We start from the raw sequence: 144,179 nt of genomic DNA, 5'->3' as shown, positions 1-144,179 counted from the left end.
GTTTGGGAGGCTATAAATCAGGCAAAATGGGAATAAAGCTCAGCGAAATCTCAAAATCAAGCTGTTTAAGTAATTGTGGGCATGTTATTGAACCCGCGTGTTCCTGAGTTCATGTGTAGTGCAACTCCAGAGTAGATCCCGGTTTGTACAGGCTCAACCTTGACTCAAACCAAGCGTAAGGTGTGGTGACTGCTGATTAGAGATGATTCTCTACCTTCTACAGGATTGTCTTTGTTTTTGGATTTAATCAGCTGTATATTCACTCCAGAATGTTCTAAAAAAATCTCTGCATAATCATTTGGTGAGGAAGTCGTTTGAAATCCATTAAGAGCAAACAAAAATCAGGATTGTGCCGCAATGAACCCTTCTGTTCCAGGCCCAACACCCTCAGCCACTGACAGCAATCCAGATTCTTCAGACTGAATTTTCACCACAGCGGCGGGAAACAGGAACCGGGTTTGTTTTCAGGTCCCGACCCAGCCCCCGTTGAGAAACTGTTTAAAGTCACGATTTTCATGGGGGTGAGCTCTTAACTGATATGGAGACGGGTTTCCTGTCCAATTAGATCCAGTCGTGGAGGGGAATGGAGGCAGGTCCGATCAAGTGGGGGACTCATTTAATGACTCCCCACGGCAGCCATCACTGAGGCTGCTGGCTGTTCTGAAGAAGAGAACTATGATTTATACAGAAGCTTTCCACTGCTCCAAAGGGAGGTGAAATGAGTGAAGAGAGCCAGGGGCCTGGCACCCGGGGCAGGGCTGTCCCTTGGTTCTGGATGTCATGTTGGAGGCCCTGAGGGAGACGGGTGATGTCCTTTTCCCGGAGGGTTGCAGGAGGAGGCCACCAGCAGACACCAAGCAGGCCTGGATCCAGATTTCTACCACCGTGAGCGGCAGAAGTGAGACAAGTAGAGCTTAGATCCAGTGCTGAAAAAGGTTCAAGTTAGTCAAGGAAAAATTGTTCCCATTGACAGACGACACAAGGACTAGGGGACACAGATTGAAGGTTTTGGGCAAGAGATGCAGGGGAATGTGAGGAAGAACTTTTTTACACAGTGAGTGGTAATGACCTGGAACTCACTGCCTACGAGGGTGGTGGAAGCAGAAACAATGAATGACTTCAGAAGGAAATTGGATGGGCACTTGAAGTAAATAAACTTGCAGGGCTATGGGGATCGAGTGGGGGAGTGGGGCTGACTAGATTGCTCCATGGAGAAGCGGCATGGATTCGATGGGCCGAATGGCCTCCTTCTATACTGTATATGGCTCCATGTGAAATGTGTGTTTCTGTAAATAAAAGCTTGGGAAGCGGATAAAACTCACCGTCCGCTATCTGAGATATAACACTTTGTCTCTTAGCGCTGTGTCACATAATTTCAACAGAATTGGCAACTGCCATCTGAGGGAAGAGAGAGCGCAAATTAACCAGGAAGACTGGAGCAGCTACTGAGCGAAGTGACTCATCAGTCCTGTTGGTATAACTATCCGTAAAATAGTCCCTGAGGACCTGCCGGGATTATTCTCCGAGTGGTAGTCTTCCTGCAGGGCTGGGCTTCCCTCCAAAACCCCAGTAACCCCTGACCCAGTTTCTTGGGTTGGAGTCCTGTATGTATGACATATAAGTGCAAGCCATTCTCTTCTTTCAGTTAAGAGGAGATAGGATGAAAGAAAAAAACAAGCCTGCTTTCCTGGTGGTGGAAAATAGGCCATGTTATTTTTTTAATAAATAGCAGCAGCCTAGCCTTTCCAATTTAGGCCTGCTCGTTCTGTCTTGCAGCTCTGGTTACCTAGCAACAAGCCCACTGCTCAGTGCTTTGCAGTACTAAGAACCTAACCAATGAGATTAGGATCAGCAAGTAGAGAAAATTATCCCCTTTGCTGTTTCCATGACGAAGATTTAGGAACTAAATTGCATTGCGGTTAGCTTTCGGCTGTTAAATAAAATCGCAAGCAGGCAAAACAAAACCCAACAGCTTTTACTCCTTTTCTTTGCTCCTGTCCTGAAGGCACTGATTCACTCCGAATATAGTTCCACAGGCCCAGGCAGACTACGAATACTTTGCCAAAAGGGTCATTCTTCCTATTGCAAGCTCACCTAGTGCTGAACCTGTTGCCAGCAAGCTTTTCAACTTTATATTGAGCCCAGAATCACGAGAGGCTCTTTCTCTGCAGCTATCTTTCTCAGGGTGCTGGGATGCTACAATACTCAACACACAATAAGAAATGATATGGCCTCTCTTGCTGATTTATTTACCAGCCCGTGCAGTGTATAGCTGCAGCTAAAACTTTCGAGTAAGTTTCTCCATGAGATCCGTTCCTGATGGTGATCAGTCAAACACAAATCCTGTCTTCCTTACATTAGGATATCCAATATTCCTGACTTCTGGATACCAAGTATTCCTCACTCCCGGATACCCCATGTTCCTCACTCCTAGAATACTGTGTTTTTCACTCTTGATACCCAGTTTTCCTCACTCCCGGATATCCAGTATTTCTCACTGCCAGATACCCTGTGTTCCTCACTCGTGGAATACTGTGTTCCTCACTCTTGCATACCCTGTGTTCATCACTCCTGGAATACTGAGTGTTCCTCACTCCCAGATACCCAGTGTTCCTCTCTCCTGGATACTGAGTGTTCCTCATTCCTAGATACCGAATGTTCCTCACTCCTGGATATTCAGTATTCCTCACTCCCAGATACCCCATGTTCCTCCATCGTGAAATACTGTGTTCCTTATTCCTGGACACCATGTGTTCCTCACTCCTGAATACCTCTGGCTACTTAACATGAAATATCAGTCTTTGTAGATCTCTCCTATCTATCTGCACAGTCCATGTTATTCAAAGACTTGGACATTCTTTACAATACCCTTTGCAATGTTCTCATATCAAAAGTTAGACGCATCAGGGCTCCCAAGAATGATACCTGAAGAACTTCAATGTTCACTGGATCCCAACTGCAGCTAGTACCCTACTCTTATAAAGTCAGCTCTCTATACAAATCCAGAGTGCAGTACGTACACTTTCCTGCAGATACAAAATAAATAATTTAACAGGAAATTAAGGAATGCAGATGCCTGCAGATAAACAAAGCCTCCAATATCTAATCCCTGGCCCTGATCTGTTTTGGTCACACAGGTTGGGAGTGAATCTGTTTCATTTGTTGAGATCAGCTAATTGATACATTAGTGGGCGAGTCTTTTGTCAGTAGATAATGCTTTTTTCACTCATTCACAGGATGTGGGCATCGCTGGTACGGCCATCATTTATTGCTCTCGAGAAGGTGGAGTTGAGCCGCCTTCTTGAGCTACAGAAAGCATAGCAGTTTGAGAGAACTGAGAGGCTTGCTAGGCTATTTCAGAGGGCAGTTATAAATCAATCACTTTGCTATGGGGCTGGAGTCACATAAAGGCCAAAACAGATAAGGACAACAGCTTTCCTTCCCTAAAGGACATGAGTGAACCAGTTGGATTTTTACAACATACTGAGAGTTTCATGCTCACCATTATTGATACTTGCTTTTTAAAAATTCCGATTTAACCAATTGAATTTAAGTTCCCCAGCTGCCTTGGTGGGATTTGGCCTCTTATCACCTGAATATTAGTCTAGGCCTTTGGATTACTAGTCCAGTAACACAAGAACACAAGAAATAGGAGCTGAAGTAGACCATATGGCCCATCGAGCCTGCTCCGCCATTCAATATGATCATAGCTGATCTTGGGCTTTAATTCACTTTCCTGCCCGCTCCCCATATCCCTTGATTCCCTGTGAGACCAAAAATCTATCTATCCCAGCCTTATTTGTATTCAATGATGGAGAATCCACAACCCTCTTGGGTAGAAAATTCCAAAGATTCACAACTCTTTGAGTGTAATAATTTGTCCTCATCTCAGTCCTGAATAATTGGCCCCTTATCCTGAGACTGTGTCCCCCTGTGTTAGATTCCTTGACCACTGGGAACAATTTCTCAACTTCTACCCTATCAAGCCCTTTCAGAATCTTGTATGTCTCAATTAGATCGCCTCTCATTCTTCTAAACTCCAGAGAATATAGACCCAATTTTCTCAGCCTCTCATCATAGGACAACCCCCTCATCGCTGCACTCCGTCCAGTCCAAATATATCCTTTCTTAAATGTGGAGTCCAAAACTGCATACAGTATTCCAGGTGCGGTCTCACTGAAGCCCTGTACAATTTTAGTAAGACTTCTTTATTCCTGTACTCCAATCCCCTTGCAATAAAGGCCGACATGCCATTTGCCTTCCTAATAGCCTGCTGCACCTGCATGTTAACTTGGTGCATTCCTTGTATGAGTGCTTCCAAGTCTCTCTGAACATCAACACTTAGCAGTTTCACACCTTTTAAAAAATATTCTGCTTTTCTATTTTTACAACCAAAGTGAACAACATCACACTTCCCTACATTATACTCCATTTGCTTTCTTGTTGCTCACTTGCTTAACCTGTCTATATCTCTTTGCAGCCTCTCTACATCCTCCCTGTAGCTTATCTTTCCACTGAGCTTTGTATCGTCAGCAAATCTAGATACATTACTCTCTGTCTCTTCATCCAAGTCATTAAAATAGAGTGTAAATAGCTGAGGCCCCAGCACTGATCCTTGCGGCACCCCACTATTCACTGCCTACCAATTTGAAAATGCCCCATTTATGCCCACTCTCTGCTTCCTGTCTGTTAACCAATCCTCTATCCACACTAATATATTACCCCCAACACCATGAGTCCTCATCATGCCTATTAATCTTTTTTTGTGAACTTTATCAAATGCCTTTTGAAAATCCAGGTATAATGCATCTCCTGGTTCCCCTTTATCTAACCTACTAGTTACATCCATAAAAACTCTAATAAGTTTGTCAAACAGGATCTCCCTTCAGTAAAACCATGCTGACTTGTTCTAAGCATACAATGCTTTTCCAGGTGCAATAGAGTCATAGAGTCATAGAGTTATACAGCACAGAAACACGCCCTTCGGCCCATCGTGTCTGTGCCGGCCATCAAGCACTTCTCTGTTCAAAGAAGAACAACCCCAGCCTATCCAATCATTCCTCATAGCTGCATTTTTCCAGTGCTGGCAACATCCTCGTAAATCTCCTCTGAACCCTCTCTAGTGCAATTACATCCTTTCTGTAATAATGTGACCAAAACTGCATACAGTACTCAATTTATGGCCTAACCAAGCAGTTATACAGTTTCAGCATTACCTCCCTGCTCTTGTATTCTATACCTCGGCTAATGAAGGAAAGGATTCCATATGCCTTCTTAACCACCTTATTGACCTGTCCTGCTACCGTCAAGGGATCTGTGGACATTCACTCCAAGGTCCCTTACTTCCTCTACTTTTTCTTTCTTTTGGGCCTCCTTATCTCGAGAGACAATGGATACGCGCCTGGAGGTGGTCAGTGGTTTGTGAAGCAGCGCCTGGAGTGGCTATAAAGGCCAATTCTGGAGTGACAGGCTCTTCCACAGGTGCTGCAGAGAAATTTGTTTGTTGGGGCTGTTGCACAGTTGGCTCTCCCCTTGCGCCTCTGTCTTTTTTCCTGCCAACTACTAAGTCTCTTCGACTCGCCACAATTTAGCCCTGTCTTTATGGCTGCCCGCCAGCTCTGGCGAATGCTGGCAACTGACTCCCACGACTTGTGATCAATGTCACACGATTTCATGTCGCGTTTGCAGACGTCTTTATAACGGAGACATGGACGGCCGGTGGGTCTGATACCAGTGGCGAGCTCGCTGTACAATGTGTCTTTGGGGATCCTGCCATCTTCCATGCGGCTTACATGGCCAAGCCTCTACACTTCTCAGTATTTGCCCATTAATCTTGGATTCCTTTGCCTTGTTTGACCTCCTCAAATGCATCACCACACACCTCTCCAAGTTGAATTCCATTTGCCACTTTTCTGCCCATCTGACCAGACCATCAATATCTTCCTGCAGCTGACAGCTATCCTCCTCGCCATCTAACACAGGGCCAATTTTTGTGTCATCCTCAAACTTCTGGATCACGCCCCTTATATTTACGTCCAAATCATTAATATACACCACAAAAAACAGGGGACCCAGTATTGAGCCCTGCGGAACACACTGGAAACAGCCCTCCAGTTGCTAAAACACCCGTCAACAATTACCCTTTGTTTCCTGCCACTGAGCCAATTCTGTATCCATTAAGACTTCTTTAATAATAGTTTCCAGCATCTTCCCAAATGACTGATGTTAGGCTAACTGGCCTGTAGTTCCCTGTTTTCTCTCTACCTCCTGTCTTGAAAGGCAGTGTAACATTTGCAACTTCCAACTGACAGGACCATTCCTGAATCTAAGGAATTCTGGAAAATCATAGGCAGAGCATCCACTATCTCTGCAGCTATCTGTGTTAGAACTATAGAATGTAGGCCATCTGGTCCCGGGGACTTGTCAGATTGTAGTTCCTCAAGTTTCTCCAATACTTTTTCTCGGCTGATATCAATTTTCTTAATTTCCTCACTCTTTTTAGCCCCTAGATTACTGCCTATTTCTGGTATGGAACTTGTGTCTTCTACTGTGAAGACAAACACAAAATATTTGTTCAATGTCTCTTCCATTTCCTCATTCCCCATGATGATTTCTCCTGTCTCTGCCTCTAAGGGACCAACGCCTACTTTAGCTACTCTCTTTTTATGTACTTATAAAAGCTCCTACAATCTGTTTTTATATTGCTGGCTTGTTTACTCTCATTCTATTTTTTCCCTTTTTATCAACTTTTTGGTGGCCCCTTGCTGGTTTCTAAAACAGTCCCAATCCTCAGACTTGCTACTATTTTTTGCAACTTTGTAAGCCTCTCCTTTTAGTCTAATACTCTCAACTTCCTGAGTGAACCACAGATGGGTCTTTCTTGATGATTTTTTGTTATTTTTTCTGAACGGAATGTACTTTTGTTGAACCCTTTGAATTGTTTCTTTAAATGCTTCCCACTGTTCATTTACTGCCATATCTTCTAGTCTATTTACCCAATTAACCTTAGTCTGTTCTCCCCTCATACCTTTGTAATTGGCTTTGTTTAAGTTTAAGATTTTTGTTTGTGATTGAAATGTGTCACTTTCAAACTTAACATGAAATTCAATGGTATTATGATCACTATTTCCCAGTAGATCTTTTACTATGACATTGCTTATTAACCCTGCTTCATTACACAATATGAGATCTAAGATAGCTTTATCCTGAACAACACCTTTGCAAGTTATGATGAAAGGTCACAGACCTGAAACGTTAACTTCGCTTCTCTCTCCACAGATGCTGCCAGACCTGCTGAGTATTTCCAGCACTTTCTGTTTTTGTTGTAGCTTTATCCCTGGTTGGTTCTACACCCTATTGCTCCAAGAAACTGTCATGAAAGCATTCTACAAATTCATCTTCGAGACCACTGTTGCTAATTTGATTGTCTCGGTCTATATGCAGATTAAAGTCCCCCACAGTTATTACATTACCTTTTCTACAAGCTCCAATAATTTCTCATTTAATTTTCTGTCCAATAATATACCTACTGTTAGAGAGCCAGTGTTTTCTGACTTCTGCTGTTCCTAATTTCCATCCAAACTGATTCTACTCCATGATCCTCTGAGGCCAGATCCCTTCTTAGTAATGTTCTTATGCCATCCTTTACTATCAGGGCTACCCTGAGGAGTCCTTTGCCATTCTGTCTGTCTCTCCGAAATATTGTGCACCCTGGAATATTCATTTCCCAACCTTGATCTCCTTGTAACCATGTCTCAGTGATGGCAATTAGATCGAGATTATTTACCTCAATTCGTGACACTATTTCATCTATCTTATTACAGATGCTTCGTGCATTCAGATAAAGGAACTTTAATTTCATTTTTTTATCTTACATGCTGATGTACAATTTTTGTTAAATTCTCTGTCCCGTCCTGTCCCATTCTGTTGGGAGTTACCCACATCACTATCCTGCTCCAATGCCCTGACCTCTCTCTTTGGATTTCTAAATTTTCCTTTATCTAAACCCTCCCCGCACCCCCCTCCCACCCTGTTAGTTTCAAGCCCTGTCCACAACCCTAGTTATGTGATTGGCCACGACACTGGTTTCAGCTCAGGTCAAGTGAAGCCCATCCCAATGGAATAGCTCCCTCTTCCCTGAGTACTGATGCCAGTGCCCCAAGAATTGAAACCTCTTGTTCCCACACCACTCTTTGAGCAACGCACTTAGTTCTCTAATCTGCTTGTCAGTTTGCACGTGGCTCAGGTAACAATCTGGAGATGAACATAAGGACATAAGAAATAGGAGCAGGAATAGGCCATTTGGCCCTTCAAGCCTGCCCCGCCATTCAATAAGATCATGGCCCCAGACCTAAACTCCTCTTTCGTGCCAGCTCCTCTTAGCCCTCAACTCCCCGATATTTCAAAAATCTATCCACCTCCTCTTTAAATACTTTCAGTGATCTAGCCTCCACAGCTTCCGGTTGCTGGCCATTTCAACACCCCGCTGCTCTCATGCTCACATCTCTGTCCTGGGATTGCTGCAGTGTTCCAGTGAACATCAACGCAAGCTCGAGGAACAGCATATCATTTACCAATTAGGCATGCTACAGCCTTCCGGACTGAACACTGAGTTCAATAATTTCAAAGCATGACAGGCCCCCCTTTTTATTTTTAATCTTAGTTGTTTTTTCATTTTTTTAAGTGTTTATTTTATTTTAGTTTGTTTAGTTTGTTTCTACTATGCCTACCCACTGTTTGTTTCATGTTTGCGCTTGGGGCCAGGCTGTTCAGTTTTCTGTCAATTAACACCCTCTCTGTCCTAATGCTTTGTCTTTCAGCACACCATTAACATACCGTTTGCCTTTGCTCCATGGCTTTCTGGTCAGTTATTCTCTTTGATCTTGTCCTATCAACACCTTGTCTTTTGTTATCCCTTGCTCCACCCCCGCTTTACTTGCTTAAAACCTCTAACATTTCTAATATCTACCAGTTCTGATGAAGGTCACTGACCTAAAACGTTAACTCTGCTTCTCTCCCTACAGATGCTGCCTGACCTGCTGAGTATTACCAGCATTTCTTGTTTTTATCCCCTCAGAACCTTGTACGTTTCAATAAAATCACCCCTCATTCTTCTAAACTCTAATGAATAAAAGTCTAACCTGTTTAGCTGTTCTTTATAAGTCAACCCCTTCATCCCAGGAATCAGCCTCGTGAATCTCTTTTCAAGCTGAAAAAGACTTCTGTGAGTTAACCATCCTCAATCCATGCTAATACATAATCCCCTATCTTGTGCAATAATCTTTTATGAGGCACCTTATCGAATGCCTTCTGGAAATCCAAATACATTTCATCTACCAGTTCCCTTTTATCAACTCTGCTTGTGAGATCCTCAAAGAACTCTAGCAAATTTGTCAAACGTGATTTCCCTTTTACAAAACCATGTTGACTCTGTTTGATTGCGTTAAGCTTTTCTAAATGTCCTACTATTTCTTCCTTAATAATGGACTCTAGCATTTTCCCAACGACCGATGTTAGGCTGACTGGCCTGTAGTTTCCTGCTTTTTGTCTCCCTTCCTTCTTGAACAGCGACGTCACATTACCGGTTTTCCAATCCGCTGGGACCCTCCCAGAATCCAATGAGTTATGGAATATTTCGACCAATGCCTCTACTATCTCTGAAGCCACTTCTTTTAAAACCCTTGGATGTAGGCCATCAGGTCCTGGCGACTTGTCTGCCTTTAGTCCCATTATTTTGTCAAATACTTTGTCCCTCATGATAGAGATCGTTACAAGGCATTCCTCCCATTACCTTTGATGTTCTGCATTTTAGTTTGGACCCTAACTCCTCAAATTCTCTAAGCAGGACATTATTTCTGGTTCCCCTATGTCATTGGTTCTCACATGAATCACGACAACTGGATCCTCCCCCTCCCACATAACCACTATGCTACCGTACATATTGCACTGCTCACTATTGCCAGCAACTTGTATTTATATGATGGCTTAAATGTGGGGAAAAAACATTCTGAGGCACTTCACAGAGACATCAGGAAAAGTAAAGGCTGAGAAGAGATGATGAGTAGTGACAAAGCGGTGGGCTTTAAGGGAGATCTTGAAGGACGAGAGGCAGAGGGATTTAGAGAGGGAATTCTGGAGCTTGGGATCCAGTCAGCTGAAGGCCCTACCGTCAAGTGAGTGCTGAGTGTTTGGAAGAATTGCTGCTCCAAGGAACTTACCTGGCAAGGGAGAGACCATGATCAGTGGCCTTTGATCCTGCAGGGGGTGTTTTTTGTGTTTTTTGGGGTTTTGTGGGGGGGGTGGGGGAGGAGTTCAGTGCTGTTTTTACAGCATTTCGCCCTTTGGGATTGGAGATCTACCGTGATCATTGTTTTGCTGTTGTTTGGGGTTTTAGTGCCTGTCCCAGGAAAGCTTCAAGCAAAAATGGCTGCAACCAACACCAGAGCTCCAGGCCAGGGGATGCGTAACACCGTTAGGATGGTGGTAAAAGATAGCGAAGGAGGTGCATCCATCGACCACGCCTCCTTCATTAAGAAAATCCTGATTGAATGCTGTGGATTCCTAGCTGTGGTCATCTTCTGCCTGCAGGACTTCCCCAGCAGTGGATATATCAATGTGACTTTGAAGAATGTGGCTGGATGCATCAAGTTCCTGAAGGTGTTCAAGGAGAAGGGAAACCAGGTGCTGCTGTCCATCCTCACGGTGGAGCCGCTCTTCATGCTGCCATCGCAATACAACCGGGTGGTGACAATCCACCTCTACAACCCCCATGCTCCTGTCGTCGATGTACTCACCTTCTTCGCCAGGTACGTTGAGGTGGCCAGCAGCGGCACTGATGTCAAGGATCCATTAGGGATTTGGACCAGCAAGTGGCAGGTCATGATGACCTTGAGGGTCGACGCCAATGGAGCCATCATCCATCCACCCTAAACGCCTGCTCGGGTCTGTAAAAATAAACCCGACCTGAGCCCGACAGAACAACATCCGACCCGACCCAGCCCGAGTCCTTCCATTTTTTCCCGCGCCCGACCCAATCATCAGTTAACTTACCTTCCATTTTTCACTTTGTTTCTGATCAGCACAAGCTTAAAATAACTGCAACAAAACCACCTTTCTAGTCCAAAAATTAAATTAACATTGGAGCCACTTACCTGTGATAGAGCGTGTCTGACCCAGACCGACCCGAGCCCAAATGCCAGACCTAGAAGTGCAACCCGACCCGACCCGACCCGACCCGACCCGAACCCGACACATATTGTCGGGTCCCATTGGGTTTGGGTCAGGTAGCAGGCCTTTAATCCTTCCTACAGCTTTGCTCTCGGGGGAAGTCGAGGCTTCTTGGTCTACACGCGGCAGCCCAGACTTGGCCGGACCTGTGGCAAATCTGGTCATGTGGTGGCCAACTGCAGCACAGTCGTCTGCAAGAATTGCAAGCAGGAAGGCCATCAGACAAAGGACTGTAAGCAGAGTAAGTGCTGCAACTGTGTGGTGGGACTGGCCACCTCTACAAGACCTGCCCCAAACACTGCCTCAGTTACGCACAGGCGGCAAGGTCACGGGAAAGGCTGGAACGTGCCTCTTGCTGCAAAGGAGACCAGCAACCCTCCCTGCAGTGAGGAAACTCCGTCTGAGAAGGAGAGGAAAGGGGAGGCAGCTGCAATCAGCGATGCAACACCTACCCTGTGCCTGGAAACTCCTCCTCAACAGACAGAATCCATGGAGGAGGAGGAAGCAGTGGGACCATCGGATGAGTGGCAAGTGGTCAAAAGGAAAACCACAAAGAAGAAGCCCCAAAAAAAGTACCAGGTCACCACCCAAACCAGTGGCAAGAGGAGGCTACTGTCTGAGACAGACTACGGCAGCTGCTCCTCATCGGACGAGGAAGAGCCAGAAAGACGGTACATGCAAAAGAAGCCGCAGAACGCAAAGGAGCTGGAAGAGAAAGCCCCCCTGCTCTGTGGCACTGGAAGTAGCGATGGGTCCACTGCGCCCCAACCCCAAAGCGTTGGATCAGCGAGATACCCAGTGCATCCCAGCTCCAGGAGACCGAGAGCAGTGAAGCTCCAGCACACTCCAGCTTCGGGAAGCTGGGAGCAGAAACATCCTCGAGGAAGAACAGAGGGGGAAGACACCACCAGTAGAGGACAGTCCAAACCTTGCTGCCTACAAGACCCCCCCACCCCATGTCACCCTAGCAGAACAATAACCTTGTGAGTGACCAGAAGGGTTTTCTGAGCCCAATGCATGTGCAACAGCTTGTGCACACTATGGGCATGCAGGAAAATACCCAAGGACTGGGACTTGTAAGGCCACCTGGTGTGGTAAGCAACATCCAGTTTTAAATGGGTATAAAGATTTCCTCTATTAACATGTGTAATGTTAAATCCACTACGCGATGTGTTTCGACCTTGGGTTACCTCACCAAGGTCAAAGCCAACCTACTGTTTCTGCAGGAGTGTGGGATACCGCACCTCAGCACTTCCAGGCAATGGTCGCGATGGTGGTCCCACGGGCCATCGATCTGGTCAAGGGAAAATGATTCCCGTTCCTCCGGCCTGGGTATTCTGCTGTGGGGTGGCAACTTCACCAGCTCCAAAGTTAAGGAGGTTGAAAGATTTAGATTTTTTTAGATTTAGAGATGCAGCACTGAAACAGGCCCTTCGGCCCACCGAGTCTGTGCCGACCATTAACCACCCATTTATACTAACCCTACACTAATCCCATATTCCTACCACATCCTCACCTGTCCCTATACATCCTCACCTGTCCCTATATTCCCCTACCACCTACCTATACTAGGGGCAATTTATAATGGCCAATTTACCTATCAACCTGCAAGTCTTTTGGCTGTGGGAGGAAACCAGAGCACCCGGAGGAAACCCACGCAAACACAGGGAGAACTTGCAAACTCCACACAGGCACTACCCAGAATTGAACCCGGGTCGCGGGAGCTGTGAGGCTGCGGTGCTAACCACTGCGCCACTGTGCCGCCCTAAAGGTGGTGGGCAGTCGCCTCCTCATAGCAGATATAATGCACAACAATGCTCCGCTCCGGTTAATCAACATGTACGACCCGGTCTAACACAGCGAGCGGCTGACCATCTTCCAGCAGCTCCCACTGCTGCTGGCGACATCCAGGCCGGTCATTCTAGACGGTGACTTCAACTGTATCATTAATGCAGCTGGATGATCCGGCAGTGACGACAGCAAACTGGACGCTACATGCAGATTCCTAATGGAAACAGTAAAAGATGGTGAGCTGCACGACGTCGTCAGCAAACCTGCAGATGGAGCGCAGTATAGATACACCTGGTCAAGACTGGACGGGTCTACCCATTCCAGGATTGACTTCCTGTTTGTGTCCTGTGGATTTAGTCAGATCAACCAACGTCAAGCTGGTGTTCTTCTCTGACCACTGCCTCTTACTGGCCGACGGTCACTTACAAGATGACCAGCAGGTTGGCAGGGGGACATGGAAGCTGAATCTAACACTGCAAACCCCAAAGAATATTGAGGAACTCAAAAGGGATTGCAAAGGTTGGAGAACTGTGAAAGCCCTCTTTGAGTCTCCGGTGCACGAGTGGGAAGCGTTCAAGACGAACATCAAGAGGTTCTTTATCCACAAAGATGTTCAGAAGGTGAGAGAGAGAGACAGAGAGAAATGTCCCGACTCCAGAAAAGAATGCAGAATCTGCTCCGGCTGCAGTCGATGGGGGTCGAGGTCAAGGAGGATCTCCAAGAGGTGAAGAGCCAGCAGGCCTCGCTCTTTGCCACAGAGGCCTCCAAGATCATCTTCCGGTCCAGAGACCGCTCCGTTGAGCAGGATAAGATGTGCTTGCGTTTCTTCTTCCAAAAGGTAAACAGAGAGAGCTCTGTGATCAGCAGCCTGAAGGAACAGGATGGCTCGATGATGTCATCGCAGTCTGACATACTAAGGATTAGCAAATCCTTTTATGCCGGACTGTATAACGTGAAGCCCACGGAGAGCACGGCCTCCCAGTCCTTCCTGTCATCTATCACAGATGTCTTAGATGACAGCATGAGGGAGAGTCTGGACAAACCGCTAACTCTGGATGAGCTGACAAAGGCTATCAGATCCTTCGAGACGAGTATAACTCCCAGAAGCGATGGCTTACCAGTTGAGTTGTATTTGACTCTGTGGGACTGGATCAGCCCAGACCTGCTGGAAGTGTACGAGAGTATGCTTCTGGTTGGAAGCATGTCAGAATCATGAGGAAAGGCATCATCACCCTCATCCACAAGCAGAAGGGGGAGAGGGCAGCAATCAGAGGTTGGCGGCCCATCTCACTGCTTAAGGTAGACTGCAAAATTCTGTCCAAAGTCTTTGCCAGTTGGGTCAAGTCTGCTCTGGAGTTGGTGATTCATCCTGATTAGACCTGTACTGTACCCGGCAGGAAGATCTCTGATAGCCTCATGTTACTCAGGGATATGATCGCCTATGTAGGGGACAGGAGGGTGGACGCCTGGCTCATCAGCCTGGACCAGGAGAAGGCTTTTGACAGGATATCGCACACTTACATGATGGACGTGCTTTCCAAAATGGGGTTTGGGGAGGGAATCTGCAATTGGACCCAACTGCTCTACACAAACATCAGTAGCGCAGTCTCAATCAACGGGTGGGAATCAAAGTTTCCCGATCAAATCTAGAGTCAGACAGTGCTGTCCTCTCTTCCCTGTCTTGTTTGTTTGCTGTATCAAACCATTTGCTGAGTCCATTAGGAAGGATGCGGGCATAAGAGGAGTGACAATCCCAGGCAGCGGAGGCACTCAGGTCAAAGCCTCCCTGTACATGGACGACATAGCCATTTTCTGCTCAGATCTGCTATCCGTTTGCAGACTGATAAGCATCTGTGACCAGTTTGAACTGGCCTCAGGAGCTAAAGTAAATCGCAGCAAGAGTGAGGCCATGTTCTTTGGGAACTGGGCCGACCGATCCTTTGTCTCCTTCACCGTCAGGTCAGACTACCTGAAGGTGCTGGGGATATGGTTCGGAAGGGGTGTGCACAACACCTGGAAGGAGTGAGTAGCCATGGTACAACATAAACTGAGCATGTGGGAGCAGCGCTCTCTCTGCATTGTGGGTAAGAACCTGGTCATCAGATGCGAGGTGCTTACTTTGTTGCTGCATGTGGCACAGGTCTGGCCCGTACCCCATTCCTGTGCCATGGCAGTCACCCGAGCCATTTTCCGTTTTATCTGGAGATCCAAAATGGACTGAGTCCAGAGGGGCACGATGTTTAAACCTCTGGATAAAGGGGGAAAAACCGTACCCAACCTCGCCCTCATCCTGATGACCACCTTTATTGCAGCTGCATCAAGCTGTGCGTAGAATCCCAGTACGCAAACACCACATGTTACTACGTGCTGAGGTTCTATCTGTCCCCGGTGTTCTGAAGGATGGGCCTGGTCACATTGCCGTGGAACGCTCCATCCAGTTGGACCGTGCCGTACCACCTATCCTTCGTGGAAAAGTTTGTGCAGAAAAACACCTTTGAACACCAATCCATCAGGCAGTGGTCTGCACGGAATGTCCTCAAGGCCCTACAGGTAAAGGAGATGGTGGATCCTGTCGGATGGTTCCCCGAGCAGACTGTCAAAGTCTTTTGGTGGAATGCCTCATTACCAGAACTTTCAAACAAGCACCAAGACATAGCTTGGCTGGTGGTGAGAAGGGCCTTCCCTGTCAGATCCTTCCTGCACGCTCGGAATCTCACCACCTCTGCACGCTGCCCCCAACTTGGCTGTGGTGGGTAAGAGACTGTTGCCCACCTCCTTCTGGAATGTGCCTTTGCAAAGCAGGTGTGGAAAGAGATGCAGTGGTTTTTGTCGAGGTTCTTCCCGAGTAGCTCCGTAACACAGGAATCTGTGCTCTACGGTCTGTTCCCAGGGACGCACACCGAGGTAAACATATACTGGTGCTGGAGGACCATCAACTCTGTGAAAGACACTCTTTGGTTTGCCCAAAATCTGCTGGTCTTCCAGTGCAAAGAGTTGTCCACGACTGAGTGTTGCAGACTGGCATATTCCAAGGTCCAAGACTATGTGCTGAGGGACGCACTAAAGCTTGGGGCAGACACTGCAAAGGCTCAATGGGGAAAGGCCACTGTGTAAGGTCCTCCCGCCATAGTGAACCGAGGGGCTGGAACCTGTGTAAAACTCCTCAGGCTATATGTACCAAAATTTGGTTTTGCTGTGTAATACAAATGTACATTGCATGTAAAATGGAATGGAAGGGTTGTGAGGCAACTCATGTTCTGTGTTGAAGAAAACTGATTTCTTTTGCACTTTCTGGAATGTCAACTTGGAACTGTTCTGAACTTTTTGTACTTTATTTTTTTTTTACAAATTTTTATGAATAAAGTTATTTTTGGGGAAAAAAAAGCCCTACCATCAATGGTGAGGTGAAGGGAGGATGGACAAAAGGCCAACATCAGAGGAATAGAGATTTTGGGGAAGGGGGTTTTAGTGTTTGAAGAGAATACAGAAATAGGGACGGGGTCAGGCCCTGGAAGGACTCAAACAAATGGATGAGATTATTTCAATTTGAGCCTCTGGGGGAATGGGAACCAATGCAGGTCAGCAAAGGCAGGAGTGAGAGGTGAGCCTGACGTAAAGCAGGATAGGATATGGACAGTAGAGTTTTGGATGGGCTGCAGTTTATGAAGACACGAGGATGAAAGCGCACCCAGAAGAACATTGGAATAGTTGAATCTAGAGATGACAAAGGGGTTTTTGAGGGTTGCAGCAGTTGATGGGCTGAGGTAGGGGGTGAAGAGGTGAGGACGGGAGGGGAAATGTCAGGGACATGGAAACAAAGGTTCTTTGTAACAGAGAGTATATGGATCAGCGACTCACCTTGAGGTTGAGCAGGATGGTTTAATCTGAGACAGTCACCAGGCGTTGGGAGTTGATGGTGAGGATATAGAGTTTGTGATGTGAGACTGTAACATCGGCAAAATCGGCAGCAAGCAGAACAAAACTTACTCCAAAATTCTGTTCGAGCTGGTCAACAAGCACCTGCACATTTCTCCAGACAGGATGTACATCGTGTTCCAAGACCTGGATGCTGCTAATGTTGGCTGGAATAGCACCACCTTCTGATGCAGAGCATTCCGAAATGATCACTGATGATAGTCGCTCTGTAAGATGAAGAAAGGGATAATGATGCTTCCAGAAGCACGATATGAAGAAAAGGTTTCCTGGAACTAGAGGAACTAGTCTTATATTAACTTCAATTTTAGCATTGCAAATTAAACATTTCCATCTGGTTCTCTGATTTTAAGATCCTAGTACTTGTCAATTGTCAGTTTCCTTCTGCGGTTCTCTGGCATTAATGCACGATCCCCTTGTAGCTCATTTGTATTCAGTTGCTACAGCCTCTCAGCCATTGGAGATCCTATAAACACTTTTATCACAGGAATTAGTAGTTCATTCCCAAAAAGAAGGAAAGAATATTCCACAGGATTTCCACAAGTGTGGCTATTGGAGTTGACGCTCATTAAGAAAGAATATGAACAGTTTCAAAACCAAAACAACAACGGCAAAAACCTGCATTTATTTAGCACCTTTGACATAGAAAAATGTTCTAAGATGCTCCACAGGAAGGCTATCAAACAAGATTTGAACACCAAGCCGCATAAGGAAGTATTAGTACAGGTATCCAAAAGCTGGGTTAAAGAGGTGGGTTTTGAGCAGCGTCTTTAAGGAGGAGAGACAGGTAGAGAAGTTTAGTGAGGGACTTCCAGACTTTAGGGCCTAGGCAGCTGAAGGCAAGGCTCCCATTGGTGGAGCCATTCAAATTGGGGATGCACAAGAGGCCAGAATTGGAGGAGTGCAAAGATCTCAGAGGGTTGTAGGGAGGGACAAGCCCCTTCAGCAATTTGCACCGAAGTCGATTCTGTTGAATCAATCATTATGTACTGCACCAACAGGACCTTAATCTAATGACCCATCTGAGGGAGAGAGAAAACAAGAAACTACAGGCCAGTTAAAATGCTGGCATCTATTTTTAAGTAAGTCTTAACAATGCACTTAGAAAATCAAAGAATGATCAGACAGAGTCAACATGGTTTTACGAAAGGGAAATTGTGTTTGACAAACTTATTAGAGCATTTTGAGGATGTAACTTGTAGGGTAGATAAAGGGGAGCCAGTAGATGTAGTATTATACTTGGATTTCCAAAATGCATTCAATAAGGTGCCACATAAAAGGTTAACACACAAGATAGGGGCACATGGAGTCAGGTGTAAAAAATAGCTTGGATGGAGGATTGATTAATGGACAGGAAGCAGAGATAAATGGGGCATTTTCAAGTCGGCCGGCTGGGATTAGGGGAGTTCCGGAAGGATCAGAGCTGGGGCCTCAACTATTTATAATCTACATTAATGACTTAGATGAAGAAATGGAGAGTAATGAATCTAAGTTTGTTAACAATACAAAGCTAGGTGGGAATGCAAGCTGTGGGGAGGACACAAAGAGGCTGCAAAGGGATATAGACAGGTTAAGTCAGTGGGCAACAGATGGTAGATGAGGTATAATGTGGGGAAATGTGAGGTTATTCACTTTGGTAGTAAGAACAGAAAAGCTGAATTTTTTTAAAAGGTGTGAAACTGGTAAGTGTTGATGTTCAGAGAGACTTGGGGGTACTTGTACAAGGAACGCACAAAGTTAACATGCAGGTGCAGCAGGCTATTAGGAAGGCAAATGACATGTTGGCCTTTATTGCAAGGGGATTGGAGTAAAAGCATAAGGAAGAATAAGGAATAAGGAACAATTGTGTAGGGCTTTGGTGAGACCACAGTTTTGGTCTCCATATTTAAGGAAAGATGTACTTGCATTGGAGGCGGTGTAGCAGAGGTTCACTAGATTAGTTCCTGGGATGAGCGGGTTGTCCTATGATGAGGAAATTGGGCCTGTGCTCTCAGAGTTTAAAAGAATGAGAGGTGATTTCATTGAGACGTGCAAGATTCTGAAGGGGCTTGACAGGGTAGACACTGAGAGGTGGTTTCCCTGACTGGGAAATCTAGAACACGGGGCACAGTCTCAGGATAAGGGGTTGATCATTTAGGAGTGAGACCAGATGAAATTTCTTCATCCAGAGCGTTGTGAATCTTTGGAATTGTCTACCTCAGAGGGTTGTGGATGCTCCATTGTTGAGTATGGCTAAAGCTGAGATAGACAGATTTTTGGTCTCTCAGGGAATTAAGGGATATTAAGGAGCAGGCGGGGAAATGCGGTTGAGGCAGAAGATCAGCCAAGATCGTATTGAAATGCGAAGCTGACTCGAGGGGCCATATGGTCTACTCCTGCTCCTGTTTCTTATGTTATTATGTTCTTAAACATTTTTCCAACAACTTCACAAAAATCCAGGCTGACACTTCAGTGTAATACCGAGGGTGTGCTGTCCTAAAATAAAGGATACAATTCCAAAAGGGGTGCAGGAGCAAAGGGACCTGGGGATATATGTGCACCAAACATTGAAGGTGCCAGGGCAGGTTGAGAAAGCAGTTAATGAAGCATATGGGATCCTTGGCTTTATAAATCGAGGCATGGAGTATAAAATCAAGGAAATCATGGTGCATCTTTATAAAACACTGGTTCAGCCTCAACTGGAGTATTGTGTCCAGTTCTGGGCACCACACTTTATGAAGAATGTGAAAGCTTTAGAGAGGGTGTAGAAAAGATTTATGAGAATGGTTCCAGGAATGAGGGACTTCAGTTACATGGATAGATTGGAGAAGTTGGGGTTGTTCTCCTTAGAGAAGAGAAGGTTGAGAGGAGATTTGATAGAGATGCTAAAAATCATGAGGGGTCTGCACTGAATAGATGGGGAGAAACTGATCCCATTGATGGAAAGGTCAAGAACCAGAGGACACCGATTTAAAGTGATTGGCAAAAGAAACAGAGATAACGTAAGGAAAAACATTTTTATGTAGCATGTGGTTAGAATGTGGAATGCACTGCCCGAGAGTGCGGTGGAAGCAGATTCAATCGTGGCTTTCAAAAGGGAATTGGATAATTATCTGAAGAGAAAAAATACGCAGGGCTACAAGGAGAAGGCAGGGGAGTGAGACTAGCTGAGCAGTTCTCATAGAGAGTGGCAGGGACACAATGGGCTGAATGGCCTCCTTCTGTGTTGTAACCATTCGATGATTCTATGCCTTACTGTTGGAGGTGTCGTCTTTCGGAAAAGACATTAAATTGAGGCCATGTTTGCTCTTTCAGATGGATGTAAAAGAGCCTATAGCACTATTTCAAAAAAGAGCAAGGGAGTTATTCCTCAGTGTCCTGGCCAATATTTATCCCTCAATCCAAATCACAAAAAACAGATTATCTGGTCATTATCACATTGCTTGCTGTGCAAATTGGCTGCTGCGTTTCCTACAATAGTGACTGCACTTCAAAAGTACTACATTGGCTGTAAAGCACTTTGGGACATCTGGTGGTCATGAAAAGTGTTATATAAATCCAAGTCTTTCCTTTTTCTTTTTAACTTATTCTCTTGCATATTTTTTCCTTCTTCCATACTTGCTGGAGGAATTGGTTCTCCTATACTTTCAAGGTCCACCTGCCTAATTAAATAACTTCATCTTACCTGAGGACCGTCCGCTAGCAAGGAGGCAATTCCTTCAGAGAAGAGAGGGAGGAAAAATAACAAGAGACTGGACACAATGAACCAAGTAAGGACAGTAGCACCGAGGAGATATAATTCACAGGAAAATGACAGCATCAAACAGGGTAGAAAGGTGGAGAATGACACAGAGCGTTGGCATCCCACACTTGCAGTCACAGAGGATCTCGTTGGTGACTTTGACCATGTCAGCTTTGGTGCAAGGGCAGAGCAGAACGCCAATCGAAGGGAGTCGAACATTGAGTGATGGGAGAGGTGAGCACTGAACTAGATGGTAACAACACACTAAAGGGAAGTTTTTCCACGGCAATACAAAGGTTAGACTCACATCTGGAGTCCTGTGTACAGTTCTGGGCAACAAGCCAAAGAAAGGATATATGGCCTTGGAAGGAGTGCAGTGCAGATTCACCAGAATGTTACCAGGGCCCCAAGGGTTAGATTATGAAGAGCGATTACATAAACTAGGCTTGTATTCCCTGAAACATAGAAGCTTAAGGAGTGAGTTGATTGATTTTTGTTAGGATTGTGAAAGAGATTAATAGGTGGGGAGTCTAGGGACATAACCCTAAAATCAGAGCCAGGCTATTCAGCAGAGAAGTTAGGAAATACTTCTTTACGCAAAGGGTGTTAGAAGAGTGGAACCCCATCCCATAAAAAGCAGTAGGTGCTAGCTCAATCAATAATTTTAAATCTGAGATCGATAGACGTTTGCAAGCCAAGGATATTAAGGGATATTGAGCCAAAACGGGTGGATGGAGTTAGAATACAGATCAGCCATGAGCTCATTGAATGGGTGGAACCTGTTTGAGGGATTGAATGGCCGAATCCTGTTCCTGTGTTCCTAGGTAAGTGCTTTGGAAAGGAAAGGGAGGTTGGGGAAGGGGTGGTACTTGGAGTGGACACAGTGGCCAAGGGTTGCTTTCCCAACTACTGGGATGATGACAGTTCAGAGGGGTGGGGGAGGGTCAATGCCATTGAACATTGAGCCAAGAAGAGGTGGTTTAGCTGTGTGTCTAAGGGCCAGACAGGTACAGAGTGGCCGAGTTCACAGATCATTCATCAGCAGTAAACCGTACTAAATAGATTAGAGGGCGGAAATTCCAATTGGCGACATCTACGTACAAGGTCTTGGCGGCTCTCAGACTTTATTCCTGAGTGCTATTTGTGCACATGTGCTAAAAGTACAGCACACAGGAATGCAGTACATATGCTGAACATTTATAGGTGGACTTTGCCTAGCCTTAGAGATTGTCACATTACTTGGAATTCTACACTGCTGAATTAAAAGTAACAAAGTCAAGACTGCATTACAGGACAAGCCTATTATTGAGAATCCACCTCTTTATTCCCTTTATCAAATTTGGCCCGAATATCAGTAAGTTTGTGACATTTTTTGGGAGTTGATTCTCTGACTGAGCAATCATTGACTTTAAATGGACTTTCTGTCTAATATAGCCCACTAATTTTGCATACACTACATCCAGCCTGGTTTGTCAGTAAATTTGCATTACTTCCTCTTGGCAGAGAAGGGGATTCTGTACATGATAATTATCAGAATACACCTTCCTACACACTTACTCACTGTCTGAGTAGGATAAAGTGATCTGTTGCCACCCTGGGTTCCTCCCACCCCTCACCCTCACCCCCTGCCCCTCCCCCACAATCATTCCTACCCTTGACTTCATAATGCTGCTAAATTGATTAAGACAGTAGTTTGTTCTTTCAGATGAGACGTTAAACCATTAAAAGGTCCTTAACCAGTCCGCCCTCTCAGTGCGATCAAAAGATCCCGTGCCACTGCTTGAAGACAAGCAAGGGAGTTCTCGAGCAGTCCTGGCCAATATCACCAAACCAGAAATGCAGGAAATACACAGCGGGTCAGGCAGCATCTGTGGAGAGAGTAAACAGAGTTAATGTTTCAGGTCAATGACCTTTTGTCAGAACTCTGTTTCTCCCACCACAGATACTGCCTGACCTGCTGAGCATTTCCAGCATTTTCTGTTTTTATTTCTGATTTCCAGCATCCATAGCATTGTGCTTTTTTAATCACCAGAACAGTTTATCTGGCCATTATCACCTTGCTGTTTGGGGGAGCTTGCTGTGCACAAATTGGCTGCCGCGTTTCTCTACATTGCAACAGTGACTACACCTCAAAAATTGGTTGTGAAGGGCTTTGGGGGCATCCCCAAGTTGTGAATGCTACGAGTTCTTGCAACACACTCTTGCCATGGAAAGCCTCGGCACCATAAATTCGTGTAAAGTATTAATTTAAGAAACAGAAACCAGAGCCAAGACACAGGATATGATTTCAAAGAAGATTCCAGACACAACACTTTTGATATAGTGTCGATGAATTAAAAAGCAGCAAAAAGCCAGGCTGAGATTCCCATTGCATAATCAGTACATGAATTGAAAGATTCTAAGATGTTCTGATTGCTTCAGATATAATGCACCAATCCATTTCTCAATCTTAAATCTTTATGTTGTTTACTTTCATTTGCATTATTGTACACCAGTGGAAGAATACCTTCCAGGCAAAGCTGGAGTGTGTGGTGTAGAATTACAATATCCCAGTGTAAAGGCCTATGCTACCAATTGACAGCCAATTATGATAAAGTCATGAGCAAACTTGGGTTGGGGAGGGGAGGTGGGGATTGGGGAGGGTGCTATTTTGTACCAGGAGAAAGATAAAATCTTAAAGTAGAGAGAGAGACAAAGCAGGAATGAGTAAGGTGCAGCCAAGAGTCAGTAGTCATCAGTCATAGCACAGATCCCAATTCATCCAGTAGAGATGCTGGATGCGATTATATTATATCGCTGTGTAAACTACATTCTCAAACAACTGCTTGTTGATAGAAAAGGGAGATAGGGATTGATTCCAGGACTGTGGGCTCCAAGGTATAAGGAGAAACTAGCATACTCCATGATAGAATAGGTTGTGGAAGGAATGGGCTTAAGGGGAACAGATTGGGTAGATTGGGAGCAATTATTTCCATCAGTTGGGGAGTCTAGGACTAAGGGCATAGTTTAAAATTAGAGCCAGGAGTGATATTAGGAAACACTTCTTCACGCAAAGGGTGGTAGAAGTTTGGAACTTTCTTTCACAAAAGGCAATCTATGCTAGATCAATTGTTAACTTTAAAACTAAGATTGATAGATTTTTGTTGACCAAAGGTATTAAGGGATATGGGGCAAAGGCAGGTATATGGAGTTAGGTCACAGATCAGTCATGACCTCATTGAAAGGCACAACAGGCTCGAGGGGCTAAATGACTTACTCCTTTTCCTAAAGCCCATTTTTAGGTTCCATGGTTTATTGTGAAACAATCAGATTAAGCACCAGTGAAATTAATGAAGTGTTCTCTGTTATTCATTGCCACGTGCGTTCACATTCAACAGTGACTTCACCATCTGGTTTTCAGAACCATCTAGAGGTGGTGGTGGGTAATGCACCCTTTAAAAGGCATTCTCCAATGGTTACGCAGTTAAGATTAACTGTAAAACCCTTTGTGGATCACAAGAACACAATGTTCAGAACAAAGGAATGGACAATTGGCTCATTAAGCTTACTCGCCCCAACAGACCATGAAGAACTTGCACAGTTGTGGACTATTCAAACCGAGCTTGTAGATGATGGAAGGGTTTTTTCCCCTTTCGGCCCCATGTGATCGATTCCAAATTTTCAGTCGTGCAATGAACTGTTAGCAATAACAGGAACATCAAACTGTTTATTCTGCAGTCTCACAAAGCACTGCACTGCATTGTGACTAAACCTCAACACGATTTGCACAAGTTTTAACTGCGGACGTGGCAGTGGAGAAATTAAGGGCTGACTTTTATCGGTGCACCGCTCTCCGCGGCAGTGCGCTGTGAGAGTGGCAGGCTTCCGACATGGAAGTGCCGTCGCCTAGTCCCTGTGATATTACGCGCGGGGGCTGATTTAAATAGAATGGGTGGACCGACCACCCCCGATGATATAGAGGGGGCGGCAGCGGCATCCCCAGCAATGAGGCATCCCCAGCAATGACGTCTGGTACCACTGCACAGGCGCGGCACCATTTGTAAAGGGCTTTAAGTCCTTAGGTTTAAATTTTTAAAGGTACAATAGAAGTTTTTTGTTTTAATAAATTTTTAGGAGATGGTGGCCCTTCCCCCCCCTCCCCCCACAATGTTCTTTGCATTGCCTTATATGAACAGATCTTATTTTATGCCCGACCGAACTTCCCCCCCCAACCTTCTCACATTTGCCCATCAACCCCTTCCCACCATCCCCACAGCCAAAAAAATTGTTTTCCCTGCTCCCCCTCCCCTCCCGCCCTGAAAAATTTACTCCTCCCTCCCCCACCCCCCCCCCCCCCCACACAAGTTTCTTGACTCGGAACTCAATAAGGAGTTCCAAAGGTGCACGAGTTGCGTCCGGCGGCTGTAAAATCAGTGTGGGACGGCCGCCGCCAGCAGGTATGTTTATTTGCATTTAAGTTTTGTTAATTTAAATACTTAGATGAAGGCCCCGCCGCCAAGCGGCCGGGTGGGGGGCATGGGGAGCGGGCGCACCGAGGTCCCCCCATTGCCAGTAATATGTGGCGGGCCCATCCCGACGTCGGGGGTTGAGGCGGGCCTCTCCCCGCAGAATTGTACCGGCCAGCCTGACGCAACCCACGGCATCGAGAGGCTGGTAAAATTCAGCCCTAAGTGTGACATTTATATTAGAAGATTTAAAATGTATCCATGACACAGGTTGTATGGCCAAAATGTAGGTCGGGATATTGCTCAACATCATGAGGTTTTGAGTTTGTCCTTAACTTCCTTTTATCGCCAAAGATTATTAGTCTATCAGCAATAAAATCCTCTATTTGAGGAATGGCTTTGGGTAAATTATTGCCTATTGAGTTTTAATAGGGGTAAATGCATTGCTATAATATCATTTACACAGTGTGTCTGCTGAATTGGCACACTGAGGGAGCAGTAGTATAATGCTTATATTACTCGACTAGTAATCCAGAAGCCTGGGCTAATAAACCAGTAGGAATGTGAGTTCAAAATTCCACTGAGATTCAAAAAAATTTATAGTTCAGATGTTGGTTGACTAGAAGCCACCATGTGTGCGGAGATGAAAAGGGCGTAGATTGATAATCTACAGAACTGCAACCCGAGGTATAACAGGACCATCGGACTATATTATACTGCTGGGACTGACGCATTTTAGTAACGATAAGTCTGACTCCAATAAAACTAACACCACTCCATATGGGTCTGTAACCTGTGTTCCTCATTTTGCTGATCAAGTCTCACACTTACTTGGCATCTTTGACATGTTGCATGAGTGAATAGGTAGAGTTTCTGATATCATGTGACTAGCACTGCTAAGAAAGGCATTAATTATATACAAACATTAATATTATGAGTTTCTTGAAAACTTCACTGCGATTTCTTATAAGGACAACAAGTGTCTGAAAGTCTCGCTTTAATTTAACGTTTTATTTTGATTAAGTATCAGTGGAAGAGCAGGCAGGGAGATGTTGCAGAGAACAGCGGGACTGGTGGTCTGAAGTGCATTTGTTTCAATGCAAGAAGTATAACAGGTAAGGCAGATGAACTTAGAGCTTGGATTAGTACTTGGAACTATGATGTTGTTGCTATTACAGAGACTTGGTTGAGGGAAGGGCAGGATTGGCAGCTAAATGTTCCAGGATTTAGAAGCTTCAGGCGGGATAGAGGGGGATGTAAAAGGTGTGGGGGAGTTGCATTACTGGTTAAGGAGAATATCACAGCTGTACTGCGGGAGGACACCTCGGAGGGATCATGCAGCGAGGCAATATGGGTGGAGCTCAGGAATAGGAAGGGTGCAGTCACGATGTTGAGGGTTTACTACAGGCCTCCCAACAGCCAGCGGGAGGGAGAGGAGCAGATATGTAGACAGATTTTGGAAAGATGTAAAGGTAACAGGGTTGTGGTGGTGGGTGATTTTAACTTCCCCTATATTGACTGGGACTCACTGAGTGCTAGGGGCTTGGATGGGGCAGAACTTGTAAGGAGCATCCAGGGGGGCTTCTTGAAACAATACGTAGATAGTCCAACTAGGGATGGGGCCGTACTGGACCTGGTATTGGGGAATGAGCCCAGCCAGGTGGTCGAAGTTTCAGTAGGGGAGCATTTTGGGAACAGTGATCATAATTCCGTAAGTTTTAAGGTACTTGTGGATAAGGATAAGAGTAGTCCTCCGGTGAAGGTGCTAAATTGGGGGAAAGCTAATAATAACATTATTAGGCAGGAACTGAAGAATTTAGATTGGGGATGGCTGTTTGAGGGTAAATCAACATCTGACATGTGGGAGTCTTTCAAATGTCAGTTGATTAGCATCCAGGACCAGCATGTTCCTGTGAGGGTAACCTTGGATAACGCGGGATATTGTGAGCCTCGTCAAAAAGAAAAAGGAAGCATTTGTAAGGGCTGGAAGGCTAGGAACAGACGAATCCCTTGAGGAATATAAAAACAGTAGGAAGGAACTTAAGCAAGGAGTCAGGAGGGCTAAAAGGGGTTATGAGAAGTCATTGGCAAACAGGATTAAGGAAAATCCCAAGGCTTTTTATACGTATATAAAGAGCAAGAGAGTAACCAGGGAAAGGGTTGGCCCACTCAAGGACAGAGAAGGGAATCTATGTGTGGAGCCAGAGGAAATGGGCCAGGTACTAAATGAGTACTTTGCATCAGTATTCACCAAGGAGAAGGACTTGTTGGATGATGAGCATAGGGAAGGGAGTGCAGATAGTCTCAGTCATCTCATTATCAAAAAGGAGGAGGTGTTGGGTGTCTTGGAAAGCATTAAGGTAGATAAGTCCCCAGGGCCTGATGGGATCTACCCCAGAATACTAAGGGAGGCAAGGGAAGAAATTGCTGGGGCCTTGACAGAAATCTTTGCATCCTCATTGGCTACAGGTGAGGTCCCAGAGGACTGGAGAATAGCCAATGTTGTTCCTTTGTTTAAGAAGGGTAGCAAGGACAATCCAGGAAATTATAGGCCAGTGAGCCTTACGTCAGTGGTAGGGAAATTATTAGAGAGGATTATTCGGGACACCATTTACTCCCATTTGGAAACAAATGGACTTATTAGCGAGAGGCAGCATGGTTTTGTGAAGGGGAGGTCGTGTCTCACTAATTTGATTGAGTTTTTTGAGGAAGTGACAAAGATGATTGATGAAGGAAGGGCAGTGGATGTTATCTATATGGACTTCAGTAAAGCCTTTGACAAGGTCCGTCATGGCAGACAGATACAAAAGGTAAAGTCACATGGGATCAGAGGGGAGCTGGCAAGATGGATACAGAACTGGCTCGGTCATAGAAGACAGAGGGTAGCAGTGGAAGGGTGCTTTTCTGAATGGAGGGCTGTGACTAGTGGTGTTCCGCAGGGATCAGTGCTGGGACCTTTGCTGTTTGTAGTATATATAAATGATTTGAAGGAAAATGTAGCTGGTCTGATTAGTAAGTTTGCGGACGACACAAAGGTTGGTGGAGTTGCGGACAGTGATGAGGATTGTCAGAGGATACAGCAGGATATAGATCGGTTGGAGACTTGGGCGGAGAAATGGCAGATGGAGTTTAATTCGGACAAATGTGAAGTAATGCATTTTGGAAGGTCTAATGCAGGTGGGAAGTATACAGTAAATGGCAGAACCCGTAGGAGTATTGACAGGCAGAGAGATCTGGGCGTACAGGTCCACAGGTCACTGAAAGTGGCAATGCAGGTGGATAAGGTAGTCAAGAAGGCACACGGCATGCTTGCCTTCATCGGTCAGGGCATAGAGTACAAAAATAGGCAAGTCATGCTGCAGCTGTACAGAACTTTAGTTAGGCTACATTTAGAATATTGCGTGCAATTCTGTCACCACACTACCAGAAGGACGTGGAGGCTTTGGAGAGGGTACAGAAGAGGTTTACCAGGATGTTGCCTGGTCTGGAGGGCATTAGCTATGAGGAGAGGTTGGATAAACTCGGATTGTTTTCACTGGAACGACGGAGGTGGAGGGGCGACATGATAGAGGTTTACAAAGTTATAAGCGGCATGGACAGAGTGGATAGTCAGAAGCTTTTTCCCAGGGTGGAAGAGTCAGTTACTAGGGTACACAGGTTTAAGGTGCGAGGGGCAAAGTTTAGAGGGGATGTGCGAGGCAAGTTCTTTACACAGAGGGTGGTGAGTGCCTGCAACTTGTTGCCGGGGGAGGTGGTGGAAGCAGGTACCATAGAGACATTTAAGAGGCATCTTGACAAATACATTAATAGGATGGGAATAGAGGGATACGGACCCCGGAAGTGCAGAAGGTTTTAGTTTAGGCAGGCATCAAGATCGGCGCAGGCTTGGAGGGCTGAATGGCCTGTTCCTGTGCTGTACTGTTCTTTGTTCTTTGTTCTTTGGAACAAAAATGCAAATTCACTGAATGGAATGGAATATAATACCCTGCCACCTCCTCTATCCTTGGGTTTTGTACTCGATATGCAAAACTTGTCATAAAAAGGAATACAGGAATAATGACGCACTAAAGAAACTACACAGCAGAAGTAAAGCTTCAAAATTCATGAATTAACAAGATTAGAGATTAGCAAAACCTTCCCCCCTCCTCCCATGGCAGCACCATTAAAATGAACTTCAATAAACCACTCCTCATTGTCCAATCGTAACCAAGTAAAAAAGCCATGGTTCCTCACATCAGCGCCAATGAATGATTTGTTTTTTCCTTCTTGCTTTCACCAGAATCACATTATAGATAAAATCATAAATAGGTAGGGTTAGATTTCAAGGCTTGTAATATGGACATGGAATTCAGATGAAATCAACAGCTGCAATAACTCCACTCTTGCTGTTTAATAAGTGCTCTGTGATAGAGGGTTAGTTTTCCAGTAATATGCAGCCAAGAAGGGATTTGAACACAAGGACGAGAATGTTAAAATTGAGGCGCTTGTGGATGCACAGCTAATTTAGGTCAGCAAGCACTATAAATGGAGTAGTAATTGTGGCCACGTGCTTCATCCCCCTTTGAGAAATTATCTTCAATACAATAATTTCTTTTGTTAAGAAGTGATGCATGAGCACAACGCACAGTTTTCATCCGCCTGTTGTCATAGAGGCACAGCCAGAGACATGCTGCCTGCTTGTCACTTTCTTGTTTAGTGCCAGTTTCACAGTTGGCAAATGAAACTGACATGATGGTATTTTTAGTCACTGCCTATTGTGGCTGCAGACAATTCAGACAGGAGTGACATAATGCCTTATTAAACTAAGCTCATCTGCATCATTTGAAAAGAGAAGACAAAAAGCAACTTACAACCAAATTCAATTTCCAGTAAATTTGACTGATGCCCAATCTACCGGTATAGATTCTGTCGTTAAAGTTCCATTTTAGCCACATCCTTCATTCCCTTTGCAGGACATCTCAACATAGGAAAAGTTCAATTCCAGAGTGAAACTGCTTGTGAAGTGGCTGTTAATTCCCATTCAAAGCCTTTTTAAACAGAAAAATGGAAATAAGGAGCTCCATGCACATATAAGTTTTCACTCTCGGGTACTTGGATGGAGGTGGAGATAACGTTGTAACAATACCAACACTGCTTAGGGCTACAAATTATGAAGAAAATGGGATCTATTTGCATGGGAGGAAAGAAAACTGCGAGGGAACATGATATAAATAGTCTTTTCGTAGTACAGAACTTGAGTATTGCTGGAAAATAGAGACGTTGTCGAAGCTTTTCGTCTTGCACTTATCAGGACAACTCGCAAGAATCCCAATGTTAGGGAAAACAATTACTTTATACTGTATGAGAAGAGAGTGCTGATTGGTTGGCAAGTGAACTCTGATTGGTAGAGGAGTTGCCATGGCGAATGCACCAGTTTACAGTGACTGACAGTTAACTGCCAAGCTTTGTTTGAAATTTAAACCAGGCAGCTTGACTCTGATTGGTCAAGTCATTGCCCTGAGGAATGAACCAGTGAATGGCTGTAACTTATTTTGTTTAGCTGAAATAGGCGCAATGTTTGTACATGTTCTTTCTGTCTGCAAAGAACAGGGCCCTGTGTATTAATATATGTAGCTTCCAGTATGCTCAAATGTGCCACACTGCGAGCCCTACTGACAATCTTACATTGGTTGTCAGCGTAATTCTTAGTACACTGGGAATTGTCAGCAGGGCTCGCCGTGTGGTGCATTTACGGGTACTGGAAGCTACATATATTAATACACAAGGCCCTGTTCTTTGTAGACAGAAAGAACATGTACAAACATCGTGCTTGTTCCAGTTAAACAAAATAAGGGACAACCATTTGCTGGTTCATTCCTCAAGGCAACGACTTGACCAGTCAGAGTCAAGCTGCCTGGTTTAAATTTCAAGCAAAGCTTGGCAGTTAACTGCCAATCACTGTAAACTGATGTGTTCTCCATGGCAACGCCTCTACCAATCAGAGTTCACTTGCTAACCAATCAGTACTGTCCTTCCATACAGTATAAAGTCATTTTTTCCCTTACATTGGTATTCTTGCGGATTGTCCTGATGAGTGCAAGCCGAAAAGATTCGACAACATGTCTCTATTTTCAGCAATACTGAACATGATATATATATATATATATATAGTTTAATAATTAAGAAGAATTGATAGTGTGGCTATTGAAAATTATTTTGAAAATCTTAGTCTGTGAAAGCAAGACATGGGTTTCAAATTGAATGGCACGAATTGAGACCAGAAATAAGCAGATATTTTGTTTGTTCGGTAGGCTAGTGGAACCTGTAGGACTCACTTTCAGAAAAAAATGGTCAATTAATTAATTCAAAAATGAACTGAATAAAAATTTGATTAGGAATGGAAACTGAAGGCGATCATTATATGCGCATAACTTTAGATATTAGCTTTTAATTTTGTTTATTTATTTAATTTATTTTAGACGCTGAGAGTCCGCTTCCCTGGGCTGGAGAGTCTAGACCTAGGGTTATATTCTTGGATAAGGGGATGACCATTTTGAACTGAGATGAGGAGAAATCTATTCACTCAGGGAGTTCTGAATCTTTAGCATTGTCTACCCTAGAGGGCTGTGGATGCTCAGTTGTTGAGTATATTTTGGATACTCTCAGAACGGAGGAATAAGGGAATCGGGGGGATAGCAGAGTTGCGGGTCAAGAATCAGCCATGATCTTATCATGGTAATGGGTGTGAGGGATGGTGGGAAGGGGTAAACTTTAAAAAAAAAAGGGCAGCACAGTGGCGCAGTGGTTAGCACTGCAGCCTCACAGCTGCAGGGACCCGGGTTCAATTCTGGGTACTGCCTGTGTGGAGTTTGCAAGTTCTCCCTGTGTCTGCGTGGGTTTTCTCCGGGTGCTCCGGTTTCCTCCCACAAGCCAAAAAGACTTGCAGGTTGGTAGGTAAATTGGCCATTATAAATTGTCACTAGTATAGGTAGGTGGTAGGGAAATATAGGGACAGGTGGGGATGTTTGGTAGGAATATGGGATTAGTGTAGGATTAGTATAAATGGATGGTTGATGGTCGGCACAGATTCGGTGGGCCGAAGGGCCTGTTTCAGTGCTGTATCTCTAATCTAAAAAAAAATCTAATCTTATGAAATGGCGGAGTAGGCTCGAGGGGCCATATGGTCTACTCCTGCTCCTAGTTCTTATGTATGGACTAAGATAGCCATGGAACATAATGTAGGGATATTGCAACCTGCTGCAGCTACACTATCAACTCTTCAGAATTATTACAAAAACCTGGGTCTTGTTCCTTCTCTTAATAATGGAGCCAGCAGTGCAGATAAGTATTGTGGAGTTTGGCTTGACTATCTTTTGTGGTCAGGGAGATACCTTGCAAAAATGTTCCCTTGAAGGACTAAGTGAGTGGAGTAGAACCCACAATGGAATAGTTTGTACATGGCCTATGGAAAAAGCTCAGAGTTTCAAACAGCCTTTTTTTGACTTAAGCTTTCTTATTGTGTACATCACAGTTCCCATTGTACATAATCCAGCTTTTCAGTTACACCTCAGAAGACATTTGATGAATTTTGCTTTTTGAAGCATTGCTCTGTCATAAAATTCAATGGAATGGAACCAACTTGTTACTTTGAGGACTCAGCAGTTTTTTGAGAGTCTCACTGGGCTGGAACAGTTTGTACAATCTCACTTAGAAACTGCCACTTATCTTTTGATTTGTAATGTAAGTACTCGAGATGCGCTTGGATGCATGCCCTTGTGTTCTTTAAGGTAGATAGCAAAAATGCTGCAATTTCAACTTCAAATTAGCTCTTGGAACCTTTTAAAATTTACGGCTCGCATCTCCCAAAAAATGCACTATTTTTCACTGTCCTTTCACTTCTGGGAGTTGGGCTTAAAGCAGCCCAGCCATTTGGGTGACGGGTCCTGTTTACAGGCTACAAGAGTCGTATTGAAATGATTATACATAAAATGCACAGCACAGAAACAGGCCATTCTGTCCAACAGGTCCATGCCATAGTTTATGCTCCACATGAGCCTCCTCGAAGCTCTCTTCATCGAACCCTATCAGCATAACCTTCCACTCCTTTACATTTGACAGAGCGATAAGGGGTGGGGTGGTGGAATGGGGAACACTGTGGGCTGGATTTTTCTTCCGGAGGCGGGAAACAGAAGTCAGGACTGCTTCCAGGTCCCAAACACGCCCCTTGAGGGAAATAGTCACTCGTTGGGATTTTCACAGAGGTGCCCCCTAATTCTCATGGAGACATGTTCCCTGTCTTATGGGCAGTGGGCGGGCCTTTGAAGCTGGAGGGGTAATCAGAGGTCTTCCAGCTTGAGAGAAGACTGTGATGGCAGGTAAGTAACAGAGAGGGTGCTTCAATATGGAGGCACCCTCTCACTAACTTCTTTAAAACTTTAATTTAAAAATGGTTCTTGCAGCCTGTCTGCCACTGTTGTGGGGCCGGGAGAGAGGGGAGAGCCCCTCTACAGGGCACCATGTGGCCACTCTCACACCCAGGCAGACAGGGAAAGCCTCTAGGCCTGTCCAAAGCACTTCCCCCACCCCAGCCTGCCACCTTCAGGCACCTAAACTGCCCCCCGCCAGTGTGGGAAACTAGAGACCAACTAGAAAATTCCTTTAATTGGACTTAACAAGGCCCTCAACGATCCTAATCGGTCACCTGCCACTCAGGGGAATGGGGGGGTGGGGAGTGGGGTGGTAGCCTACCTGATCCCACCTCCGCTAAAATGGCTGGCGCTGGGAACGGTCTCAGGAAACCAGCCGCTGGCTTGTACTGCTCTTTTCGAGCCCTGTCCACCTCCATTCCTGCCCTGGTGGGCCCAAAGATCCTGCCTGTATTTCTACATGTGACTCATTCACAGTGCAATATCCTCAAGTCATCTTGTGTAGGTGGCATTACTGTGAAAACCGTGGGCTTGGAAGCTCATTCCCCTCATCATGATGGAGGTCGATAGGATAGAACTTTCTCAATCCAGTTCCTAGCAAGAATCCAGTTCCAGTTGATAAATACCAACTCCAACTCCACAGACTGGAGATTGAATTGGGCTTCTTATGGATCGGTATAAAATTTATATGGCTTATTCACTTTTACAGAGGTGTACACTTTGCATGGACTATACACATAATGAAAGAGAAAGACTTATAAAATCATAGACAGTGTCTTTCATCACCTCAGGCCATCCCAATGTGCTGTCCAACCAACTTCTTTTGAAGTGTAGTCACTGTTGTAATGTGGGAAAGTCAGCCAATTTGCACAGAGCAAGGTCCCACAAGCAGCAAGGTGATCATTTGTTTTGCAGGGCTAGATATTGGCTAAGTCATCAGAGAGAACTCCCCTGCTCTTTTACAAGATAGTATATTTTTCCCTCTTGTTGGTTCCCTCACCACCTGCTGCTGACCCAGTCTAGCAGCTATGTCCTTTAGGACTTGGCCAGCTCGGTCAGTAGTGGTGCTACCGAGCCACTCTTGGTGATGGGCATTGAAGATCCCCACCTAGGTTACATTCTGCCCCCCTCTCTCTTCCCCCCCCTCTCTTCCCCCCTCTTCCCCTCCCTCTCTCTTCCCCCCTCTCTCTTCCCTGCCTCTCCTCCCCCTCTCTCTTCCTCCCCTTCCCCCCTCTCTCTTCCCCACTCCCTTCCCCCCTCTCTCTTCCTCCCTCTCTTTTCCTTCCTCTCTCTTCCTACCTTCTCTTCCCCCCTCTCTCTTGCCACCCTCTCTCTTCCCACCCCCCCCCTCTCTCTTGCCACCCTCAGTGCTTCCTCCAAGTGCTGTTCAACATGGAGGAGTACTGATTCATCAGCTGAAGGTGGGGGTGGTGGGGGTGGGGGGGGGGGAGTGGCAGTAGGTGGTAATCAGCAGAAGGTTTCTTTGCCCATGTTTGACCTGATGCCATGAGACTTCATGGGGTCTGAAGTCAATGTTGAGGACTCCCAGGGCAACTCCCTCCCGACTGTATACCACTGTGCCGCCACCTCTGCTGGGTCTGTCCTGGTAGTGGGACGCATCACAAGATCTCACCATCAGGTCAGTGTCCCTTGCTGCTAGCGGGGCAGAATACTGACTGGTGGGCGAGTTGTCTTCTATTCCCATGTGTCCTTGGTGGAGCTGTCCAAGTATGTCAGACTGAAGTGTTGCTGGGATAAGTACTTGACGTTCTTTGAATAGTATTCCATTGGATATACCGATTTCGTCTCTGTATGGCCAATACGTTCTTAGATCCGTAGGGATCTCCTGAATGATCTCAGGCCAACCCTCTACAATGATTTGCCATAGAGCTCGGAGTTCTTTGCTCTTGTTTTGAACGAAGCACGAGATCTATGTTGTAGACATCCTCCAAACTTCCACAGACTTTGTCCACCTGGAAGTCAAATGGCATTTCTTGTGCCTTCCCAGGATTGGGCAGTCTATTTAGGGTGTCTGATAGGATCATCTGACTACCGAGTTTGTATTTGACATCACAGTTGTAGCCCTGCATGTTGATGAGTAACCTCTGGTGTCGAGGGGTTGCATTTGTGAGTGCTTTTCTCCAGATCATCTCCAGCGGCTTATGATCTGTCTCCTCACAGTTCACGGTATTTCCAAGCTTTGTGTCATCTGCAAATTTTGAAATTGTGCCCTGCACACCCAAGTCTAGATCATTAATATATTAAGAAAAGCAGGGGTCTTAACTCTGGAGAACCCCACTGAACACCTTCCTCCAGTCTGAAAAGCAACTGTTCACAACTACTCTCTGTTTCCTGTCATTTAACCAATTTTGCACCCAGGCTGCTATGGTCCCTTTTATTCCATGGGCTCTAACTTTTCTGACATTCCTATTATGTGGGACTTTATCAAATGTGTTTTGGAAGTCTTTGTACACCACATTTTTTTTCAATTCTTTCATGGGATGTGGGCGTCGCTGGCCAGGCCAGCATTTATTGCCCATCCCTAATTGCCCTTGAGAAGGTGGTGGTGAGCTGCCTTCTTGAACCTCTGCAGTCCATGTGAGGTAGGTATACCCACAGTGCTGTTAGGAAGGGAGTTCCGGGATTTTGACCCAGTGACAGTGAAGGAACAGCGATATAGTTCCAAGTCAGGATGGTGTGTGACTTGGACTGGAACTTGCAGGTGGTGATGTTCCCATGCATCTGCTGCTCTTGTCCTTCAAGGTGGTAGAGATCGTGGGTTTGGAAGGTGCTGTCTAAGGAGCCTTGGTGCATTGCTACAGTGCATCTTGTAGATGGTACACACTGCTGCCACTGTGCGTCGGTGGTGGAGGGAGTGAATGTTTGTGGATGGTGTGCCAATCAAGCGGGCTGCTTTTTTCTGGATGGTGTCGAGCTTCTTGAGTGTTGTTGAAGCTGCACCCATCCAGGCAAGTGGAGAGTATTCCATCACACTCCTGACTTGTACCTTGTAGATAGTGGACAGGCTTTGGGGAGTCAGGAGGTGAATTACTCGCCACAGGATTCCTGGCCTCTGACCTGCTCGTGTAGCCACGGTATTTATATGGCTACTCCAGTTCAGTTTCTGGTCAATGGTAGCCCCTAGGATGTTGATAGTGGGGGATTCAGTGATGGTAATGCCACTGAATATCAAGGGGAGATGGTTAGATTCTCTCTTGTTGGAGATGGTCATTACCTGGCACTTGTGTGGCGCGAATGTTACTTGTCACTTATCAGCCCAAGCCTAGATATTGTCCAGGTCTTGCTGCATTTCTACACGGACTGCTTCAGTATTTGAGGAGTCGCAAATGGTGCTGAACATTGTGCAATCATCAGCAAACATCCCCACTTCTGACCTTGATTGAAGGAATGTCATTGATGAGGCAGCTGAAGATGGTTGGGCCTCCGTCACTACCCTGAGGAACTCTTGCAGTGATGCCCTGGAGCTCAGATGATTGACCTCCGACAACCACAGGCATCTTCCTTTGCGCTAGGTATGACTCCAACCAGCATGTAGATAGGGTAGACATGATAGGGAGACATGATAAATGTAACTATCTACTACTTCTGCTCAATTATAAGGTAAGTTATTCCAGTTATGCCAATTGAGACGTACAGTATTTGCAGGTAGGGCATAGAAGGATGGATCCAGGAGAATTATATATCGTCTGCCATAATGAAGACAGAATATGGTGTATTATAATTAGTTTGCTGTGATGTGCGGGAGTTTTCCTCAAGCTTTTGTTGTGGCTGCTTGAATTTTAGCAGATAGCTCTGCATTTGGGAATCACAGCTGTTGTATTGTGTGTGCCAATTTAATTTTAAAAATGCCAGCCGCAACCCACTGTCTGTATGCAAAAGATATTCCCTTGGCAAAAATAATCATTAAGCTTGGGAACTGACCACACCTTGCACTGTTCTAAATGAAACAACAGTCCCAAATACGAGCAATGTATATGCACGACTACCTGCTATTTAGAATATTTCAAATGGAACATTAGCCAAATTGGCATTATAAAAATGGGACTTTGGGTTCAAACTCTTAAAGAATTCATTTTCTCCCCTTGCCAATCCCCTGCGGCCCTCCACCTCCACCCCCGCACATTTTAGACAATCAGAAATCTATAATTGCATGGAAGTCGTTAGCAGAATGAGAGTGCAGAAGATGGCACACTTGTTGGCCGAGTATCCCAGCTCATGTTCCACACTTCAGCTTGTCGCCCACATGTATGAACTGTTTCATTGGTTCTCATCTGTGTTGCTAGGTCAGCTTTCTTGTGGAGAGTGTTGTAACAAAGACATTTTAATGAGTGTGACGCGTCATGTTGCCTTCACTCTGTCACTGTGTGATTCTTTTCTTGTCATGCTTTTGCCAGACTTGATTTTTCTTTGGTAATTTTGTGATTCATTGAACAACAAAGACCCACTTTTAAAAGAGCATCACACTCTCCTAGTTCCTGGAATTAACCGAGACATCAATGTAAGAACATAGGGAAAATCAAGGATGAGAAGAGGCTATCCATGCCATTGAGGCTCACAGTATCCTCCCATTCTACATCCAGTTTTGTTTTCATAGAGAGAAATTGTTTTTGATGGTCAGCAATCAGATGACACAGATTTAAAATAATTTGCAAAAGAACCTGGGCGGGAGGGTGAGAATTATTTTTACACAGTCTGGAATGCACTACCTGAAAGGGTGGTAGAAGCTGATTCAATAGTAACTTTCAAAAGGGAATTGGATAGATACTCGAAAAGTAAAAATCTGCAGAGCTATGGTGAAAGAGTGGGGAAATGCGGCTAATTGGATAACTTTTGCCCTTTTGTTCTGCATTCCACCACACCAGAGGAAATATCTGTTAATACGAAAGTGCTTCCATGTTTTGTTAATTTTTTTTTTTGAGGACTCATATTTAAATGGTGAAAATGGATTCGATCTTTGGAAGGCTGAAGATTTCATAGATGCTGGATTTTGTTTTGTTATTGACAGTTCACTGAAAGGACACTGAGATGTGTTTGAAAACAACCTTTACTGGATGGTCACCTGCCTTAGGCTCAATAAACAACAGAAAACTTGGTGACCTAGGGAAGATGTTTACAGAGAAGTGATATGTCAAGATATATGAGGGTCAGGATGTTCTGACTGGCTGTCTGGGGTTTTGCTTCTGAGATATTGTTTTGATTCGTTTGGGGTGTGGACTGTTGTTGAAAAAGCAGTTGGAGATCGACCTGGCAAGAAAGAAAACCCAGCTCATCTTTCCTGAATCTTTCTAAGACACCCTGAGAGGTCCAGTGTGTCAGCTCCTCTTTCCTCCTGTCTTTGGACATGATTAAGCACATCGGTAACATTTAAATATATGTTGTGACCTATGGAGAAGTGGAACTAGAAAAGACAGTGCACTCCTCCCACCTCAGTCATAACACTATCTACCTATCAAATTATTTATCATTTTGAACAACTCGATTAGATCACCCCTTTACCTTCTAGACTCAAGGGATTACAAACCAAGTTTATGAAACCTGTCCTCATAATTTAATTCTTTATACTCTGATATCATTCTGATGACTGTGCCCACATTCTTTTCCAAGGCCAATGTATCCTTCCTGAGATGTGGTGTCCAGAACTGAATGCAGTACACCAGATGGTGTCTGACCAAGACTCTGTTACAACTGAAACATCACTTTGGCATTTTATTACTCCAACCTCCTTTGAGATAAAAGCCAACTTTCCGTCTCTATTTCTTTTCTCCGTCTGGTGAAACACTAACATCTACAGATGCTGACTGACTTGCTGAGTGTTTCCACGATTTTCTGCTTTTGGCTCAAAACCCACTTTGCATTTGATATATATATATAAAATATACCTATATATATAATATTTATAATAATATATATGTGTGCATTAATGCTGGTGATGATTGCCTGTGGTGATGTCATGACATCACCTGTCTCTACAATGTGTACTGCCCAAACTGCCCTGACCATGTCTAAAAATACCATTTTGCAGTTAATATACAGGAACATACCCTATTAGAATGTAAATGTGGGAGAGCTGTGCATTTGGGTAGCTCTCCTGGGCCTTGGCCTATAACATAAAAGTAGCTTACATAGTCCATCATTAGGATTAAGTGGTACTATTTAGATGAAGTTCAATTAATTCAGTCTCTATTATCATGGAAAGCTGAAATGCCAATCACATCCTTGCTTTACTATCTCAATCCTGCTTAATTGACCTCTTTAACCCACCCACCTTTAGTGTTAGGACCGACTGCTCAAGTCAAAGTCCCCAATCAAAATATATGATTCGGATTGTGATCGGAGAAATGCACTGTTGATTCAATCCCATCCCTCCACAGATCACCTAACATATCATTTTAAACTTTCCAAATTAAAGAAGGACCCAGCCAAATTGTACCATCTATTAGTTTAGTTTAGAGATACAGCACTGAAACAGGCCCTTCGGCCCACCGAGTCTGTGCCGACCATCAACCACCCATTTATACTAATCCTACACTAATCCCACATTCCTACCACATCCCCACCTGTCCCTATATTTCCCTACCATCTACCTATACTAGGGGCAATTTATAACGGCCAATTTACCTACCAACTTGCAAGTCTTTTGGCTTGTGGGAGGAAACCGGAGCACCCGGAGAAAACCCACGCAGATACAGGGAGAACTTGCAAACTCCACACAGGCAGTACCCCGAATTGAACCCGGGTCGCTGGAGCTGTGAGGCTGCGGTGCTAACCACTGCGCCACTATTAACCCCTGAATGAGGCTAACCAAACCAATTAACTGTTTAATTAGAAAAACTAAATTCTTAAACACTACTTAGATATAAACAACATTTAAAATAGGAAAAAATAGTGTCCTTGCAGATATTCGCTCCTTCCGAATGTGGAATAGTCCAAGGTTGCTTGAAATCCTCATAGCCGTCTGATGGGAAAAACAGTTCTTCAACAGTAGAATAGTCCATAGTCTAATTCAGCGGGTGAATTGATGCTCTTCTTTTCCAGTGATGAATTTCAACAATTAAAGTTCAGTAGTCAAAGGAATTGGTTATTTTCTTTTTAAGAAATTAATCTGGCTTGACATCAGAATTCTGGAAGTATAATAAATAGAGTTTAAATAAACCAAGAGAGAGCTCTCATTTCCTTCAGGATATGCTGGTCCATCTGTCTGTCTGTTTCTCTGATAACTGTCTCTTAAAAGCCAGTTTCAAATGTCAATCGGCCACAATGTATTTCTTGATCCTCAGACTCTGAGTGGCTGTATCCCAGGCAACCAGAATGCACTCTTTGAATCACAGTCTCTGAATGGCTGCATCCTGGGCAACGAGAATACATTCTTTGACTCAGTCTCTGGAGCTTGTTGCCTTAAAGCAGTACGACTCCTTCTCCAGCCTTAAAGGCACACCACATTTTTCCTGGAAAAAAACTACAGGATCAAAACATTAGGGTGATGTGTAAAATGAGATCTAATAATCACAGTCTAATCCCTGGAGGATATGAACCGACAGCACAAAGGTATTCTCCACATGGAGCCTTATTTAGCAATTTCAGCCCTGATTGCACTCAGAGTGAGTGCCTGGGTGATGAAAATATAATTTTGTTCAGTAGGGATTTTTTCTATTTGCTGTTTCTGTTGGATTGTCCAAGGAGTTTAGAAGTAAAAGGTACCATGGTAATAAGCAGGATGTTGCCCTGTATTAGCACCTGTAAGCTATGTTAGTTCAGTCGATGGCTGGGGGGTCTTTAGTGTGAACTAGTCTGCTACGCTTATTCTGCTGACAATGTGAACCCAAGATAATGGAGCAGGTTCAAATTTAAAATTCTTATCCCTATGTTCAAATTCCTCCATGCTCTCATTTCTCCCTATCTCTATAACCTCCTCCAGCTCTACAACTCTTTGAGAACTCTTGTTCTTCCAGTTCTGGCCTCTTATGCACCCCCCGACTTCCTTTGCCCCACCATTGGTGGCTATGCCTGCAGCCATCAAGGCGCTGAGCTGTAGAATTACCCGCCCAAATCTGTGCACCTCTCTCTCCTCCGTTAACATGCTCCTTAAAACCTACCTCTTTGATCAAACTTTTGATCATAGAACATAGAACATTACAGCGCAGTACAGGCCCTTCGGCCCTCGATGTTGCGCCGACCTGTGAAACCATCTGACCTACACTATTCCATTTTCATCCATATGTCTATCCAATGACCACTTAAATGCCCTTCAAGTTGGAGAGTCTACTACTGTTGCAGGCAGGGCGTTCCACGCCCCTACTACTCTCTGAGTAAAGAAACTACCTCTCATATCTGTCCTATATCTATCACCCCTCAACTTAAAGCTATGTCCCCTCGTGTTTGCCATCACCATCCGAGGAAAAAGACTCTCACTATCCACCCTATCTAACCCTCTGATTATCTTATGTCTCTATTAAGTCACCTCTCCTCCTCCTTCTCTCTCATCTGTCCTAAGATCTACTTCTTTCATGAGCTGTCAATATTTCACTGATTACAGTCCAGTGAAGTACCATGGGACATTTTACAGTGGTAGAGGTGGTATATAAATACAAGTTGCTGTACTGTAAATATAACTAGCTGCTTTTTTGGTAGTGTAGTAGTCGTAACACTGTACTAACAATGCAGATGTTATGAGCCTTGACAAGCTGCCTTCCTCGTCGGGATATTCCCATGGATCCACCAGCTCTTATCATCTGTCCAGGTCCACGCAGCATTCAATCATTTCTGTCCCTGTCCTTATCCTGACAATCACTAATCCATCTCCAGGATTTAAGCACGTAATCTAGGCTGACATTGCAGTGCAGTGCCAAGGGAATCCTGCATTACTGGAGCCGTCATCCTATCAATTAGATGCTAAACTAAGGCCCCCGTCTGCCTGTTCTAGTGGTTTGGGGAAGATATTAAAGATCCCTTGGTGCTACTCAGAGGAGAATAGGGAATTCTCCCAGCATCTTTCTCCACTAACTGAGACCGCCTGAAACAGATGAACTTGTCATTCGTCTCATTGCTGTTTGTGAATCCGGCTGCTTCATTTGCTGCAGCAAACTTAAAAGTAATTGAAGTTTGGAATGTTTTTGAGTCTGTGATCAGATGTTGTATAAACACAAGTCTTTTCCTTTTTCCTACAGTACAGTGTGCATTGCAGTCATGTCCTGTCCGTATGGCATACAGCACATGCTGCATTTACACAGCTGCATCCTCACCCTACACTCACAGATCCTAAACTGTACAGCTCATGGCCTATAAATTCATTTTCTGGGCACTAACTGGTCTACTAAGCCCCCAATGCAGCAGCCAGGAAGTGCAGTCCACCATAAGTGTGAGAAGGAAAAGAAGGTGTTCAGGGCCCACCCTTGAAAGAGTTGTTTGTCCTTTTTAAAATAATAGGTTTGCCCTGAGGCAGCCAGAGACAGTCTTCCAACCCTGGGCTTCTAATCCCTCCCTCTAGCTCCCTATCATCCCGCAAACCCCTCATCCCAATGCTGCCTGGGTCTCCAGCTGCCCTCCTGGTCACCTCCATCTCCCCTGGACTGTGTATTTGAGGATGTGAGAGTGATTATGTGTGTGAATATGTATGAGAATGTGCGTGAAAGTGTGTAAGTATCTGTGTGTGTGTGTGTGAGATGCGTGAGAGTGTGTATGATTGTGAGTGTATGTGTGTGTGAGAGAGTGTATGATTGTGTGTTTGCGTGTGTGAGAGTGTGTGTGTGTGTTTGTGAGCGTGTGTGAGAGAGTGTGTGAACATGTGCGTGAGGGTGTGTGTCAGTGTTTGGGAGTACTGTGTGCATGAGAATGTGTGTTTGTATACTGTTATTTTTATGAACGCCTACATCTTTGAATATTGTGGAGAGACAGTAGGTGGTGACGCTGGGATAATCTGATTAGATTTAATTGCTTTGCATTATATAGCAAATAAGGTGCTGTTGGCGATATTTTTATTCTCAGCCTGAATATGGTTTTTATGCTGCTTAAACAATGAAAATGTGTCAGGTTGTGGACTCCCAGGCCATGTGCCTTTGTAAAATGTGGTATTTGTTCTGTTCCAGAAACGTCCCTGGGCGGGGGAGGGGGACTTCACCTATCCGAAGGGGAATAATTTGAATTAATTTTGCTCCAATTGCTAAAGGAAAGCTCACAATGCTGCACTGTTATAAAGAACTCATGCAGTTTAATCTGGAATAAAGTATCTGATATTCCTATTGTAAAAAGAACATTAAAACATTATATTTGAGAACTTGTGCTGAGAAATTACTATTACTGGTTCAAACAGTGCAGTTAACCAGTTCACTGCTTAAAATTAATAACATTTGTAACAAAATTAACCTGGTTGCTGTGTGTCATGATATGCATCTGGAAATATATTCATGAAGAATTTTTTCTGTTTGGTATTTGTAGAGGAAAGATTTGCATTTATATAGCAGCCTTCTCATCTGTGGGATGCCCCAAAGTGCTTCACTGTCAATTAATGTTATTTTCACGTGCAGTCACTGATGGTATGTGATCAAAAATGTGATGGGGATGGGGGGGGGGGGGGGGGGTGCAGATTGTGTAGGTGGTGTGTGTTTACAGATTAGTTTCTTGAGGCGGGGAAGCACTCTTGGCCTCTCTTGGCCCACAAGCAGTGCTGCAAAGGCTCTTGCACAGAAAACCCGGCCAATATGGGCTAAAAAGGGATATCCTGTTAGATTGAAGGCACGCCCCCCTCCTTAAAAGATTTCAATGACCAACCCGCTAAAGGCCAGCTACCCAACGGAACTCGACACATGTTGGGTTCAGGTCGGGTCGGGTCGCACTTCCGGGTCCAGCATTCGGGCTCGAGTCGGGTTGGGCCGAAGCAGACACACTCTATCACGACCTCAGCTAAGTGGCTCTAAGGTTAATGTAATTTTTGGACTAGAAAGTTGGTTTTGTTAGTTATTTTAAGCTTGTGCAGATCAGCAACAAAATGAAAAACAGAAGGTAGGTTAACTGACGGTCAGGTCGGGTCGGGTGCGGGAAGACAATGGAAGGATTCAGGCCGGGTCGGGCTCGAGGTCGATGTGGTTCTGTCGGGCTTCATTTGCAGATCTGAGCCGGCCTTTACAACCTGCCTCCTGAAAGTGGATTGGAGGCCTACCCCTCATCCTCCCTCCGTTAAAATTGGAAATGAGCGGGTTTTACATATTAACCTCCACCCAACCAGTGTTTGGGGATTAAAACTACCCCACTTTTTCCACATGTTTGTTTTGAATTTACACTCCTTCAAGCATAGGCCTTATTTTGGTTTACTCTCTAGAATATAGTAAGTCTGGCAGCATCTATGGAGAGAGAAACAGAGTTAACATTTCAGGTCAACAGTAGATTTTCAGCTCAAGGCCCTAGGCTGGGACTCGAAAGTATAGTCTTCTGCTCTGAAAGCAGAAGCACTAGCCACTGAGCCACAGCACTAAAGCTTTCAATGCTCTGCTCCAGCAGCGATTGTGTAGGGTAGTACAACAATTGCCTTCAGTGGGGAGTCATCTTTTCAATAATTCACATCTGGATTGCTGCTAACTCACAATTTCAGGGTTGCAATCGCCAGAGGCTTGTGGCAGAATCTCCGCAGCTGATACTATCCCAGTTACTATTCTCTTGCTCTAATTTAGGAACATAGGAACTACTAGATGAAAAAAGACAAAGGTCTACCTAGTTCACCTCTTACCATCCTGGTATCGCATGATACAATGATAATGGAGCTGTTGACTAAATCATTGCAATCAGTCTCTTAATTAGTCTGCAACAGATCCAGACATGCGATAAGGAAATCCCCAGCAGTGAAGAGCTTTGGGAACTACAGATCCAAAATCACCTGTTCCTCCCAAACTCATTCTTTGCCAGGGCCTTCCCCCTGTCTTCTCTTTCTCCTGTAATCAACATGCTTTTAATACTCAATCTTGATGTCCCAATTATTTCTTGTCTTCTCTGCTGTTTGTTTTTCCCCCTTATCGCTCCTTCTCTGCTGCAGGCACTATTGCTCATTGCTATGTTATGACCAAGGTGGGAGGAGTGCACTGTTAATTCTAGTCCCACTTCTCCACAGGTTGCAATATATTATTGAAAATGTTTTCCACTTACTGATACATCAATCATATACTCTATTTTTCCCAGAATAGAACACACTAACCAAAAAGCTTGTGCGTTTTCTGCCCATCCTGGGTGATCTCTGCTGCTGCTGGGCTTGTCTAATCAAGGGCTGCTTGTCATTTCTCTGCCCCTGTTACCAGAAACTCAACGAAGCAGCCCTATAAAGGCCATAGCTGCAAGAGCAGGTCAGAAGCTATGTATTCTATAGTGAGTAACTCACCTCCTGACTCTCCGAAGCCTTTCCACTGCCTCCAAGACACAAGTCAGGAGGATGATGGAATACTCTTCACATTCCAATAACAAACGAAAAGCCTGATGCCATCCAGGATAAAGCAATCTGCTGGATCGGCACCCCATCAAACATCTACTCCCTCCAACACCTGCGCACTGTGGGTGTCCCTATGCCACATGGACTGCAGCAGTTCAAGAAGCCATCTCACCACCACCTTCTCGTGGGCAATTAGGGGTGGGCAATAAATGCTGGCCTGGCCAGCGATGCCCACATCCCATGAATTAATTTTTTAAAAACTGTGGCTGCAAGATTTCTGCGAATGCACCTGACAAACTCACAACTTCCACCAACTAGAAGGAGAAGGGCAGCAAGCATATGGGTACACTATCCAAGTTCCCCTCAAAGTCACGCACCATCCTGACTTAGGCATATATTGCCATTTTTTCATCATCACTGGGTCAAATTCCTAGAGCTCCTACCGTACAGCACTGTGGAAGCAACTCCACCACACAGACTGCAGGGGTTCAAAGAAGAAGGTTCACAGCCACCTTCTCAAGGGCAAATAGGGCTGGCAATAAATGCCATATCCCGAGAATTAATTTTTTTTAAAAAAGTAATCGATGGCCAACGCTGACTCACTTGGTTGCAGTAGGAGCTGCAGGGAAGCTGTTGAAATGAAGAGTTTGGGGATTTGTGAGTTTAAATCACATTGTGTGGTATCAGTAACAAATGCATTAATTCGCTCATGTGAAATTCTTTTATTTGCTATTCGAACAAATAAACCTATTTGTTAATAAACCCACATTTGGGTTTAGCAGCTCTGTACAGACACAGAACAAGACTAAAAGAAAGGAAGAAAGGACTTGCATTTTTATGTGGCTTTTCACAAGCTCAGGATGTCCCAAAGCATTTTACAGCCTTGCTATCTTTGCTGTTGTTGTCTTGTTTCCTGAGTAAAGAATAACATTAACGTGAAAGCTGCACAGTCCCTCTGCTCACTCAGAAACCCTACCAGCTGAAGGATACTGCAAAACCATAGTAAGAGAACCCTGAGCGAAAATGAACAAAAGTAAAAAAGTGGTATGTTGACATCTTCTTTAGATCAAACTTAAGCAACCCAGTGGTAGGAGGCAGAGCCCAAACTGTCTCTGAACTGTGGTACAATAATCAGAATATGCACAAAAACAAGACAGGTCTGCCAACAGTGGCTTCACTCACATCTTTAGAGATCACGCAGAATCAATAACTGCAGATAAACAGTCAGGGTCATGCATGTTGAAATCCGAGTTTGGCATAATATAGCAGTGATCTGCTTATTTTCAGTTGCGTGACTTCACATATGCTTTGTTAAGGTATTAGCTGGCTGGCCAACACTTGCTCCTCTGAAATTAATTGTTGCTGTTCATCCCGATGACCAAATTAGGTCTTCGATCTGAGGAACCCAGTTTTCATGCAGGCGGCCTCGAATAATTTCCTGATCCCACCTAGTCCCTGCAGCTGTACGCGATTTCAGTTTATTGTGAGGATAATGGGTGCAGTTAACCCATTCATGCTCAGTTTTCGAAGTATCCATAGTAATTGCAGCATTAAGCAGGTCACTGATTTGATCCACTACAGTTTGGTCAGTACCTGGGTCTGTGCTAAAGAAAATACCTCAACTGCGACTGACCTCAATACATTGAAGTCAAAATCTTCATCCTGATTTCTCCATTGGGTTTCAGCCACTCTACCTCTGCACTCCCTGTAGCCCATCTCTTTTACTTTTCCTCTGCATTTTCCACCCCTCCCTGCAGCACCATTCTGTAGCACAACTTTCAGATACCTCAGCCCAACTCTTTAGAAGACATTCCATATATCCCACCATCTTACATATTTACATATATGTATATTACATAGAATTCCCAGGATGGAAACAGGCCATTCACCCAACTGGTCTGTGCTGATGTTTGTGCTCCAAATGAGCTTCCTCTGACCCTGCTTCAGCAAACTTGATCAACGTAACCTTTTATTCCTTTCTTCCTCATGTGTTTATCTAGCTTCTCCTAAAAGGCATCTGTTTCATTCACCTCGGCTTCTCCAGGCAGTAGCAAGTTCCACATTCTACCCACTCTCTTGTTAAAGAATGTTCCTTTCTTGCTACTCTCTCCCTGTCTTTAAATGCTACCTCAAAACAATCCATTTGGTCATCCTTTCAATCATTTCTCATTGTTCAGCACCCGTTTCCGCTCTGTCCTCGGGACATCTTATTTGACTCCTACCAAGAAACCTGTGCCGCCTGACTCCATGAAGGAGATTTTCGACAGTGGAATTAACACAAAGTGGGCAAAGCCCCGCTACCCTCTCAAGGCCGTAGTAGGAAGGCCACAACGATTTTCAGGTTCGAGTCTTGTTTGAGTGTAACCAGGGAGATGTGGGAGTCAAATGGGCAGTCCACTGTAGCTCATTGGCTCTGGAAGGGTGGGAAATCAGCTGGCTCCTTTGCTGAGCCAATCGGCAGGCAGACCTGGTGGGGTTGTTAGGAAGTCCGAACCCGCCGGGTGCGGGGGTCCAGCATGAGACGGCAGTGGGCTGTAGTATTTTTGTGAAGCCAGGAGGAGCACCCCTGCTCCCCTTGACCCCAGAAACGTTTTTGGGCCTTTTTGTGGAGCAGCCACCAGCAGCCCCATTATATAACCACTGGTCAGTCCATTCACTGTCTGGTACAAAGAAATGGCTCATTTGTACCTGAAAATTGCACAGACCATCCTACAACCAGCTCTGGAGCTCCTTACCTCCCTCAGTCCTTTTCTCCTACATGTTTTAGGTATTTAGAACCTTTGGGTTGCATGGAAATGTAAAGCAGAACCTTTGGTCAGGCAGTTGAATGGGTTGGGCTGTGTCCATGATGGACATGATTTGTGGAAGTGATAGGACAAATAGCCTAGTCTTGTTCTTGCTTTCGATTCTTATACTGGAGTACAAAATAGTTTCAAATGAATCAGTCCTAAATTTGGAGCCCCAGTTTGATGTTAAGGAGAATTAATAAGGGGACTAGTACCATTTCTAATGGTGCCAGTACTTTCATTGAGCTTTGACAGATTTCTAAGAGGCTCTAGTTTCATCAATAAGACGAACATTGTTCTTGAAATACCTATACTTCTCTGACATACAGATAGCTAGAATGTATACCTGTTAGCCCAAATAAAATTCAAGAGCTCTTGGGATTAATGTGAATACATGTCTCAGCTTGAAAGACGAACATGAAGGAAAATATGATGGATTGTAGTCTACCAAGTACACATTAGAGTTACTGTATTCAGGAAATGCTTTAGCAGATTAAAACCTACACAGATTGATTCATAAACCTGCAGCTTAGGCCTGAACGTGAATTCTCAGTTTCAGTGGATGGTGATGAAATACCACAAATTTCTCTGCATAGTATCTCGTGTCACAGAAGGTGTTGAAGTGAAGTTAATCTTTATATGGCAACTGATGATGTCTTGGAGTTGAACACAAGATGATACTCTCCCTGCCAAATCTTTGTCACAAAGTTCCTTTGGAGCTCCATGTTACCAAGGAAGCAATAACGAATGGGGGAGCCACAGAATTTGAAATCTTTCATTGCAGCTTTTTTTAACTGAGGAGCTTAGGTAAAGAGCCAATGCAATTAGTGCAGGAAACAGTCAAGTTGGAAAAGTGAGGATATAAGACAAGTTAACTCAGAAAGTAATGGTTCGACACCACCAAACCTGGAGGTTTAAAAACCTATAGGGGAAAGGGAAGATTGAAGAATTTAAGAACTATTGAGCTTCATTGCACAGATGGAGACCAGCTGGCCCATCATGTCGATGCTATCTCTTTGCTAGAGCATTCCAAAGTAATCCCACTGCCCCCCCCCCCCCACTTCACCACCCCTCTCTCCACAGCCCTGCACCTTCCTCTGTTTCAATCGTTTATCCATTCTTCCTTTAAAAGCTGCAACAGTCTCTACCTCCTGGTGGCCAAACATTCCATGCTCCAACACTATCTGCATAATGGATATTTCTTCTACTCTCTTACTGACAATTTTATATTGATGACCCCTTATCACTGACGTAACAGTCAGAGAAAATACCTTTTTTTCCTATTCATCCTGCCAAAATCTTTCATAATTTTAAAAACCTCTATTAAATCTCCATTAAACCTCCTCTTACTTAACCTTCTTTGCTCCAGGGGAAATAGTTTTTGTTTCTCTAGTGTCTCATCATAACTATAGTTTCCAGTCTCTAGTATATCATCCTGATGAACCTATACTATGCTCTCAATGCCTTTACTATCTGTTTCATCATAGGGTGGAGGGGGTCAGTTAGCTAGACAGCTAGTATGTGATGCAAAAAGACACCAACAGCACAGGTTCAATCCCGTACTGGCTGTGGTAGTTCATGGAGGCCTGCCTCCTCACCTTGCCCCGTGCTTGTGGAGTGCTGACTCTCAAGCCATACGTCACCAACTGTCTCTCTCAAATGGCAGAGATGCTTATGGTCCTTTGGGACTATGGCAGCAACAACATCATAGGGTGGCCAAAATGCTGTTTGCCTTTTTCTTATGGCTCTCACACCTTCAAGGAAGTACTGTAGTTTTGAATTGTTGACATTTCATTAGACTAGGATGATATGATGCATCTTATCCTTGCTGTAACCTTGAAAAGTAAGGCAATGTTTTTCCCTCTTCAATTTTCCCCTCCCTATTCTGCACCTGAAGATGTTGGGACATGTTATAATTCCATTGACATAACCCAGTCTCTAGTATCTGACCATCTTTCATGTGTGAGTTTAGACAGGGAGTGACGAGAAACTATTGGGGTGGGGGGAGCAGCATTATAGCTCATCCTGATTTTGGTTGTATTTAATGCACTTGCACACATTTCACATAGTGACCAGGAGCCAGAATCCTGGCTGATTTTAATCCATTCCTTGCCCAAGGTTGTAGAGACCAGTTGTAGCTTCACAACTGCCAGCTTGTCCTAGGACACCATATTGCCCATAGTACGAGGCTGAAAACAGCCAAAAGAGTAAATTCGAGATGGTTGAACACACGCTTGTGTCTTACAAAGTAACTTCCTTATCCCAGCCACTCTGACGGGAATGAGGGGGAAATAGTGAGCGATATAAGAAATTTCAAGAAGAAAAGGCCATGAAACCCATTGCAAACTTATCCCTCTATTATCCTACTCCCTCCCATTAAAGCATCCAGCTGCATTTTGAATATCCCAAACATTTTTCTCTCTATTATCCTACCTGGCAGATTACTGTGAGGTGGTCTTGGGTATTTGCCAGCGTTGAGCTGCACAAGTGCACAGGCAGAGGCACAGTACTGTTAGGCTTCCCATCACCTTGGTCAGGAGGAGGGTGTTTGGAAAAGTGCACTTTTAAAGAACTTACTAAGGAACAAAAGTGAATTTTTTAATATGAAAATGAGAACTTTGTGGACTAGCAGGCTGGTAATTTGATGAAATAGCAATTTCTAGTTGAGTTGTGGCAAAGAAGTCAATTTGACTTGAGGTTGTTACTCAGCTTCGATTTAAAGGTTCTGCAATATCATAAAGGTGCAGCTGGCTCTGCCTTCAGAAAGCAGAGGTGACCTTGAATTGACTGCAAACTTTGCAAAATAAAAAGATTAAGATCGTGAGACTGACTCGTTCTTCCAGCCGAACACAAATCATTGTTTTCTAAAAAAAGTATCATTAAGACATTGAATCAGTATACCTGGATTAAGTGGTTTGTGACAGGAGGCAATGCTCTACTGCTCCTCACGAGCTAAACACTGAGAGATTGTTGTCAAGCGAGACAAGTGGGTGTAAAAAGTTTCCATAGCACTGTTTGAAGAAGATCAGTGTATTTATTCTGCCAGTGAGCTGGCTAACATCTGATCCTCAACCAATACTAGCAAAAAAAAAATGAGATTAACAAACCATTTGTCACATTTATTGTTTGTGGGATCTTGCTGTGTGCAACCCGCTGTCAAGTTTGCCTATGTGACCAAAGTAAATAATTTCCTGTGAAGTGCTTTGTGATAGCTTGAGGACAAGAATGAGGCACTCCAAATGTTCTATTGTACTGGTGCTCAGATTGACACAATAGATGACAAGGTAATTCTGGAATATTCTGTTTGATTACATCAGTGACACACTTAGCATGCCAGGGACTTCTTGCAGCCCATCTCCAATACCCTCTCCCCCAACCCACAGCAAAGCACAATCTGAAATGCTCAGGAAACCTATTGTTCCATGTGTTTCTGGGCCTTGAATTACAGCTTTGCAAACTCTGGTACGTGTTAGTCTTCAGAAGAAGGAATTTTCCTCCACACAAGATCAGGGGGCAGGTTGTTCAACCTTGCCCGTCTAAAAGCGAAGACCAAAGTACGGAAAGTCCTCATCAGGGAACGCCTCTTTGCTGACGATGCATGCTTTAACATCTCACACTGAAGAGTGTCTGCAGAGACTCATCGACAGGATTCCAGCTGCCTGCAACGAATTTGGCCTAACCATCAGTTTCAAGAAAACAAACATCATGGGACAGGACGTCAGAAATGCTCCATCCATCAATATCGGCGACCACGCTCTGGAAGTGGTTCAAGAGTTCACCTACCTAGGCCCAGCTATCACCAGTAACCTGTCTCTCAATGCAGAAATCAACAAGCGCATGGGAAAGGCTTCCACTGCTATGTCCAGACTGGCCAAGAGAGTGTGGGAAAATTGCGCACTGACACAGAACACAAAGGTCCGAGTGTTTCAAGCCTGTGTCCTCAGTACCTTGCTCTACGACAGCAAAGCCTGGGCAACGTATGTCAGCCAAGAGCGACTTCTTAATTCATTCCATCTTTGTTGTCTCCGGAGAATCCTTGGCATCAAGTAGCAGGACCGTATTGCCAATGCAGAAGTCCTCGAGGCAGCCAACATCCCCAGCATGTACGTCCTACTGAGCCAACGGCGCTTGAGATGGCTTGGCCATGTGAGCCACATGGAAGATGGCAGGATCCCCAAGGACGCATTGTACAGCGAGCTCGTCACTGGTATCAGACCCACCGGTCTTCCATGTCTCCGCTTTAAAGACGTTTGCAAATGCGACATGAAGTCCTGTGACATTGATCACAAGTCGTGGGAGCCAGTTGCCAGTGATCGCCAGAGCTGGCAGACAGCTATAAAGGTGGGGCTGAAGAGAGGCGAGTCGAAGAGACTCAGCAGTTGGCAAGAAAAAAGACAGAAGTGCAAGGAGAGAGCCAACTGTGTAACATCCCCGACAACCAACTTGTGGAAGAGTCTGTCACTCTAGAATTGGGCTTTATAGCCGCTCCAGACACTGCTCCACAAACCACTGACCACCTCCAGGCGCTTACCCATTGTCTCTCGAGACAAGGAGGCCAAAAAAAGGAAAAGGTATGTTGCTGGAGTGGGAACTCAGAGGAGAACGAGAGAAAGAAAAATTGGAGATGTTTTGCACTTGCCCTATGAGTGTGGTCTATGAGTAAATCACTGATCAGGACTGTGTCCTTCAACAAAGAGCTAGTGCATACACCTGGTTAGCATGAGAGACCCCAGACACAATGGGCTGGAAACAGGAGTCAGGTCTGGTTTTGGGTAAGAAACTCACCTCCGGTGGGAAACTGATTCAGGTTAAGATTTTCAAATGGGTGAGTCCTTATTTGGAATGGTGATGGGTTTCCTGTTCACTTGGAGCCAGTGAGTCTGGGAATGGAGGTGGATCAGATCAAGTGTGGCTCACCCCACACACCCCACGGCAGCCATCATTCCAGTGGGAAGTGAGTTGTCACAGGGGAGCTGGAGGCCTGGCACTAGGCGCAGGGCAGACCCTCGCTTCATTGATGCCGACCTGGATCTAATGCTGGAGGCCATGAGGGACAGAAGGGAGGTCTTCTTCCCAGAGGGTGGCAGGAGGAGGCCAGCCTGTCATGCAGCGGGGGTACCTCCTTCTTCAGTGTTATCCCCCTCTGCCCCCTCTTCCTCCTCCTCTCTTACCTCCTGTTCCTCCCCTGATGAGCTTCCTCCTTTCAGGCCTCACTGTCCTCAAGGTACACACCTCTCTTGAGGGCCATGTTATGGAGAGCGCAGCAGACCACCACAATGAGAGAGACCCTTGCAGGAGGGTATTGGAGGGCGTAACCTGACCAATCCAAGCACCGGAATCACATCTTTAGAAACCTGATGGCCTACTCTGAGCAGGTGACATTGCTTGTATCACCTCTGTGCCTCTGTCTGGGGTTCCTGTAGAAGGGTCAGCAGCCATCTCCTCAAGGGATATCCCTTGTCCCCTTGGATCCATCCATGCACTTTGGGGGATGCAGTGAAGATCTGAGGCAGCCTGGACTGGAGGAGGATGAAGGAGTCATGGAAGCTGCCAGGACAGTGAGTGCATACATGGAGGACGCTCTTGTTGGAAGTTGAGGGAGTGGAAGTCCTTCCTGTCGAAGTATCTCACTGGCCAGTTGCTGGGTATCTTAATGGCTACATGGGCATAATTGACGATGCCCTGCACCTGGAGGAATCCAGCGATAGAGGCAAAACCCAATGTCCTTTGTGCCTGCGCAGGTCCATCTGTGACAAAGTGGATGTAGTCCTCTGCCTTCCTGATAGCGAGATGAGCTGCCGACTGTGAGATGCCACCTAGGTCTGCAGTTGATTACTGGAACGACCCGGGTGCATAGAAATTCAGCACAACAGAGACCTTGACGGCTGCAGGTACAGGACTGCCATGGGGGCCACGAAGCCTCAGGCCATTGAGGATCAGAGCACAAAGGTCCGAGACTATCTGCCTGGATAGGTGCAGCCTCCAATGGCACTGGTGTTCTGTCATTTGCAGATAGCTGACTCTTTTGCGGTAGACCCGATATGTTGGGTAGAGCCTTCTTGCCCTTGCAGTTCCTGCCCCACCGCTGTGCTCCTCTGGCCTCCTCCTGTCCAGGAGGTTGCATCTGCTGTAGTTCATCCTGGCTGCTCTGTCCAATGTCAGAGTAGCCTGTTCCCACGTCACCTCCCTCAGCTGGGGTTTGTGCATTCACCAGGCCTTCCCCTGCGAACCCCAGCTGCTCCCAGTGATGCCAGCGGGCTCGCGTCCCTCTCCGGATTCTTGCCACCCATCACTGAGAAAAGCAAGTCTTGCAGCTTCAGCAATGGCTACTCTGTGGCACGTTTGCAGCAGCCGAGCTTCATTTTGGGCCTCTGTATTATATTAATCAGTCCTTCCCCTAGTCTTCGTATAGTTCACGTCTTCTAAACCCTGTCACGCTCCAGACATGGCACTTTCCCTGTGCCCTTCCTTTGAAAATCCCAAACTGCTGCTGGCAAGCCTATTAATGAGATACACAAGGAGCTCAACAGACACTTAATTGGAGACGTGCGGGTTTGGTATTCCCTCCCTCCTGGCATCCCTTTAAAAATGGCTTTGCATTCTGGAGGCGGCGGAACCCAGTGCCGATCTCTGAGAACGCGATCTTCAAATCTCACATGCATCCGCCCCTGCCCCGAGCGGGCTTTAAAAATCCGGCCCTTTATTCTAGTTCACCATCAGTGGGTTTTACTGCACAACATTAATTGCACTTTGTTTTTATGAAATATTACACAGTTTGTTCATTAAATCGGCTAGGATATTTTCCTTCAAAAATGTGCTCACAATGTATTAATGCACTCAAGACAATTGTGAAAGGTTCTGAGGGTAAATAGTGAAAGTTTCTACTGATAGAGGAATCAGTAACAAGGGGATAGACTTAGAACTATTAAAAGAATGAAGGGTGAAATTAGAAAACATGTTTCACACAAACGGTTGTTAGAACGAGGCAGCATGTGGAACATCATTTGCATAATCACATATACAAATCTTTAAAGGTGACAGGACAAGCTGTAAAGAAAAAGCATATAGGATCCTGGGCTTTATAAATAGAGGTACAGAGTAGAAAGTTACGCTAAACTGTTACAAGTCACTGGTTAGGCCCCAACTGGAGTATTACGTTGAGCTCTGGGCACCACATTTTAGGAAGGATGTCAAGGCCTTGGAGAGGACACTGACAGGATTGACTACAACGGTACCAGAGATGAGGGATTTCAGTTATGTGGAGAGACTGGAGAAACTGACATTGTTTTCCTTAGAGCAGAGTAAGTTAAGTGGAGATTTAATAAAGGTGTTCAAAGTCATGAAGGGTTTTGATAGAGTAGATTGTGAGAAACTGTTTCCACAAGCATGAAGTTTGGTAACCTCATGAAACAAATTTAAGATAATTGACAAAAGAACTTGCTGTGGGGTTGGGGGTGGGGGGGGGGGGGGGGGGGGGTGGTGGTGGGCGGGGGGTGGGGGGAGCAGAGATGGAAATTGCTTTAAGGCTGCAAGTTGTTTTGACTTGAAATGCACTATCTGAAAGGGCGGTGGAAGCAAGTTAATAGTAATTTTCAAAAGGGAACTTCCTTGAAAAGAAAAGCTTTGCAGTGCTGTGGGGAGAGAGCAGGGGAAGTGAGACTCATTGGATAGTTCCTTCGAAGTGCCAGTACAGGCACGATGGGCCAAATGGCCTCCTTCTATGCTGTAAGATTCTATAAGCATTTGAAAAGGGAGAAGATTAAAGGCCAGGGTAGGGGGGTGGGATTAGATTAGATTGCCCCAGCAGACAAGCATCATCAAGCAAGCACTATAGGCTTAAATGGCTTCATCTCTGCTGCAACTTCTTCTGTTTTAGGGTATTTTCTGATCCTGTACTCCTCTATTGCATGGTATAAGAGATGAAACAGAGAGAGTTTTTGAAAGTTTGTACTGCCCAGGATGCACAATGATCTTTCCCAATCCAGTGCATTCTTAAAGGAAATTAAAGGAACAGCACCTTCACGAATAGTATATGGTGAATATCTTATTTTTTCTAAGTAAGAAAAGGCATGGTATTTGCATCATGATGGTGCAATGTGGAAATTACACAACAAAGTGATTTATTTCACGTGTTTTATAAATGAGAGATCCTGAAACACTTTACATTGAGACAGATCAATGAATCGCTTTAAGTTTGTAGTTAAAAATAACTTGGTGGCATCACAGGTCCTGTCACAAGATGAAACACACCTTTAGGTCATCAGATTCGGTAACACCCTCTCCCCAAGGGCAGGCAGTCCTATTTACCATCATCTAATAACAATGGAAAAGCAACAGCTTAAAAACAATGGGAAGAAATGTTTCCATCTTATCTGTATGTTAAAAATGACAAGTTGGTGTATGCAGCTGTCAAATTGAGTGAAACTGCTAATTGCTTGAAGCCGTACAATGCTCCAGTCTTTAGATGATGTAGAATTATGTTGAATTTACAACGCAGAAACAGGCCATTTGGCCCAACAGGTCTGTGTTGATGTTTTTGCTCCACATGAGCCTCTTACCACACTACTTCATCTCACCCTATCAGCATATCCTTCTATTGCTTTCTCCTTCAGTCTCCCCTTAAATGACTGTTGATGTCGGTGACATCGCCCAGGACAGATTTAGTTAATCCTTTCATTACCCCTCCTGACTCCTTTAATCTCAATGAAACGTTAAACGTGTGATTTGGTGTGACATAACAAATAAGAAAAAAACAAACCATGGGCTTATGTTGGACAACTGTTCACGGTAAAGGTATTTAGGTTTAGGAGGTTTTCAGACACAGATTCGTCACAGGGCTTTCAACAGAATGGATGTGATTGTGTTTATGCAGATCAATTGTTTCAATTGAACAGGTTTAGGGAGGCCCAAGAGTCCCTCTAACAAGTTATGTTAAGGTAAAACTAGGTTAGACATTTGGAGGTGGTTCTTTTCCCAAAGAATAGTGCGCCTGTGGGACAGGCTATCATCTCATGCATTAGATACAATTCGCTGAATTCCCTCAAGTGAGACATGGGCCTGTTTCAGGCTGGGACAGAGAACACTTTGTACGAGAGGTAGGTACTCTATAAATGTTGTTCATCGTCAGGGCCAGGGTGGTCTCCTGGGCTAGGGCCTGAGAAGAATTTTCCAGATTGTTTCTTCACCCCCTCTCCCAAATGACCTCGGCTTTTATGCTTTTTTTTTCACCTCTTCCAGGAGATCATGTGGCTTTGGGGTTAGGGCGGTTGTGTACGCATTACACAGGCACAACGGGACAGGCTGGATAGACCAGTTGGTCTTTACCTGCCCATCAATTCGCAAACAAATCAAGGGTATTGCATTTCCAGGAAGATGGGTACACTTACTAGAATTTTGAACATGACAATCAGTATTGTGCAGTATTGGTGAATACCAAGCCCTATCTTTACCATCAGAAGTTAATCTCATGCTGATTGACCGGCCTGACGGTACATTTTGTGAATCCTATTGTTTATGTTTTGCCAAGTATTTCCAGATCTGGCTGTGTGCCTGCAACAAGTATTTTGTAATATTCAAATACAACTTCCAACTCTTAAAACATTGAAGGAGGAAGGGAGTAGGGAGGGAATCTATTTTGGGTAAGGGCAGGGAAATGTTATTAAATCTTTGAAGGCTGTTGAAGCTTACGGACCTTTATTGTGTTAATTAATGACATCAGTGTTACCATGGTACAGGGCAGGAATACAGATTGTTTACCTTAGAACCTGATTGCTGCTTTCTGCACCTTGCTATAGTCTAGAATTAACTGAAAGCAGCTTTGTGAGGTAGACATTGTCTTTTGGATTTTATTGGTTTATGCTGTTCTTTTCTTGGCACCTGCATGTCTGACTAGATGAAAGACTGGCAGCATATACAGGGTCCAGTGGTCATGTTGCAGGATTTGTAATTCAGAGGCCAGGACTAATAATAGAGAATGTGAGTTCAAATCCCACCATAGCAGCTTGAGAATTTGAATTCAGGTTTACAGTCTCCTAGGCCAGAAGGACCTGTCTGATTGCTCTTATAGTCTCGAAAGCCACAAAGGTTCCCTTATAAAGGCTGGGAAGGGCTCCTCCGACAAGAAAATGGCCAGAAAGTTGGTCAGGGCTAAGGGCAGAGTTGTGGTAGAAGATCAAGCATGATCTTATTGAATGGCGGAGCAAGTTTGAAGGGCCAAATAGTTTACTCCTATGTCTTATGTTCTTAAGGAGGCACTTATGTGAAGTTCTGCCCTGCTGGAGATGCATCCTATTCGGAATAAATGGGCCCAGGTCTTTAGCCGTACATTTGTTCCTCTGGCTATAGGCGTATTGGCTAGGGTGAAGTGCTGACAGTAATCCTGAGATTATTACATTTAGGGCCCTGTTCCTTAAATTGAGAGTATGAAAAGAGACTGGAAGTTAGCATAAAAAGGAAACCCAAAGTCTTTTATAGGTGTATAAAAAGTTAAAAGGTGGTAAAAGGTGGAGTAGGGCTGATTAGGAACCAAAAGGGGGGATTTACATATGGAGGCAGAGGGAAGAATGAGGTATTAAATCAATACTTTGCATCTGTCTTTACAAGGAAGAAAATGCTACCCAGGCCATGGTGAAAGAAGACATAATTAATATACTAGAAGGGTTTAAAATTGATAAAGAGAAGGTATTAGATAGGCTGTCTATACTTAAAGTTGAAATGGCACCAGGACTGAATGATACTGAATGAAGAGAGAGTGGAAATTGCAGAGGCACTGGTCATAATTTTCCAGTCTGCCTTAGACTCAGGAATGGTTCCAGAGGATTGGAGAATTGCAAATGTTACACGCTTGTTCAAAAAACGATATAAATATAAGCCCAGAAACTACAGGCCAGTCAGTTTAACTATACTTTTAAAAATTTAATTTATGGGATGTGGGCATCGCTGGCTAGGACAGTGTCATGCAGACTCCCCCACCTGCCAAGAATGAGGCATATTAATTTTGCCATATGAACATTAATTTTAAACTGTTGCTAGAGCGAAGAAATGACTTGTTAAACAGATCAGCCGTGGCTGGAAAAAACATTTGCATACTAACAAACAGTGCTTGGAGGGACAAAGGAGCTATTCCCTGCTCCAATTTAACCCACAATGGACATTGAGCACCAGGTATTGTGTGTAAGAAGACATCCCAGGGTCGGCTAATACAAGAGAATCCATAAACAGACGTGGTCAGACCAGCTAGTCACATGACTAACCTGCTTGGAATTTTCAGAATTGTACAAAGAGTTTGAACAAAAAAAAGATTGTTTGCTCCTGCAGTGAGAAGATCGCTCCTGTCTGCTCCCACTTCTTTCTCACAAGCCTCTGGACCCACTGAGGACACATGAACTTCAAGAGATCTCCTAAATAGAACAAGGTTTAAGAGGAATACTGGGCCCCAGGGAATCACTACCCTGTGGTAGTGAACTCCACATTCTCACCACTCTTGGGGTAAAGAACTCCCTTTTGGATTCTTGGTGACTATTTTATAATGATGGCCTCTAGTTTTGCTCTACCCCACAAGTAGAAACCCTTCTCTCTCTGTTTAATCTATCAAAACCTTTCATGATTTTAAAGGCCTCTGGGGGGATGGGGGGTGGTGGGGTATGGAAACCAAGTTAACCTGAATTGCTCGGGAATATCTTCAAGAAGCCAGATGCCCAATGGTCTGAAGGCATATATGTATATATGTGGAATAGTGCTGGGTCTGGGACAGGGACATTAAAGCAGAGAAAAATAACTTGCAAAATCTCTTGGAGGTGGGAGGGAAGGCCAGAGAAGGAAATAATGCCAAGCACCCAGTAATAGAAAGGAAATTGGACCTTCCCAGTATCACAGAATGTCTCAAGAGCAAATCTAAATTGTGAAGGAATGTATGACTTGACCTTGTTGGAAAATACACTAAGCTAACTAATCTTTTTCTTCTCTTGACCAGCTTTCTTCCCTTTCCAAAGCCATTGACCCCTTGCATGAATGTACCTTCATAGCCACCTGCTCACCTTGAGGCTAAGGTACATGCAAATCTTGACACAGAATGCAGGTGGGCTATTTGACTGTGATGCTGCACCCTGAGGACTATTTGGAATAAAAAAGAAGAAAATTCTGGAATTAGGCAGTGAGTGTGTCCCAAAAATATTACAGGTAGAGGCTCGTTGTCAGGGCTAACCAAAACAAACAAAGGAGGGGGACAGCAACAGGCAAAGGCTACCACTCAAATATACTAAAGACTAGGGGGATAGGAACCAGGAGGTAACATGAGAGAGGAAAATTAAGGTGCACAAAGAATTGGAGGAGACAGATAGCGCTAGAATAAGAAATAGTGAGGTATTAGGTGGGGTCAGAGTAAGAGGAAATGCAATAAGGTCTAAATTAGGTTTATTGTGAGTGTACGTGAATACATGGAGTGTGGTAAATAAGATTGGCGAGCTGCAGGTCAGGTGGCCACATGGCAATATGATGTCATGGCCATAATGGAGACCTGGCTCAAAAAAAGGCAGGACTGGATGCTAAAAATTCCTGGATACAAGGTGTTCAGGAAAGATAGGGAAGGAAAGAAAGGAGGAGGGGTGGCAGTATTAAGAATAATATTACAGTGCTGGAGACAGAAGAGTCATGGGGGTTGGGGGTGGCGTGGGGGGGGGGTGGTGCGGGTGGGCGGTCAAAGACAGAATGTATTTGGTTACAGCTAAGAAACAAAAGAGATACCATTACATTGCTGGGGATATTCTATAGGCCACCAACTCATGGGAAAAATATAGGGGAACAAATTGGCAAGAAATTACACAGAGGTGCAAAAACTATAGCGCAGTTATAATGAGGTACTTTAAATATTCTAATATAGACTGGGACAGTGATAGTTTAAAGGGCAGACAGGGCGAAGAATTTCTAAAGTGTGTTCAGGAGAATTTTCTAGATCAGTATGTTTCCAGTCCAATGAAGAAGGAGGCATTGCTGGATCTGGTTCTAGGGAATGAGGTGGGACAAGTGTCAGATGAGGAATATTTAAGGGGACTGTGATCATAGTATCATAAGGTTTAGGTTGGCTATGGAAAAGGACAAGGAGCAATTCAGAATAAAAATAATTATTTGGGGAAAGTCAATTTCAATGGAATGAGAATGGATCTGGCCCAGGTAAATTGGAATCGAAGACTGGCAGGCTGAACTGTAATTGAATAATGTGCTGCTTTTAAAGAAGAGATAGTTCGGGTACAGTTGAGGTACATTCCCATGAGGGTGAAAGGTAGGAACAAAACCAAAGCTCCCTGGATGATGAAAGAGATAGAAAGTAAGATGAACCAGAAAAGAGTGCATATGACAGATGTCAGGTTGATAATACAAGTGAGAACCAGGCTGAATACTGAAAATTCAGAGGGGAACTGAAAAAAGAAATAAGAGCAGCAAAGAGAGAGTATGAGAAGAGACTGGTAGCTAACATAAATGGAAATTCAAAAGTCTTCTATAAGCATATAAATAGTAAAAGGGTGGTAAAGCATGAATAGAGCCAATGAGGGACTGAAAAGGGGATTTACAGATGGAGGCAGAGGGTATGGCTGAGGTACTAAATGATTACTTTGCATCCGTCTTTAGCAAGAAGATGCTGCCAAAGTTGTAGTGAAGAAGAGGTAGTTGAGACACTGAATAGGCCAAAACTGATAAAAAGGAGATATTAGAATGGCTGACTGTACTTAAAGTTGATAAGTCACAAAGAATCGGATCTGATGCATCCAAGGATACTAAGAGAAATAAGGAGGGAAACTGCAGAGGCACTGGCCAATAATCTTACAATCCTCCTTAGATATAGGAGTAGTGTGGGAAGACTGGAGAATTACACCATTGTTCAAAAATGGATGCAAGGATAAACCCAGCAACTACAGGCCAGTAGGTTTAACCTCAGTGGTGAGAAAGCTTTTAGAAATGATAATCAGGGACAAAATTAACAGTCACTCAGACAAATGTGGATTAATTAAGGAAAGCCAGCACAGATTTGTTAAGGGCAAATTGTGCTTAACTAATTTGATTGAGTTTTTAGATGAGGTAATAGAGAGGGTTGATGAGGGTCATGCAGCTAATGTGATGTACGTGGACTTCCAAAGGTGTTTGATAAAGTGCCACATTACAGGCTTATCAACAAAGTTGAAGCCCATGGAATAAAAGGGGAAGTGGCAGCATACATACAAAGTTGGCTGAGTGACAGGAAACAGAAAATAGTGGTGAACAGTTGTTTTTCAGACTGGAGGAAGGTATACAGTTGGTTTTCTTAATCTATAGTAATGGCCCAGATTTGGGTGTGAAGGGCACAATTTCAAAATTTGCAGATGACACAAAATGTTGAAGTATTATGAACTGCAAGGAGGATATAGACAAGCTGGTGGAACGGGCAGACACATTTAATTTTTTTCATTTGTTCATGGGATGTGTGCATTGTTAGCTAGCCCAGCATTTATTGCCCATTCCCCTAATTGCCCTTGAACTGAGTGGCCATTTAAGAGTCAACCACATTATTGTGGGTTTGGAGTCACATGTAGGCCAGACCAGGTAAGGACAGCAGATTTCCTTCCCTGAAGGGCATTAGTGAACCAGATGGGTTTCTACAATAATTGACAATGGCTTTATGGTCACAATTAGACTAGCTTTTTAATTCTAGATTTATTAATTGAATTGAAATTTCACCATCTGCCATGGTGGTGATTTGAACCCACATCCCCAGGGTATTAGCCTGGGCCTCTGGTTACTAGCCAATGGCACTACCACTATGCCACCACATACTCCCTGCAGAGAAGTGTGCAGTGAACATTTTGGTAGGAAGAATTAGGAAAGGCAATATACAATAAAGGGTGCAATGCTAAAGGGGGTGCAGAGGGACCTGGGGGTGTATGTACACAAATCGTTGAAGGTGGCAGGGCAGGGCAGGTTGAGAAAGCGGATAATCCGGGATCCTGGGTTTTATAAATGGAGGCATAGAGTACAAAAGCAAGGAAGTTATGGTGAACTTTTACAAAACACTGGTTTGGCGCCAATTTGAGTCCTCTGTCCAATTCTGGGCACTACACTTTAGGAAGGATGTAAAGGCATTAGAGAGGGTGCAGAAAATATTTATGAGAATGGTTTTGGGGATGAGAGACTTTTTTAATATATTCTTTCATGAGATATGGGCATCGCTGGCGAGGCCAGCATTTATTGCCCATCCCTAATTGCCCTTGAGAAGATGGTGGTGAGTTGCCTTTTTGAATTGCTGGAGTCCATCTGATGCGGGCACACGCACAGTGCTATTAAGGGAGGGAGTTCCAGGATTTTGATCCAGCAACAGTGAAGGAACGATGATATATTTCCAAGTCAGGATGGTGTGTGACTTAGAGGGGAACTTGAAGGTGGTGGTGTTCCCATGCGTCTGTTGCCCTTGCTCTTGGATTTGGAAGGTGCTGTCGAAGGAGGCATGGTAAGTTGCTGCAGTGCATCTTGTAGATGATACACACTGCTGCCACTGTGCATCAGTGGTGGAGGGAGTGGATGTTGAAGGTGATGGATGGGGTGCCAATCAAGCAGGCCGCTTCGTCCTGGATGGTGTTGAGTATTCATCACACTTCTGATTTGTGCCTTGTAGATGGTGGACAGGCATTGGGGAGTCAGGAGGTGAGTTATCGGTTGCAGAATTCTCAGCTACTGACCTGCTCGTGTAGCCACAGTATTTAATTTCTACCCCAGTCAGTTTCTGGTCAATGGTGACCCCAGGATGTTGATAGTAGGGAATTCAGTGATGATAATGCCATGAGGAGATGGTTAGATTCTCTCTCATTGGAGATCATCATCGCATGGCACTTGTGTGCATGAATTTTACTTCCCACTTAGCCTGAATGTTGTCCAGGTCTTGCTGCATTTCGACATGGACTGCTTCAGTATCTGAAGAGTTACAAATGGTACTGAACATTGTACAATCATCAGCGAACATCCTAAATCTCTCCATACGATGGAGGGAAGGTCATTGATGAAGCAGCTGAAGATGGTTGGGCCTAGGACACTACACTGAGGAACTCCTGCAGCAATGTCCTGGGGCTGAGATGATTGGCCTTCAACAACCACAGTCATCTTTCTTTATGAAGTATGACTTCAACCAGCGGAGCGTTTTCCCCTTGATTCCCATTGACCAGTTTGGCAGGACTCCTTGAAGCCACACTCGGTCAAATGCTGCTTTGATATCCAGGGTAATCACTCTAACCTCACCTCTTGAGTTCAGCTCTTTTGTCCATGTTTGGACCTAGGCTTCAGTTATGAGGATAGATTGGAGGAGCTGCGACTGTTCTCCTTAACGAGAAGGTAGAGAGGAGATTTGATATTTATTGTTTTTTATTTATTTAGAGATACAGCACTGAAACAGGCCCTTCAGCCCACCGAGTCTGTGCCGACCAAGAACCACCCATTTATACTAACCCTACAGTAATCCCATATTCCCTACCACCTACCTACACTAGGGGCAATTTACAATGGCCAATTTACCTATCACCTGCAAGTCTTTGGCTGTGGGACGAAACTGAAGCACCCGGAGGAAACCCACGCGGTCACAGGGAGAACTTGCAAACTCCGCACAGGCAGTACCCAGAATCGAACCCGGGTCCCTGGAGCTGTGAGGCTGTGGTGCTAACCACTGAGCCACTGTGCCGCCCAACGTGGTCAAAATCATAAGGGGTCTGGACAGGGTAGATGGGGAGAAACTGCTGCCATCAGTGGAAGGGTCGAGACCAGAGGACACCAATATAAGGTGATTGTCAAAAGAACGAGAGGCGACATAGAACTACAGGAAAAAGTACAGCACAGGAGGAGGCCATTTAGCCCATCGTGTCTGCACTGGTCAAATAAACTATCCTTCCAAATTAATCCCACCTTCCACCACCTGGTCCATAGCCCTGCAGGTTACAGCACCTCAGGTACATGTCCAGGTACCTTTTAAAAGAATTCAGTGTCTTTACCTCGATCAGGGGCGGCACAGTGACGCAGTGGTTAGCACCGCAGCTTCACAGCTCCAGCGACCTGGGTTCAGTTCTGCGTACTGCCTGTGTGGAGTTTACAAGTTCTCCCTGTGACCACGTGGGTTTCCACCAGGTGCTCCGGTTTCCTCCCACAGCCAAAGACTTGCGGGTTGATAGGTAAATTGGCCATTGTAAAACCTGCCCCTAGTGTAGGCATGTGGTAGGGAATATGGGATTAATGTAGGATTAGTATAAACAAAGTGATTGATGACAACGCTACGTCATCAGGATGCGCCGCGGTGCGCACATGCGCACACGGTCTCAGGCCCTCTGCGCATGCGCTGCGGTCCGGATTGCCAGGACCAGTTTGCGCATGCGTAGATGACGTCATCGCGTAACGTCATCTTCCTCGGGGGACACGCCAGGTTTGCCTCTGCGCATGCGCAAACTGGTCCTGGCAATCCGGATCGCAGCGCATGCGCAGAGGGCCTGAGACCGTGTGCGCATGTGCGTCAATCTTCCGAAAGCTTCGGCGCGAGTTTTTGAAAATGGAAGGAGGAGAGGTTTTGTCGGGCATTTTATCTCAATTATTTAGTCATTTTGGACATTTGCTTCATTTTTATTAGACAGAGGAGATTGTTCCAAGGTAAGTTGCTCTGAAAATATTTACATTGTCTGGGGCACCGCATGTGCTACAGTCCCTGTTGTTAAGTTGGTCTGAAAACATTTCGAGAGGGGAAGGGAGGGGGGAGAAGGAGGGAAGGGAGGGGGGAGAAGGAGGGAAGGGAGGGGGGAGAAGGAGGGAAGGGAGGGGGGAAAGGAGGGGAGGGAGGGGGGAAAGGAGGAAGGAAGGGAAGGAGGTCGGGAGGGAGGGGGGAAGGGAGGTCGGGGGGGAGCAGCGGAGCGGAAGGGGAGTGCCTTTTTCTGTGCATGCGCCATAAACACAAGGACTGGCTGATGAGATGGAGCCAATTAATTTGCCCAACAATTGCCCGGAAGCACCTTCGGATGGAGGTGGCCATGCGCTGGACATCAGTCGCGTGCCACAATCCATGGATCCTGAGCGTTTCACCCCCTGGCCTAATGATCTGATGGACCATACATACGCCTGCCTGTTCAAAGCTCCACTTCCCCCACCTGCGGTACCCTCTCCTTGCTGTTCGGTTACACAGTCACCTGTTCCAGCACCCATCCGAGCAGTGCACGTGGACACACAGCCACATGTTTCCCCATCTGCCCTTGAAACAACCATGCAGAGCCTTGTGAGACTCCGCAATTGCCAGCTGCTGCCTGTCAAGCAGAGAAGGCGTCCAAAGGGGTCAAGCACTTGGGGAACATTCAGCAAGAAGAGACTGAGCACTAAAAGAAACAAGCATGCCGTGTCCAGTGGTAGCACAAATGTGAATGCTCTTGCTGCGTACACAACTGGTGAGGTGGGAGTGTAACCACACCATTCTCCATCCTGTGTTGCTTTAAGGCAAAGGTAGATAAGAGTGAAAGAAATGGAAGATGATGCTGATAGTAGTAGGCAGGATTAAATGGGAATGGATGGGAAGACGCACGAGTAGCATAACCACTAGCAGGGAACAGCTGGGCTAAATGGCCTGCTTTATGTTCATAGTCCAAAAGAAATGTGCTTCTTTTTCCAGCACCCTCACATCATTCAAGTTTTCCCTGAGAGCAGCATTGAACCATCACGAGATAGGGGCAGTTACATCATCCTGACTCCTACAGCTGAGGTGGGTACTAAGTGATTCATTGGCCTATACTGCAGAGCATAAAGCATGTGCAACAGTAATTTCACTGGAGGGAGGGAAGCTCTGACACTGATGTTCTTTCATTATTTCCTTTCATGTAAAATGTGCCCTTGAGAAAACAATCCTTGACACTTAAGGACGGCATTCCAGCAAAGGAGGCAGTGCAGGAGATGACGCACCTCCTGCATCTGAGGTGGATAATAAGTGTTTCATTGGCGACGTTATCAATTGGTGCCTTCACTGCAGAACTTAAAAAGGTGTGCGCAACAGTAATTTCAGTGGATGGAGGGAGGCAAGCTCTGACTCTGATTTGCTTTTCTTCTTTTCATGTAAAACATGCCGTCGAGAAAACAATCCTTGAGACTTACGGTCAGCATTCAAGCAACGAAGGCAACTGGATCATGCTGCGGAGCTCATCACGGTGGAAAGGAACATTGCATTTATGGATGAATTGGGAATGCACATTGGGATGCGCTTGGGGAACATTCACCAAGAATAGACTGAGCTCAGACTCTTGTGACTTTGCCTTCTTCACATGGACAATACAGTAGTGGAATAGAGAGCCAAGCGTTCATTCACCACAAGGCTCTCCAGGAACAATCTCTTTAGCTGTGCATAGCAGAGACTCGGCCTGTCTGTCTAACGGGAATGCTGGACACAACACTCATGTATCCATGCACAGCAGTTCCTCGGATACTTAATAAAACTTTTCAATAATTAAACCCAGAATTGTTGAGGTTTTGTTTTGGATGCTATTTCCCCGACTTTGCAACTGCACTTCAGATATTCAACTATGGTGGAGGGGTGGAGGTAGGGGGGTAGAGGGAGGGGTGGGTAAAGAGGGGGAGGGAGGGGTGGGTGAAGAGGGGGAGGGATGGGGAGAGGGAGCATGCAAAATGCAGGGACCAGACAGTTGCAATGCCTGAAGTACTGTGGAGAAGTAGGGGAGAAGCAACTGGATTGGGCATCCGCAGCTGGAGGGAACGGCTGAATGGAGAGGGCCGGAAGCGAGAGGCCGTAGAGAGCCGCGGGGAGCGAGCGTGCGAAGACCTTGGTGTCACCGGGTCCAGGGACTGGCCAGTAAGTCTTTTGCTGTTGTGTTTATGGCGCATGCACAGAAAAAGGCGCTCCTCTTCCGTTCCGCTGCTCCCCCCCCACTCTCTCCCCTTCCTCCCTCTCCCTTCCCTCCCTCCCACTTCCCCTCCCACTTCCCCACCCCCACGTCCCCTCCCCCTCCCCCCACTTCCCCTCCCCCCTTCTTTACCCCTCCCTCTTTCTCCCCCTCCCTCTCCCTCTTTCTCCCCTCCTCCCTCTTTCTCCCCCCTTCCCTCTCCCTCTTTCTCCCCCCTTCCCTCTCCCTCTTTCTCCCCCCTTCCCTCTCCCTCTTTCTCCCCCCTTCCCTCTCCCTCTTTCTTCTCCCTTCCCTCTCCCTCTTTCTCCTCCCCTCCCTCTCCCTCCTCCCTCTCTCTCTCCCCCCCCCCCCCCACCCCCAGCACCGCTACACGCTGGTCTCCCCGCGCTGCTCTCCCCGCCCCCGCGCTGCTCTTCCCGGCCCCCGCGCTGCTCTCCCCGGCCCGCTCCACTCTCTCACTCCGGCCATTGTATTCTGCCACGTGTTTGTTAGGTTTCATCTCTGTGATTCTTTGAGCAGCGCCATCTTTAGTCCTGGCAGCTGCTACAGTCGCAAGCTGTGACGTATTCGTGGCACATGCAGTACTTGCGCATGTGCCAAAACAGCGCCACCTACCGATCACGTTGTCAACAATTGCGGTCTAGTATAAATGGGTGGTTGATGGTTGGCACAGACTCAGTGGGCCAAAGGGCCCGTTTCAGTGCTGTATCACTCTACAACCACCATTCCTGGCAGTGAATTCCAGACAACCACCACTGTCTGGGTGAAAAAGTTTCCCCTCATGTCTCCTCTAATCCTTCTACCAATCACCTTAAATCTGTGCCGCCTGGACATGAGGAAAAAGCTTTTTTTTATTCAGTGAGTGGTTAGGATCTGGAATGCACTGACTGAGAGTGTGGTGGAGGCAGGTTCAATCATGGCTTTTAAAACACAACTGGGTAATTAACCCAAGGGAAACAATTTGCAGTACTACAGGGAAGAGACAGAAGAGTGGGACTAGCTGAGCAGCTCTTACAGAGAGCTGGCACGGACACAAAAGGCTAAATGGCCTCCTTCTGTGCTGTAACCATTCTACGATTCTAGTGCAAAGGGAAGCTACTGATGGGGTTCAATAACTGGGAAATGAAGTTGTTATTTTGAAACTGGAATGAGGTAACCATGGTTCAATCTGCTAGCCTCTAAGAAGGCATGAAAAAGGCAAATGGGAAGCACAGCAGCTGTAGGATAGAAGGGAGAGGAACACGTAGAGCAGAAACACGTATTTGTTCAAATGAAGTTTGAAATTGCAACTTCACCAAAAACATTAACATGCTCTGGCTGACAAAAAGAGGAACAGGGCAAAACCAATGAGTGTGCTTCACTGAAATGTGCCATTTGAAATTTGCCAATTGTGCAAAAGAGTTCATGATGAAACTTATTCATGATTAAACACCACTCGCACAGAGGTCCCCAACCCAAAGGCATTGACTGACAAATTTGGATAAATCATTCCAAGCAAGGACAAATATGTAAATTATACTGTAAAACAGAAATGATCCAAGTTTTGTTTTAAACGGTGAACAAACTTGCTCACATGCAATAACAAGTTCGCCCTGCACTGCTTTTGTTTTCTTTACATCAACACTCAATATTCAAAAAAAAATGTTAACAGAACTTTCTTTTTTTAAACAGGGTCATGTTTTTGAACAGACCCAATGCTTGACGCGGAGAGAATACTCGTGATCTGAACTGAGATGAACATTGTTATGACCAGGTGAGAAAGGTGTCTAGGGTTCCCTCTCAGCCTTCACCTAGTCTTACCGTAACAGGGTTTTATTTTTAAACACACCATGTTTTTAGCTCCCCCTTGGTGAATCCTTGTTCACTGCTTTCCAATTATAGGGCAAAGAAACCAGCACAAACAGTTTTTCTTAGGTTTAAAGGAGAAAGGTTGAAATTTTATTAAACTTAAACTCTAATTCGATTAACGCCTGTGCCTACACGACACACCCATGCTAGCATGCATACGCGATACACACATGCAGATAGAGACAGAAAAGAGCAGAAGAAAAATAAAGTGGAAAAGTTTGAGGCAATATTTGAGGAGGGTTTTTGTTTCGGTTCTTCGAGCTCACTGTAGAGTCCTTGATTGTAGGTAGATCTTGCTTTTCGTTAGGGCCCAGTATTCTTCTTAAAGCTTGTTTGCTGTAGGAGAATTTTCTCTCTTGGAGTTCATGTATCTTAAGTGGATTTGGAGTTCCGTGAGAAAGAGATGGGAGCAGACAGACAGGAGAGGTCTTCAGTCCAAGAGCATTCTACAGTCTCTGAGTTCAAATTGTTTGTACAATTCAAAAAAACCAGGTTGCCAAGCAGGCTAGTCACGTGACCAGCTAGTCTGACCATGTCTGTTATGGATTCGGCCATCCCAGCAGTCATCCTGAAATTTGAGCTCCCTCACCTTCAATGTCTGGTGCTCAAAGTCCATTGTGGGTTAAATTGGATAAGGAAAGTAACCCCTTTGTCTCCACAAACACTGTCTATTAATGTGCAAATGTCTTTCCAGCCAAGGGCCTGGTGATTTTTTAAAACAAGTCCTTTCTCCACTTCAGCAACAGTTTTCAAATCAATGTTCATATGACCAAATAAATATGCCTCATTCTTGGCAGGTGGGGTTCTGCATGACAACATTTTAGAAGTGACTCTGGGGCATTTCTCCTCACAAGTACATGTAAATAGAATGGGCACAATGTTCTTTGTATGCTTGTTTTTTTTTCCATGAAAGGAATCCAGCGTTTAAGGAAAGGGCACTTACTGAGGTTATAGACTGTGATCACAAGGACAATCCGAACTCAGTGCCTGGCGTGGGTGGGGCCCCTCTGTTTAACTAGGATCTAGTGGAACTTCTTTGTTTGCCAATTTTGTCTTCATCTCTCTCCTGAAGACAGTGACGTTTGGCTTTGGCATGCTCGCTTGAGCAGTGGCTGTCCTCTTCCCCGATCCGAGTGGATAAATACATTTGCCTTGACAGCGAGTGTTGGCAGGCTCTTTGATCACAGGGGCATTACAGGGAACTGGAAGTTCACTAACTCGGCACAGATCAGAAAATTAAAGGGAGTCTGTGTGGCTCAGTTTCTCGCTAGGTAACTACACTAAAACCTGTGGAGTTTTTTTTATTATTCATTCATGGGATGCGGGCATCACTGGCTAGGACAGCATTTATTGCCCATCCCTAATTGCCCCTGAGAAGGTGGTGGTGAGCCGCCTTCTTGAACCGCTGCAGTCCATGTGGGGTAGGTACACCCACAGTGCTGTTTGACCCAGTGACAGTGAAGGAATGGCGATATAGTTCCAGATTAGGATGGTGTCTTGCTTGTAGGAGAACTTGCAAATGCAGGTGTCCTATGCAAATGCTGCCCTTGTCCTTCTTGGTGGTAGAGGTCATGGGTTTGGAAGGTGTTATCTAAGGAGCATTGGTTTGTTGCTGCAGTGCATCTTGTAGATGGTACACACTGCTGCCACTGTGCGTCAGTGGTGGAGGAAGTGAATGTTTGTGAATGGTGTGCCAATCAAGCGGGCTGCTTTGTCCTGGATGGTGCCGAGCTTCTTGAGAGCATTATTGGAGCTGCACCCATCCAGGCAAGGGGAGAGTATTCCATCACACTCCTGACTTGTGCCTTGTAGATGGTGGACAGGTTCTGGGGAGTCAGGAGGAGAATTACTCGCCACAGGATTCCTAGTCTCTGAGCTGCTCTTGTAGACACTGTATTTATATGGCTACTCCAGTTCAGTTTTTGGTCAATGATAAGCTCCAGGATGTTGATAGTGGGGGATTCAGTGATCATAATGCCATTGAATGTCAAGGGGAGATGGTTAGATTCTTTCTTGTTGGAGATAGTCATTTCCCCAGACTTGTGTGGTGTGAATGTCACTTGCCACTTATCAGCCCAAGCCTGGATATTGTTTAGATCTTGCTGCATTTCTACACAGACTGCTTCAGTATCTGAGGAGTTGTGAATGATGCTGAACATTGTGCAATCATCAGTGAACATCCCCACTTCTGACCTTATGATGGAAGGAAGGTCATTGATGAAGCAGCTGATGATGGTTGGGCCTAGGACACTAGCCTGAGGAACTCCTGCAGTGATGTCCTGCAGCTGAGATGATTGACCTCCAACACCCACAATCATCTTCCTTTGCGCTAGGTATGACTCCAACCAGTGGAGAGTTTTCCCCAATTCCCACTGACTCCAGTTTTGCTAGGGCTCCTTGTTGCCATACTCAGTCAAATGCTGCCTTGATGTCAAGGGCAGTCACTCTTACCTCATCTCTTGAGTTCAGCTCTTTTGTCCATGTTTGAACCAAGGCTGTAATGAAGTCAGGAGCTGAGTAACCCTGACAGAACCCAAACTGAGCATCAGTGAGCAAGTTATTACAAAGCAAGTGCCACTTGATAGCAGTCGACAACAACTTCCATGACTATTTAGATAACTAGCCTGAGACCCCAAACAATACCAACCCCCTTTTATTTCCTCCTCTCCCGAATGCACTGACACCCTTACTCTTCTGTATCTCAGCCAAGTAGTCACTCGTGATGTGAGAGCCCGAATTGCGTGGAGAGCTATGCGACTGGGTGAAACATCACAGTCCAGCCTGAATCCTGACCTAATAGCCAGAATAGATGTACTTGGTTAGTGACCAGGACAACCTATCCCTTTGCTGGGACCACTGCTGCTCCTAGCTCAGCAGACCGGGTGGGGGGGGGGGGGCAGTGGGCTGCTGGTGGGGCACAGAACCTGGGAACCTCCTGGCCTGGTGACTTTTAGCTCAAGCCATTGGGAGAGCCCAAAGAACATTAATTTATTCTGTATCTTTAAGATTTCCATGCCCAAATGTTCAAGTTGCAGATAATCCTCATGCTGCACTAATGGTGGGTTTGGGGAGGCGAGAATTCCATATTAGAAGCCATTTATAGAAACATAGAAAAATAGGAGGCCATTCGGCCCTTTGAGCCTGCACCAGCATTCAATACAATCAAGGCTGATCATCCAAACTCAGTACCCTGTTCCCACTTTCTCCCCGTATCCCTTAATCCCTTTAACCCCAAGAACTATATCTCACTCTTTCTTGAATATATTTAATGATTTGGCCTCAACTGCTTTCTGTGGTAGAGAATTCCACAGGTTCATCACTCTCTGCGTGAAGAAATCCCTCATCTCAGTCGTAAATGGCTTACCCCTTATCCTTAGACTGTGACCCCAGGTCCTGGACTCCCCTGCCATCGGGAACATCCTTCCTGCATCTAGTCTGTCCAGTCCTGTTAGAATTTTGTAGGTTTCTATGAGATCCCCTCTCATTCTTCTAAACTCTAGCGAATAAATTCATTACTTGACTGCTCAACATGTTGGGGAGTTTTGCTTTATTTAAATAGAGAACATTAGGTTTATGTAACACAGTCAATTCACCCGGGATTAGATTAAGTCCATTACTTCGCTTCAGAGGTTACCCTCCGCCCTCTCTCCATCCTTCTTGAAGTCTTGCACATTCAGGGCACTTGATTTGTTGGTAAACGGATTCCACTGGCCCTGTATGCTCGGGCTGTCTGTGTGAAATGGTTTGCGAATACGAATTATGTCCAGACCTGACTGACTGACCATTTTCTGAATGAGCTGGGCAACTTCCTCTGCGGTCTTTCTGTTGATGGCCTCTTCCCTCACTGCACCGTTCACTGCAACAAGATGGGGCAGGAAACAATATATACATCTATTAAAAAAATATCAGAAGGCACCACCAGGTTAACAGTAAAGCAGGTATCGAATTTCTGATCGCTATTCACATGGACTTGGAAAGGCAACCAGCAAACCAAGTCAATACATTTAATCATGTCTGCCCTTCAGCCCATCACAAACATTCCCATTTGTTCTTTCCTTCCCTCCCACCCCTTTTTGCCCAGCTCTGCACTTGTCTATAAACCGATAAACTCTTAATTTTTTTCAGGTCTGATGTAAGGTCATTGACCTGAAAAGTTAACTCGGTTTCTGTCTCCACAGACACTGCTGAGTGTTTGCAGCATTTTCTATTTTTAATTTATTGGATGTGACATAATTCTAGTTTTGGTCCCACTAAACTTGGCTTGTATTTGGAGTGAGTACTTTGGGCCGTGCAAGACGCAGGTGAATTACTGGTGGTTGCAGATCTGTTGATAGGTAGCAGTGAGACCAATTTGAAGGTGATGCAGTAACAGTATGACAACATTAAAACATTGGCGTCAATTTTCCAGCTCACCTGTCTCCCTGGCCTGGTCTCCTGGCCACTATTTATCACTCAACCAAAATCATTAAAACAGATTGGTCATTATCACAATGCTGTTTGTAGGAGCTTGCTCCTATCTTAGGAGATAGCTTCCTATCTTATAACAGTGACTATGCCCTAGAAGTACTTCATTGACTGCAAGGTGCTTTGGGATGTGGCAAAAAGCCCAATTATAAATGCAAGTCTTTCTTTCCTCATTGCTGCAAACTCTGCCCACACAGGGAAAGCTCTGGGAATCTGTAAAGGAGCGAAGACCCGGGGATCCAACTCTCTAACCTTTTTTCTACCTTTGCACAAGGAGAACTGCAACTCCCCGAAGGGGACAAGGGTCAGGAAACTCCACCACCATCGACAAAGTTTGACTCTGGAGCACACTGGCTGGAAGCAGCCACAACTTGTAGAACTTATGTGAAAGTTTAAACATTTAATTATTTCAATTTTTATGTCCACAGCACTTAACTTTCAGTGTGGAGCTGTAATGGCCGTCCTGTGTGTTTATTGTGAAATATGATTTTTGGATGAGATTGAGCCTTGATAACCACATAGCTGATAATATCTGAAAGCGAAGAGCCCTACAATTCTACATGCACTAAAACATTGGCTCAGATTTTGCAGTTGGCTGAGCTTAAAGCAAGCCGCTCACAAAGAAGTAGTGATCTCTATGGTGCGGATTTCCTCTTTCCCGACATTAGTTTGAATCTGACGACAAGTCAAAGGGATCGCCATATGTCCAGCGACAGTGATGTCTTCAACCATGGTAAGCAACTAATCAGATTACAGTATTCTCACAAACAGCAAACCAGGAAGTTAAAAGCACTGATTATCCTTCATTTTTTAGTAATCATTTTACAGACAGGAAAATAAAAATTGGTACAGACATATGAGATTAATATAGAAGCAGAAATATCAGGAACAGACTTTTTTTAAACAAAAAATTAATAATGTGGAATTTTTTTTGTCATAATGGAAAAAAATTCCAGAAATATAAAATTAGCTTTTTCAGGGCCAGCGAGGGGTCCCAGCACACCCGAAGTGTAGAATCATTGTTAACAGCCTCTGGATTGCCATGTTATTCTGAGCATGTGTGGAATCCAGAAGTTGCTGTCAGTTTCAGTGGAGTAATGACGGCGAATGCTAACAGTTTCACCATCATTACCACTGAGAATAAAGATAATATTGTAACCAGTGAATGAATGGCGTCTGTTATTTAGACTTGCCCGTATACTGTCGATGATATTTTGCTCTGCAAGTTGCTGGAAGTGGGTGGTGGAAATGGCACGATCTGAGCGAACAGGGCAAGCAACTGTGTAACTCCTCAACCAATCAGACTAAAGGATTGTGAAATGAACAGCACTGGGTCTGAACCAGGAAGTGCAAATTAGAGTGCATTAATTCAATGTCATATCAGGTACAGAAAGATAAATAGAGAGTAAAAGAAAGATCTGATTAAGAGGGGAAAAAGAAAGAGACTAGAGAGAAAAGAATTTACATTGTTAAAGACTCAGAGAACAATTAAAATCTGAAAGAATGAGACTCCACACTTGTAATAGTTAATTTTCAGAGACAGAGAGGTTGTGTGGCAGGAATTAACCCTCACCACATTGTTAAATGGGTACTTAGACTGAAATGAACAAATCCTAACTTTGTGTGGTGGGTTTAGCTCGCATCCAGAGCACAAGTACAGCAACTTCAGGGTGTTCAATGCATTTCAGTCAACCAGACAGTGGGGTGCTATTTTTGCAAAGCTAACAGGAAGCGGTGCATCTCAGCAGCAACTTATGGAATTCTGTGTGTAACTGCACATCTTCCCTTGTCTGAAGTTGCTGTAACATTTGTACAGAAGTAGCCTAGGAAACTCTGGGCTAATGTATGGGTGTTGCTCAGCTGCCCACTATGTGCTTAAACTGACAAATTGGTTCCAACACCATCAGATTCCTGAACTTGGAAAGCAGCAGAATGAAATATCCGTGCGTCTGATTTTTCCACGGAGATATCTGCTCACATCAAGTTTGCTTCTGTAAATCATACATACCTTTCCCCAGAAATGATTAACTTTTGCACATATTGGAATATACCAACAATATTGTCAGTTTGCACACAACCTACAGATGTTAAAAAGTCATCTGATATCAACATCGGAATAAAGAAACGTGTTAGACTTTGCTTTCCATAAGCCAGACAAATCACAAATATCAATTAGCAGACCTGTGCTGCAGGAACATGTCGCACAGAACAGGCTCATGGATCTGCTTTGATAAATTGCCCGTCAAACACTGCTGAATCACAGACTTTGATTTCAGCTTGCTTGATTGAAAAGTTCCTTTTCAAAGAGAAGTCAAATTTGCTATTCTGCTTCCTCAGGAGTTGTCTGGGGCTGTTTGGCACTTATAAAAAGGCGAGCTATTAGCATTGAAGTGTAGAACAGTAGAATGGGGATGCTGGCGGTTCATTTATCTCCCTTGCAAAGTTCAGCCAGTGAGCTGGGAACTGCATGGTGTGCTGCCAGGAGCTACAGAGCTGCACAAGCCTGCCAGTTCTTGAAGATTAGTGATGACTGAGTTAGATAGATAATTGCAACATATTACCAGATATTTACAGCACAGAAACAGCCCATGCTACGTCGATGTTTGTGCTCAATAGGAATCTCCTCCCACCTTCATCTAACCTTATCAACATATCCTTCTATTGCTTGCTCCCTCATGATTTCAATGGTTCATCCCTTAAATGCATCGATGCTGTTCGCCTCAACTACTTCTTGTGGTAGCGAGTTCCACATTCTCACCACTCTCTGGGCAAAGACGTTTCTTCTGAATTCCCTATTGGATTTAGTAGTGCATATCTAATATTTACGGCCCCGTGTTCTGGTTTTGCGAGAAAGTGGAAATATCTTCTCTATGTCCAACCATTGAAACCACTTTATAATCTTGAAGAATCAGACTTCAGTCTTCTCATATCTAGAGAATTTTTAAAAATGATTATTCCGCTATTTTCCTCTGCTGAAGATACTGACTCATGCTGGGACATAAACCCATGGCCTCTTGCTACTTGCTGTGCTTCAGGTGCGAGTCTCAACAACGAGGTTTGGTTGGGTTTAGTCAGCATAGACACAATGGGTCAAAGAGTTTTCGTCCGTGCTGTAAATTTTTCTATGTTTGTTTTACCTACGCAGAGATCACAGCCAAATCTGATCCAAATCTTTTCCGACACTAAGTATAACATTTATGCAGCAGAGCTACAGTTCAGAATAATTAAGAGAGAAAAACACTGGCTGATTGATAATCTTTTCACTGAGGCCAGCGGTAATGCTCTTCGACAACTCAATACAGACTGCAGATCACAGCTGGGACTGTCCGGTCTTGTATGCCTTAGTTCCATACTGGGCAGAAAATCCTCACAGTGAGACAATAGGGGAGCCCAAGAGCTAAAAGACATTCCTCCTTGCAAGAGAGATGACAGAGTGTATCAGCAGCAACTTGCATTTATGTAATGCCTTTAACGTGGGAAAACATGGGGACAGGAAGAGGCCATTCAGCCCCTCAATTAGATCACAGCTGATCTGCATCTTAACTCCATCTACCCATCTTTGCTCCATAATGCTTAATATATCCTCGCTAAAAAAAATCTATTGGTTTCAGTTTTGAAATTTTAAACTGACCTCCAGCCTCAACAACTGTTTTTTGGGGAAGTGTTCCAGATTTCCATCGCCCTATGTGTGAGGAAGCGATTGTTATAATCAGTCCTGAATGTAATAACTCTAACTTTAAGGTTATGCCCCTTGTTCTGGACTACCCCCACCAACTATCTACCATATCAACTCCTTTAATCATCTTAAACACTTCAGTTATATCACCCCTTCATCTTTTATACACCAGGAAATACAAGCCTAGTCTGTGCAATGTTACCAGCGGGGCAGGAGGAGTGCGCTGTCTTTTCTAGTTCCATTTCTCCAAAGGTCTCAACATATATTTAAATGTTTACCCAGTTACCAATAAGGTCAATCGTATACTCTTTATCCCTGAATAAAATACACCAACCAGGTTTCTTCAATAAACAACAAAATTATCAGTTTATTATAAAACAAGACAGCCAGTAACGAAGCAAAGCATCAACACACAGATTGAAATATGGACATTTCCTTTTTACCGTAGCCCCTCGCACACACCCCGGTTAACTGAGCTCCAGGACATCACTGCAGGAGTTTCTCACGGTAGCGTCCTAGGCCCAACCATCTTCAGCTGCTTCATCAATGACCTTCCTTCAATCATAAGGTCAGAAGTGGGGATGTTCGCTGATGATTGCACAACGTTCAGCACCATGAGACTCCTCAAAGACTGAAGAAGTCCGTGTAGAAATGCAGCAAGACCTGGACAATATCCAGGCTTGGGCTGATAAGTGGCAAGTAACATTCACGCCACACAAGTGCCAGGCAATGACCATCTCCAACAAGAGAGAATCTAACCATCTCCCCTTGACATTCAATGACATTATGAATGCTGAATCCCCCACTATCAATATCCTAGGGGTTACCATTGACCAGAAACTGAACTGGAGTGGTCATATAAATACCGTGGCTACAAGAGCAGGTCAGAGGCTAGGAATCCTGTGGTGAGTAACTCACCTCCTGACTCCCCAAAGCCTGTCCACCATCTACAAGGCACAAGTCAGGAGTGTGATGGAATACTCTCCACTTGCCTGGATGGGTGCAGCTCCAACAACCCTCAAGAAGCTCGACACCATCCTGGACAAAGCAGTCCACTTGATTGGCACCCCATCTGTAAATATTCACTCCCTCCACCACCGACACACTGCAGCAGCAGTGTGTACCATCTGCAAGATGCACCGCACCAAGGCTCTTTCGACAGCACCTTCCAAACCCGCGACTTCTACCAACTAGAAGGACAAGGGCAGCAAATGCATGGGAACCACCTGCAACTTCCCGTCCAAGTCACACATCATCCTGACTTGGAACTATTTCACCGTTCCTTCACTGACGCTGGGTCAAAATCCGGGAACTCCCTTCCTAACAACACTGTGGGTGTACCTACCCCACATGGACTGCAGTGGTTCAAGAAGGCAGCACAGCACCACCTTCTCAAGGGCAATTAGGGATGGGAAATAAATGCTGGCCTGGCCAGCGACGTCCACATCCCATGAATGAATTTTAAAAAAAGACAGAAAGAACATGTACACACATTGCACCTGTTTCAGCTAAACAAAATAAGTGACAGCCATTCGCTGGTTCATTCCTCAGGGCAATGCCTTGACCAGAGTCAAGCTGCCTGGTTTAAATTTCAAACAAAGCTTGGCAGTTAACTGTCAGTCATTATAAACTGGTGCATTCCCCATGGCAACACCTCTACCAATCAGAATCCACTTGCCAACCAACTAATCAGCACTCTCTTCTCATACAGTATAAATTTGTTGCTTCCCTTACATTGGTATTCTTGCGAATTGTCCTGATGAGTGAAAAACAAAAAGCTTCAACAAAATGTCTCTACTTTCAGCAATATTCAAGTTCTGTACTATGAAAAAAAAGATATGGAAGGATGTCAGTTGTCCCTTTTGGTCTGGCATCCGGGTATACGGAAACGGGTCACTGGGATCTTTTCTGGAGCAATTGATTCTCGAGATGTCGAGAAATAGTCTGATCGACTTTCCAGGAGAAATGTGGCATCAGGGGTTTCAATTACCACACACTGGATTCACATGGTCTTTTCAAAGACGTAGAGAAAGAGATGAGCTGAGTATTTTTCTCTTAGCAGGTTGATCTCAAAATACTTTCAAACACAGTCCACACCCCAACTGAACCTAAAACATCTCAGATGCAAATCCCCACCAGCAGGTCAGAACCTCCTGACCACTCACAAATCTTGACATGTGCTTCTCTGTAAACATCTCGCCCAAGTCACCAAGGTTTCTGTTGTTTACTTATCTTAAGGCATTCGATGTCCAGTAAAAGTTGTTTGTAAACACATCTTGTGTCCTTTTAGTGAACTTTCAACAAAAAAAAGTCCAACATCTATGAAATCTTCAGCCTTCCAAAATGGATCCATTCCCACAATTTAAATAAGAGTACTCAAAAAATATTTAACAAAAAAAAAGGAAGCACCTTCATAACAGAAACCAGTCCTCATAATTTAACCCTTTTTACTTCCGAAGGTGTTTCACAGGTGCGAGAAAAAAGATGCTGAGCCAAGATTCTGAGGGATGACCAAAAGCTTGGTTAAAGAGATGGCTTATAAGGAGAGTCTTAATGAGGGAGTGGGAGGGGAGGAGGGAGAGGGGTTTAGGGAGTTGGAGAGGGGTTTAGGGAGGGAATCAAAATGGAGACGTGTGACCAGTGGTGTTCCACAGGGATCTGTGCTGGGACCACTGTTGTTTGTGATATACATAAATGATTTGGAGGAAAGTATAGGTGGTCTGATTAGCAAGTTTGCAGACGACACTAAGATTGGTGGAGTAGCAGATAGTGAAGGGGACTGTCAGAGAATACAGCAGAATATAAATAGATTGGAGAGTTGGGCAGAGAAATGGCAGATGGAGTTCAATCAGGACAAATGCGAGGTGATGCATTTTGGAAGATCCAATTCAAGAGTGAATTATACAGTAAATGGAAAAGTCCTGGGGAAAATTGATGTACAGAGAGATTTGGGTGTTCAGGTCCATTGTTCCCTGAAGGTGGCAACGCAGGTCAATAGAGTGGTCAAGAAGGCATACGGCATGCTTTCCTTCATCGGATGGGGTATTGAGTACAAGAGTTGGCAGGTCATGTTACAGTTGTATAAGACTTTGGTTCGGCCACATTTGGAATACTGCGTGCAGTTCTGGTCGCCACATTACCAAAAGGATGTAGATGCTTTGGAGAGGGTGCAGAGGAGGTTCACCAGGATGTTGCCTGGTATGGAGGTCGCTAGCTATGAAGAGAGGTTGAGCAGATTAGGATTATTTTCATTAGAAAGACGGAGGTTGAGGGGGGACCTGATTGAGGTGTACAAAATCATGAGAGGTATAGACAGGGTGGATAGCAAGAAGCTTTTTCCCAGAGTGGGGGATTCAATTACTAGGGGTCACGAGTTCAAAGTGAGAGGGGAAAAGTTTAGGGGGGATATGCGTGGAAAGTTCTTTACGCAGAGGGTGGTGGGTGCCTGGAACGCGTTGCCAGCGGAGGTGGTAGACGCGGGCACGATAGCGTCTTTTAAGATGTATCTAGACAGATGCATGAATGGGCAGGAAGCAAAGAGATACAGACCCTTAGAAAATAGGCGACAGGTTTAGATAGAGGATCTGGATCGGCGCAGGCTTGGAGGGCCGAAGGGCCTGTTCCTGTGCTGTAATTTTCTTTGTTCTTTGTATTATGGTGAGCAGGAATGAGGCAGCCAAAGCCAAAGAAAAGTGAAGAGAGGCATCCAAGAAGTTAGAGCCCAAGGAAGGGTGTTCGTGATGGGGGAGGGGTTGTAGGAGGTTAAAGATAGGATAGTGTCAGGCCACGGAGGGATTTAAACACACGGCACTCAATGAACAATTGATCAACAGGACCATGAGCATCATTAGCAGTCACTGGTAAAGACAGAGTTGCTACAAATATAAGTAAATTAAACAAAACTATAGTGGATATTATTTGGGCACCGTTTGTATTATTGAGTCTGAGAAGTAGCTTGGTGGTCCATACTTCACAAACTGCCCTGTTTCATGCATTAGCAAAGTTGCATCACTGCGAGAGGTCAGGAGCACAGCTAATGGTGGAATTAAAAGGAACTTGACATTGTGTACACATTTCAACCAACCTACAAGGAACTGGTAGCAATGAGGCAAATCAGTCTTTATTACACTGGAATCTATTGCTATCTAATTATGCGCTAGAATTTTTAAGAGACAAAAGCCTCTTGAGACTTTGCTTCATTGCACAGTTCAGTGACACCAACCTCGCCCTGTCTGACATTAAATCAACAGCAAAGTCCAAGAACAATTAAATTCCATTTATGCCTTTTCTACTGGACCAGTCTTCATTCACATAGCCACTGCTGTTATACAAGAGAATATCAAAACTTGGAGATTCAATTATCCAACAATTTCCATTATTCGAAGATAAGGGGAGGGTTGAGTGATAATGAAGGTTTTTGTTGTACTTCTACATTCAGAGAAAAGACGTGCATTCTTATAGCGCCTTTAACCTCAGAACGTCCCAAGCACTTTACAACCGTTGAAGTACTTTTGAAGTGTAGTCACTGTTGTAATGTAGGAAACACAGCAGCCAATTTACAGACAGCAAAGTCCCACAAACAGCAATGTGATAATAACCAGATAAACTGTTTCAGTGATGCTGGTTGAGGGATAAGTATTGGCCAAGATACCCAGATGAAATCTTCAAAATAGCGCCACTGGGTCTTTTATGTCCATTTGAGAAAACACATGGGGCCTCGGTTTAACGTCTCATCTGAAAGACAGCACCTCCAATAGTGCTGTACTCCCTCAGAACTGCACTGGGAGTGTCAGGGTAAATTTTGTGCTCAAGTCTCTGAAGTGGGGCTTGAACCCATGACTTAAGCAGGAGAGAGGGAGCTACTCACTGAGCCACAGCTACTATGAAAGATCCCATTCACAAGCATCTTGTGTATTGCAACCTACTTATAACCTCACTCTAATGTAATCCTGATGTGGACCCATCTGATACACCAACATAAAGGGGAGAGTATTGGGGATGCTGGACAAGATGGGGATGAGGAAGCTTTTTTTTAATACAAGTAGTCAGGATTTAGGATAAATACTTTTGAGGAAAATAATGCAGGGATGGCGGAAAACAGCAGACATGTGGGACTAACTAGATTGCGCTTCGAAAAAGCCTACCCAGACTCAATAGGCTTAATGGCCTCTTTCGATGCAGTACGATACAGTCTATGATTCTATGAGCTGTAAGTGTGTCCTGGGCTCACCCCCATCAGCGTCAATAAGACATCAAAGCACTGAAGCTCTTTCGGGATCAAGCTAATGCAAGGTGGCTGCCTACAATCCTGCTATTCCTGGATCACTGCCTCATTTGTCAGCACCGTGTGGATTCACTGCACGCAGATCCTGTTAATCACCCCAGTCTTGGGAGGCTGGAGTTGACCTTTGAGGTTCACACTGTCAAACATACAGTTCCCAGGAGTGAACAGTGCAGCTCAGCTGTTAAAGAGTGTGGATTATTACGAAGAGATGCATTTATTAGAGACCAATTCAAATTTGTGTCACAGTGCAGTCCAATGCTCTCAGGTAGCCTCTGTGAGTTACCACCCTGTTTATCAGATGCTAGGACAAGTTATTCAAATATAAAATCTGATCAAAATTAAAATTTCCACTGTTATTTAAGGTAATTGGAGAAAATAGAAGGTAGAGCAGAAATCTTTTTGACCAATAAGTTATGATCTGAAAGGACGGTGGAAGCTGATTCAACAGTAATGTTCATAAGGGAATTAGATAAATACTTGAAGAAGAAATATTTTGCAGGGCTATGGGGAAAAAGCAGGGCAGTGGGACTAATTGCCTAGCTGTTTCAAAGAGTTGGCATAAGCATGATGGGCTGAATGGCCTCCTTCTGTGCTGTATTGTCCTACGATTTGCAATTGCAGGCGGTCAAAGAAACAGGCTGCAGTTGCCGAGTTAAAAAAAAAAGAATAACACAGCTCTCATCAATGTATCAATGTACCCAAAAACAAAACAAAAACAAAAATCACACAAAAGGCACTGTTTATTTTATGTAAGTGGCACTGACAGTAGATGCACTGTTTTGAACCATTATAATACTGGATCAAGAAAAAGTACTTGAAGTGACTGGGTGAGTGAGGGTTAAATTCAAGCACTGGAAAGCCCTTTGAAGGCTTGGCTGCCCATTGAGGTGGCACTGTGAAACAACCACATTAATCAAGGCTTTCTTATCTTTGTTATTATCAATCGAAGACACTCCTGAGTGCTCACCTCCTTGAGGTATGCGTTGGCCACAGATACTTCAATGATAATGTCTGCCACAGCATGGCTGGGTGCTAATTTTGAACACAGCCACTTCTTTAAAAAAAATGCCAGATAATTGGCTGCCCCAGACTAAGTGCTTCTTCCATATCAAAGCTTTTGAAAAGCTAATGGTTAAAAAAAAAGCAGAACACGGGTGCTTCTTGTTCCAGCACTGCAGCCCACATGCCAATAAATGCGTGACTTGTGTCAGGTAGAGGAAAATTGAGAAGAGCTCTTGCTCTTCACATGATTACTGCAGAGTGCGGTGGGACAGACAGGCACCCCAACCCCTCAAAACCTGCAAAGCGGGGAGGGAGGGCTCGCTTATGTTTCCACCCACCACCCCACCTCAAACCAGTAAGTAGGGCTTGTTTCACTCTTCACCACCTCCGATGACAGTCTGGAGGTTCATCATGTTCCATCTTACACAAAAGGCGATAGGTTGAAGGAAAAGCAAGCAGTTTCATCCACAAACTTGGAAAGATGTCCTATTTAATAACTTCAAGTGTTCTGGCTATAGAACAGTAACGCATTAGAGTCTTAAGAGTAATTTACGGCATAGAAGGCAGCCATTCAGTTTCGACAACTAGATACATAAGACTTGCATTTGTATAGCATGACCGTAGGATGTCTCAAAACACTTTAGAGCCAATGAAGCACTTTTTGAATTGCAGTCCTTTATAAAGTAAGAAATGCAGCAGCCAATTTGCACACAGTGAGCTCCCACAAACAGCAATAACCAGATAATTTGTTTCACTCATGCTGGTTGAGGGATAAATACTGACTGAGATAAGGTGCAATATAAAGACTAATAATTTTTAACACTTCTCTAGTAATGTTGCAGTGAGATTAGAATCTCCCTACACAAAAGCCGCACATTTTAGCGGGTGTGTCTGTCACACCCATGTCCAATTATGCATCACGCTAGCAGGCGATTGGTTTAAATGACTTACACAGAGTACACTGCGTCACAAACAATCCACGTACTAGAGCTGAGTACACTGCGTCACAAACAATCCACGTACTAGAGCTGAGTACACTGCGTCACAAACAATCCATGTACTACTGTGCCCAGAATACATTGTACCTCAAACAAATCCGTGTACTACAGTGCCCAGAATACACTGCATCACAAGCAATCTGTGTACTATGATACCCAGCATATACTGAGTTATTAGCAATCCGTATACAACGGTGCCCAGATTACATTGCGTCACAATCTGTGTACTAGTGTCCAGCATATACTGCATCACAAACAATCCATGTGCTACGCTGCCCAGAATACATTGCATCATAAGCAATCTGTGTACTACGGTGCCCAGCATATACTGTATCATTAGCAATCCGTACACAACGGTGCCCAGATTACAGTGCGTCACAAGCAATCCATGTACTATAGACCAGAATACCCAGTGTCACAAGCAATCTGTGTACGAGGGTGTCCATAGTACGCTGCATCATAAGCAATGTGTTGTTTGCAATATCATCACATTCTTACTGAACACTAAATTCAACAATAAACATATGCTCAAATAAAACAGTTGCAACTCCAGACTGAGAATGTGGACGTCACTTGCTCAAAGTGCCATTGATTTTTGCCCGTTTCAGTTCATTAATCCAAACTAATTTGAAAACTTTTCCTCGTGAACTAGTTAAACAGTGAAAGCCCCTGAAGCGATGAAGATCCAGCTATTTTGATGGAGTGAGTGATACTTGGCAGCTGGATGGTACAGGACACCTCGTGGTAATGTGGCAAAACTTCATGTGACAAAAATCACAGAATGATACAACAAAAACTTTAATTTATATAGCGCCTTTAACGTAATAAAACACTCCAAGGTGCTTCACAGGAGGGCTATCAAACAAAATTTGATACCGAGCCTCTTAAGGAGATATTAGGACAGATGACCAACAGTTTCATCACAGGCAGACCTTAAAAAGCATCTCTATCATCACATTGTTGCTTCTGCGAGCTTGTTGTGCACAAACTGGCTGTCGTGTTTCCTACATTGCAACAATGACTACATTTCACTGGCTGCTAAGTGCTTTGAGATGTCCTGAGATCGTGAAAGAAGCTAGATAAATGCAAATCTTTCATTTCAAATGCAATGCTGACGATCCATTTGATTTTGACAGTCACCTGGCTGCAGCAAGTAGTTTGAGGACATCTAGTGGTGAAACTTTAACCTTTAGATTAAAACGCACGAGCTGGGAAGCAGGATCGATTGCTCTGTGACGACACGGTCGGAAGTAATGGAAAATACAGCAAGTCCAAAACTGCCTCACAATGACGCAGATTTGCCAGTATAACTGCAGCCTTGATTATTTATCAGCACCACTCTTGATCTGGCTAAGAAATTTACAAGGGGCAGAACCTTAGAAACTCTGGGAAAAACTATTCCCAAATTACACAGTGCATCTATTATTAATCGAGATTTATCCACCTTTGTCTAGAAAGCATTAAAAATCTTATGTCTGACTGCATTACCAGTCATCCGTTTCCCATTATAAACTCCTGTGTCCACACTTAGAGTGGAAATTCACTAAACTAGTCACACTGTAAATACATTTTCCCATCAATGCTGCACTCTCACTAGTGTTTAAGCTTTCCAAAGGGGGATGGGGGAAGGGATGGAACTGGGTGGGGGGGTGTAAGGTTTTACCAATATTTGTGATTTATTTTGCTAGAACGCAAATGTAATTGTTCTTTATCAACATTAATATTTTAATTAAGTGGAAATTTCATTTAATTTTTCACAGTCACACATGCTTTCTCTGTTACAGTACGTCTCTCTCTTTCTTTCACACACACATACACTTCAGTACAGCACCATCCAGTCCATCTCAGTCTCTCTGCTCAGCTCATCCATGAAGGTGTCAGCCTTGGCTGAGCAGCAGAATCTTGCCTCCAGGTTATGGGTTCAAGCCCCACTTCAGAGACTTGAGCACATAATCTGGGCTGACACTCCAGTGCAATACTGAGGGAGTTCAGCACTATTGGAGGTCTTTTGGATGAGACGTTGAACAGAGGCCTGTACATGGGGAGACAATGGCATAGTGGTAATGTCACTGGACTAGTAATTCAGAGGCTCAGGCCAATGCCCTGGGAACAGGGTTTCAAATCCCACTATGGCAGCTGGTGGAATTTAAATTCAATTAATGAATAAAAACAAATCTGGAATTGAAAGCTAGTCTCAGTTATGGTGCTACGAAACTATCATCAATTGTCGTAAAAACCCATCTGGTTCACTAAATGTCTTTCAGGGAAGGAAATCTGCCGTCCTTACCTGGTCTGGCCTACATGTGACTCCAGACCCACAGCGATGTGGTTGACTCTTAACTGCCTTCTGAAATGGCCTAGCAAGCCACTCAGTTGTCAAGGGCAATTAGGAATATGCAACAAATGCTGGCCTTACCAGCGACACCCACGTCCCATGAAAGAATAAAACAAATATCTGCCCCCTCAGGTGGACATAAAAGATCTCACGGCACTATTTCGAAGAGGAACAGGGGAGTCCTTCCTGGTGTCCTGGCCAATATTTATCCCGCAACTAACAGGCCATCTCATCATTCATCCAATTACTGTACATGGGATCTAGCTGCTTGTAAATTAGCTGCTGTGTTTCCTACATTACAACAGTGACTACAATTCTGAAGTACTTCATCGGCTATAAAGCACTTTGGGATGTCCTGAGATTGTGAAAGGTGCTATATAAATGCAAATCTTTCTTTTCTCAGTCCCATCCAGTGAAATGGTTCCCTCTGCTACAGTTATCACCATTACAATGCCTGCCCATCTCTCTTGCTTAGATTTCATGGAGGGAACATTTTTGGATCCTAATAGATAGAGAAATTAATTAGAAGCAGCACAAACAGATTTCATAAACTATTAAAAAGCACTGGTTTCATTGAGCTGAAACATGAACTCTGTTTCTCTCTCCACAGATGCTGCCTGACCCGTTGAATGGTCTAGCATTTTGCATTTTTATTTCAAATTTCCAGCATCTGCAGCATTTTGCTTTTGTTAAAGGAAGATGCTGGTTGACAAGTCCAGTGAAACTTTGTTTGAGGAGGTGCCAGATGAGAAGATAGGAAAAATGCAGTGGCTCTGGTTACATGGACTTTCAGAATGCCTTTCACCAGATGTATCACTGGAGACTAATGGAGAAGATCAAGGAGTACGGGATCAACGGAAAGGGCAACAAATTGGAAGAAAAACTGTTTTGAAGGGACGAAACAGAGAATAGAATTTCAAGGTTACCCACTCAAAGTGGTTGGACACAGTCAACAATGCCCCACAGGCTTCTGTTCACTGTGTACCTCAATGATTTGGCTACAAGGCTGAAAATGCATTAAACCTCCCCTATTTGGCAGTGTCCTCTCCTCAATTAGTCCCACCCACACCCACTCCCCCCCTCCATACTTTCCCCATCACTCTGCAAATTTTTCCTTTTCAAGTATTTATCAAATTCCCTGTTTCTTGCAACAGCCTTTCAGATCATAACTCACCCCTCTGGTTCTCAAGTATCTTAGGTCTGTGCCCTTTAGTGACTGACCCATCTGCCAGTGAGAACAGTTTCTCCTCCTTAACTCTATCAAAATCTGTCATAACTTGGAGCACCTCTATCAAATCTCCCTGTACCTTCTCTTGTAAAGTGTTTTGCGGGTCTACAATACTGGGACTGAAACGCCTTCTTGGGACAGGGTGGAGGGAGGGGGCTTGGGTCACTGTAATTTGGCAGGAGTGGTGTTCAAATTTGCAGGAGAGACCAGAAGCCAAAGTAAATAATCCTGAGGATCAGAGGGTATGTTGCCAACATGATGGAATAGACTAAAACATGGTGGATGGAATTAATTCAATGTCAGTAAACGTTCGGTGGCACATTTGTTTTGTAAAATTAAATAATAATTATACATTGAATAGGAAACAGTTGAGTGATCTGGAAGAGTAAAGAAATTTGGGAGGGGTGTAATTTACTAGACATTAAAAGCAGCAGTTTAAGTGGATAAGGCCAATGGAACATTGTGTTGTACAGCAAGAGGATAGGATATTTGGATAACGTGCAGTTTTGGGCTCCACACTATAGGAAGGATGTTGAGACAATACAGTGGGTACAATGTTGATTCACTAGCTGCTCAGTATGAAGAAATACAATTACAAAAGAAAGGATTAAAAAATTGCAACTCCTTTTGTGGGAACGGATGGTGAGGTGATGTGATAGAGGTGTTTAAAATTAAGGAAACCTGGAATTCTCTTTTTTCCTCCCCCAAGAAAGGCTGTGGATTCTGGGTGTCAAATGGAGCTTTCAAGACTGGGATTGCTAGGTTTTTAGTTGAGTAAGGGTATCGAAGGATATGGAGCCAAGGCAGGTAAATGGAGCTGAGGCGCAGATCAGCCATGATCTAACTGAATTGCAGAGTAGCCCTGAGGTGCTGAATGACCTCCTCCTGTTCTTATGACAGATAGAAACAGATAATTCCCAGTGTTTGAGAAATTCAGAATGAGGGGACATTGGTATAAAATTTGAGAGATCTAGGAAAGAGAGCAGGAGAAACCATTTCACAGAGGTCTGCAAGGCTTTGGCATACACTACTGAAGTTAATGACTGAAGTAGAGACTATGGGAGATAGTGGTAATGTCACTAAGTCCAGGCTAGTGGGGACATGGGTTCAAATCCCACCACGGCAGATGGTGGAATTTAAATTCAAAAACTAGTCCCAGCAATGGTGCCATGAAACTATCATCGATAGTCATTAAAAAAAAAATCTGATTCACTAATGTCCTTTAAAGGAGGGAAATCCGTCCTTACCTGGTCTGGCCTACGTGTGACTTCCGGTGCACAGTAATGTGGTTGACTCCTGTGGTTGAGATGGCCTAGCAAGCCACTCAGTTGTCAAGGGCAATTAGGGATGGGCAATAAATGCTGGCCTTGCCAGTAATGCCAACATCCCATGGAAGAATAAAAATAATGTCAACAGTTAAGAGTCAGAAGGGTGGGTGAACAGAGGGGCCTACGGTAATATGAAAGCAGGGCAGGGACATGGATTTAGGTTTACTGCACGTGTGGGTGATAAATACTAGAATTGATTCGCTGGGGTGAACAATCTGTTTCCATATTGTAATTCTATGTAACCAGTCTCAAAGTTTTACCATGGATTCTATAGGATTGGGCATCATCTTGTGGCCAAAGGTTGCACTACATGGCACGGAGAAAGAAAAATCATGAAATACTGATGGTGCTCAACATTTAACCAGAAAAATCACACCATCTATTTTCATAGAGAGGGTGACACCAAAATCAACCGTTGTACATTATGTACAATTTTATTTTCTGATCAGGGTTTCAGAACAGCTACCAAGATGTGTAATCTGGTCGGGAAATGATAGCGGCACAGGAACATTATGGCCCATCGAGTCAGTGCCGGCTCTCTGCTAGTCAGGCAGAAAATTCACAATATGGGTTCTGGAGGAGCCCGAGATAATGTCACCTATTCAGAATTTGATTGAAGGAGGAATGAAGTCAGTGTGAAACAGACAGAAAGGGAGGTAGAGAGAGAGACACACACACACAGACAGACAGACAGAATTCTGACTTTCCTCTATCCTGCTCTTCAAGATATCTCCACCAAGAGGAACCTTAACCGTGCTGATATACAAGAATACATGGCAAATTTATTATCTGCCAGATTTGGCATGGACTCGGTGGGCCAAATGGTTTCCTTCGGTGCCATAAATGACTCTATCTAATAGGAACCTGCTCCGACTACATCTGATTAACCAGGATTATAACTAGTTGAAGCCAACACATCAGCCTTGATCTCAGCTACTAACTGTGCTTCCTTGTAACAAAATTAACACAAGTTTCCTCCTGCAGCCAAACCTCACAAACTAGTTTTAGTGCCATTGCCCCTTGCTAACATACACTTATGCCAAGCAGAGGATGGGAACTGGCCAAAGGGCAGGCAATGTCCTTTCTCTCTTCCCCACATTCCAGCTTTAGCAACTGCCCCCTTAACTTTCAAAGGAAGTTATTTCAGTTTTATTAAAAACTAGGGTAAGAAACAGTTTGTACTAGCAGGAGGACGCAGATTTAAGATAATTAGCAAAACAACCAGAGGAGAGATAAGGAGAATTTATTTTTTGCTCAGCGAGTTGTTCCGATCTAGAATGCACTGCCTGAAAGGGCAGTGGAAGCAGATTCAATAGTAACTTTCAAAAGGGAATTGGATAAATACTCAATAAGGGAACATTTACAGGACTATGGGGATAAAGAGGAGTGGAGTGGGACTAATTGGATAATTCTTTTAAAGAGCCAACACAGACACGATGGGCCAAATGGCCTCCCTTAGCACTGTATAATTCCATGGAAAGCCCTAAACTTGATATGGAAGCAGATAAAAAGGCAAGGATGTAACACAAGAAAAGATACAGCAGCCAAAATTGCAGCAAGATGATCGAGGAGGGTTAATATCAACATTGGGTCTCAGGCACATGACCTGGACAGGATAAGCTGATGGATCAGATTTTCCTCCCCGATTTTCTCGTATCTTCCTGTACAAAACAAACTTGTTGTCCTGAGTTTCCCAGGATTGCAAGCAATTCTCCCGATACTCACGGTATTCTCCAATCAGCTTTGGAACACTGCACCTCTTTGCGGTAACATACACCACAATCCCAGGATTCTGCTTTGCAAAATCTACCACGCCTTCTTCAACGAACTCTCTGTGGAGATCAAAGAATATTGCAAAAAGATATCTTAGACATACATATTTCAGAATCCCGTGCTTTTCAGTTACATCATATTTAATACATCCATCGCAGTCCACCTACCAGCATAAACTCCCTCCTGCACTGGCACACTGTGGCTGCGGTGTGTACCATCTACAAGATTCGCTGTAGGGCCTCCCAAACCCACGACCTCTACCACCTAGAAGGACAAGGGCAGCAGATGCATGGTAACACCACCACCTGCAAGTTTCCCTCCAAGCCACATACAATCCTGACTTGGAATTATATCACCATTCCTTCACTGTCCCTGGGTCAAAATCCTGTAACTCCTTCCTGAGCAGCACTCTGGGTGTATCTACACCACATGCACTGCAGTGGTTCAAGGCCACTGCTCACCACCACCTTCTCAAGGGCAATTAGGGATGGACAATGAATGCTGGCCTTGCTAGTGACTCCCACATCCCGAGGAATTAATTATCAAAATCTCAGATTATATATACACTATGCTGCATCTTCAATACAAACTGCATTGCAACTGCAGTTATGGTGTAAAATGCTAGGTGAATCTGGAAGCGGGCCCTGAACAAAGCAGAGCGAGACTTACTGGAGAAGGGAGTCTCATTCTGGGGTTAGCTCCGGCTTTGACATCCGAATAGCAGTGGTGTGAAGTGGTTGCACCAAACTAAACAGGGGGCAGTGTGACTGCAATGTTAAGCACAGCTCATCAAGTTACAGAATGGACCTGTGCCTAACCAAAGACAGCCAAGCTTGCATGTCACTGACGTATAGCTAATTTCTTGCACAATCCATATTCTTTAATGGGATAATCAGGAAACAGCTCAGTGCAAGTCAGGGTTTGAAATATCAGGACATTTACAGCAGGATTGCCTGATCCTTTATTTCAGTGACACTCACGGGTGCACACAGCGGAACCCCAGGGCGATACAGATCAAGTTTAAAATTGCATACATTTCAACTGGCTTATACCAGATGTCTTTAGCACTATGATTTAGGATTTACCCAATGAGATGACATTTAATAATAGTCTGTTCCAAACCTCCAGTCCCACAAAATATATAAATAGGACAAAATTGCAAATAACAACTTGTATTTATATAGCATCCTTGACATCCAAAGGCGCGTCACAGGACTGAGCCACTAAGGTGATATTAGGACAGGGTGTTAACCGTACATCAAGGTCAGAGGCTTGGAATCCAGTGGCAAGTAACTCACTCCTGCAGCTACAACAACACTCAAGAGGCTTGACACCATCCAGGACAAAGCGGCCCGCTTGATTGGCACCCCATCCAACACCTTCAACACTCACTCCCTCCACCACTGATGCACAGTGGCTGCAGTGTGTACCATCTACAAAATGCACTGCAGCAACGCACCAAAGCTCCTTATACAACATCTTCCAAACTCGCGACCTCTACCAAATAGAAGGACAAGGGCAGCAGATGCGTGGGAACACCACCAACTGCAAGTTCCCCTCCAAGCCACACCATGCTGACTTGGAACTATATCGCCAGCCCTTCAGTCGCTGGGTCAAAATCCTGGCACAGTGGCGCAGTGATTAGCACCGCAGCCTCACAGCTCCAGCGACCCAGGTTCAATTCTGGGTACTCCCTGTGTGGAGTTTGCAAGTTCTCCCTGTGTCTGCGTGGGTTTTCTCCGGGTGCTCCGATTTCCTCCCACAGACAAAAAGACTTGCAGGTTGATAGGTAAATTGGCCATTATAAATTGCCCCTAGTATAGGTAGGTGGTAGGGGAATATAGGGATAGATGAGGATGTGGTAGGAATATGGGATTAGTGTAGGATTAGTATAAATGGGTGGTTAATGGTCGGCACAGACTCGGTGGGCCGAAGGGCCTGTTTCAGTGCTGTATATCTAAATCTAAAAACCCTTTCTAACAGCACTGTGGGTATACCACATGGACTGTAGTGGTTCAAGAAGGTAGCTCACCACCACCTTCACAAGGGCAATTAGGGATGGGCAATAAATGCTGGCCTAGCCAGTGACGTCCACATCCCATCAAATAATTTAAAAAAAAAAATTATGTTTAATGGTAAGCTGGCGGTTTCACTTGAGCACGTATAATGAGATGTTTATTGAAACAATGATGTGGTTGAGTTAGGAAGTGTTTACGTGAAATGTAAATAAATGAGCAAAGTACTGCCCTTCACCAACTAGTTTTCCAGAATATAACACAGGTGACCAAAAGCTTGGTCAGAGGTGGGTTTTAAAGGAGTGTCTTAAAGGAGGAGAAAGAGGTAGAGAGATTTAGGGAGGGAAGTCCAGAGCTTAGGGCCCAGTCTGCCAAAGGTGGAGTGAGGGAAGCTGGGGATGAACAAGAGATCAGAACTAGAGGAGTGCAGATATCTTGGAGGATTGTGGGGCTGAGGAGGTTATAGACATATGTAGATATTTGAAAACCAGAATGAGAATTTTTAATTTGCCAGACAGGAGCCAATGTGTGTCAGCAAACACTTGGGTGATGGGTGAATGGGACTTGGTGTGAATTAAGATATGGAGAACAGAGTTTTAGATATGCTCAAGTTTATGAATGGTGCAAGATAGGAGTCGGCCAGCTGTGCATTGGAACAGCCAAGTCTAAAGGTAACAAAGACATGGATGAGGGTTTCAGCAGCAGATGAGCTGAGGAGGGCAGAATTGGGCAATGTTACGGAGGTGGAAATAGGCAGTCTTAGTGATGGCGAGGATATGTGGTTGGGTGGCCACCTTGGGGTCAAAATATGACCCCAAGGTTGTGAGCAGTCTGCTTCAGCCTCAGATAGTGACTCAGAAGTGTGATGGAATCAGTGGCTAAGGATGAGACAATAGCTTCAGTCTTCCTGATATGGAGGAAATTTCTTCTCTTCCAGTACTGGGCATTGGGCAAGCAGTATGACAATTTAGAGGCAGCGGGGGAGCGGGGTGGAGGCGGGGGGTGGGGGTGTTGAGAGAGGTGGTGAGGTACAGCTGGGTTTCGTCAGCATACATGGGAAAACTAACCCTGTGCATTCAGATGTCACTGAGGGGTAGCAAGTAGATGAAATTAGAGAGGGCCAAGGATGAGTGTTGGGGGACATCAGATGTAACGGTGTGGAAGCAGGAAGAGAGGTAATTGCAGGTAATTCCCTGATAGGACTGGATAGATAAAAATGGAACCAGGCAAGAAGAGTCCCACCCAGTTGGATGACTGAGTAGAGGCACTGGAGGAGGATGGTGTGGTCAACTGTGTCAAAGGCAACAGACAGGTTGAAAAGGATGCAGATGGATACTTTACCAGTTAGTCACATAGGATGTTAGAAACAGAAGATTTACGGCACAGGTGGCCATTTGGCCCATCGTGTCTGGGCCAGCTGAAAGAGAGACCGATAAGGATCACTGCCTTGGCAAGATGGAAATGACCTCGGAGGTGTTCAAACATGGAGCTCTGGAAAAGATGAGCATGGATTTGGGAAGCAACAACACATTCAAGGCCTGTGGAGAGGAAAGGGAGTTTGGAGATGGGGCAGTAGTTTGCAAGGACACAGCGGTCAAGGATGAGTTTTTTTGTGTGTGTGTGAGGTGGGGGGGGGGGGGGTGGTGGTGATGATCGGAAATTTGAAGGGGAGGGGGACAGTGCCTGAAGAAAGCAAACTATTAGCAATATCACCAAACATGGGGGACAGGAAGGCATTTAGCAGTTTGGTGGGAATAGGGCCATGGGAGGGTGAGGTGGGACGAATGGACAAGATAAGCTCGGAGAGGGCATGATAGGAGAGAAACTAGACAGAGATACAAGTTCAGGGCTATGGTAGTGAGTTCCACATTCTAATCACTCTCTGGATAAAGAAGTTGCTCCTGAATTCATTATTGCATTTATTAGTGATTCTTATATTTATGGCCCCTAGTTCTGGTCTCACCCACAAGTGGAAACGTCACATAGAAACATAGAAAATAGGAGCAGGAGTAGGCCATTTGGCCTTTCGAGCCTGCTCCGCCATTCATTATGATCATGGCTGATCATCCAACTCAGTAGCCTGTTCTGGCTTTCGCCCCATACCCTTTGATCCCTTTAGACCCAAGAGCTAGATCGAACTCCTTTTTGAAAACATTCAATGTTTTGGCCTCAATTGCTTTCTGTGGTAGTGAATTCCACAGGCTCACCACTCTCTGGGTGAAGACATTTCTCATCTCAGTCCTGAAAGGTTTACCCCGTATCCTTAGACTATGACCCCTGGTTCTGGACCCCCCACCATCGGGAACATCCTTCCTGCATCTACCCAGTCAAGTCCTGTTGGAATTTTATAGGTTTCTATGAGATCCCCCCTCACTCTTCTGAACTCCAGCGAATACAATCCTAACCATCTCAATCTCTCCTCATATGTCAGTCCCGCCATCCCAGGAATCAGTCTGGTAAACCTTCGCTGCACTCCCTCGAGAGCAAGAACATCCTTCCTCAGATAAGGAGACCAAAACTGCACACAATGTTCCAGGTGTGGCCTCACCAAGGCCCTGTATAATTGCAGCAAGACATGCCTGCTTCTGTACTCGAATCCTCTCACTATGAAGGCCAACACACCATTTGCCTTTTTTACTGCCTGTTGCACCTGCATGCTTACCTTCAGCAGCTAGTGTACGAGAACACACAGGTCTCGCTGCATATTCCCCTCTCAGTTTATAGCCGTTCAGATAATAATCTGCCTTCCTGTTTTTGCTACCAAAGTGGATAACCTCACATTTATCCACATTATACTGCATCTGCCATGCATTAGCCCACTCACTCAACTTGTCCAAATCACCCTGAAGCCTCTCTGCATTCTCCTCACAACTCACCCTCCCACCCAGTTTTGTGTCATCTGCAAATTTGGAGATATTACATTTAGTTCCCTCATCTAAATCATTAATATATATTGTGAATAGCTGGGGTCCTAACACCGATCCCTGCGGTACCCCACTAGTCACTGCCTGCCATTCGGAAAAAGACGCATTTATCCTTACTCTTGGTTTCCTGTCCACCAACTAATTTTCTATCCATCGCAATACACTACCCCCAATCCCATGCGCTTCAATTTTACATGCTAATCTCTTATGTGGGACTTTGTCAAAAGCCTTCTGAAAGTCCAAATAAACCACATCCACTGGCTCCCCCTCATCAACTCTACTAGTTACATCCTCAAAGAATTCTAGTAGATTTGTCAAGCATGATTTCCCTTTCATAAATCCATGCTGACTCTGTCCGATTCTACCACTGTTCTCCATGTGCTCTGCTATAAAATCTTTGATAATGGACTCTAGAATTTTCCCCACTACTGACGTCAGGCTGACTGGTCTATAATTCCCTGTTTTCTCTCTACCTCCCTTTTTAAATAGTGGGGTTACATTAGCTACCCTCCAATCTGTAGGAACTTTTCCAGAGTCTATAAAATCTTGGAAGATGATCACCAATGCACCCACTATTTCTACGGCCACTTCCTTTAGTACTCTGGGATGCATACCATCAGGCCGTGGGGATTTATGGCCTTCAATCCCATTAATTTCCCCAACACCATTTCTCTACTAATACTGATTTCCTTCAGCTCCTCTCTCTCACTAAGCTCTGTGTTCCCCAACATTTCTGGTATGATATTTGTGTCCTCCTTTGTGAAGACAGAACCAAAGTATGCATTTAGTTGGTCAGCCATTTCTTTATCCCCCATAATAAATTCCCCTGTTTCTGACTGTAAGGGGCCTATATTTGTCTTCACTAATCTTTTTCTCTTCACATACCTATAGAAGTTTTTACAGTCAGTTTTTATGTTCCCTGCAAGCTTGCTCTCGTATTCTATTGTCCTCTTCTTAATCAATCCCTTGGTCCTCCTTTGCCGAATTATAAACTGCTCCCAATCCTAAGGTCTGTTGTTTTTCCAGGCAAATTTACATATCTCTTCCTTGGATCTAATGCTATCTCTAATTTCCCTTGTAAGCCATGGTTTGGCTATCCGTCCCGTTTTACTTTTGCGCCAGACAGGGATAAACAATTTTTGCAGTTCATCCATGCGCTCTTTGAATGTTTGCCATTGCCTTTCCACCGTCATCCCTTTAAGTAATGTTTCCCAATCTGTCATGGCCAACCTGCGCCTCATACCTTCATAGTTTCCTTTACTAAGATTCAGGACCCTTGTCTCAGAATCAACTACATCACTCTCCATCTTGATGAAGAATTCTATCATATTATGATCGCTCATCCCCAAGGGGTCTCGCACCACTAGATTGTCAATTATTCCTCTCTCATTATACAATACCCAGTCTAGGATGGCCTGTTCTCTATTTGGTTCCTCAACGTATTGGTCCAGAAAACCATCCTGTATACACTCCAGGAATTCCTCCTCTACGGTACTGTGACTAATTTGATTTGCCCAATCTATATGCAGATTAAACTCACCTAAAATTACAGATGTTCCTTTATCGCATGCATCTCTAATTTCCTGTTTAATGCCATTCCCAACATCACCACTACAGTTTGGGGGTCAATATACAACCGCCACTAACGTTTTTTGCCCCTTAGTGTTTCTCAGCTCTACCCATACAGATTCCACATTGTCAGAGATAATACCTTTCCTCACCATTGCGTTAATGTTCTCTTTAACCAGCAATGCAACTCCACCGCCTTTTGCTTCATGTCTGTCCTTCCTAAATACTGAATATCCCTGGATGTTCATTTCCCATCCCTGGTCACCTTGCAGCCATGTCTCCGTAATACAGACTATATCATAACCGTTTACATCTATTTGCGCAATTAATTCATCCACTTTATTGCGAATGCTCCACGCGTTAAGGCACAAAGCCTTAAGGCTTGTCTTTTTAACATTACTTGTCCCCTTCCCACTATTTTTCACTGTGGCCCTGTTTGATTCTGGCCCTTGATTTCTCTGCCTATCACTTTTCTTATTCCCCTTACTGTCTTTTGTTCTTGTCTTTGATTCCCCCCTCCTCTGACTCCTTGCCAAAGGTTCCCATCCCCCTGCCATTTTAGTTTAAACACTCCCCAACCCCTCTAGCAAATACTCCCCCTCGGATATCAGTCCCGGTCCTGCCCAGGTGTAACCCGTCCAGTCTGTACTGGTCCCACCTCCCCTAGAGCCGGTCCCAATGTCCCAAGAATCTAAAACCCTCCCCTCACACCATCTCTTCAGCCATGTATTCATCTGATATATCCTGCTATTTCTACTCTGACTAGCGCGTGGCACTGGTAGTAATCCTGAGATCACTACCTTTGAGGTCCTACTTTTCAACTTACTTCCTAGCTCCCTATATTCTACTTTTATGACCTCATCCTTTTTTTTTAACCTATGTAGTTTGTATCAATGTGTACCACAATCACTTGATGTTCACCCTCCCCTTCAGAATGTCCTGTAACCGCTCTGAGACATCCTTGACCCTAGCACCAGGGAGGCAACATACCATCCTGGAGTCTCTCTTGCGGCCAAAGAAACGTCTATCTATTCCCCTTACAATTGAATCCCCTATAACTATTGCATTCCCACACTTTTTACTCCTCTCCTCGGTCGGTGATACTCCCCGCAGGTCTGCTTCACTCTGCTCGGCTCCCGGAAGGTAAGTAACCAGGCTGCGATCCTTGGCATCTATTTATCCTCTTCTCCCTTAAGGCTTGTCTTTTTCACATTACTTGTTCTCTTCCCAATATTTTTCACTGTGTCCCTGTTTCATTCTGCCCTTGATTTGTTTGCCTATTATTTTTGTTATTTCCTCTGTCACCTCTGCATCTACCCTATCGAATCCTTTCATAATCTTAAAGACCTCTATCAGGTCAAATCTCAGTCTTCTCTTTTCTAGAGAAAAGAGTCCCAGCCTGTTCAATCGTTCCTGATAGGTGATTACAGGCTGGGTCTCCAACCCGGATCACCATTCACTATGCTGAAAAGCACATACTGGTTTGAGAGATGCTGAGACATGGAGGCTCACATCCCTCTTTCAGACGGAGAAATGGCAGTGGCTGTCAATACAATATCTCTTAGCTGCCAAAGTGAATGTCAGGCACTGTATGTAGAAATCTCAAAGCTAGAATGGACTGGAGCTCCATCTCCTCAATCAGCTGTGGCTCAGTTGGTCACACCCTTGCCTCTGAGTCAGAAAGTTGTGGGTTCAAGTCCCACTCCAGGACTTGAGCATAAAAATCAAGGCTGACACTCCAACGCAGTACTGAGGGAATGCTGCACTGTCAGATTTGCTGTCTTTCTGATTGAGACATTAAACAGAGGCCCAGTCTGCCCTTTCAGGTGGATGTAAAAGATCCCATGGGAGAATTTCGAATAACAAGGGAGTTCGCCCCAGTGTCCTGGGCAATATTTATCTCTTGATCAACATCACAAAAAAAAAAGAGATTATCGGGTCACGGTCACATTGCTGTTTGTGGGAGCTTACTGTGCACAATATGGCTGCTGCATTTGCCACATTACAACGGTGACTACTCTTACAATTACTTCATTGGCTGTAAAAGGCTTTAGGACATCCTGAGATTGTGAAAGGTGCTATATAAATGCAAGTCCTTTTTCAAAAAAAAATCAATCGTACTCGATACTGTTTTCCTCTTCAGGTGTTTGTCAAATATCTAAATTACAGCATTTAATTGAACCTAACATTCAACCTTATTCCCTACATAACATATCCTTAAAACTCATCCAAATCTACCTCTTCTCACCTTAAATCTCATATTCCCTCGTTTTGCTGTCTTTAATCAACACAAAGAGATCTGACTAATCCTCTGTAAAAGAGCCTTCTTAATCTAAATATCAATTATAGTGGCTACACTAACATAGAGATTACGTTACTGGACCAGTAATAACAAAAGCCTGGAACAATTATTCAGAGATGAGAGTTCAATCCCACCACCCCAGCTGGGAATTTAAATCAGGAATTAAAAAGCTAGTATCAGTAATGGTAACCACGAAACTACTGATTATTGTAAAAAACCCATCTGGTTCACCGATGTCCTTTAAGGGAGGAAATCTGCCACCCTTAACCGGTCTGGTCTATGTGACTGCAGAACCACTGGAATTTGGTAAGCTCTTACTGCCCTCTGAAATAGCCCCGCCAATCTGTATTCAAGAAGGCGGCTTGGCACCACCTTCTCAAGAGCAATTAGGGATGGGCAATAAATGCTGGCCTAGCCAGCGACGCCCACGTCTCATGAATGAATAAATAAATAAAAACACTTCTCGCTTAGTCTGATTCCCAAAGAGATAAGTTTTTTTTTAAATTTGTTCGTGGGATATGAGCGTAGCTGGCTAGGCCAGCATTTATTGCCCATCCCACATTGCCCTTGAGAAGGTGGTGGTGAGCTGCCTTCTTGAACCGTTGCAGTCCATGTGGGGTAGGTACACCCACAGTGCTGTTAGGAAGGGAGTTCCAGGATTTTGACCCAGCAAGTGAAGGAACGGCGATATAGTTCCAAGTCAGGATAGTGTGTGGTTTGGAGGAGAACTTGCAGGTGGTGGTGTTCCCATGCATCTGCTGCCCTTGTCCTTCTAGGTGGTAGAGGTCACGGGTTTGGAAGGTGCTGTCTAAGGAGCCTTGGTGTGTTGCTGCAGTGCACCTTGTAGATGGTACACACTGCTGCCACTGTGCGTCGATGGTGGAGGGAGTGAATGTTTGTGCACGGGGTGCCAATCAAGCGGGCTGCTTTGTCCTGGATGGTGTCAAGCTTCTTGAGTGTTGTTGGAGATGCACCCATCCAAGCAAGTGGAGAGTATTTCATCACACTCCTGACTTGTGCCTTGCAGATGGTGAACAGGCTTTGGGGAGTCAGGAGGTGAGTTACTTGCCACAGGATGCCTAGCCTCTAACCTGCTCTTGTAGCCACGGTATTTATATGGCTACTCCACTTCAGTTTCTGGTCAATGGCAATCCACTGGATGTTGATAGTAATGCCATTGAATGTCAAGTGGAGATGGTTAGATTCTCTCGTTTGAGATGGTCATTGCCTGGCACTTGTGTGGCGTGAATGTTACTTACCACTTATCAGCCCAAGCCTGTATATAGTCCAAATCTTGCTGCATTTCTACACGGACTACTTCAGTATCTGAGGAGTTGCGGATGGTGCTGAACTTTGTGCAATCATCAGCGAACATCCCCACTTCTGACCTTATGATTGAAGGAAGGTCATTGATGAAGCAGCTGAAGATGGCTGGGCCTAGGACACTACCCTGAGGAACTCCTACAGTGATGTCCTGGAGCTGAGATGATTGACCTCCAACAACCACAACCACCTTCCTTTGCGCTAGGTATGACTCCAACCAGTGGAGAGTTTTCCCTGATTCCCATTGATTCCAGTTTTGCCCCTTGATGCCATACTCTGTCAAATGCTGCCTTGATGTCAAGGGCAGTCACTCTCACCTCACCTCTTGAGTTCAACCCTTTTGTCCATGTTTGAACCAAGGCTGTAATGAGATCAGGATCTGAGTGGCCCTGACGGAAGCCAAACTGAGCGTCTCTGAGGAGGTTCTTGCTAAGCAACTGTTGACAACACTTTCCATCACTTTACTGATGATTGAGAGTAGACTGATGGGGCGGTAATTGGTCGGGTTGGACTTGTCCTGCTTTTTGTGTGCAGGTCATACCTGGGCAAATTTCCACATTGTAGGGTAGATGCCAGTGTTGTAGCTGTACTGGAATAGCTTGGCTAGGGGCATGGCATGTTCTGCAGCACAGGTCTTCAGTATTATTGTCAGGGCCCGTAGACTTTGCGTATCCAATGCCATCAGTCGTGTCTTGATATCATGCGGAGTGAATCGAATTGGCTGAAGTCTGGCATCCGTGATGCTGAGGACTTCAGAAGGAGGCTGAGATGGATCATCAACTCGGCACTTCTGGCTGAAGATTGTAGCAAATGCTTCAGCCTTACCTTTCGCACTGATGTGCTGGGCTCCCCCATCATTGAGGATGGGGATATTTGTGGACCCACCTCCTCCAGTTAGTTGTTTAATTGTCCACCACCATTCACGGCTGGATGTGGCAGGACTGCAGAGCTTAGATCTGATCCGTTGGTTATGGGATCGCTTAGCTCTGTCTATCGCATGCTAGCTACGCTGTTTGGCACAAGAGGGTGTGTGTGTGTGGGGGGGGGGGGGGTGGAAGGGGATGGTGTGTGCAGGAGGGGGTTGGGGGAGGGTGTGTGTGGGGGGTAGGGGGAGGGTGTGTGTTGGAGGGAGAGAGGGATCGGCGGTGTTGGTACTCACCTGACCCCTCTGCTGTTGGGGGCATCTTTACTGAAGATGAGGCTGATCCTCTGCAGCTGGCAGATATACCTGCCCACTCCATTGTGCAGCACACTCTGCAGGAAGCGGCTCGCAGTCCCCCGCGCCGTCATCTCTCCCTCTGCCAGAAACACAGCATTTCAGAGTGTCACCGGAAACAATCCCTTTGTGCACCACTGAAAACCCTCCGAATAGCAAGTCGGGTGCACCCTGAAATTGGCAGCAAACAAACTAAATCTTTGGAAGAAAAACATTACCGTGTGCAGCGCTGCAATGTTTGCAGTGCAACAATGCGAGGAACAAAATGATGGTAAACAGTGCAAAAGACAGTCAAGGGGGAAAGCGCGGTGGTCGCAGGGTCTACACGTGAGACAGACTCCCAGGCAGAGTGGGCGAGGGCTTGACTCATTACCCTGCGTGTCAGCGCGAGGCAGCTTTGTGCCCGGGCCAACGTTCCAATCCCCCGGGCCAACGTTCTACAGCCATGCAGCACGCACCGTTGGCCGGACGACGTGCTGTTACACAGGGGTTCACTCAGTGCTCCACACATGTGAATACTGTGCACGCTGGCGGTGTGTAATTATATAACGGGTTCCTTCGATTAGCAGCAATGCCCGGGCTGCTAAAGCAATGTTGCATATTCTCAGTCTTGCATTGCTTCAGTTGGAAGCTAAGGAGCGGCCAATGACTTTAAGGAACGACCAGCAGCAGCGCCTTCAGTTTGTAATAACTGCTAGGTAGGTGGGAGGACCTTCTCCAAACGGATTCCTCTCTTCCCCCTCCTATGATGCTGATATGTTCTGTTTTAATTGTGCACTCATGCAATATTAACATTTGTAATTTATAATAATAACATTCGTAAGTTATCCTTAACTGTGTACAGTTCTGGGCACCACACTATAGGAAGGATGTGATTGCACTGGAGAGGGTGCAGAGGAGATTCACAAGGATGTTGCCTGGGCTGGAGCATTTCAGCTATGAAGAGAGACTGGATAGGCTGGGGTTGTTTTCCTTAGAGCAGGGAAGGCTGAGGGGGGACATGATTGAGGTATACAAAATTAAGAGGGGCATTGATAGGTTAGATAGGAAGAAACTTTTTCCCTTAGCGGAGGGGTCAATAACCAGGGGGCATAGATTTAAGGTAAGGGGAAGGAGGTTTAGGGATTTGAGGAAACATTTTTTTCCACCCAGAGGGTGGTTGGAATCTGGAACACACTGCCTGAAGGGGTGGTAGAGGCAGGAGCCTTCACAACATTTAAGAAGTATTTAGACGAGCATTTGAAATGCCATAGCATACAAGGCTACAGGCCAAGTGCTGGAAAATGGGTTTAGAATCGTTAGGTGCTTGATGGTCAGCTCAGACATGATGGACCGAAGTGCCTTTTTCTATGCTGTATAACTCTGACTCTATAGAAGAATTGCAAGGATCTGCTGTAGTTATAAAACACATAGACCCATTGAATATGATTGGCAACTTGCACCCTGAGCGCGGAGGTTTATATGAGTGGCAGGGTGTTTTGATGCACAATCTGGTAAGGTGGCAAAACAGCTGAAGCTAACAGTACTGCCAGCGCTGCTTAAAGTTCCTTTAATGCACGGGAATATCCCAGAATGTGGTGCAAAATGCACCATCCTCTATTTGGAAACGGTCAGAAGTTCCGTTCAGTGTAACCCTGATGGAAAGTACATCTTTGGTACTTTTATTCCTACAGTTAATTACCCCAGTCCCCTCCCTATCAAGTCTCATTTGGCAGTTTTAGTACAGAGGAGACTGAGAGTGTTAAATGTGCACATTTAGTCACCAATCACTTTGATCTTCAGATGTTCTCCCTTTCCAGGGTATCCCGGAGTAGGATTGATGTTTGCATTTCCACCGAACTGATTAACAGGAGGTTTGGCAAACCCTAACTTCCAAACCATTGGATAGAGGAATGATATCCACCCGTTTAATCTTCATGGTCTGTCTAGGTCTAAATCTGGGACCGTGTATATAAAAAAAAAAGCTTAAATCCAAGTTTCCACTAATTTCCATATATCACAAATTCAGATTTTGAAGTTCTGATTTGGGATTTATCCAACAAAGTGATAAGCATTGAGCGGCGAGCTAATTGAACGGTGGTACAGGCTTGAGGGCCTGAATGGCCCCATTCTGGTTCCTAACACAATACTAAACTTCCCAGGCTCCCAAATTTAAAAACAGGACAGACCCAGCGATGCACTAAATCTAGATGTAGATAAGAGGGAACAACCTGGGTCTGCAGGTCTGGATTGGCAGGGATCAGAGACTGCGCATGGCCTTAGTTTGAACATCAACGGGACAGGGGAGGACAAAATTAACAAGGAACGGCTCGGCAACATCAGGCTGGGCTGCTTGCGAGCAAATTGCAGGAGGATGGGAGACTGAGCGATGTTCGTACTGTTGGATTTTTGAAGTTCTGAGAAAGGAGTGAGTTAAGAGGATGGTGCAGCAAGGTGTTATTGTGGCACACTGCAGATAGAGGGAGAGAACGTACCATTTGTAATTAGTACATTGCATACCAGGAGTCAGGACCAGGAGGTAGGCTTCAGGTGAAATGGGGCGACAGGGCAGAGGATTATTTTTAAAATTCTAATCTTTGTGTTCAAATCCCTCAATGGCCTCACTCCTCCTTATCTCTGTAAACTCTTCCAGCCCTTCAGTCTGCCAAGAACTCTGCTGTTGTGCATCCGCCATTTTCTTTGCTGTTCTATTGGCAATCATGCCTAGATCCTGAGCTCTGGAATTCTCTCCCTGTACCTCTGTCTGCTTTATAACGCGCCTTAAAACCTACCTCTTTGACCAAGCTTTTGGCCACCTGTCCTCATATCTCCTTACGTGACTCAGTGTCAAAATCTTGTCTGACTATGCCTCTGTGAAGCGCCTCAGAGTATTTTTACTGCATTAAAGCTGCTATAGAAATCCAAGTAAGTGTTGTTGATCTCTCAGCTGTCTTGTTTTTCTCCCTCTCCACAGAGAACATGCTTGGCTTGTTTCACTGCGGCTGCAGAGCGGTTAATGGAGTTCTGCGGGGATCAAACCTCCCACGAAGATGGTACAGCATCGCGGATGTCACACGCAAGCGACAGACTGCGCAGCTTAACCCCGGAAAGGGAAAGTCCCTTCTGATGCTGGCATGGCGGAGAGCCACAGTGCAGTCAGCTCCTCTCAGCACCACGCCCGCACTGTGCTTTTGTGTCAAGGGGAGTGTAAAAAACAAGCACTTAAAAGTCGACATCGTTTCTGCCTTCTCGCCGGTGACGGTGACTGAAATTCGCCACTACCTCCGGTCAAAGGGCATCCCTTTCCACGACGGGTACAGCTGCCTTCACGTTCCCAGCCTGTTTGTCGGGAAGGTGTTTGACACTGGGAAGGCGGAGAAGGAAACATTCACGCTCTTCATCGACAAGACCACCGGCCAGTTCCTATGCAAGGAGACCCTGCTGGAAGGGTGTTGGGAGGATTTCCAGGACTGCCTGGAAGTGATGCAAAAGGAAGGCCGGGACAATCTGGGTCCGGACGTGCTGCTGAAGGTGCCGGAAAGCGACTGGGAGCTGAGCGAGCAGGAGATGGACCTGAAGGAGGTGCAGCAGATCTGGAACAAAGCGATGGCCTTTGCAGACCTGGAGGAAGAGGAGACCCAATTGGTCAAAGCCATGTTTGGGATTTCTAAGGTTCCCAACCTGACTCTGAAAAAGCTGAGCGTTAAGTACTTCAAACCCACTAAGAGTTTGGTATTCCCTTGGTTTAATTGGAGGGATTCGAGTTTGAAAGGATTAAAGCTGCTGTCAGCTGAACAGAATGGTGGCCAAGTCAACTATGTGGCAACAACCCTGCCAAAGCCCAGCAGTTACCACAACCTCTTTGGTCTCCATATCCTGACGAGGAAGGACACCACACTGGTCCTGACAGGGAAGGAGACCGACTGCCTCGCAGTGACCAGTGCCACCAACCTGCCCTGCGTGTCCTTGCCCCGGGGCGTGAGCTGCCTGCCCCCTCTACTCCTTCCGTACCTGGAGCAGTTTAAGAGGATTATTCTCTGGTTGGGCAGTGACCTCCTCTCGTGGGAGGCCTCCAAGATCTTCGCCCGCAAGCTCAACGTAAAGCGTTGTTCCTTGGTGCGGCCGGGCGACCAGCAGCCCTGTCCCCGGGAGGCACTGGCGATGGGCCTCAACCTGGGTAAGATTGTGAAGAGTGCCATTCCCGCCAGTCACAAGTCCATCATCTCCTTCCGCCAGCTGCGGGATGATGTATTTGGGGAGCTGGCCAACGCGGATCAGGTCTCCGGGATCAAATGGCAGCGGTTTCCGGATTTGAACAAACTCCTCAAAGGGCATCGTAAAGGGGAGCTCACGGTTTTCACAGGTAGTTTGCTAACTGGCTTGTAATGGCACCAAGCATGTCTGCAAATTTTGTTTACAGCTCCTCTGGTGGCAAAACAGGAAAATGCATGTTTCAGTTTGGTAATGAGCAAGACTTATACAACACTTTTCATAACCTCAGCACATCCCAAAGTGCTTTACAGCCATTGAAGTACTTTTAAAGTGTGTTCATTGCTGTAATTTAGCAAACAGGGCAACCAATCTGCACACAGCAAGCTCCCACTTACGGCAACCAGACAATCTGGTATTCGTGATGTTGGTTGAGGGATAAATGTTGGCCAGGACGCCAGGGAGAACTCCCCTGCTCTTCTTCATAATAGTGCCATGGGATCCTTTACATCTACCTGAGCGGACAGACGGAGCTTCTGTTTAAGGTCTCATCCGAAAGACGGCATCTCCAATAGTGCAGCCCTCCCTCAGTACTGTACTAGAGTGTCATCATAGATTACGTGTTCATAAACATACAGCCTCTGACCCAGGGATGAGAGAGCTACCACTGAGCTATGATGGCAATCTAATGAACTGTATGGTTCGTGGTTTGATCCTGGTCTATGCTGAGTTAAGGGATTTTAGAGGGAGAGCAGGGTTCGGGTGGAAGATAGTTTCCAACCTTAGAAACCTACTCTTGTGTTTAAGAGTCAGTCTGGGAGTAGAAGTATTTTGAAATTTAAAATGTAAACCTGGTGGGAGCTTTTCCTCACAGATTTTGGACAAGTTTAGTGTTGAATTCCCATTTCTCTGCTTAACTGTACCTGAATCATTCTCTAAATATGGTGGGCGACATTCACTGCCCCCACCTTCACCAGCAAATATTTACAGCTCACACCCCCACCAGATGAGCTTCTGTTTTGCCTCAGTGGGTAGTGCTGTTTTCTTGGAGTCAGAAGGATGTGGGTTCAAGGCCCCCCTTGGGGATTTGAGCAGATAATCTATGCTGACATTTCACTGCAGTATTGAGAGAGTGCTGCACTGTTGGAGGTGCCATTTTTAGGGTGAGATATTAAACTGAGGCCCCAGCTCCCTGTTCAAGTACTTGTTTAAAATTAGGACCTTGTTTTAATGCCTTATCTGAAAGGTGGCAACTCCGACAGTGCAGCACTCCCTCAGTACTGCACTGGAAGTGTTAGCTTGGGTTTTGTGCTGAAGTCTCTGGAGTGGGACTTGATCCCACAATCGTCTGACTCGAGGCAAGAGTGCTACGCACATTCGGGGTCAAGCCTGAGATCAGTCTGCTTCTGCATTTCTCCATGGCAATTCTCTGTGGCAGGGATCAGATCACCCGTGGCAACCAGCTGGGCCGAGCGTGATCGGGCCTGATCATAAATGACTGTCTTTCTCTCGCAAATAGGCCCTACAGGCAGTGGGAAGACGACCTTCATCAGCGAGTACGCCCTGGACCTCTGCATCCAAGGGGTGAACACCCTGTGGGGAAGCTTTGAGATTAACAACGTCCGCCTAGCTAAGATCATGCTGACTCAGTTTGCGATGCAGCGCCTGGACGATCAGCTGGAGAAGTATGACGAGTGGGCCGACAAGTTTGAGAACCTGCCACTCTTCTTCATGACATTCCATGGGCAGCACAGCATCAAGTAAAGTATTTGGTGATGATAGAGAAACAGCTTATGTTAATATAGCCCCTTTAACAGAGTAAAATGCCCCAAGGTGCTTCACAGGAGTATCAGCAAACAAAATTTGACATGGAGTCACTGAAGGCGACATTAGGTAATGTCGAAGGCGACATTAGCTTAGTTAAAGGCAGAGAGGTTTAGGAAGGGAATTCCAGAGCTGAGGGCCGAGGCAGCTGAAGTCACGGTTGCTAATGGTGGAGCAATTAAAATCAGGGATGTGCAAGAGGCCAGAATTGGAAGGGCGCAGAGATCACAGAGGGTTGTAGGGCTGGATCCATAATGGAAGAGCAGTCAACCTGACTTGGGATGACCCTTTTTTTTTCAACGTAACCCCCACATTAATTGTCACAGTGGCTTAACACAGAATGCAGTCTGGCACTGAGGCACACAGCCCAGGTGTGCGTAGTAGCTCTCAGATAGCGGGGAGGGGGTTGTAGTGGTGGCTCTGTGGCCTATATTGATAGGCCTTGGGCCTTCTTGCTTCCTAACAGCTATCCATTGCCGGGTAAGGACAGAGTCACACCTGCCTGTGATGTGTCCAGTCCTCCCTCCATAGCTAATTATCCAACCGTGCTCATTGCCCAGGCTCTGCCCATGAACAAGGCCCAATTCACTATGTTACCGATGGGCTATTGCTGTCCATGGAGCACTGCTCCAGCCGGGAAGCCTGCACCTTTGGAATAGGAGGCAAGACATTGGGAGGATTTAATAGAGTTGTTCAAAATGATGAGGGATTTTATTTATTTTTTATTTTATTTAGAGATACAGCACTGAAACAGGCCCTTCGGCCCACCGAGTCTGTGCTGACCAAGAACCACCCATTTATACTAACTCTACAGTAATCCCATATTCCCCTACCACCTACCAACACTAGGGGCAATTTACAATGGCCAATTTACCTATCAACCTGCAAGTCTTTGGCGGTGGGAGGAAACCGGAGCACCCGGCGAAAACCCACGCGATCACAGGGAGAACTTGCAAACTCCGCACAGGCAGTACCCAGAATTGAACCCGGGTCGCTGGAGCTGTGAGGCTGCGGTGCTAACCACTGCGCTGCCCTTTAAGAATCAAGTAAATCAGGAGAAACTGTTTCCAGTGGCAGGAAGGTCAGTAAACAGAGGGCACAGATTCACGATAATTGGCAAAAGAACCAGAGGGGCGATGAGGAGCAGTTTTTTTTTTTAACACAAACTTGTGATCTGGAATGTACTGCCTGAAGGGGCGGTGGAAGCAGATTTAATAACTTTCAAAAGAGAATTGTGGAAATACTTGAAAGGGAAATATTGCTGGGCTATGGGGAAAGAGCAGCAGCGTGGGACTAACTTACAAAGAGCCAACACATCCAAGGTGGGCCAGATGGCCTCCTGCTGTGCTGTAAGATTCTATGGCTAAATGAGCAGAGAGGTTCTGTGTTATCCTGTTGTTTTATGGGGGAGGGAGGGAAATATCGATGTGACTGGACTGCCTTCTTGTCCCCATCACCTATACAAGGTTGAGCCACATAGTAGCAAAGAGGCAGCAACAGTCCATTATACTGTGCAGGATTACGCAATGTGCTGTGAAATTTTATTAGAAACTGAGATCTGCTTAAGAAGCTTCCCATTATTGCACTGCAACAAATTTTTCATGCAAAAATAATATTGTTGAACCGTGAATTCTTATTTTTATTTAGAGATACAGCACTGAAACAGGCCCTTCGGCCCACTGAGTCTGTGCCAACCATCAGCCACCTATTTATACTAATCCTACATTAATCCCATATTCCTACCAAATCCCACAATTCTCCTACCACCTACCTACACTAGGGGCAATTTACAAAGGCCAACTTACCTATCAACCTGCAAGTCTTTGGCTGTGGGAGGAAACCGGAGCACCCGGCGAAAACCCACGCGGTCACAGGGAGAACTTGCAAACTCCGCACAGGCAGGACCCAGAATCGAACCGGGGTCGCTGGAGCTGTGAGGCTGCGGTGCTCGCCACTGTGCCGCCCCAATTCTAAAACTGTATTTTCTTTCTTAAAAGGTCAATAAAAAGGGGACTAATTGGAGCAGTGACACCAGGATAGTGCCTCTTTAAGCATTGACAGCTGTGCTGGTTACACAGAGGATGAGTGATAGCCAGGGTGACAGTGATCGGGACTTGACTTGTCTTTAACAGCTCGATCAGTAACGGGTGATAGCTACTGGGCTGAAGGGCCAGCCTGACCCTCCTCTTAGGGTCAAGTCGGTGCACTATGGTCATGTCAGAGGGAGTTCAGCGTGGAGGCACCCACCACCCCCCAGCCCACCCCCCCTCCGCTTCCCTGGAGCTCATTACCTGCCAAAGTAAGCCTGTGACACTCCCTGTCCTAATCAATGCTTGAGCTGAACCAATCTTGTTCTTTTCAAATCCATACACATTACAAACATGCATCTCCAAACCCAACAACCACAGTTCGTCTGCTCCTATTTATAGGAGCACGTGTGAATCCCCAGTTAATGCCTATCATCTGAATACAATTAAACACACAATTAATATACAATTAACCCAGGCTGCTTGGGTGAAAGGCTCCTCCTGCCTGATCTCACCACTGGCACAAATGACATTACTAACCCACTGAGTATAAAGCAAGCGTTGACTTGGAGCGTTCGTGAAAGCAAAGGAAAGCCCCTCATGCAGACACTCCTGTAGAGGCCCCGGGTGGGAGGACAGCGGAATTTCTAGAAACACTTCCATGTTTCCAGGCTACGCACCCACTTTGGCAGACAACATGCTCTCGAGCCTCCCACTGATATTCTTCGGACACTTCTATAGGAGGCTTTGGGACCAAGATTGGAGAAGTGGCCTGCTAGGAGGAGGAGGAGCAAGAAAAGGCCATTCGGCTCACTTCATCCTGAGTCCTTGTAGGATTATCCTATTGCGGCCTCACCTCCCCTCCCCTTACAATCCACCACCTGTCAATCCCCTGATTTAATGCAGTATAAATTTTTTTGTCTGCGGCATTAATATGTCTATAATCTTCAATCCTCCTAGTTCCCCAGTTCATAGAATCATGATCGTCCACTCCAACTACCTGGGTACAAGGAAACCCTGTTGCGTTAATTAATGCATCAGTCTGTTTCCAATCCGTGGATCAACTGCTGAGCAGTGTTAATGTATTGTAACCCTGTAAGCTGAGAATTATTGAGATTGCAAGCTCTTCTGGTTATATTTGAGTTAAGGAGATAATCAAATGGGTCACAAAATCATATAGCAGAAGGGGAGGCCATTCAGCCCATTGTGTCTGTGCTGGCTCTTTGAAAGAACCTTCCAATTGGTCCCAGTTTCCTGGTCTTTCCCATAGCTCTGCAAATTTATTCTTTTGAAACGTACTGTTGAATTCACCGTCCTTTCAAGCAGGGCACACTGGATCACAACAACTCACTGTAAAATATTTCTCCTTATCTCCTCTCTGGTTCTTTTGCCACTTACCTTAAATACCTTTGACCCTTGACATTTTCTCCTTATTTACTGTTAACAAAACCTTTCAGGATTTTGAACACCTTAATCAAATTTCCCCATAACCACCTCCGCTCTAAGGAGTACAATCCCAGCTTCTCCAGTCTCTCTCTCAGTGATGAGAGGTGGGAATGAGGACTATAATGAAAAGGCAGCTAGGCAGTGTTGAGAACAGTTAAAGGATTGTTGGGCCCACTGAAGTTTTCACGTTTGTAGCAGTTTTCATTCCAGCTCTAGTCTGTGTCTCTACGCACCTGTTGATTGTGAATTTAACAGGATCTCTCTTTGTTGTGCAGGTCGGTTATTGATACAATGCAGCATGCAGTGTACATGTACGACATCAGCCACATTGTTATAGACAACCTGCAATTCATGATGGGACAGGAGCATCTCTCTGTTGACAAGTAATTAGAACTTTTTTTAACTAAGATGTGAGCCGAATTGTGATCGGAATTTCATGCAACTGTGTTTTAGCACCTGCCCTGCATCGCACGTGATTCCCCAGGCTGTAGATGTTCTCTGTCGGTCTCTCCTAAAACTAGTGTAAACTCTGTTAATCAATTTCTCTGGGTTTCCCTGACTCCAAAAACTCCATCGCTGTTCAAAATGTACCATCTGGGTGTCCTTGTACAGAAATCACAAAAAATTTGCATGCAGGTACAGCAAGTCATTAGGAAGGCAAATGGAATGTTGTCCTTTAAACCAAGGGGGATGGAGTATAAAAGTAGTGAAGTCTTGAGACCGCATCTACCTAGAGTACTATGCACAGTTTTGGTCTCCTTTTTTAAGGAGGGAGATACTTGTATTGGAGGCAGTTCAGAGGACGTTCACTAGGTCGAGTCCTGGGGTGTGTGGCTTGTCTTATGAGGAAAGGTTGAGCAGATTGGGCCTATACTCATTGGAGTTTCGAAGAATGAGAGGTGATCTTATTGAAACATATAAGATTCTGAGGGGGCTTGACAGGTGAGATGCTGAGAGGATGTTTCCCCTCATGGGGGAATCTTGAACTGGGGGCACTGTTTCAAAAACGGGATCTCCCATTTAAGACGGAGATGAGGAGGAATTTCTTCGCTCAGAGGGTGGTTAATCTTCGGAATTCTCTACCCCAGAGAGCAAGGAGGCTGGGTCACTGAATATATTCAAGGCTGAGCTAGATAGATTAGGGAGTAAAGGGCTATGGAGGGCAGGCAGGAAAGGAATAGCCATGATCTTATTGAATGGCTCTAGGGGCCCTAATGGCCTACTCCTCCTATTTCTTATGATCTTATCTTAATCATTAACTGCTTCAGCAAACAGGTCTAATCATGGGCTGATTATTTTCTTCTCGTGGCTCCTTTGGAGAGGCTTGCTGGGCCTAAGCATAAGAAGTAGGAGGAGGCCATTCGGCCCCTCAAGCTTGCTCTGCCATTCAATACGATCATGGCTGATTTTCTACCTCAACTGCACCTTCCCGCACTATTCCCATATCCCTTGATTCCCAAAAATCTGTCGATCTCAGTCTTGAATATACTGAATGGCTGAGCATCCACAGCCCTCTGGGGCAGAGAGCTGAGTTAATTCATTGATTTTCTTTCTCTCCTGTCCTCCCCACTTGTTCTGACTGAGGTCAGGAGCAGTTGCCCCCACCTCCCCTACAATATAGATCAGCTCCTCCCTCTCACCATCCACTTTACCAGTCTATACATAGGAACAAAGGAAATGAAGTAGGCCATTCAGCCCTTCAAGCCTGTTCTGCCATTCAGTTAGATCATAGCTGATCTATACCTCAAGTCCTTTTTACCCACCTTGGCTCCATATCTCTTACCTAATGAAAACTCTATCGATCTCAGTATTGAAGTTTTCATTTGACCCCTAGCCCAGCTTTTGGGGACAGAGAGTTCCAGATTTCCACTCCCCTTTGTGTGAAGAAGTGTTTCCTGACATCACCCCTGAACAGCTGAGCTTTAATTTTAGAGTTATGTTGCGTTGCTCTGGACTCCCCACCTGAGGAACCCATACTCGGGGGAGAGGAGGGAACCCAGTCTGATTGTCAAGTGAAGATTTTGATTCCTTTTATTCTATTTTATAAAACTGTAATGTTATCTTGACACCTCAGGTTTTCTGCACAGGATTATATTGTAGGAACGTTTAGGAAGTTTGCTACGGACAACAGTTGCCATGTGACTCTCGTCATCCATCCCAGAAAGGAGGAGGACGATAAGGAACTGCAGACAGCTTCTATCTTTGGAACAGCCAAGGCAAGTCAGATGTCACAAAACATTTGTTTTTACAGGAGCCACGAGCTAGGTCGGTGGTTATTGCTGGGAATCACTTGTGGCTCTCTTTATTCTGTCCCAGTGCCTGAAGCAATTTTGCTGCTCGATGTTTCTGTAAACTTGAGCTCACCCAAAACTCTGCTGGCCGTGTCCTAACTTGCACCAAGTCGTGTTTATCCATCACCCACTGCGCTCGCTGCCTTTCACTGGCTCATGGTCTAGCAATGCCTCGGTTTTTAAAATTTTCATCTTCATGTTTAAATCCCTCCATGGTTTCACGTCCTCCCTATCTCTATAACCACCTCCGACCCTAAAACCCTCCGAGATGTCACTGCTGCTCCAACTCTGGTCTCTTGTCCATCCCCCACTTACTTCACCGTGTCTTCAGCTGCCTAGGCCCTATGCTCTGGAATTTCCTCCCTAAAACTCTCCACCTCTCTTCCAACATTTAAGACATTCTTAAAAGCCTTCCCTGTTGGACCACACTATTGATCAGTTGTTCTAAAATCTGGCCCAGTGTCAAATATTTGTACATGGTCTCTCACACCCGCAAGTTCTGGTCCACAATCCATTCTAGGACTTAGTCGTTTGGTAGTACAGAACTTGAGTATTGCTGAAAATAGAGGCATTTTGTCGAAGCTTTTCATCTTGCATTCATCAGGACAATCCGCAAGGATACTAATGTAAGGGAAGCAACAAATTTATACTGTATTAGAAGAAAGAGCCGATTGGTTGGCAAGTGGACTCTGGCAGAGGGGTTGCCATGGAGAATGTACCAGTTTACGGTGACTGACAGTTAACTGCCAAACTTTGTTTGAAGTGTAAACCTGGCAGCATGACTCTGATTGCCAAGGCATTCCTCGCAGTGTGGCGCATTTGTGTGTACTGGAAGCTACATATATTAATACACAGGGCCCTGTTCTTTGTATACAGTAAGAACATGTACACACATGGCACCTAATTCAGCTAAACAAAATAAGTGACAGCCATTAACTGGTTGATTCCTCAGGGCAATGCCTTGACCAATCACAGTCAAGCTGCCTGGTTTAAATTTCAAACAAAGTTTGGCAGTTAACTGTCAGTCACCCTAAACTGGTACATTCTCCATGGCAACGCCCCTGCCAATGAGAGTCCACTTGCCAACCAATCAGCACTCTCTTCTCATACAGTATAAATTTGTTGCTTCCCTAACATTGGTATTCTTGCAAATTGTCCTGATGAGTGCAAGACGAAAAGCTTCAACAAAATGTCTCTACTTTCAGCAATACTCACATTCTGGTAGAAATAAGAAATAGCAAGGGAAAGAAGACCCTGGTGGGAGTAATCTATAGGTCCCCAAACAGTAGTTCCACAGTGGGGCACAATATAAACCAGGAAATACTGGAGGCTTGTAAAAAAGGTACAGCAATAATCATGGGTGATTTTAATATGCATATAGACTCAATTAATCAAATTGGCGAGTGTAGCCTCGAGGGAGAGTTCATTGACTGTATTAGAGATTGTTTTTTGGAGCAATATGTTGTGGAACCAACCAGGGAGCAGTCTATTCTAGATTTGGTATTGTGTAATGAGGTGGGATTAATTAATGGTCTCATAGTTAAGGATCCTGTAGGGAAGAGTGATCATAGCATGCTAGTATTTCAAATTCAGTTTGAGGGCGAGAAACTGAGTCCTACACTAGCGTTCTGGAGTTAAACAAAGGTAATTACATAGGCATGAGGGCAGATTTGGCCTTAGTGGACTGGGCAGGAAGATTAAAGGGTAGGACAGCTGATGAGCAGTGGCAGATGTTTAAGGAGATATTCAATTCCTCACAACTAAAATATATTCCAGAGAGGGAGAAAGATTGCAAGAGGGGAAAAAAACATCCATGGCTAAGCAAGGAAGTTAAGGATAACATAAAAACAAAAACTAAGGCATACCATATTGCAAAGGCCAGTGGCAGGCTGGAAGATTGGGAAACCTTTAAAGATCAACAAAGGGTTACTAAAAAAGGTAATAAAAAGAGCAAAGGTAAATTATGAAAGAAAACTAGCGCAAAATATAAAAACGGATATCAAAAGCTTCTATAAGTATATAAAGGGGAAGGGAGTAGTTAAAGTGAATGTTGGTCACTTGGAGGATGAGACTGGGGAGTTAATTGTGGGGAACCCAGAAATGACGGAGACACTAAATTAGCATTTTGCCTCACTTTTCACTGTGGAGGACACTAGTACCATCCCAATAGTAACAAGTAATGCAGAGATTATAGAAAGGGAGGAACTTAGAACAATCATCATCACTAGGGAAAAAGTACTGAGCAAACTATTGGGATTGAAGGCAGACCAGTCCCCAGGACCTGATGGCCTACATCCTAGGGTCTTAAAGGAAGTGGCAGCGGAGATAGTGGATCCATTGGTTATAATATTCCAAAATTCCCTGGATGCGGGGAAGGTTCCAATGGATTGGAAAAATGCCAATATTAACACCCTTATTCAAAAAAGGAGGGAGGCAGAAAGTAGGAAACTATAGACCAGTTAGTTTAACATCTGTCGTTGGGAAATTGTTAGAATCCATTATTAAGGAAGTAATAACAGGACATTTAGAAAGTCAAAACACAATCCATCAGAGTCAGCATGGTTTTATGAAGGGTAAATCGTGTTTGACGTTTGACTAATTTGCTAGATTTCTTCGAAGATGTAACAAGTAAAGTGGATAATGGGGATCCTGTAGATGTAGTATATCTGGACTTCCAGAAGGCATTTGATAAGGTGCTGCACAAAAGGTTAATACACGAGGTAAGATCACATGGGGTTAGGGGCAATTTATTAGCTTGAATAGAGGATTGGCTAACCAACAGAAAACAGAGAATCGGGATAAATGGGTCCCTTTCTGGTTGGCAAGATGTAACTGGTGGGGTGCCACAGGGTTCGGTCCTCGGACCCCAACTATTTACAATCTATATTAATGACTTGGATGCAGGGTTAGAAGGTACTATAGCCAAATTTGCAGATGACACTAAAATGTGTGGGATAGTAAGTTGCAATAAAGAAATAAGAAATTTACAAATGAATATGGATAGGTTAGGTGAATGGGCCAAAATTTGCAGATGGAGTCTAACCTGGATAAGTGTGAGGTTATCCATTTTGGTCAGAAGAATAGAAAGGCAAATTATTATCTAAATGGAGAGAAACTTCAGAGTGCTTCGGTGCAGAAGGATCTGGGTGTCCTCGTGCATGAATCACAGAAAACTAGTATGCAGATGCAGCAGGTAATAAGGAAGGCAAATGGAATTTTGGCATTTATTGCTAAAGGAATAGAGTATAAAAGTAGGGAAGTGTTGCTGCAACTGTACAAGGCATTAGTGAGACCGCACCTGGAGTATTGCATACAGTTTTGGTCCCATTACTTGAGGAGGGATGTAGTTGCATTGGAGGCAGTTCAGTGAAGGTTCACTAGATTGATTCCAGAGATGAGGGGTTTGTCTTATGAAGAGAGATTGATCAGTTTAGGCCTTTACTCTCTAGAGTTTAGTTTTTTTTTAGTTTTAGTGATACAGCACTGAAACAGGCCCTTCGGCCCACCGAGCCTGTGCCGACCATCAGCCACCCATTTATACTAATCCTACACTAATTCCATATCCCTACCACATCCCCACCTGTCCCTATATTTCCCTACCACCTACCTATACTAGGGGCAATTTATAATGTCCAATTAACCTATCAACCAGCAAGTCTTTGGCATGTGGGAGGAAACCGGAGCACCCGGAGGAAACCCACGCAGACACAGGGAGAACTTGCAAACTCCACACAGGCAGTACCCAGAATTGAACCCGGGTCGCTGGAGCTGTGAGGCTGCGGTGCTAACCACTGCGCCGCCCTAGTTTAGAAGAATGAGAGGAGATCTAATTGAGGTATATAAGATGATTAAGGGGATTGACAAAGTAGACATAGAGAGGATGTTTCCTCTGTTGGGGAAATCTAGAACAAGCGGTTGTAGTTTTAGGATCAGGGGTAGCAGATTTAAAACCGAGATGAGGAGAAATTACTTCTCTCAAAGGGTCATGAGTCTGTGGAATTCACTACTCCAGAGTGCGGTGGATGCCGGGACCTTGAGTAAATTTGAGGAGATAGACAGATTTTTAATTAGTAATGGGTTGAAGAGTTATGGAGAACGGGCAGGAAAGTGGAGTTTGAGGCAGAGATGAGATCAGCCATGATCGTATTGAATGGCGGAGCAGGCTCGAGGGGCTGAATTGCCTACTCCTGCTCCTAGTTCTTATGTTCTAGGACTGTTCAAAATTGATATTGCTATTGGGTGGGGTGAAAACAGGCCAACCACCTCAAAGGGGACAATATTAAGCTGCCATGGTGATTTGGGAAGTATAATCTTAGATCCGGTTTTCACCAGCTTCTCCACACTTCCAAATAAAATTCTGTATCCTTCCTGACGTTGGCCTACATGTTCGATGTGCCTGTGCAGCCTCTTTGAAAGAGCATAATCCCATCCTCTTCTCTTGCCCTATATTCTTTAAGATACCTCTTTGTCAAATATTAATCCCATTCCCTTTTAAAAGCTCCTATGGATTCTGCTATTCCCCAGTATTTCTGGTTGGGCATTCCATAGTCTAGTAACATGAAAAATATTCTCCCTACTTTTCCCTTCATTTTTCTGGGGATGAATCTTAAATAGATGCCCTCTAGTTACCAAATCACTGACCAGTGGAAAATAATTGCCCCTGCCCAATTACCTTGTCAAAAGCCCCTCAGGATTTTCTGAATTCTGAGTCATTTCTTTTCACTCTGGGTTGATATTCTGTGGTTGAAGCTGTCTCTGACTTTAAATCACCTTGGAGCCAGATATTGTTCTTCCTTTTCAGAACTTACTGCTTGGGAACATTCATTGGTTGTCCTGGGGAAGAGGGGTGGCCGGGGATGGGGTGGGGGTGAGGGCAGGAATCAGAAAATGCTGAACTCATTGCTCGCTTCACATTGCTTCCCTCGCCAGGCCAGTCAGGAAGCTGACAACGTGCTAATTCTACAAGACAAGAAGCTGGTCTCGGGCCAGGGGAAACGCTACCTGCAGGTGACAAAGAACCGCTTTGATGGAGACCTGGGCGTCTTTCCGCTGGAGTTCAAGAAGACCTCACTCACCTTCTCAGCCGTCAAAGGGAAAGCCAAGCTGCGGAAGGTGAAGGAGGATGACGCCGCCCCGGAGCAGTCTGGGAAATCCGCCAATGCCAAAGAGAAAAAGTGAGGCCGACCGAGGAGCCCATTCCGCCCAGGGCGGAAAGATGGTGGCAGTGGGTATGGGGCGGGAGTGGGGAGTTCAACAGCCGCCATCAGTCTCCTGCAGGCACATGAGCTTGGACTCCCCGGCACTTGAGTTTCCTGTCGCTCGACGCCGTAATGACTAAGCAGAACACTGAAATGAGCTCCGCCATTGTGGTAGGGGCTCATCAGCCTGTTGACAGGCCAGGTTGGCTCACAATGTGAACTCGGATCTTTCACTTTCCATTGCACTTGTATATGAGCCCTTGGCAATTGTCAAAGCTCTCAGCACAGCTATCGCTCTGTGGGTTCATGTTTGGGGTGTTCGAAAAAGATACTGACAGAACTTTTAAAACAAATCGAAACACTTAGAATTGATTAAATGGCAGCTATGACTTGCCTGTCTTCAACCTAAACCTGTGGTCTGCCCTGTAGACCTACCCAAACACCCTCCCTAAATTTCCACACCTATTGAGTTGAAGGCGTTCACTTCTTTCTGGGATAAAGAAAGAAAGGACTTGCATTTATATAGCGCCTTTTACAACCTCAATGTCCCAAAGTGCTTGACAACTAATGAAGTGCATTTGCAATGTAGTCACTGTTGTAATGGTGGTTGATTCTTAACACCAGTTTGTGACAATAACAGGGACAAACTGGATCCAAAGTGTACAGAGTTGACATGTACCTTTGTCATCATCAACCAAGTAACTGACTGAAGCAATAATTAGAATTAGAATAATAATGCTTGAAATCAAATGTCTTTTTTATTGATGTATTACTGCAGCCAAATTTGGGAACCTAGCTACAAGATGAACTAACTGAATACAGCCCATCACTAACCATCCGGTTTTACAATCCTAAATGCCCATCAACACCAATTTCAGCTAAAAATTGATATTTGGTAACCTAGGAGCAAAAGGAAAAATACTGCAGATGCCGGAAATCTGAAATAAAGACAGAAAATGCTGGGAACTTTCAGCAGGTCAGGCAGTATCCATGGTGAGAGAAACAGAGCTAATGTTTCTTAGATCAATGACCTTTCACATGTTCCAGTTCTGATGAAAGGACATCGACCTGAAATGTTAGCTGAGTTTCTCTTTCCACAGATACTGCCTGACCCCCCGCCCTGGAGAGTTTCCAGCATTTCTTGCTTTTAGTTGAAAATTGAGACCCTTGCTAGCAGTGCCGCCTTGTGTTTCTGTGTGTCTGTCCGTCTGTATGTGTATATATGTGTATGTGTGTGTGTGTGCATGTCCATGTAGGGTTTCTAACCTTACCAACTACCTCTGTTTACAAAAGCACACACTTGTTCCCCTTTTGGAGCCTGGAGTTTTTTTATGTATGGGAAATGATCTCAAAATAAAATCCATCCCATTGACCTGTCCTCAGGCTAAAATGACAGAAGGGATGCTGGGGGGCTTACTGCTGATGGAATGGATGCAGCACTGACTAAAACTGATGACCATGGCTGTTAATGCATCGAATTCTGCTCCTCGTCCTCATCACAGAGGGTACGTCCCATCCTACAACTAGTGGCACGTCATTGTTGCTGCTGTTTAAGGCTGTGCTGTTGCTTCTACCCTGAATCCTGTGGTAGGTGCGACACTAATGACAACCTATGTCCAAGGGTCATGCAGCTTTGAACAGAGCATCGATTGCCCTAATGCGACTCAGCTATGCACCATTTCATATTTAATACCTTGCATCCAATTTTTTTAAAAATACTGAATCATGGTTTATTTCAATGTGCTGCTATGTGTTAGAACTTATTGTGCAGACTTGTATTGCTGAAAAAAGAGACATGCTGTCGAAGCTTTTTGTCTTGCACTCATCAGGACAGACTCAAGAATGCCAAATTTCAAAGGGAGCAACTGTTCACACTGTATGAGAAAAGGGTGCTGATTGGTTTGCAAGTCGACTCTGGTCGAGGTGTTGCCATGGGAGTTGTGCCAGGAAACTCTTGTACCCCACGCTTTTGTTTAATTCAAAAAAGGTGCAATGTCTGTCATGTTCCTTTTGCCTGAAGAAGACAGGTCCCTGCATATGAATATATGTGGCTTCTAGCAAATATAAGTGAGCCACATTGCAAGCCCTACTGGTAATCTTAAATTGGTTGTTAGTGTAATTCCTCACATACTCGGGATTGTTCAGTAAGTGCTGTCCAACCGCAGAATCACATCTAACGTTAGACTATGTGCTGTAAGTTTTACAAGTACGGGCTAGTTGAGTACGGTTAGTACTCTGCCTATTGCATGTCTCTTTGGCTGTTCACAACTGGCAGGAACATGTCCAGGCGTTGCGCCTTTTTAAAATTAAAAGTGTCTTGGGACAGTAGTTCCCTGGTGCATTGGGCGAGGTGTTGCCATGGAGAATCAGTCAACTTGCCAACCGGTCTTCACCCTTTTCAAATGTAGTATAAATTGTTGCTCCCTTTGAAATTTGGCATTCCTACGTTGGTCCTGATGAGTGCAAGACAAAAAGCTTCGACAGCATGTCCCTTTTTTGAGCAATACTCAAGTCCTGTACTACCAAGTGACTATTTGTGCAAACTCTATTACTGGATTTACCACGTCTGTACGAGTATATATGAGTTTTAATTACTTGGATATCTGGAGTCCATGTATTTCTGATGTCACTTTTTGTTATAAAATGACAAAAAATCCACTGGTCTGCCTACTTTTAAAACTCTTTGGAACTGTAACAATTTGTCATAAATGTAACATAGGTGCCAATAAATCCAACAGGGAATTCAGGAGGAACTTCTTTACCCAAAGAGTGGTTAGAATGTAGAACTTGCTACCACAGTGAGGAGGTGAATAACACAGATGCATTCAAGGGGGAAGCCAGACAAGTACATGAGGGAGAAAGGAATAGAAGGATATGGTGTTAGGATTGGATGGAGTAAGATGGGAGAAGGCTCGTGCGGACAAGAAAGACTGTATCATAAATGCTATGCAATCTACTTTCTCTTCACTAGGTGGTGCTAAATCTATGTATCACTTGAATATAAGGTTTCATTTCAGTTAAGAAACCCAAGGTTAATGGGCAAAAGCCCATTGTGGGTGAACCAGCAAAGTTGAAAAGAGTTTTTAACCTAAAAATATCAAGATAGATAAGGGCTGTTACTATAATCTCCCAAGATATGGGAGATAACGGGATTATGAGATATGGGAGCAATATTCCAGCCTCGGATAGACTTGGACTTTTTTTTGCAACAGCTTGTAATTGTACAGCATCTTTAAAGTAGGAAAATGTCCCATTGTGCTTCCTAGAGAGTTGCTGAGGGTAAAGTAATGCTTCATGTGAAGAAACAGCTTCTTGATGCAATTTTACCAATGGAAGTGATTGGCGGCAGTGATGTTGATTGGCGGAAAAGAAAGGTGGTCATGTGAAAAATTGAAAGATGGTTGTTCCAATTGTAAAAGGCATAAATAAATGAACTTAAAAAAAAACAACTTTTCATTGGAAGTCATTGAGGAGCTCAGTGTAATCCAGCCATTGCACTGCTGAAATCTGTAAACATTCAGGACTCAAGGAAGTTGCTGAATCTATAGTAGAATCAACAACAGTAAATTGCATTAATATAGTACCTGTTTACAATAAATACTGATTATAGTAAATGTAATACCTATTTATTGTAAATGCAATACCTAGATTAAAGAAAATGCAGTAGCTACTTAAAAACAGTTATCTATTTTAGAGACATTTATTCATGGGATGTGGGTGTCGCTGGTTAGGCTAGCATTTATTGCCCATCCCTAATTGCCCTTGAGAAGATGGCGGTGAGCTGCTTTCTTGAACCACTGCCGTCCATGTGGGGTAGGTACATCCACAGTGCTGTTAGGAAGGGAGTTGACCCAGTGAAGAAACGGCGATATAGTTCCAAGTCAGGATGGTTTGTGGCTTGCAGGGGAACCTGCAGGTGGTAATGTTGCCAAACATCTGCTGCCCTTGTCCTTCTAGTTGGTAGAGGATGCGGGTAGATGGTACACACTGCTGCCACTGTGCGTCGATGGTGGAGGGAGTGAATGTGGATGGAGTGCCAATCAAGCGGGCTGCTTTATCCTGGATGGTGACAAGCTTCTTAAATATTGTTGGAGCTGCACCCATCCAGGCAAGTGGAGAGTATTCCATCACACTCCTGACTTGTGTCTTCCAGATGGTGGATAGGCTTTGGGGAGTCAGTAGATGAGTTACTTGCTACAGAATTCCCAGACTCCGACCTGCTCTTGTAGCCATGATATTTCTATGGCTTCTCCAATTCTGTTTCTGGTCAATTGTAATCCACAGGATGTTGACAGTGGGGGATTCAGTGATGGTAATGCCATTGAATTCAAGGGGAGATGGTTAGATTCTCTGATGTTGGAGATGGCCGTTGTCTGGCACTTGTGTGGCATGAATGTTACTTGCCACTTATTAGCCCAAGCCTGGATATTGTCCAGGTCTTGCTGCATTTCTACATGGATTGCTTCAGTATCTGTGGAGTCGCAAATGGTGCTGAACATTGCGCAATCATCGGCGAACCTCCCCACTTAGAATTAGAACATTACAGCGCAGTACAGGCCCTTCGGCCCTCGATGTTGCGCCGACCTGTGAAACCATCTGACCTACACTATTCCATTTTCATCCATATGTCTATCCAATGACCACTTAAATGCCCTTAAAGTTGGAGAGTCTACTACTGTTGCAGGCAGGGCGTTCCACGCCCCTACTACTCTCTGAGTAAAGAAACTACCTCTAACATCTGTCCTATATCTATCACTCCTCAACTTAAAGCTATGTCCCCTCGTGTTTGCCATCACCATCCGAGGAAAAAGACTCTCACTATCCACCGTATCTAACCCTCTGATTATCTTATATGTCTCTATTAAGTCACCTCTCCTCCTCCTTCTCTCCAACGAAAACAACCTCAAGTCCCTCAGCCTTTCCTCGTAAGGCCTTTCCTCGTAAGACCTTCCCTCCATACCAGGCAGCATCCTAGTAAATCTCCTCTGCACCCTTTCCAAAGCTTCCACATCCTTCCTATAATGCGGCGACCAGAACTGCACGCAATACTCCAGGTGCGGTCTCACCAGAGTTTTGTACAGTTGCAGCATAACCTCGTGGCTCCGAAACTCGATCCCCCTACTAATAAAAGCTAACACACCATATGCCTTCTTAACAGCCCTATTAACCTGGGTAGCAACTTTCAGGGATTTATGTACCTGGACACCAAGATCTTTCTGTTCATCTACACTACCAAGAATCTTCCCATTAGCCCAGTACTCTGCATTCCTGTTACTCCTTCCAAAGTGAATCACCTCACACTTTTCCGCATTAAACTCCATTTGCCATCTCTCAGCCCAGCTCTGCAGCCTATCTATGTCCCTCTGTACCCTACAACATCCTTTGGCACTATCCACAACTCCACCGACCTTCGTGTCATCCGCAAATGTACTAGCCCACCCTTCTACACCCTCTTCCAGGTCATTTATAAAAAATGACAAACAGCAGTGGCCCCAAAACAGATCCTTGCGGTACACCACTAGTAACTAAACTCCAGGATGAACATTTGCCATCAATCACCACCCTCTGTCTTCTTTCAGCTAGCCAATTTCTGATCCAAAGCTCTAAATCACCTTCAACCCCATACTTCCGTATTTTCTGCAATAGCCTACCGTGGGGAACCTTATCAAACGTCTTACTGAAATCCATATACACCACATCCACTGCTTTACCCTCATCCACCTGTTCTGACCTTATGGTGGAGGGAAGGTCATTGATGAAGCAGCTGAAGATGGTTGGGCCTGAGGAACGCCTGCAGTAATGTCCTGGAGCTGAGATGATTGACCTCCAACAACCACAACCATCTTCCTTTGCGCTAGGTATGACTCAAACCAGAGTAGAGTTTTCCCCCTGATTCCCATTGACTCCAGTTTTTCCAGGGCTCCTTGATGCCATACTCAGCCAAATGCTGCCTTGATGTCAACGGCAGTCACTCTCACCTCACCACTTGGGTTCAGCTCTTTTGTCCATGTTTGAATGAAGGCTGTAATGAGGTCAGGAGCTGAGTGGCCCTGGCGGAACCCAAACTGAGCGTCACTGAGCAGGTTGTTGCTAAGCATATGCCATTTGATAGCACTGTTGATGACACCTTCCATCAATTTACTGATGATTTGAGAGTAGAGTGATGGAGCAGTAATTGGACGGGTTGGACTTGTCCTGCTTTTTGTGCACAGGACATACCTGGGCAGTTTTCCACATTGCCAGGTAGATACCAGTGTTGTAGCTGTACTGGAACAGCTTGGCTAGGGGCGCGGCAAGTTCTGGAGCACAAATCTTCAGTACTATTGCTGGAATGTTCTCAGGGCGCCTAGCCTTTGCAGTATCCAGTGCCTTCAGTCGTTTCTTGATATCACGCGGAGTGAATCGAATTGGCTGAAGACTGGCATCTGTGATGCTGGTGACTTCAGGAGGGGGCCGAGATGGATCATCAACTTGGCTCGTCTGGCTGAAGATGAATGCAAATGCTTCAGCCTTGTCGTTTGCACTGATGTGCTGCGCTCCCTCCTCATTGAAGATGGGATCTTTGTCAGAGTCGTATAGCATAGAAACAGGCCCTTCAGCCCACTGCGTCCATGCCGACCATAATTCCTATCTATATTAATTCCACCTGCCTGCATTAATTCCATATCCCTCTATGCCTTGCTCATTCAAGTACCTGTCCAGATGCCTCTTAAATGTTGCTACTGTTCCTGCCTCCACCACCTCCTCAGGCAGCTCATTCCAGATACCCACTATTCTTTGTGTGAAAAATTTATCCCTTTGATCCCCTTTAAACCTCCTCCCTCTCACCTTAAATCTATGCCCTCTAGTTTTAGTCACCCCTACTAAGGGAAACAGACTCTGGCTATCTACCCTATCTATGCCTCTCATAATTTTATATACCTCTATCATGTCCCCTCTCAGCCTCCTTCGCTCCAGGGAAAACAGACCCAGCCTATCCAATCTCTCTTTATAACTCAAGCCCTCCAAACCAGGTAACATCCTTGTGAATCTTTTCTGCACCCTCTCGAGCTTAATCACTCTTTCCTGTAGTGCAGCGACCAGAACTGCACACAGTACTCCAAATGCAGCCTAACCAACTTTATGTACAACTGTAACATGACGTCCCAACTCTTGTACTGAATACCTCAGCAAATGAAGGCAAGCATGCCATATGCCTTCTTCACCACCCTGTCTACCTGTGTTGCCACTTTCAGGGAACTATGTACTTGTACCCCAAGGTCTCTCTGCTCAACAACACTCCCCAGTGCTCTGCCATTCACTGTATATGTCCTGCCCTGGTTTAATTTCCCAAAATGCATAATTTTGCACTTGTCTGCGTTAAATTCCATTTGCCAATCGCTTGCCCACTTTTCCAATTTATCTATATTCTGTTGTAACCTTAGACAACCTTCTTCACTGTCCACTATACCATCAATTTTGGTGTCATCTGCAAACTTACTAATCATGCCCCTTACATTCACATCCAAGTCATTAATATATATGACAAACAGCAGAGGGCCCAGCACCGATCCCTGCGGCACACCACTGGTCACCAGCCTCCAATCTGAAAAACAACCCTCCACTACCACCCTCTGCCTCCTATCACCAAGCCAATTTTGTATCCAATTTGCTAGCTCACCCTGGATCCCATGTGTTCGAACCTTCTGGACCAGCTTACCATGCAGGACCTTGTCAAAGGCCTTGCTAAAGTCCATGTAGACGAGGTCCATTGCCCAGTCCTCGTCAATCCTCTTGGTCACCTCCTCAAAAAACTCAATCAAATTCGTGAGACATGATTTCCCACGCACAAAGCCATGCTGACTATCCCTAATCAGACCATGCCTTTCCAAATGCATATAAATCCTGTCTCTCAGAACCCCTCCCAATAACTTTCCCACCACTGATGTAAGGCTCACCTGTTTGTCGTTCCCTGGCTTATCCCTGCTGCCCTTCTTAAATAAAGGCACAACATTAGCTATCCTCCAGTCTTCCGGTACCTCACCTGTGGCTAACGATGATACAAAAATCTCTGCCAGGTCTCCAGCAATCTCCTCACTTGCTTCCCATAGCATCCTAGGATACATCTGGTCAGGCCCTGACGGTTTATTCACCGCTTCAAAACCTCCAACACTTCCTCCTTTATAATGTTGATATGCTCCAGGATATCTCTGTTCCCTCCCTTGAACACACTAGCTTCCATGACCACCTCCACGGTAAATACAGACGAGAAGTATTCATTTAAGACCTCGCCCATTTCCCATGGCTCCACACATAGATTACCGCACTGATCCTCAAGGGGACCTACTCTCTCCCGTGCCATCCTTTTACTCTTAATATACTTATAGAATCTTTTAGGATTCTCCTTTATGTTATCTGCCAGGGAAATCTCATGGCCCCTTTTCGCCCTCCTAATTTCCTTCTTAAGTGTAGTCCTACATCCCCTATACTTCTCCCCCACTGACACATCAACCGGAAGCATCGGTACCCTGGAATATTGAGCTGCCAGTCCTGCCCATCCCTCAACCATGTTTCCGTAATAGCTATAATATCACAATCCCATGTACTGATCCACGCTCTGAGTTCATCTGCCTTACCTGTAAGGCTTCTTGCATTAAATTAAATGCAGTTTAGTCTAACAGACGTTCCATGCTCCCTGTCCTGCCCCTGCCCAGCCTGCCTACTGGACTTGCTTGCTTTAACCTCTACATTTGCCTCAACTATCTCATCTGAGAGACTACTACTTTGGGTCCCACCCCCCTGACAGACTAGTTTAAACCCTCCCGAGTAGTGCTAGCAAACCTCCCCTCAAGGATATTGGTCCCCTTCCTGTTTAGATGCAACCCGTCCTTCTTGTACAGGTCACCTCTGCACCAGAAGAGATCCCAATGATCCAAGTAGCTGAAGCCCTCCTGCCTACACCAGCTCTTCAGTCACGCATTCATTTGCCTAATCCTCCTATTCCTATCCTCACTAGCACATGGCACAGGGAGTAATCCTGAGATTACAACCCTGCTTTTCAACCTTCTGTGTTTTAAACCTGCATGGATTGAAAATAGTTGATAACAGGACAAATACTCAATGCTTGCGTAATGAAACACCAGCTAACCGGCAAGAACCATCGGGCTGATTTTCCTCCCCTTTTGCCCAGGTGCTTGGTCTCTAAGAACGTGCCTGGTTTAGAAAGTATGGAAGTTTTCAAAAGGGAATAAAAAAGAAAAAAAAATCTGCAGGGTTGGGGAATGGGAGTAGCTCTCTTGCAGAGAGCAGACATGGATATGATGGGCTGAATGGCCTCCTTCTGTGCTTGGATTTATAGTTATAAAGAAATTTCATTGGACTGGGATGAGGGAATTGTCCTTTGATTTAATTGACTAGACTAGACTAGACTAGAGATACAGCACTGAAACAGGCCCTTCGGCCCACCGAGTCTGTGCCGAACATCAACCACCCATTTATACTAATCCTACACTAATCCCATATTCCTACCAAACATCCCCACCTGTCCCTATATTTCCCTACCACCTACCTATACTAGTGACAATTTATAATGGCCAATTTACCTATCAACCTGCAAGTCTTTTGGCTTGTGGGAGGAAACTGGAGCACCCGGAGGAAACCCACGCAGACACAGGGAGAACTTGCAAACTCCACACAGGCAGTACTCGGAATCGAACCCGGGTCCCTGGAGCTGTGAGGCTGCGGTGCTAACCACTGCGCCACTGTGCCGCCCTAGGACTATATTCCTAGTCCTAGTCCTACTGAATTCTCAAAAGGATACACACTTATATTTTACTATGGTGCTGTACAATTTGTTTGCAGAGGGTGTCTCCTTGACATGAAATCAGCTTGCTTTGGGAATAATGTACCTCAGGATGGGTCTCATTTGCCCTGTATTTTAGAGCTGGCAGTTCTAGCAGTTCCATCAGAAAATCCTATGCTGTAAAAATGGGCGGAGATCCATTGTAATGGTTTCCTATCCCATCTTCTGCCCTTCATCTTCTGAATATCACCTGAAAATTGGGTGGAAGAATCTTCCCTCTCCTCTCCTGCATGTGATTCACTGCAGTAAATGATCATTTCTAATCTAATTTTTGGAAATGAGTGCATCACTGACTAGGACTATTTTCGCTGCAGTTTTACTAAATTCCTAAGGGGCTTGACAGGGTCGATACTGGGAGGATGTTTTCCCTGGTTCGGGAATTAAGAACTAGGAGTCATAGCCTCAGAATATGTGCTCGGCTGTTTAGGACTGAGATGAGAAATTTCTTCACTCAAACGGATGTCGATCTTTTGAATTCTCAGCTTCAGAGGGCTGTAGATGCTCAGTGATTGAGTATATTAAAGCTAGAGGTCGACAGATGTTTGGATATTGGGAGATATGTGGATAGTGTAGGAAGGTGAAATTGCGGTAGAAGATCAGCCATGATCTTAATGAATGGCGGAGCAGACTCGAAGGGCTGAATGGCCTCCTCCTGCTCCTCTTATGTTCTTATCACATGATGTTCCAAAGTGTTTCATACACCAGGAAGTGACTGCTGTGCACCACAAGATCCTGTAATGAGATGTTTGACTGGTTATTTTGCTTTTGGGATGTTGGTTGAGGATGGCCTGTTTATCAAGAAACTGGGACAACTCCCCACTCTACTTCAAATAACTGCATGGGACTGTTATCTGCCTCTTACCTAGACTGAGAGGATCTGATGTATTATCAGTCAGCTTCTTTCATATTTATTATCAATCTTTATTTCAATAGTGCAAGGCCTTACCATTCTGCTTCTCAATGAGATGACGCACTAAAGCATAGTTTGAAAAGTGGCATCATCGCGGCAAAGAACATGAATAAACGTTCTGTCAATTTTCTAACTCATTCAGAAGAACACAAAAAGTCAGCAGAAGCCTGATTTATATTTGCCATGGAGGAAGAACAACTTGTCAAGTTGAGAGAAGTGTACGCATTCACCACCTGTGTCTGGTGTTTGGAGAGGCATTCAGTCACGGAAACTTGCTGTCAGCTGTAAGCCAGCTGGAGGTGTAATCCAAGTGAAGTTAGTTATCCTTCACCATCGTTCAGGCTGTGAAAGTTTGTTCGGTTGGAAAGGAAGTGTAGAACGGAACACAAGGTAAGGATGATTGTCCAAACTGGGGCCTGCAATCATATGAAGCCCCCTGAGCCCTATCCCTCCATCCTTGAAAGCCTAGGCAACTTCATCCTACTTACTATTGAATCATAGGGCACGGAAGAACATTCAGCCCATCATGTCTGCCAGTTTTTAGAATCATCCAATGGTCGCAGCACAAAAGGAGGCCATTTGGCTCATCCAGCCTGTGCTGACTCTCTGCAAGAGCAATCTAGCCAGTTCCAAGACCGATATAATTACTCACTCCCCTGCTCCTTCACTATAGCCCTGTAAATGTCTCCTTTTCATGTATGTATCCAATTCCTTTTTGAAAGTGGGATAGCTCTTTCAAAAAAAATGAGGCAGATATGATGGACCAAATGGCCTCCTCCTTTGCTGTATGATTCTATGAAAAATGATATGGTTTGCCCAAGTGTGCAGAATGGGTGAGCAATGAAAAGCTAAAGTGGCCTTCAAGAATCTATCCAGGGGAAGAGGAACAGACAAATCACCTTCAAAGATCGATGATATTGAGTAACTGAAGATGATGGATGTAATCAGTGCTGTTTTAGTGCCACGTTGCATTGGAGAAGTCTTGCACCAATTCTCAAATGGTGTCAAGTTTGTCTGGGTACCTGCTGACGATGGAGTTCATCCTCCATTCCCCACCCTCTGTGTAGTGATTGCTGGAAGCGATTCAGCCCCGCTGTCTCAGGACAGCTGCAGTAAAGTACAACATTGTCTTTCTGTTTGACCCAATTGTACTCACGCAGCTGCCAAGGCTTATGAATGTCATGGACTTTCTAACATTGCAAAATTGTTTTTGGTGTTTTTTTTAGCAACACTTCTGCTGCATTTTCTCATTTCAGCTATGTGATGTCCCATCAGTTCCATCACATCAGTCAAATCCATTGGTGCCAGTTTGATAGATGATACACCTCAACTGAGGCATGAAACCCGCAGCAAGGAAAAATCATTCAGAACAATAAATAAATGTAGTTAATCGAAAAATTAATCAAGATTTCCTCGTTTAGCACTCATATTGTACCAACAGAACCAAGAGACTTATTACACTCCTTGCTTGATGTGAGCATGTCGCTAATTAGCCCACACAAGCTGTGCTTGAGGTAACAGTGGAAGCAAACTGACATCTAAAGTTGGAACGGTCATAAATAATCTGTTTCACTATTGGTCTGGCCAGCATTTTCAGATTGCAGTAATCGGGTATCTTTCTTTAATGTTTCGATATGAATTATAACTTTGATCGAAACAGATTTTAAAGGAAATGTGGTTCATACAAAGATTAAAGAGTACCATAAATATGGTGTGGAATATCAATATAACTCCATTGTTTTTATTGAATTCTCAAAAGGATACACACTTATATTTTACTATGGTGCTGTACAATTTGTTTGCAGAGGGTGTCTCCTTGACATGAAATCAGCTTGCTTTGGGAATAATGTACCTCAGGATGGGTCTCATTTGCCCTCTATTTTAGAGCTGGCACTTCTAGCAGTTCCATCAGAAAATCCTATGCTGTAAAAATGGGCGGAGATCCATTGTAATGGGTTCCTATCCCATCTTCTGCCCTTCATCTTCTGAATATCACCTGAAAATTGGGTGGAAGAATCTTCCCTCTCCTCTCCTGCATGTGATTCACTGCAGTAAATGATCATTTCTAATCTAATTTCTGGAAATGAGTGCATCACTGAGCAGCGCATATTTCTGAGATAGATAATCATTTGTTCAACACTATTTCCTTGGGGAATCTCTCAGATTTGTAATTAATAGAAACATGAACTTAATATTGAAATCATTGATTCAGAAACAAATGTTTGTCTAGATTTTGAAGTGGTTTTGGATTCTTTACACTTTTTACTATGGTTGATTGAAAAATTATGTCTCAGTTCCGTTTGAGTCAGAATGTTGCAGGTTCCAGAGCCCCACTGGGAGATGTGTCCATAATCTCAGCAGGCATTTCAGAGCAGTGTTGAAGGGGTGCTGCATTGTTAGTGGTGCCATCCTTCAGTTGCAATGTCAAATCACAGGAACAGGAGTAGGCCATTCACTCCTTCCACTACTGGCATACGGTGGCTGCGGTGTGTACCATTTACAAGATGCACTAAGCAACTCGCCAAGGCTGCTTCAACAACAACTTCCAAACACGCGACCTCTACCACTTAGAAGAACAAGGGCAGCAGATGCATGGGAACACCACCACCTGCAAGCTCCCCTCCAAGCCACCCACATTCCTGACTTGCAAATATATTGCCGTTCCTTCACTGTCACTGGGTCAAAATCCTGGAACTCACTTCCTAACAGCACTGTGGGTGTACCTACACCACATGGACTGCAGCAGTTCAAGAAGGCAGCTCACCACCATCTTCTCAAGGGCAATTATGGATGGGCAATAAATGCTGGCCTGGCCAGCGACGCCCACATCCCATGAACTAATAAAAAAAGACCTTACATTTTACACAGTGTCTTATCACATCCTCAGGATGTCCCAAAGCTGATGACTTACTTTTGTAATGTGGTCCGTGTTGCCACTTAGGGAAAAGCAGCAGCCAATTTGCACACATTATAAAGTTACCAACCCTCCTGGAATGCCCTGGAGTCTCCAGGAATTGAGAAGATTAAGCTCCTGGACACTGCTGTGAGTAACCCAGGAGAAAAATCATAGGGCCATTCAAATAAAAAATGCTTCTTTTTGTTTTCTTCAAGCATTTTTTCTTGTTAGTCATAAAAATATTGGAGGTGAGGCTGGGAATATTAGGTAAGATAGTTGGAAGTAGCAGGTGTGATGAAACCTCCAGGAATACATCCAAGCAGAGTTGGCAACCCTAACACAGTAAGGTTCCACAGACAGCAGTGAGATTGTTCAGATGAAGAAAGCCCTTTGGACAATTCAAGCTCATCATTCGAGAATGTCAACCCCACTGTCTTCCCATTATAATTCTCATTGACTTCTCAGGTGAACCACTGACATGGTCACAACTGGCCTTTGCTGACAGCTTGCTCCAGCTGTTGATCACCCTCTGTGCATAGAAACACTTCCTGGCCTTTGCTGCAAACTTTCCCTTTGCAATCCTGAATCTATACCATTTCGTCTTGCTGTGTTCTTTGGTGACGGAAGAGATCTGTAATCCTCCCTGAAGAGGACAGTATGAGAGTGCTATATCTACCTTGGGAAGAATCAAGACGTGGACCCTCTAGTCCCACCAGTCAGTGCTTTGAGGCTGTTGGAGAGGGTGCAGAGGAGATTTACTAGAATGGTACCATGGATGAGGGACTTCAGCTATGTGGCGGAACTAGAAAACCTGGGATTTTTCTCTTTAGAACAGAGAAGATTAGCAGGAGATTTAATAGAGGTGTTCAAAATTATGAAGGGTATTGATAGAGTAAATACAGAGAGACTATTTCCACTGGCAGGAAGGTTAGTAGCCAGAGGACACAGCTTTAAGACAATTTCCAAAAGAACTGAAGAGTGGGGAGATAAGGAGACTTTTTTTAACTCAGCAAGTTATTCTGATCTGGAATGCACTGTCTTTTAGAGGGTGGCAGAAGCAGATTCAACATTAACTTTCAAAATAGAATTGGATAAATAAATTTGGCCAGGACACCAGGGATAGACCCCCCCCCACCCCACCCACCCACCACCTCCACCACCCCCCACCTTCTGCTCTTCTTCAAAAAAAGTACCATGGGATGTCTTACATCCACCTGAGAGGGCAATTGGGGCCTTGGTTTAACCTCTTAGCTGAAAGACAGCACCTCCAACAGCACAGTACTCTCACAGTACTCCACTGGAATATCAGCCTTGATTCTGTGCTCAAGTTTTTGGAGTGGGTCTTGAACCCATCACCTTCTGATCTGAGACCCCAAGAATCTATCCTTGGTCCACTTCTATATCTCATCTACATTGCTGCTCCTCAATGACATCATCTGAAAACACATTGGTTTTTACATGTATGCTCATCACGTCCAGCTCTACCTCGCCACCATCACTCTCAACTTTTCCCTTGTCACTAAGTAATCAGACTGCTTGTCTGACCTCCAGTAATTGATGGTCAGAAATTTCCTCCAATTAAATATTGGGAAGACTGAAGCCATTGTCTTCAGTTGCCACTCCAAACTCTGTTCTCTAGCTACCGACTCCATCACTCTCTCTGGCAACTGTCTGTGGTTGAACCAGACCGTGTGCAACCATGGTGTCATACTTAACCCCAAGATAAGATTCCGACCACATATCTGCCTATTTCCAACACCGTAACATCGATTAACTCAGATCCCGCCTCAGATCATCTGCTGTTGACAACCTTGCCTTTGTTATCTCTAGACTTGACTATTCCAACACACTCCTGTCCAGCTTCCCACATACTACCCTCCGTAAACTTGAGTTCATGTAAAGCTCGGCTGCCTGTATCCTAACCCACACAAAATCCCATTCACCCATCACCCCTCTACTTGCTGACCTACCTTGGCTCCCAGTTAAGCAATGCTTCTATTTTAAAATTCTCATCCTTGTTTTCAAATTCCTCCATGGCCTCACCCCTTCCTATCTCTGTAATCTCCTCCAGCCCTGCAACCCTCCAAGATATCTGCACTCCTCCAATTCTGGCCTCTTGAGCATCCCTGGCTTTAATTGCTTCACAATTGGTAGCTGTGTCTTCAGCTGCCAAAGCCCTAAGCTCTGGAATACCCTCCATAAACTTCTGCACCTCGCTACCTCTCTTTCTCCTTTAATATGCTCCTTATACCCTACGTCTTTGTCCAAGCTTTTGCCCCAATTGCTCCTTATGTGGCTCAGTCAAATTTTGCTTTGTAACACTTTTGTGAAGTTTTATAATGTTAAAAATGCTACATAGATACAAATAGTTGTTGTTGTGAGAGAGTGCTCCAACTGAGGTACAGCTGACAAGCAAATAAGCCAACACCAGTCGGATGAACAAACATTAAAAGACTCAGTATATTTGATAACAGAACCAGTCATTTATTCAGTGTGCAGCAGGTGTACAGATTGCTTCAATGCCAGCTGCTCACACATTCCGCCATTTCATTTTTAAACAGAGCTTCAAATGCAGAATTTGATCACCTCTCCCTTCCTGACAAGTAAAGATTGCCAGTTGCAAAAATAAGAAAGTTTCTCCTTCACTAATGATCAGAACAGCAACTAACATCACATGGCAAAAAGTCTTCAGTAAAGTCTTCCATCTTCCAGTGCCAAAAGGTTTGTATCCAATTGTTCACTAAGTTCGAACAGTTCTATTTCTCAAAATGTGTGAACGTTGCAATTCTCTTTGAAGTACAGCACATGTGCGATGGGTCGAATGGCCTCCTGTGCTGTATCATTCTATGATTAAATGAAGAGTAATCTATAAGGATCTGTGGTCGACAGTATTTTTTTTCATGAATAAAGCAACTGAATTGAAAAAATATCTTTAAGACCCGTTCACAGCTGTCACCCATGAATCATCGTCAGGTTTGTCCCCTCACATCCCAGCTAAATGACATGCTCGACACTCCGGTCTACATTTTGCTATTTATCGTATTCCAATTCTTCGCTGGGGGCTTGGAGGGTGGTTGTGGGGGTGGGGGGGGGTGGGGGTTGGGCGCGGGTGGTGGGGCTGGAGGCTGGAATTCAATGCAGTCCATCGACGCTAGCATTTCAGCTCCTTTCTATCTGATTAGGCCTCTTGCCAAATTCTCTGGTCTGTCACCTGAAGGTGGAAAGAAAAAAAATTAGTGCGCTTAAATGTCACAAGAATGTTAACAAGAACAGGAGAGGAATATGCAATGAGACATGATGGCACCATTTGTCAGGAGTTCTTTACTAATGGACTTTATTACCATATAGATGTTCCTTGTGTTAATGCACTGTTCAACCAAATAACACTGACAAGTGAGAAGCCAACTTTCATTACCTATCTTTCCAAATAATCTTGATCTGTTCTGCACACGGTAATAATGTCAGAGTGTCACAAAATAAAATGCTTTCAAAGGGACAATGGCTCAGTTGTAGCTTGTTATTCCATGTCTATGCATTCTGTGAGAACATTTCTTTTCCATATCCAATAAATTTATAAAAGAACCATAAGTGACATGAGGAAAAACTTTTTTTAAGCAGCGAAGTGGTTAGGATCTGGAATGCACTGCTTGAGAGTGTGGTGGAGACAGATACAATCGTAGCTTTCAAAAGGGAATTGGTTAATTATCTGAAGAGAAAAAATTTGCGGGGCTATGGGGAAAAGGAGTGGGAAGATGATTAAACAAAAGTCTTCAAAGAAAATGGAAAAACGCATAATTTTGTTCAATGCCCCTATGATTTTCCCCCCCGGGTTGGTTGCAGAAGGGTCCGGAAATTAATTTGAATTCCTACAGTACCGGGGCAATCCTGTAGGATTGGTAACCCTACTCAGAAACCAACAAAACTTTATTGAAGTTATCTGAGGTTTTTGGCTAAAGACCTGTTCACATTAGAGATGACAATCCTCCAAAGTACTCTCCTCCCCAGGATATTATTACATAGGATAGGATTGATAACCTTCATTTATATAGCACCTTTAATATAGGAGAACATCCCCAAGACACTTCCATAGAAATTAATTCTAGTACTGTTATCAATCGTTTAATCTAGGTTATGCAAAACTTAATGTATGCAGCCTGGCAGGCAGAGTTACTGGATATTTTGAGCGTGTAGTAACTTGAACTGGTTGTCCTGCAATAAAATCATTCTGTTGAAAGCGCTGCGATGAATCTGTGTCTGAAGACCTCCTAAACCTAAACACCTTCACAGTGAACAGGTAACCAATGTAAGACTATGGATTGTTTTTTCCCAATTTGTTATGTCACAATGAATCACGTGGTCAATGTTCCATTGAGATTAAAGGAATCGGGAGTGTTGTGGGATGACCTTAAGAAGCTGTAATTGAACGTCACCAGAGGAAGCGATGTCGCGCCACATATGACCAGGGAGTTGTGAGTGTAACCCAACAGAGTGAGATGTGTTTAGATGTGGCTCATGCAGAAACTGTTTGTATATATGTGTTATAGTTAGGTTATAATAAAAAAAAACATTTTCTTTGGATATTGCTTGTAGTCCTGTGAGTCTTACAATAGTTCACACGTCAAAGGAACAAGTAATAATATTACAGGGAGGGGTAATGAAAGGATTAACTAAATCGTCAACAGTCATTTAAGGAGAAGCTTGATAAGTACCTGAGGGAGAAATGAATAGAAGGATATACTGATAGGGTTAGATGAAGTAGGGTGGGAGGAGGCTCATATGGAGCAAAAACACCAGCACAGATCAATGGGCCAAATGGCCTATTTCTGTGCTGTAAGTTCTATGTAATGTAATTCTATGTAACAGTCAAATGACTATATGGAAAAGCAGTCAATCGGAGCACATTATGATGGCAGATGTTGCATACAGTGCAGTATGCAGCCTAATCCTGCATATCCCCATTTGTAATTGTTCCACCATTGGTGGCTGTGCCTTCAGCTGCCAAGGCCCTAAGCTCTGGAATTCCCTCCCTAAACTGTTCTGCCTTCCTCCCGCTCCTCCTCTCCACTCCACCTCTCTCCTCCCTAAGGGGCTCCTTAAAACCGACCTCTTTGACCAAGCTTTTGGTCATCTGTCTCTAATACCTCCTTATGTGGCTTGGTGTAACATTTTGTCTGATTACACGCCTGTGAAACTGCATAAGAGGTATAAATAAAAGTTGTAGTTGTTTAATGGCTGGAATAAAGAAATACATGTCTGGTGATCTTTAACTGAAGTTTGCTGACAGACAACTGCTTTTTCTAGTTTGGCAAGATGAAATAGTTCCAGTCGACTGTATCTGAAGATGTTGCAGCAATAAAAGATCTGAAATGTGCCCCTTTATCTCCTGTTTGCATAGTTTTCTTTTCTCCATAAAACACCATCCACATGTCTTCCACACCAAACCTACATTATTTATGCTGTCCTTTGTATTTTACCACATTTTAAATTTTGCATTGGGAAAGGAGGGTTAATTTCTATTTCATGCTCCACAGATGTGAAGCCAGCTGTTAAATTTGAACTGTGTTTGTGTCAATACTGAATTGCAGTTTTGTTTTGACAATCTCTGTTCTGTTCTGATCCACTGCTGCTGAACTGATTAAAGTCAGATTAGTTATTCATTTCCCTGGGTATGATCTGGAAGCTCAGCATCTTACTGTGATGAGATGGTCTCTGTTTACTTTGGACCCTGAGAGGATGCACAGCATAAGGAGAAAAGTAGGCCCGTCTAGCCTGTTCCGCCATTCGATTAGATCATATCTGATCTGGACCTCAACTCCATTTACACACCTTAACTCCTTATCCCTGGATAGGCCGACTAACAAAAATCTATCATCTCAGTTTTGAACACTCCAATTGACGCAGCAATCCACTGCCTTTTAGGAGAAGAGAATTCCAGGTTTCCATTCCCCATTTTGTGAAAAAATGCTTCCTGACTTCTCTCCTGAATGACCAAGCTCTAACGATGAGATTATGTCCCCACATTCTTGTTTCTCTCACTGGGGGGAAATAGTTTCACTGTATCTATTTTATTGAATCCTTTTAACATTTTAAACACCTCAGATCACACCACAATCTTCTAACTCTAGGGCATACAAGCCAAGTTTATGCAACCTCATAATTTAACCTCGAAGCCCTCCTATGGGACTCCTCTTCTTGGTGCTAACAAATGCTTGGGTAACCTGCCCAAGGGGCTGCTCTTCATATGTAAGTTCAGACAGTACTTGCCAAAAATCGATTTGATCATGACTAGTATCACAGCCAAGCGGTGAACATGTTCTTGCTCAGTATCTACACTTGTACACTTTCAGCACGAACACTAGATAGCAGGCATAAGAAAGAATACTAATTAGTGTCAGCCTGGCTGTCCTCTTTCAGTGAGGTCAATATTAGCACCCACTGCTATCTCCAGCTCAAAAATCTTAGCACAGACTCCAAACTGAACCTGGATCCTCCTGGCCTGTAAAGGCTCAGTGACACACTGCCTGTCAACAACTTATCAATTCTCATACTTGTGTTCTCATCTGGCCTCATCCCTCCCGATCTCTGTAACCTCCTCCAACCCTCCAAGAACTCTGTGTTTCTCCAATTCTGGCCTCATGCATCCTGCACTACCTTCTCCCCAAGATTGATGGCCATGCTTTCACCTGTATAGACTCTGGAATTCCTTCCTTAAACCTCTCTGCCTCTCTACATCTCTCTCCTCTTTTAAGATGCTCCTTAGAATCTAGCTCTTTGACCAAGCTTTCGGTCACCTATCCTAATGTCTCCTTTAGCTCAGTGTCAATTTTTTCTTCTGATTATGCACCAGTGAAGTGCCTTGTTGTTGTAAACATGCAAAATAGAGTAATTGATCTGAGAAAGCGAGGAAATACACCTTTAGAGTGGTGGTCTCTTTCTTCCTTTCAGACACTTCTTAAAACTTAGCTGTTTCAATAAACTTTTGGCCATCTGCCCTAATATCACCTTATGTGGCTCGGTGTCTAATATTGCTTTATTATGTTCCAATGAAGCATCTTGGGATGTTTTATTACATTGAAGGCGCTATATAAATACAAGTTGTTGTTGTTGGGTACCTAAGTGAACTTGCGCCTGAGCTGCAGATTAACAGTTACCAGCTGAGGCTCACCTCAAATCATGGCTGCAATAGTGCAACAGGAAGGAATGGACGTGAGCAAGGACAATCATAGACTTTGCTTGCTTAGAAACGTCCAACCTAAGCACTTTTATTTTGTTGTTAATTACCTCAACCAATTACAAGAACAGTTTGAATTAGGGCATCGAGCAACTTTTTTTCAATCATCCAGGACCCTCCCAGTTATCTTTAGGTCAAGAGTTCCATAGACAAGGGTTGTTGGAGGGGATGGGGGCAGGGAGTCTGCTGTTCCAATGTCAGTTCAAACATTGTTCTGTCAAGCAGTCATCAAGTGACATTTGTGCCATGCTTGTAGTAATTCTTTAATGAATAATAAAACACAGATCTAGTGAATTGTAATTGTAGCTGACTTAATTGCACACTGCACACCAAGGGGCAGAGTTCCTCCTTTTCTCAGGAGGAGTTAATTACTCTTTTTAGGATCTATTTAATGGCTGTCAATCAAATCACAGGCCCTCTTGACTTTACCTCAGCTGATTTCATGCAACATGAACTTGATAAAGGAAATGACAGAAATCTGGCCAATCAAGGCTCCTCTGGAATGATGCTGATTTCATACTTTTTCAAGCAGCGAATGGGCAGCTTAACGAGCATAACAAACTAAAGTTGTGGTTAACCCAGCTGTGCAGTTCCCAAAACTGATTGGTTTCCCAGTGGCTGCACAAAACATGCAAAAAGCCTGGTTTTCCGATCGCTAGTTGGAGGCCCCGCCCCAATTCTGTATCCTCCTTCAGCCCTCTGAGAGCTCTGCACCGCTCCAATTCTGGCCTCTTGCACATCCCCAATTTCCCTCGCCTCACCATTGGTGGCTGTGTTTTCATCTGCCAAGGACCAAAGCTCTGGAATTCCCTCCCTAAACCTCTCTGCCTCTCTCTCCTCCTTTAAGGTGCACCTTAAAACCAACCTCTTTGACCAAGTTTTTGGTCAATGCAGCATTGTGGGACATTTTACTATGTTAAAGGTGCAATATACAATGTCAGCCATGGGTATTGGACAGCATTTGGTGGTAATTGTTTTAATAACGATTTCTGGCTGGAAAGCTGTACGAATGTCCAGTCAAGCAGAGACAGAAAGGAACTTCATGAGTTGATTTACAAATAGCAGATCAGGTGGCAGCTGAAGGTTGGGCATCTCAGGAGTTGAACACTTTGAAATTAAAACGGTGTCAGCAAAATGCCTCTGAAAAGGTCAGGTTCAATATCCTCGGCTTTTTACTTTAGCTGCCGCTGTGGTGAGCAAGCAGGTGAGAGGGAAGTGGAAGAATGCAACACCATAACTGAGGCAACGTAACGCAGACTAAAGTGTGAGCAATATCTCCAAAGAAGCTGAGCTTCAGACGCAGGCTGCCCTCCTGCTGTGCCAGCTCGCCACGTACCCATCTGCTTCACTGTGGCATTTGCTGCTGACATTTTAAAAGACCTCAAGCACTGAATGAACCTGCGCTGCTGGTTGCTTAGAATCCCACAGCCACTTTGATAATGAGGTGGCCACTAATTACTGCAATCAGCTTGCTGGAGGCGAAGTCCTTTTGCAGTCTCGCCATCCCACCTTAGGTGTCATAGAATGCTAGCCTCTAATTGTATTTAAACAATGATGAATATTCCAGTAGCAGGAAGGCGGCAAAGAAAAAAAGATGATAAATAACCTTTTTTCCATTGGTTTTGAAGCCAGACCCTAATACATCTCGGCCTTCACTCTGATCTAAAAGATCGTGACAGCAGCCGAATCATTGGGTCATTGGAAAATTAAAGCCAATTCGACTAGTCTCGACCTCAGAACTTTGAAGATGGTTAACTATTCAGTGATGTGGCCAAGCACTGTAATAGCTGCAGGTAGTGTGAGCCTCTGGTCCAATGTATCTCATTTGATTTTTCAATATGGATGTGCCGTCTTTCGGTACAGATGTTAAACCGAGGCCCGTCTGCTCTCTCAGGTGGGCATAAAAGATCCCACGGCCATTACTTTGAAGAACAGCAAGTGAGTTCTCCTTAGTGTCCTGGACAATATTAATCCCTCAACCAACATCACTAAAAAAAAGCTCATCTGGTTATTATTTCTTTTCTGATTGTGGGAGCTTGCTGTGCACAAATTGGCTGCCGCGTTTCCTACATTACGTCAGTAACTACACTTTACAAAGTACTTTATTGGCTGTAGGGACCTAAGGTCATGAAGGGAGCTTTATAAACGCAAGTCTTTATTCTCTTTTGACTTCCCTGCCTCTCTTTGTGGCAAACTGTTTCCATCGCAACCATTGTCCTCAGTCAGGAGGATGGGTTACGCATCTAAAAAACCAGTAAAGTTTACCCACAGCCTTAGACAAAATGCCAGGAGCATGCCTGAGTAGGTACTGTTGCTCGGTTCCTTCTCTGTCTCCTTTTTAACGAGGCATGTGCAGGCTCCTCACAACGTAACGCTATCGCTTAGTGCTGTATTGAGCCTGACTGACCAGGCAAATCTCAGG

At 44.7% G+C, this 144,179-nt stretch overlaps 2 protein-coding genes and 1 long non-coding RNA gene across 5 annotated transcripts; 2 read left to right on the top strand and 1 right to left on the bottom strand.

The window, feature by feature from the left end:
* Positions 1–25,028: 25,028 nt before the first annotated feature.
* Positions 25,029–89,996, top strand: LOC137380746 (uncharacterized). Its single transcript, XR_010977076.1, has 4 exons — positions 25,029–25,107; positions 26,141–26,231; positions 75,361–75,665; positions 88,838–89,996. It is a non-coding gene; the product is annotated as an uncharacterized lncRNA (long non-coding RNA).
* mrpl43 (mitochondrial ribosomal protein L43) lies at positions 73,997–104,032 on the bottom strand. The gene is made up of 3 exons (XM_068053045.1): positions 103,849–104,032; positions 92,509–92,615; positions 73,997–74,324 (listed from the first exon to the last, which is right to left on the bottom strand). Exons 1-3 carry the CDS (start codon positions 103,977–103,979, stop codon positions 74,092–74,094), a joined length of 471 nt encoding a protein of 156 aa, XP_067909146.1. The 5' UTR covers positions 103,980–104,032; the 3' UTR covers positions 73,997–74,091.
* Positions 104,027–124,279, top strand: twnk (twinkle mtDNA helicase). Of its 3 annotated transcripts, none has more exons than XM_068053041.1 (6): positions 104,027–104,176; positions 106,859–108,247; positions 109,613–109,853; positions 113,666–113,773; positions 115,465–115,606; positions 120,611–124,279. In XM_068053041.1, the coding sequence occupies exons 1-6, from the start codon at positions 104,140–104,142 to the stop codon at positions 120,857–120,859; spliced, it is 2,166 nt and encodes a 721-aa protein (XP_067909142.1). In that variant the 5' UTR covers positions 104,027–104,139; the 3' UTR covers positions 120,860–124,279. The 3 variants fall into 3 exon arrangements, with proteins under 3 accessions (XP_067909142.1, XP_067909145.1, XP_067909143.1); XM_068053042.1 differs by having other exon boundaries at positions 104,106–104,603; XM_068053044.1 differs by lacking the exon at positions 120,611–124,279 and having other exon boundaries at positions 115,478–115,561.
* Positions 124,280–144,179: the final 19,900 nt, after the last annotated feature.

The sequence above is a fragment of the Heterodontus francisci genome, chromosome 20, assembly GCF_036365525.1.
Source record: "Heterodontus francisci isolate sHetFra1 chromosome 20, sHetFra1.hap1, whole genome shotgun sequence".
Taxonomy (NCBI): domain Eukaryota; kingdom Metazoa; phylum Chordata; class Chondrichthyes; order Heterodontiformes; family Heterodontidae; genus Heterodontus; species Heterodontus francisci.
The sequence above is the reverse complement of the archived record's forward strand: the minus strand, read 5'-3'. Positions and strand labels throughout refer to the sequence as shown.

Excerpts from the sequence above, each read along its gene's own strand:
- mrpl43 (XM_068053045.1), bottom strand. The coding sequence starts at position 103,979 with ATGACGGCGCGGGGGACTGCGAGCCGCTTCCTGCAGAGTGTGCTGCAC. Across the intron at positions 92,616-103,848 it reads CCCAACAGCAGAGGGGTCAG|AGAGTTCGTTGAAGAAGGCG; the intron begins GTGAGTACCAAC and ends TGATCTCCACAG. Across the intron at positions 74,325-92,508 it reads AAAGCTGATTGGAGAATACC|TGAACGGTGCAGTGAGGGAA; the intron begins GTGAGTATCGGG and ends ATCTTGTTGCAG.
- twnk (XM_068053041.1), top strand. The coding sequence starts at position 104,140 with ATGTTTGCAGTGCAACAATGCGAGGAACAAAATGATG. Across the intron at positions 104,177-106,858 it reads ATGCGAGGAACAAAATGATG|AGAACATGCTTGGCTTGTTT; the intron begins GTAAACAGTGCA and ends CCCTCTCCACAG. Across the intron at positions 115,607-120,610 it reads CTATCTTTGGAACAGCCAAG|GCCAGTCAGGAAGCTGACAA; the intron begins GCAAGTCAGATG and ends TTCCCTCGCCAG.